Source organism: Salmo salar, chromosome 15 (assembly GCF_965601325.2).
Source record: "Salmo salar chromosome 15, fSalSal1, whole genome shotgun sequence".
Taxonomy (NCBI): domain Eukaryota; kingdom Metazoa; phylum Chordata; class Actinopteri; order Salmoniformes; family Salmonidae; genus Salmo; species Salmo salar.
The window spans coordinates 53,090,774-53,194,726 of NC_138305.1; the positions used below are offsets into that span (position 1 = coordinate 53,090,774).

At 43.6% G+C, this 103,953-nt stretch overlaps 3 protein-coding genes and 1 long non-coding RNA gene across 6 annotated transcripts; 2 read left to right on the plus strand and 2 right to left on the minus strand.

Moving 5' to 3' along the window:
- Positions 1-26,651: 26,651 nt before the first annotated feature.
- On the minus strand, positions 26,652-42,531 carry cpsf2 (cleavage and polyadenylation specific factor 2). 2 transcript variants are annotated; one of them, XM_014144713.3, is made up of 15 exons: positions 42,251-42,531; positions 41,912-42,077; positions 41,497-41,656; positions 41,215-41,320; positions 40,969-41,098; positions 40,469-40,584; positions 40,078-40,265; positions 39,348-39,638; positions 34,643-34,743; positions 34,203-34,406; positions 33,756-33,911; positions 32,958-33,180; positions 32,137-32,475; positions 27,762-27,896; positions 26,652-27,236 (listed from the first exon to the last, which is right to left on the minus strand). In XM_014144713.3, the coding sequence occupies exons 2-15, from the start codon at positions 42,058-42,060 to the stop codon at positions 27,144-27,146; spliced, it is 2,391 nt and encodes a 796-aa protein (XP_014000188.2). In that variant the 5' UTR covers positions 42,061-42,077; positions 42,251-42,531; the 3' UTR covers positions 26,652-27,143.
- Positions 42,532-42,539: 8 nt separating this feature from the next.
- Positions 42,540-46,038, plus strand: LOC106571661 (NADH dehydrogenase [ubiquinone] 1 beta subcomplex subunit 1). 2 transcript variants are annotated; one of them, XR_006759194.1, is made up of 3 exons: positions 42,540-42,799; positions 45,474-45,618; positions 45,858-46,038. It is a non-coding gene; the product is annotated as an NADH dehydrogenase [ubiquinone] 1 beta subcomplex subunit 1 (long non-coding RNA). The 2 variants fall into 2 exon arrangements; XR_001320965.3 differs by having other exon boundaries at positions 42,776-42,998.
- Positions 46,039-46,124: 86 nt separating this feature from the next.
- LOC106571660 (ribosomal oxygenase 1) lies at positions 46,125-50,425 on the minus strand. Its single transcript, XM_014144975.2, has 15 exons — positions 50,269-50,425; positions 49,848-49,979; positions 49,468-49,607; positions 49,276-49,375; positions 49,076-49,189; positions 48,806-48,912; positions 48,513-48,620; positions 48,344-48,378; positions 48,053-48,231; positions 47,730-47,834; positions 47,351-47,492; positions 46,982-47,102; positions 46,795-46,894; positions 46,602-46,688; positions 46,125-46,436 (listed from the first exon to the last, which is right to left on the minus strand). The coding sequence occupies exons 1-15, from the start codon at positions 50,353-50,355 to the stop codon at positions 46,368-46,370; spliced, it is 1,626 nt and encodes a 541-aa protein (XP_014000450.2). The 5' UTR covers positions 50,356-50,425; the 3' UTR covers positions 46,125-46,367.
- A 6,028-nt stretch (positions 50,426-56,453) lies between these two features.
- LOC106571659 (exostosin-like 3) lies at positions 56,454-103,260 on the plus strand. The gene is made up of 6 exons (XM_014144974.3): positions 56,454-56,653; positions 88,840-91,484; positions 92,258-92,385; positions 96,575-96,719; positions 98,921-99,049; positions 99,691-103,260. The coding sequence occupies exons 2-6, from the start codon at positions 89,343-89,345 to the stop codon at positions 99,898-99,900; spliced, it is 2,754 nt and encodes a 917-aa protein (XP_014000449.1). The 5' UTR covers positions 56,454-56,653; positions 88,840-89,342; the 3' UTR covers positions 99,901-103,260.
- Positions 103,261-103,953: the final 693 nt, after the last annotated feature.

The following is a 103,953-nucleotide window of genomic DNA, read 5'->3' on the forward strand; positions in this document are numbered from 1 at the left end:
GTTATGAAAACTTAGGACACTAAAGAGGCCTTTCTACTGACTCTGAAAAACACCGAAAGATGCCCAGGGTCCCTGCTCATCTGCGTGAGCATGCTGCAAGGAGGCATGAGGACTGCAGATGTGGCCAGGGCAATAAATTGCAATGTCCGTTCTGTGAGACGCCTAAGACAGCTTTACATGGAGACAGGATGGACAGCTGATCATCCTCGCAGTGGCAGATCACGTGTGACAACACCTGCACAGGATCGGTACATCCGAACATCACACCTGCGGGACAGGTACAGGATGGCAACAACAACTGCCCGAGTTACACCAGGAACTCACAATCCCTCCATCAGTACTCAGACTGTCCGCAATAGGCTGAGAGAGGCTGGACTGAGGGCTTGTAGGCCTGTTGTAAGGCAGGTCCTCACCAGACATCACCGACAACAACGTTGCCTATGGGCACAAACCCACCGTCGCTGGACCAGACAGGACTGGCAAAAAGTGCTCTTCACTGACGAGTCGCGGTTTTGTCTCACCAGGGGTGATGGTCCGATTTGCGTTTATCGTCAAAGGAATGAGCGTTACACCGAGGCCTGTACTCTGGAGTGGGATCGATTTGGAGGTGGAGAGGGGCGGTGTGTCACAGCATCATCGGACTGAGCTTGTTGTCATTTCAGGCAATCTCAACGCTGTGCGTTACAGGGAAGACATCCTCCTCCCTCATGTGGTACCCTTCCTGCAGGCTCATCCTGACATGACTCTCCAGCATAACAATACCACCAGCCATACTGCTCATTCTGTGCATGATTACCTGCAAGACAGGAATGTCAGTGTTCTGCCATGGCCAGCGAAGAGCCCGGATCTCAATCCCATTGAGCACGTCTGGGACCTGTTGGATCGGAGGGTGAGGGCTAGGGCCATTCCCCCCAGAAATATCCAGGAACTTCCAGGTGCCTTGTTGGAAGAGTGGGGTAACATCTCACAGCAAGAACTGGCAAATCTGGTGCAGTCCATGAGTAGGAGATGCACTGCAGTACTTAATGTGGCCACACCAGATACTGACTGTTACTTTTGATTTTGACGCCCCCTTTGTTCAGGGACACACTATTCCATTTCTGTTAGTCACATGTCTGTGGAACTTGTTCAGTTTATGTCTCAGTTGTTGAATCTTGTTATGTTCATACAAATATTTACACATGTTAAGTTTGCTGAAAATAAACGCAGTTAACAGTGAGAGGACGTTTCTGTTTTTTTACTGAGTTTAGTATGAAATTGAGGTGAATTACAGTATCAGTCAAAAGTTTGGACACACCTACTAATTCAAGGGTTTTTCTTTTTACTATTCCCCCCCGCGTGGGATGGTTGAGCTAACATAGGCTAATGTGATTAGCATGAGGTTGTAAGTAACAAGAACATTTCCCAGGATATAGTATGGGCAGAAAGCTTAAATTATTGTTAATCTAAATGCACTATCCAATTTACAGTAGAACTTGAAAATGTATGAATTAAAAAATGTATTAATTAACCAATTAGGCACATTTGGGCAGTCTTGATACAACATTTTGAACATAAATGCAATGGTTCATTGAATCAGTCTAAAACTGCTTCCATCTAGTGGCCAAAATATAAATTGTGCCTAACCTGGAATATTACATTTTGGCATTTCTCTTACATTTCAAAGATGATTTAAAAAAAAAAAAAATTTCTTTGTATTATCTTTACCAGATCTAATGTGTTATATTCTCCTACATTAATTTCATATTTCCACAATCTTCAAAGTGTTTCCTTTCAAATGGTATCAAGAATATGCATATCCTTGCTTCAGGTACTGAGGTCATTTTAGGCGAAAATTGGGAAAAAAAGGGTCCAACAACTCTTACAAATAAAGTACAAAGACTTTTGTATTGTCTTTAAGACATCCTCTATATAACATTTCAGCCAGACCGCTCAGTCAACCCGAGCCGCCTACACGCCCGACCCCCACCTGTCAAGTCAGTAACTGAACTCTCACCCTAACACTTCCTTTCTTTTTTATGTCTCAAGGGAAAGGTTTGGAAAACAAAAGTTGAATGAAAACACATACACCTACATATTAACACACAGAAACAGTTCACCCTCCATATAATTCATATCATAGGCCTAATAGTACTGTAGAGCTCGTTTTACTTGCACACCATATAGCTGGGTCACCCCGTCCTGCCCCTAGGGGTCCACGGCCATGCAGCGCCCCAACCCAACACACCCCACTCAGCCTTGGGATCTTAGTGAAACATTCATTATTGGTTTCAGGTTTGTTAGGCCAAGGCCAGAGTGACAACAGTACAGCAGACCCCCAGGGCCAGGACTGAGCAACTCAGCAACTAGGTGTTGCCTAAATAGGTAACTCCCCTGACGTGGGCATGTTTTCAATAAAGACCGCTTTCGTTGTACAGTATTCCATATAAAGGCATCCAGACCTTATGAAAGTTGCAAACAACAAATGTAGTGATGCTTTACATAACTTGACATGTCTTCCATACATTGTGGGTGGATAACCATCCTTCCAATTCACATTTTAGTCATTTAGCAGACGCTCTTATCCAGAGCGACTTACAGTAGTGAATGCATACATTTCATAAATGTTTTCTCCATACTGGTCCCCCATGGGAATCGAACCCACAACCCTGGCGTTGCAAACACCATGCTCTACCAACTGAGCCACACAGGACCACATGGCAATGCATTTATTAGCCACTACAAATGTCAGGTTACACAGTTTCTTCTGATAACAGTCTCCAGTATCAACATTTCCAAGCAAACAAAAACAGGGAAAAGGGAGAATCTGTAGACATGTTGAGATAAAAGAACATACTCTTTGTGAGAATTCAGCCAGCCTTCACAAGACCACAACATATGCAAATATGTCCCCTTTTGTGCTTTACAGCCCCAGCAGAATAATACAATTTCTGAATGCATGATATTCCGTTTCACTGGCATATAGTGGGCATTTTTCTCTAAATAGAGACGACTAGAAGGGCCATGGGTCATATTAGATTGTGTAGAAATTATCTTTCGATGCCCCAGAAAATGTGAGGACCACCAGACCCACTGTCAAGTTATGTCCACTTCTGCAAATAGCACTGCTGGGTGATTTAAAAAGTCATAGTCAATCGATCAATAATATAATAATACTCTTAACAAAAATTGTAATAAAGTCTGTGTGAGCTGGTGTGGAGGAGTCAGGCGCAGGACAGCAGATATGAGTAAAAAACGTATTTACTCAAAATACAAACAAATACAACACAATAATGCGAGCATACAATAACGGACCGTATTACATACAAACAATGACTCACAAACAAACATGGGGGAACAGAGGATTAAATAATGAACAAGTAATTGGGGAACTGAAACCAGGTGTGTAAGACAAAGACAAAACAAATGGAAAATGAAAAGTGGATCGGCGATGGCTAGAAGGCCGGTGACGTCGACTGCCGAACGCCACCCGAACAAGGAGAGGGACCGACTTCGGCGGAAGTCGTGACAGTACCCCCCTTGAGCGCGCCAACACCGACCTCGGGGACGACCCGGAGGACGAGGCGCAGGGCGATCCGGATGGAGACGGTGGAACTCCCGCAGCAACGAAGGGTCCAAGACGTCCTCCACCGGCACCCAGCATCTCTCCTCCGGACCGTACCCCTCCCACTCCATGAGGTACTGAAGGCCCCTCGCCCGACGCCTCGAGTCCAGGATGGCTCGAACAGCATACGCCGGGGCCCCCTCGATGTCCAGAGGGGGCGGAGGAACCTCCTGCACCTCAGACTCTTGGAGTGGACCAGCCACCACCGGCCTGAAGAGAGACACATGGAACGAGGGATTAATACAGTAATCTGGGGGAAGCTGTAACCTGTAGCATGCCTCGTTCAGTCTCCTCAGGACTTTGAATGGCCCACAAACCGCGGACCCAGCTTCCGGCAGGGCAGGCGGCGGGGCAGGTTTCGGGTCGCGAGCCAGACCCGGTCCCCTGGTGCGAACACCGGGGCCTCACTGCGGTGGTGGTCGGCACTCGTCTTCTGCCGCCTCACGGCCCGTTGCAGGTGTACATGGGCGGCGTCCCAGGTCTCCTCCGAGTGCTTAAACCATTCATCCACCACAGGAGCTTCGATCTGACTCTGATGCCAAGGTGCCAAAACTGGCTGATACCCCAGGACACACTGGAAGGGAGAGAGGTTAGTGGAGGAGTGGCGGAGTGAGTTTTGGGCCATCTCTGCCCAGAGGATGAACGTCGCCCACTCTCCCAGCCGGTCCTGGCAATATGACCGCAGACACGGACACGTCTACCTCCACTATGAACGCCAAAGAGGGATCCAGATGAGCCAGCACGGGAGCCGAGGTAAACAGAGCCCTCGGGTGACCAAAAGCCCTGTCTGCCTCAGCTGTCTGCCTCAGCTGACCACTGCAGTCGCACCAGTCCCCCCTTCAGCAGTGAGGTAATGGGAGCCGCTACCTGACCAAAACCCCGGATAAACCTCCGATAGTAGTTGTCAAACCCTAGAAACAGCTGCACTTCCTTTACCGTGGTGGGAGTCGGCGAATTACGCACGGCTGAAATGCGGTCACTCTCCATCTCCACCCATGAAGTGGAAATGCGGTACCCTAGGAAGGAGACGGACTGTTGGAAGAACAGACATTTCTCAGCCTTGACGTACAGGTCATGCTCCAACAGTCGATCAAGCACCCTGCGCACCAGGGACACATGCTCGGCGCGTGTAGCGGAGTATATCAGAATGTCGTCGATATACACCACTACACCCTGCCCGTGCAGGTTCCGGAAAATCTCGTCAACAAAGGCCTGGAAAACTGATGGAGCATTCATCAACCTGTACGGCATGACGAGGTACTCATAGTGCCCTGAGGTGGTACTAAATGCCGTCTTCCACTCGTCCCCCTCCCGGATACACACCAGGTTGTAAGCGCTCCTGAGATCGAATTTTGTGAAGAAGCGCGCCCTGTGCATTGACTCAATTGCACTGGCAATGAGAGGCAGCGAGTAGCTGTACCTCACTGTGATCTGAGTGATACCACGATAGTCAATACACGGGCGCAGACCTCCATCCTTCTTTTTCACAAAAAATTAACTCGAGGAGGCAGGTGAAGTGGAGGGCCGAATGTATCCCTGCCCCAGGGATTCGGAGACATATGTTTCCATAGCTGCCGTCTCCTCCTGTGACAGAGGATACACGTGACTCCTGGGAAGTGCTGCGTCTACCAGGAGATTTATCACAAAATCCCCCCGTCGATGGGGTGGTAATTGAGTCGCCTTCTTCTTACAGAAGGCGAGAGCCAAATCGGCATATTCTGAGGGAATGCGCACGGTGGAGGCGGTCTGGATTTTCCACTGTAGTCGCACCGATGGAAACTCCCACACACCTCCCTGCGCACTGTCGTGACCACCCCTTGAGAGCCCTCTGTTGCCACGAAATAGTGGGGTCATGACAGGCCAACCAGGGTAGTCCCAGCACCACGGGAAACGCAGGAGAATCAATAAGGAAGAGACTGATTCTCTCCTTGTGACCCTCCTGCGTAACCATGTCAAGTGGAGCGGTGGCCTCCCTAATCAGCCCTGACCCTAATGGTCGACTATCTAGGGCGTGCACAGGGAAGGGCATATCTACAGGAACAAGCGGGATCCCTAAACTATGAGCAAACGGTCAATACAATTCCCAGCTGCGCCTGAATCTACGAGCGCCTTATGCTGGGAATGCGGGGAAAACTCAGGAAATGTGATAAACACATACATGTGAGCAACAGTGGGCTCTGGGTGAGCCTGGTGCCGACTCACCTGGGGTGACACGATAGTGCCCTGCCTGCTGCCTCGACTCCCTGAGGAAGCCCCCCAGCACCGACCAGCAGTGTGCCCTCTGCGGCCGCAGATGGTGCAGGGATTGGCCCCTCCTCCGGTCGCCCTAAATGCAGCACCTCCTAGCTCCATGGGCATCGGATCGGAGGTGCTGGGGAATGGAACTGACGGGCCCCGATCCGGACATCCACGGGTGGCCAGCAGGTTGTCCAGCCGGATGGACAGGTCCACCAGCTGGTCCAACGTGAGGGTGGTGTCTCGGCAGGCCAACTCCCGACGGACGTCCTCGCGCAGACTGCACTGGTAGTGATCGATCAGGGCCCTGTCGTTCCATCCCGCGCTGGCGGCCAGGGTCCTGAAGTCCAAAGCGAAATCCTGCATGCTCCTCATCCCCTGCCTCAGGTGGAACAGACGTTCACCTGCCGCTCGACCCTCAGGTGGGTGGTCGAAAACTGCCCGAAAGCGGCGGGTGAACTCTGCATAATGGTCCAATGCCACGTGTCCCTTACGCCATACGGCGTTGGCCATTTCCAGGGCTTTACCTGAGAGGCAGGAAATGAGGGCGGACACGCTCTCAAGTCCCGAAGGAGCCAGGTGGACGGTCGCCAGGTAGAGCTCCAGCTGGAGTAGGAACCCCTGGCATCCGGCAGCCGTCCCATCATATTCCCTCGGGAGTGCGAGCCGAATCCCGCTGGGACCGGGTGAAGGAGGGGTGGCCAGTAGAGCCTGCTGTAGTGGGGCTGGTGGAGGCGTTGGAGGACCTCCTTCTCTCTCCCATCTATCCATCGTCTGCAGCACGCGATCCATGGCGGTGCCCAGACGTTGTAACATGGTCGCGTGCTGCTGGACGCACTCTTTGAACGCAAAAAGGGGGGTCGTCTGCTCCTGCTGATTCCATTTCAGGTGAGTAATTCTGTAATAAAGTCTGTGTGAGCTGGTGTGGAGGAGTCAGGCGTAGGACAGCAGATATGAGTAAAAAACGTATTTACTCAAAATACAAACAAATACAACGCAATAATGCGAGCCCACAATAACGGACCATATTACATACAAACAATTACTCACAAACAAACATGGGGGAACAGAGGGTTAAATTATGAACAAGTAATTGGGGAAATGAAACCAAGACAAAACAAATGGAAATTAAAAGTGGATTGGCGATGGCTAGAAGGCCGGTGACGTCGACCGCCGAACGCCGCCCGAACAAGGAGAGGGACCGACTTCGGTGGAAGTCATGACAAAAATGTTTATTTTTAATTTACAATATGTAGAATCTATGAGAATAGAAATGTTCAGAACTTTTGTGAAACATCACAGCACAAAACTGGATGGTGTTCAGAGATAGATGGGAGGGGTTGAGTGGAGCTGAAGGATGGGACTAAAAACAAACAAAAGATAACTATTGTAAAATATACTGTGTCAAGGGACAAATGTATAATCTGGAAGTAGAAGCCTAAGAGTTGTTTTCCATTTGTTTATCTCATTTAGGGGAGGGATGGTAGGGTTAGGGGAAAATAATAAAGGAAAATATATTTAAACAAAAAAAATATGGTGGAATGGAAATGATGCAGACAATTACATTGATGGAAGCCACAATATATCTGCAATATTAAAGCTGATCTACCCCCTACATTTAAAAAAAATATATATACACATTACACCCCCCCAACCCCCCCTTCTAAAACCAAAGTTGCGCCCCTGATAAGTAATATATGAAGGTGTCTATGTGCATGCCAATTTTTTTTAGGAAGTGTGTGTTACTGTATGTAAAGGGGTGTGTCCAAGCATTTATGTGCACCTGTGTGCTTGCCTGATGGCTCAAACTGAATTCTTGCGCTGCTACATGTTCGTTACATACTGTACTTCTGTCTGAGTCTGCCGTCACTGAAGTAATTTGTGGTAATGTCAAAATGAGGGGCGTTGTAAAAAAAGTAATCAGCAATTGGATCATCCCGCAATTACAAACCATACAAACTTGTCTCATAAGGGTAGACCGCCGTAGACCATAGCCTTGATCTTGAGGTGCTGTGGGATGGAGATTGCGCACCTCCCCCTGGGCCCCGCAGGTCACCTCAACTACCAAGATAACAGGCAGGAGAGGAAAGATGCCGCACGCAGCCACAGACCAATCCACAGGGGTCAGGTTGACATGTCAGTAAGCAGCCTGTCAGAAAAACCAGCCTGTCAGAAAAACCAGCCTGTCATCTTCCCTCCAGTGGCAAACATCTCTGTCATTAGGGAGGGCTTTCTAACCCTGTGAGACCAAAGCATAGATCCAAATTAGAGAAAGAAAATGGATTACCCTTCAGAAATACTTACTGGCCTCTGATTATGAAAATATGTTTTTCAATTTCAAGTTTGTAGAACAATTTTATGGAATCGTTGCAAAAACACCACTATGGGCTTCAATGGTATTAAAATTGTGCTAAAAAAACTGAAATGATATACAAATCCCATTAAAATGGAGAAAAAGCATTGACATGATGGAAACTATTGTCTAATGATATATACACATCTGAAATGGCAAAACATACCAACTTGACCAATCCAAATGTTTGTATTGCGCTATCAAAAATGTATATATTTGAAAGGACCAACTATTTGTGGGGTGTTTTCTACGTATGGAGAACATCTGATTTACTTTTAGTAATATTTGGTTGTCCTGACCTCGTTTAGCATACATTTAAAAATATATTTACTTTTGGTCATTTGACGTGTCTATAAGACAATGAAATACATTTTACATTTTGCCTGTAAAGGATGCAATTTAGGTAACGTGGGTCTCACAGGGTTAATCTGGCCCCAGGTCCTTCCATCCTGCAGCATCGGTCACCAGCCAGCCAGCAACACACACATGTCAAGGGATGAGTTCCCCCCCAGGCCACGGCCCACACAGCAGGCAGGCAATCGGGGAGCCGTGCCAGGGCTTGCTTACAGGACTTTATCCACTGTGCTACACTCCCTGGCCTGTCCCTTGTTATTGCAAATCTACACACATCACCTGCTTGCTCCCTCCTGCTACTTTTTTTCCTCCACAATTTCGTGGTATCCAATTGGTAGTTACAGTCTTGTCCCATCGCTGCAACTCCCGTACGGACTCGGGAGAGACGAGGGTTGAGAGCTATGCGTCTTCCGAAATACGATCCAGCCAAGGGGACTGCTTCTTGACACAATGCCCGCTTAACCCGGGAACCAGCTACACCAATGTGTCGGAGGAAACACCATACACCTGGCGACCGTGTCAGCGTGCATTGCGCCTGGCCCGCCACAGGAGTCGCTAGTGGGACAAGAACATCCCTGCCGGCCAAACCCTCCCCTAACCCAGACGACGCTGGGCCAATTGTGCGCCGCCCCATGGGTTTCCCAGTTGCGGCCGGCTGCGACAGAGCCTGGACTCGAACCAGGAGCTCTAGTGACACAGCTAGCACCTCGATGCAGTGCTTTAGACTACTGCGCCACTCGGGAGGCCCTTCCTCCTGCTCGTTCTGTGGGACCCATCGCAGTGTATCTGACCTGCAGCAGAGAAATAGAGACAGAGAGATAGAGGTGTGTGTGTGTGGACTTTGATGCAAAAGCAACAACAACAAAAAACACTAACCTCATTGTGGGAAGCATGTGTCATGTCCTTACTCGGGAAAGACAAGTGTTGATGGCGTTAACAATGGACTGAGTGACATACATAACAATCGGTGTGTTCAACAATACAACAGTTTCTCCCGCTGTGTACCTCAGCAGTGGGGTGATTCATGCCCCAATATTCACAATTCAAATGAGCAATGCCTGCATTGTTATGCTACATTATTTGTTTCAATTCTAAAGTTGGTAGCAGGCTTTACGTAAACTGCATCTGTAGTGTGGAGAAAGAAAAAGGATGACAGTGATATGTTCTTTTGGATGGGTTCAGATGTCAAGTTGCTAGGGTGAGCTGGGATATACCATACTGTACATGAGTGGCAAATTCTGCTGAGTCCACCAGCAACACAGACAGCCGAGCGAGCATACGTGTCCATCTCTCTAGAGGGGACAGGAGAGGGTAGGGGGAGGATGGCGGAGGAGAGGCTGCCTGGGCCTGGGTGAGACAGAGCTGAAGGAGGAAGTCTGACACCTTGCTTTAATGCCTCGCCGGTATTGTAAATAATATTTTGCTAACTGTTCGGGAGCTGGTGGAGGAGAGAGGGAGGGAGTCCGGTCTGTATTAGTCTCCGGTTCTGTAGTCTCCGGTTCTGTATTAATAGCATAACACTGTGGTCAGGACTGGCCTTTTTTAATGTCAGTTTCCCATGTGCTAATGCCGCCCCATACCATTCCCTCAACTTCCCCCACCCTATCGGATGCCACAAAGAGCTGCAAAATCTGGATCCCTACAAATCAGCTGGGCTAGACAATCTGGACTCTCTCTTTCAAAGATTATCCGGCGAAATTGTTGCAACCCGTATTACTAGCCTTTTCAACCTCTCTTTCGTATCGTCTGAGATCCCCAAAGATTGGAAAGCTGCCGCAGTCATCCCCCTCTTCAAAGGGGGAGACACTCTAGACCCAAACTGTTATAGACCTATATCCATCCTGCCCTGCCTTTCTAAAATCATCAAAAGACAAGTTAATAAACAGATCACCAACCATTTCGAATCCCACCATACCATCTCCACTATGCAATCTGGTTTCCGAGCTAGTCATGGATGCACCTCAGCCACGCTCAAGGTCCTAAACGATATCATAACCGCCATCAATAAAAGACAGTACTGTGCAGCCGTCTTCATCGACCTGGCCAAGGCTTTCGACTCTGTCAATCACCACACTCTTATCAGCAGACTCAATAGCCTTGGCTTCTCAAATGACTGCCTCACCTGGTTCACCAACTACTTCTCAGACAGAGTTCAGTGTGTCAAATCGGAGGGCCTTTTGTTCGGACCTCTGGCAGTCTCTATGGGGGTGCCACAGGGTTCAATTCTCGGGCCGACTCTTTTCTCTGTATAAATCAAATTTCAAATCAAACCAAATTTAATTATACAGCCCTTCTTACATCAGGTTATATCTCAAAGTGCTGTACAGAAACCCAGCCTAAAACCCGAAACAGCAAGCAATGCAGGTGTAGCACAGTGGCTAGGAAAAACTCCCTAGAAAGGCCAAAACCTAGGAAGAAACCTAGAGAGGAACCAGGCTATGAGGGGTGGCCAGTCCTCTTCTGGCTGTGCCGGGTGGAGATATAAATCAATGATGTCGCTCTTGCTGCTGGTGATTCTCTGATCCACCTCTATGCTGACGACACCATTCTGCATACATCTGGCCCTTCTTTGGACACTGTGCTAACAAACCACCAAACGAGCTTCAACGCCATACAACACTCCTTCTGTGGCCTCCAACTGCTTTTAAATGCAAGTAAAACTAAATGCATGCTCTTCAACCGATTGCTGCCCGCACCCTCCCGCCCGACTAGCATCACTACTCTGGATGGTTCTGACCTAGAATATGTGGACAACTACAAATACCTAGGTGTCTGGTTAGACTGTAAACTCTCCTTCCAGACTCACATTAAGGATCTCCAATCCAAAATTAAATCTAGAATCGGCTTCCTATTTTGCAACAAAGCCCCCTTCACTCATGCTTCCAAACATACCCTCGTAAAACTGACTTTCCTACCGATCCTTGACTTGTCATTTACAAAATAGCCCTCAACACTCTACTCAGCAAACTGGATGTAGTCTATCACAGTGCCATGCATTTTATCACCAAAGCCCCATGTACTACCCACCACTGCAACCTGTATGCCCTCATTGGCTGGCCCTCACTACATATCCGTCGCCAAACCCACTGGCTCCAGGTCATCTATGAGTCTTTGCTAGGTAAAGCCCCACCTTATCGCAGCTCACTGGTCACCATAGGAACACCCACCCACCCACGTAGCATGCGCTCCAGCAGGTATATTGCACTGTTCATCCCCAAAGCCAACACTTCATTTGGCCGCCTTTCCTTACAGTTCTCTACTGCCAAAGACTGGAACGAATTGCAAAAATCTCTGAAGCTGGAGTCGACTACCTCATCCCCATATTATTACTTAACCCCCAGGTTCTCTACGAGCACATCATCTGCACATCTATCCCTCCAGTATTAATGCTAAATTGTAATTATTTTCGCCTCAATGGCCTTTTTATTGCCTACCTCCCTACTCTTCTACATTTGCACACACTTTACATAGATCTTTCTATTTTTCTTTGCTTTTGTGTTACTGACTGTACGCTTGTTTATGTGTAACTCTGTGTTGTTGTTTTTGTCGCACTGCTTTGCTTTATCTTGGCCAGGTCGCAGTTGTAAATGAGAACTTGTTCTCAACTGTCCTACCTGGTTAAATAAAAGTGAAATAAAATAAAAAATAAATACAAATAAAACAAACAGCACCCGACAGCCTCGTCGTGTACACGGGGCGTCCCTGTGGAAGTGCTGAATTTACTTCTCGCTGCAGGAAAAATGCAATATTCATCATCGATGTAGAGCGTTGGTTCTGTGGCAGCAGCAGCGCCGCAGGTCTGTTTGTATGCCTGGTCGGGTGTGAAGAGTAAACAGCACAGAGAGAGAAGCGACAAAGAGCCTAGTCTATGCATTCTGGAGCCAGCAGTCATCTTCAGCACTATACCTGACTGATATCAGCTCCATAACAATTGGACTCAATCACCCATTGAGTGTCACCTCTGATACAGCCAGGCCAGGCAAACATACCTTGCCCATAAAATATTTATTTCTCAAACACAGGTAGATGTAATGTGCCACAATGACATACTGGCAAAGTTCAACTGTTTTGACTACAAAGCATATTTTTTTTATTTAACCTTTATTTAGTCAGTTAAGAACAAATTCTTATTTTACAATGACGCCCTACCCCGGCCAAACCCTCCCCTAACCCGGACGATGCTGGGCCAATTGTGTGCCGCCCTATGGGACTCCCGGTCACGTCCGGTTGTGATACAGCCCGGGATCGAACCAGGGTCTGTAGTGACGCCTCAAGCACTGAGATGCAGGACCACGAAAAACACTTAAAAAATTACAAATACATCATACATGTTTTTGTTTATATTGAACTGCTTATTAATAATTAATCATGAAAGTCCTTTAAACTACAACAATTTTTGTTTATGCATTGTTTAAAGTACTTAGGGCAAGAAAATTGGCTTGTCCCAGCAGTGCTGTGTAGAGTCGTAGTGACATTTAGAGATATCTATTATTTTGAATGTTAGAAAGTGAAAAATATTTAATATATTGTATAGATCAATAAAAAAGTATTTAAAAATATATACACTATCGTTCAAAAGTTGCCAGTTAAGGACTTGTGAGGTGTCTGTTTCTCAAACTAGACACTAATGTACTTGTCCCCTTGCTCAGTTGTGCACCTGGGCCTCCCACTCCTCTTTCTATTCTGGTTAGAGCCAGTTTGCGCTGTTCTGTGAAGGGAGTAGTACACAGTGTTGTACGAGATCTTCAGTTTCTTGCCAATTTCTCGCATGGAATAGCCTTTATTTCTCAGAACAAGAATAGACTGACGAGTTTCAGAAGAAACTTATTTGTTTCTGGCCGTTTTGAGCCTGTAATCAAACCCACAAATGCTGATGCTCCAGATACTCAACTAGTCTAAAGAAGACCAGTTTTATTGCTTCTTTAATCAGGACAACAGTTTTCAGCTGTGCTAACATAATTGCAAAAGGGTTTTCTAATGATCAATTAGCTTTTTAAAATGATAAACTTGGATTAGATAGAACAACATGCCATTGAAACACAGGAGTGATGGTTGCTGATAATGGGCCTGTATGCCTATGTAGATATTCCATAAATATATCAGCTGTTTCCAGCTACAATAGTCATTTACAATATTTACAATATCTACACTGTATTTCTGATAAATTTCATGTTATTTTAATTGACTTCTTTCAAAAACAAGGACATTTCTAAGTGACCCCAAACTTTTGAACGGTAGTGTATATTTTTACTAGTATAATGCCTGTCCCTCAGTGTTATGTCATTGGTGTTACCGTTTTGAAAATCACTCATTACAAAGATATAAAAGGACCTTGAGCATTCCCTCCAGTGGCAAACTGTTTAAACTGCTGATGTCAAGAGGGCTTTATAAATTCATTTGATTTATTGATTGACTTAGTGTTACTCAATTTAAATGAAAGGGGGCAACATTTCCACATTCAAGTTTCGTCCTTAAGTCCGAGAGGATTCAGACAAGAAGACAGAAGCACAGAGTGGGCTACCTCGGTGAGGGCACAGGGCATTTGTAATGAGCCTCATATAAGTAACTTCATTTTACTTCTGTCTGCTGAGCAGGAAGGAAGGGCAGGGAAAGGAAAGACTAACCTTTTCCCCCTGCAAAGCATCCCATTGAGGAAGATCACAAAGGTTATTCCTGCAGTCCGTCAAGCCCATTTACTCTGGGAAGATAACAGAGTTTCAGAAACAGGATCCAAAATATGATGCGGCTCGACTGGGAAACGTATAGGACAAATGCGGGAGTGGAGAGGTTCACCGAAGAAGGACAACTCTATATGGTGATGCAATAAAGCAGATGAGCCACAGGCTTTTTAAATACAATTTCAGTCGCTGCTTACTGTAGTACATGGGCCAGATTAAAAATGTTTCCACTTGTCCAAAGGTTTGATGGTATTAAATTGTTCCCCACAAGGCCCTTATGAAATTGATATATGATTAAAAAAAAGTTGCTTTCTATGTTTTTCACACCTTAGTATATATTGTTGTATGGGAGCCTATCCAATAGAATGTTCACAAGAGAGAGAGTAGCTATATTTCATAGTATTTCATAATTCTTTTACTTTCACTGCAGCTAGCTAGATTAGCCTACTCAAACACCCGGCACAAACAGAGAGGGATGCTATGTCATCTAGCTGGCTATGGCTATCTAACTCTGAAACTATTCCAAGTCAAGGTAAGCTTTTGGTTTTATTAATTTATTGCCACCAGGGCCCGCTGGTTTAACTGCTAAACAGCTTGCTGACTGTACACTTTACTGCATCATTGTAGCGGCTATACTAACATGTTACTTCTAGTAGCTATGTCAACTATGACGTTAGCTGATCCATACCCCTACCTTTAAGGTATCTGTGACTAACAGATGCATATCTGTATTCACAGTCATGTGAAATCCATAGATTGGAGCCTAATGAATTGTTGATTTCCTTATATGAACTGTAACTCAATAAAATCTTAAAAATTGTTGTATGATGCATTTATATTTTTGTTCAGTTTATTATGGAAGATCTGAGGATATTAAAACCTCTTAGATGTAAAGTCCCCTGTTTAGGGGACCTACGTGGTTCTGGTACTAGTTCCGACTGACATTTTCACTGAAATCGATCTTTGGACACCGATCTCTGATAATAAATGCATTAGGCCCTAATCTATGGATTTCACATGACTGGGAACACAGATATGCATATGTTGTTAGGGAAACCAGTCAGTATCTGGTATGACCACCATTTGCCTCATGCAGCGCGACACATCTCCTTCGCATAGAGTTGATCAAGCTGTTGATTGCGGTCTGTGGAACGTTGTCCCACTCCTCTTCAATGGCTGTGCGAAGTTGCCGGTTATTGGCGGGAAGTGGAAGATGCTGTTGTACACGTCGATCCAGGGCATTCCAAACAAGCTCAATGGGTGACATGTCTGGTGAGTATGCAGGCCATGGAAAGACTGGAACATTTTCAGCTTGCAGGAATTGTGTACAGATCCTTGCGACCATTTTGGCTGTGCATTATCATGCTGAAACATGAAGGCGGCGGATGGCCGGATGGCGGCGGATGAATGGCACGACAATGGGCCTCTCGTCACGATATGTTTGTGTATTGAAATTGCCATCAATAAAACCACTCACCCACACAACGCCATACACGTGGTCTTCCATCTGCCCGGTATAGTTGAAACCGAGATTCATCTGTGAAGAGCACACTTCTCCAGCATGTCAATGGCCATTGAAGGTGAGCATTTGCCCACTGAAGTCAGTAATGATGCCGAACTGCAGTCAGGTCAAGACCCTGGTAAGGATGAAGAGCACGCAGAGGAGCTTCTCTAAGACTGTTTCTGACAGTTTGTGCAGAAATTCTTCAGTAGTGCAAATCCACAGTTTCATCAGCTGTCCAGGTGGCTGGTCTCAGACAATCCAGCAGGTGTAAAAGCCAGACGTGGATGTCCTGGGCTGTGGTGGTTACACGTGGTCTGCAGCTGTGATGCCGGTTGGACGTACTGCCAAATTCTCTAAAATGAGGGCTCATGGTAGAGAAATAAACATTACATTCTCTGGCAATGACTCTAGTGGACATTCCTGCAGTTGACATGCCAATTGGATGTGCCCTCAAAACTTGAGACTTCTGTGGCATTGTGTTGTGTGACAAAATTGCACATTTTAGAGTGGCCTTTTATTTAAAAAAATAAAAGGCCAAAAATGATCATGCTGTATAATCAGCTTCTTGATATGCCACACCTGTCAGGTGGATGGATTATCTTGACAAAGGAGAAATGCTCAATAACAGGGATGTAAACATTTGTGCACAACATTTTAGAGAAATAAGGATTTTGTGCTTATGGAACATTTCAGTGATCTTTTATTTCAGCTCATGAAACATAGGACCAACACTTTACATGTTGCATTTATATTTTTGTTCAATATAGATGGTTCTAAACTTTGAGAATGAAAACATCAGTTTACTTTAGTTTAGGCACACCCACCTACTTTACCATCTGTCTTTTTACAGCTTTTATTTTGTTTATTGTGTGCAACGGTCCAAAGATGAATGGAAACTTGATAAGGATGTGACCTTGGCTGATGCCCTGATGTGACAAAAACAAAACCATACTAAACTTTCATGTTTACTTCAGTTCAGCCCCCTACTTTACTGTGTTGCCATCTTTTGTTTTACAGCTTTTTTAACTTTATTGCTGCTTTGAAACAGTCTAAAGATGAATGGAAAATTCTTGAGAAGGATGCCGCCATGTCAGACCAGGTACAAAGCAAAAATACATCTCATTCCACAACGAATGGGGAGGGAACCAGGAGTGAAATCATTTTTAAAAGTTGGAATCCTTAGTTGCAACATACATTTTTGGACTTATAAATGAATGATATATACCCACTGATTCTTGAAGAACATAGCTTAGAAATGCCTTGTGAGCTTTGAAGGAAAGGACTGGGGCTAGGGTGGACTGTAAACTATGTTCAGGACTGTTCCTACCACTATTGCACATCGGTCAGAATGCAAATGAGCTGATGAAGCAGCAATACAGATTTAGCGGTATCACACACACAAATGAACAGGAGTTGTGGCTTGTAAAGCATTGGAGAAAGGAATGGTGTGGATACCAAGGATATGCTTTAGGATGTGGTCTGGAAGGGAGATGAGGGAAACACATTAAGATCAACATAAGGTGCTGCAGACAAAACAAAGTAGTGGCAGGTGACTAAACGGAATAGGAACAAAGGGCATGGATATACAAATGGATAGAACATAGGGCAGCAAGTATCTATCATTTAGGACTTACAATTGAAGTTGGAAGTTTACATACACCTTAGCAAAATACATTTAAACTCAGATTTTCACAATTCCTGACATTTAATCATCGTAAAAATTCCCCATCTTAGGTCAGTTAGGATCAACACTTCATTTTAAGAATGTGAAATGTGAAAATAATAGAGTGATTTATTTCAGCTTTTATTTCTTTCATCACATTGACAGTGGGTCAGAAGTTTACATACACTCAATTATTATTTGGTAGAATTGCCTTTAAATTGTTTAACTTAGGTCAAACGTTTCAGGTAGCCTTCCACAAGCTTCCCACAAAAAGTTGGGTGAATTTTGGCCCATTCCTCCTGACAGAGCTGGTGTAACTGAGTCAGGTTTGTAGGCCTCCTTGCTCGCACACGCTTTTGCAGTTCTGCCCACAAATGTTCTATAGGATTGAGGTCAGGGCTTTGTGATGGCCACTCCAATACCTTGACTTTGTTGTCCTTAAGCCATTTTGCCACAACTTTGGAAGTTTCGTTGGGGTCATTGTCCATTTGGAAGACCCATTTGCGACCAAGCTTTAACTTCCTGACTGATGTCTTGAGAAGTTGCTTCAATATATCCACATAAGTTTCCTGCCTCATGATGCCATCTATTTTGTGAAGTGCACCAGTCCCTCCTGCAGCAAAGCACCCCCACAACATGATGTGCCACTCCCGTGCTTCACGGTTGGGATGGTGTTCTTCGGCTTGCAAGCCTCCCCATTTCTCCTCCAAACATAACGATGGTCATTATGGCCAAACAGTTCTATTTTTGTTTCATCAGACCAGAGGACAATTCTCCGAAAAGTGCGATCTTTGTTCCCATGTGCAATTACAAACCGTAGTCTGGCTTTTTTATGGCGGTTTTGGAGCAGTGGCTTTTTCCTTGCTGAGCAGCCTTTCAAGTATGTCGATATAGGACTCATTTTACTGTGGATATAGATACTTTTGTACCTGTTTCCTCCAGCATCATTACAAGGTCCTTTGCTGTTGTTCTGGGATTGATTTGCACTTTTCGCACCAAAGTACGTTCATCTCTAGGAGACAGAACGTGTCTCCTTCCTGAGCGGTATGACGGCTGAGTGGTCCCATGGTGTTTATACTTGCGTGCTATTGTTTGTACAGATGAATGTGGTACCTTCAGGCATTTGGAAATTGCTCCCAAGGATGAACCAAACTTCTGTAGGTCTGCAAAAAAGAAATCTGAGGTCTTGGCTGATTTATTTTCATTTTCCCATGATGTCAAGCAAAGAGGCACTGAGTTTGAAGGTAGGCCTTGAAATACATCCACAGGTACACCTCCAATTGACTCAAATTATGTCAATTAGCCTAACAGAAGCTTCTAAAGCCATGACATAATTTTCTGGAATTTTCCAAGCTGTTTAAAGGCACAGTCAACTTAGTGCATGTAAACTTCTGACCCACTGGAATTGTGATACAGTGAATTCTAAGTTAAATAATCTGTCTGTAAACAATTGTTGGAAAAATTACTTGTGTCATGCACAAAGTAGATGTCCTAACCGACTTGCCAAAACTATAGTTTTTTAACAAGAAATTTGCGGAGTGGTAGATAAAACGAGATTTAATAACACCAACCTAAGTGTACGTAACCTTCCGACTTCAACTGTGAATTCTCCAAACAGCATAATGAGTCGTGATGTTACGTTTGATACCGTAGCTCCAAGTCAGGTGTCGAAATCGCTAAGAAGTATATTTTCGAAACATTGTGCCAATGCTTGTATCCTTTATCAGAAGCACGTGATCAATGACGTCCGAAGCTTCGTTATGTCGAACAACCATCTGATCGTTTTGGTAGAAGACAAAAAGGCTACGGCATCATATATAATAATTTGACTAGGAGGTTCTGCTTGACTTGACACCCAGCGTCATAACATTATGACACGGTCATAACTGTCATGACGTTGGCCTCTTTGCGTACAGGGAGGACAGTTGACCCCCTCCCCCCTTGCACCATCCCCCAACCTACCTCCCCCCACCCAGGCCCTGTGTGAAAGGGTTGTACAATTCCAGAGGAGAATCTTACAACTACATGGCCCAGTTGAGACACAGAGGGGTCCCATAGAGAGACACAGGAAATTCTTCCAACTCACAGAATTGGGGAACCGAATGACATTTGTGTTCTGGAGAAGGTATGGAAGATTGGTGAAGAATCCAGCTACGAACTGGTCCGCTTGGTACAATTTTGTGATACTCAGAAGAGACAATATAGCCATATTACCATAAAACGGTTTATATAATTGCCTCAGCCTTGAGACTTGCATCCACATGGTTGTATAGAATGTATTAATAAGGATAAAGCTATTTGTAATACATTGAGATGCTATGTACTTATGTTAATGTGATAGAATTATATTTCTGTACCAAGCTTAACTCAGTCATCGGCACGCCCCCAGGGACACAGACAGGACCAGGTGTCATGTGACATGTTCACTATAAAACCATAGCCTGATCTACTTTCTTCAGACCCGGCCTCCACTCCATTGCGAGTCGGCCAATAGGTTTGACCATCCAAGTACTCTACTGAAAGTGAACTATACCACATGGTTAACTTTTAGACTATCGATACCGACAGAATAAGAACAAGTCTTTGATATTAATTATTAGTCTGCAGCTAAGTAAATTATATCATTGAACGCGAAGACCAACAAAACATCCATTCTATGACGACATTAATGAATGTCACTTTGAAAGATCCATTCTAACCGAGAGAGAGAGAGAGAGAGAGAGAGAGAGAGAGAGAGAGAACTCTCCAACGGAACGACGCTCCAACAAGGATCCCGACGACACACTGAGCGTAAATATATATTGATTGCAATTGTTCCCAAATGAGTGAGCTTTCAATTGTCAATTGTTAATATTAATGAACTCTGTGTACCTCCTCAGCTGAACATTTTATGACCCATTGTTCTACAAGACACCAGCCATGCCTGTTTTAGACCACTAGGGCACATTACTCTACTAATTCTTTGTGATGATAATTACTGTTTGTATACTTTCTGCGAATTAATTAGTTTAGTAAATAAATGATTTTAAGACAATTGATGTATGGATGACTCTTAGTAAAGACTGGGTTCGTGCAGATACAACAATTTACAACATTTGGAATGAGACTGGACGCGAGGTAAAATACACCATTTAAACCAGAAGATAATCGGTAGAATATAATATATAATGTTATAATATAGGAAAGTTATATTAGGAAAATTATAGCTTTGTAATCTGAATATTTTCCTTGGTGCCCCGATCTCCTAGTTAATTACAATTAAACGATTAATCAGTTTAATCGCGTGATAATAATTACAGGGAGTTAATTGATAAACATGTCTTCAGTTTAATGGTACCCCAAAGACACGACATATACATGTCCTAATGTCATAACAGCTGACAAAACCTGTTATAATATGGTCATAACACTGTCATGTTAACACTGTGATATATATTGCGTTATGTTATGGCTGGTTATGACACCTACATAAGAGTGTAAAAACCCACAGAACTTACACTGTAGTTATTTTATGGCTGGTTATGACACCTTCATAAGAATGTCAAAACCCACAAAACCAATCACACAAGGCAAAACATTCCATTACACCATAAACTAGGCTATGTTATAATGTTTTTAAAAACTGACCGTATTAAATGATCATTGTAATTACGCACATATTTATGTCCAACAAGCACCCATCCCAAAGCTCTGTTGTTGATGACTGGGATGAATGCAGGAACAGATTTCATGAGCAGGACAAGAAAACCTATTTTTGACTGATGACTGATATAAGGGCATGAAAGTGATAGGCTTATCTGGCTTATATGATTATGATGGTCATAATGCTTCTTTACAGTGTCAAAGTGTATACTGTTAGTCCAAGTAAGGCAAGGACTAATCTGCCCTTGCCTTCCGTCCTGCTAGCTACTGTTCAATTGCTGGAAAATAAATGGGACGAGCTAAAAGCACGTATATCCTATCAACGGGACATTAAAAACTGTAATATCTTATGTTTCACCGAGTCGTGGCTGAACGACGACATTAAGAACATACAGCTGGCGGGTTATACACTCCATCGGCAGGACAGAACAGCAGCCTCTGGTAAGACACAGGGCGGGGGCCTATGCATATATGTGAACAAAAGCTGGGGCACAATATCTAAAGAAGTCTCAAGGTTTTGCTCACCTAAGGTGGAGTAGCTCATGATAAGCTGTAGACCACACTATCTCCATAGAGTTTTCATCTGTATTTTTCATAGGTGTCTACATACCACCACAGACCGATGCTGGCACAAAAACCTCACTCAATGAGCTGTATACCGACAAAAGCAAACAGGAAAACGCTCATCCAGAGGTGACGCTCCTAGTGGCCGGGGACTTTAATGAGGGGAAACTTAAATCCATTTTACCTCATTTCTATCAGCATGTTAAGTGTGCAACCAGAGGGAAAACAATTCTAGACCATCTTTAATCCACACACACAGACACGTACAAAGCTCTCCCTCTCCCTCCATTTGGAAAGTCTGACCATAATTCTATCGTCCTGATTCCTGCTTACAAGCAAAAATTAAGCAGGAAGCACCAGTGACTCGGTCAATAAGAAAGTGATCAGATGAAGCAGACGCTAAACTACAGGACTGCTTTGCATTGACGACATCGTCCCCACAGTGACTGCATGTAAATACCCAACCAGAAGCCATGGATTACAGGCAACAATCGCACTGAGCTAAAGGGCAGAGCTGTCGCTTTCAAGGAGCGGGACTCAAACCCGTAAGCTTATAAGAAACCCTGCACTGCCATCTCACAAACCATCAATTAGGCAATGCGTCAATGCAGGACTAAGATCGAATCGTACCTAGTCAGATGTGGCAGGACTTGCAAACTATTACAGACTACAAAGGGGAGCACAGCCAAGAGCTACTCAGTGACACGAGCCTACCAGATGAGCTAAATAACTTCTATGCTCGCATTGAGGCAAGTAACACTGAAACATGCATGAGCGCATCAGCTGTTCCGGATGACTGTGTGATCACGCACTCCGCAGCCGATGTAAATTAGACCTTCAAACAGGTCAACATTCACAAGGCCGCAGGGCCAGACGGATTACTAGGATATTTACTCCGAGCATGCGCTCGGTGTCTTCACTGACATTTTCAAACTCTCCCTGTCTGAGTCTGTAATACCAAAATGTTTCAAGAGGACCGCCATAGTCCCTGTGCCCAAGAACACTAAGGTAACCTGCCTAAAAGACTACCGACCCGTAGCACTCACGTCTGTAGCCATGAAATACTTTGCAAGGCTGGCATGGCTCACATGGACTCCATTATCCCAGAAACCCTAGACCCACTCCAATTTGCATACCGCGCCAACAGATCCACAGATGATGCAATCTCTATTGCACTCCACACTGCCCTTTCACACCTGGACAAAAGGAACACCTATGTGAGAATGCTGTTCATTGACTACAGCTCAGCGTTCAACAACATAGTGCCCTCAAAGCTTATCACTAAGCTAAGGACCCTGGGACTGAACACCTCCCTCCGCAAGTGGATCCTGGACTTCCTCACAGGCCGCCCCCAGGTGGTAAGGGTAGGTAACAACACATCCGCCACGCTGATCCGCAACACGGGGGCCCCTCAGGGGTGCGTGCTCAGCCCCCTCCTGTACTCCCTGTTCACTCATGACTGCACGGCCAGGCACGACTCCAACACCATCATTAAGTTTGCTGATGACAACAGCGGTAGGCCTGATCACCGACAACGATGAGAACACCTATAGGGAGGAGGTCAGAGACCTGACCGTGTGGTGGAAGGAAAACAACCTCTCCCTCAACGTGATCAAGACAAAGGAGATGATTGTGGACTACAGGAAAAGGAGGATGAGCACACCCCCATTCTCATCGACGGGGCTGTAGTGGAGCGGGTTGAGAGCTTCATGTTCCTTGGCATCCACATCACCAACAAACTAACATGGCTCAAGCACACCAAGACAGTCGTGAAGAGGGCACGACAAAACCTATTCCCCCTCAGGAGGCTGAAAAGAGTTGGCATGGGTCCTAAGATCCTCAAAAAGTTTTACAGCTGCACCATTGAGAGCATCCTGACGGGTTGCATCACTGTCTCGTAAGGCTGCTCGGCCTCCGACCTGAAGGCACTTTTGAGGGTAGTGCGTATGGCCCAGTACATCACCGGGGCCAAGCTTCCTGCCATCCAGGACCTCTATACCAGGCGGTGACAGAAGAAGGCCCTAAAAATGGTAAAAGACTCCAGCCACCCTAGTCATAGACTGTTCTCTCTGCTACTGAACGGCAAACGGTACCGGAGCGCCAAGTCTAGATCCAGGAGGCTCCTAAATAGCTTCTACCCCCAAGCCATAAGACTCCTGAACAGCTAATCAAATAGCTACCCAGACTATTTGCATAGCAACCCCCCGTTATCTGCTGCTCTTTAATTATTTGTTATTCTTATCTCTTACTTTTTTTTGTATTTTCTTAACTGCATTGTTGGTTAAGGGCTTGTAAGTAAGCATTTCACTGAAAGCATTTCATTCACCTGTTGTATTCGGCACGTGACAAATAAAATTTGACTTGATTTCGATTTGATCATATCACCCCAACCCAATGTCCTCCATCCACAAATGCACAATTGTTTTATCACAAAGGCAATATGGCAGCTGCCTGTATTATTGGCCTGGGGGATAATCTGTCATCGAGCTGCCTGCCTTTGTGGATGGATTTATGCTCACAGGGATCGCCTACCTTGTATTGTGGGCCCGTGTGAGGAGCCGGTTGCGTAAGAGGATCACCTTAGTAATTGTGTAATTCAAAGGAGGATGCTCAGCCCATCGCATCCCCAGCAGCCCCCTGAGACAGACCAGCCCCCTCCATGTGTCTTATGAGTGGGTGGGCATGACTGGCTCCCCTGCTAAGGGCCATTACTGCTTGAAGACACTGGCACAGAGGGATTACCCAGCCCCATAGAGTAGAGCGAATTAGAGAGAGACGGAGAGAGGGCGGGGGAGAGGGGTAGAGAGAAAGTGAAAGTAGACCCCTCCTCATCCTACCTCCTCATCCTACCCGTATGCAGCGAATCAGGAGTGTTTCACACCCACGTGGAACTGCTCAAACATAGCCTACCTTTGGAAGCCCAGACAACAAATGATTTGCTTTTTGTGCCTGTGCCACATGTTGTTTCAAACATTCTTTCTTAGAAAACCACTCCTATTTCACATTATTCCACTGATGTCACTGGCAGCATTAAGTGGTCAGCTTAATACAGAGAGAAGAAGAAAGGGGAGGGAGAAAGAGAGGCCACCAGGAATTCAACGGGATTAGGTTGAATTAATTTTCCTCCACAGAGCTATGAATAAATACACATAGAGTAGATGCCCAATTTGTAACTTTGCTTTTGTCCTAATACCCTTGCTTGTCCTCCACCCATCCCATGGCACAAATGAGAAGGGCACTTGTTGAGTGAGAAGGGGAGACATTCTGTGCTTCTCAAATGGCACCCTATTCCCTATTTTGTGTCCTACTTTTACCAGGGCCCATAGGTCTCTGGTCAAAAGTAGTGCATTAGGGAATAGGGTGTCATTTGGGATGCATTCAGGGCTCAGGTCTCCTCCCTGCCTCCTGGGGGCAAAGTGGGGCCTTAGCTGCTCGTTACATTAAAATAGGGGCTTCTGTGACAGTCAACATTATAAACACTAAGAGGATTACGCTGATGGACCTTTCTAGTGTTCCCGCCGTCAATTATCAAAATGAAAAGTAGTGACTGGGCAGGAGCCTCTCTCTTTTTCCATCTCTCTCGGTTTATCTCTATCCCATTCTCTCTTTCTATCTCTCTCTTACTGTCACAGAAGGGATTACTGAAGTTCACAGAGAGAGAATAAAGGCATATTTTCTGCCGCAAATGTTGTGTGTGTGTGTGCCTGTGCCATGGATTATAAAAAAGGGCATTTAAATTTTAATGTTTCTAAAGTGCAAAACTATATGTTACGCAACTGTTCTGTACAAAACTAACCTAGCTGCGCATCAGCGGGCCAGCCATCCATGCTGCTCATGCCTATAACTCCCTCCATCCATTCATGTGCATGATCCCCCTCTCCCTCTGCCCACCGTCCACTCGCTTCGTCGGGTCGGCCCAGACTAAAACGTTCGTGGCCCACCATACTCTGACTGGCTGCGGGGCCATAGGTTGGGCAGAGTTTGGTAGTCGACAACGACTGAGGGTGAAGTGATGTCACTGTGTGTATGGTAGGGGAGGTGCTTTGACCCATGCCGATAGGTCACTGAGTGTGTGTAGTGTATGAGAGAGAGAGAGAGAGAGAGAGAGAGAGAGAGAGAGAGAGAGAGAAAGTGTATATGGTAGGGGGGTGCTTTGTTGTGGGTTGAGCCACGGCAGTGACATACCACAACTGCCCATGTGGTAAGGTGGCTAGGCGAGGGGCCACCCCGGGGATTCGCACAACACTGACTGTCTGCCCGTCTGTGAGCGTAATGGGCTGAGACGATGTGGCACCACTGCTGCAGCAGCGGACTTCAGCCAGCCAATGACACACCGCAGCCGAGGAGAAAAAGGCTGCTTCGCACCCCCCCTCCATCTTAGCATCATCACAGTCACACCACCCTACTCACATTATAGTGCACTACTTTTCACCATAAGGCTCCGGTTAATTTGCCAATTTGGGACACCCCCTCCCCCCAAGCAGTCTCCTGAGACAATGGTGAATTTAAACTTCACAGGGATAATAACATTGACCTTATATGTGGATTAGAAGATATCACAAATCAGCAAGCCATTTTAAATACATTTTCACTTTCCTCTCAGTCTCAATCTTAACTATATAACCTAATTTCAGTTACCTGAAATATAAACATTAGAGAATTAAGTATTATACCTTGTTATGTACGTAACTGAGTGAATTATGCTAATTTTCCAAGATATCACTGCAGGGACAACGTCATCTCTCAACCCTGGAATTGCTGCTGTGTGTGACAGAGGTAGAGGGAGGAAGAGGCAGAAAAATGTCTCCATCTAGTGTTATCAAACCGGAACTGCAGCAGCACAGTAGAGCAAAGCCCCTTGAAATGGTACTACATACAGTCAGGGTCGGGGTCAATTCCATTTCCATTCACACAATTCAGGAAGTAAACTGGAATTCCCATTCAAAATTGCCCTCATTGAAACATTAACTGAAATGACCCCAAACCTACATACAGTACATATACAAGTCTGGCTCCCCTCTCAACCAACAGCAAATATATATGACACAAACCAATTAAATTGTTCAAAAAATTGAATTTAATGAGTTGTAGAAAACAAAAAAAACAGAAACCATTTCAGCCTATGTCAAGTGATGGCACTCTCCAGCGAGTGTGTGGTGTATTTTCTCCAGAGCTGAGGGCGTTTGAGGAGAAATAAAAAACACCCTAAGGGTTACCGTTGGTTCGCACATCATGTGTTCGCATGAAGGAGAGGTCACTAAGGGAGAGCCCATCTGTCTCTCACTGCGGGGGGAAAGACGCACAATAAAAAAATAAACAGTAAACAGACAAAGGGGGTAAAAAAGGAGAAATCAACACAGCGGTTGGAAGTTAAACAGCTGGAGATGCTCGAGGGGAGCTCAGGTAGCCTGTGTGTGGAGAACACCTAGAACACTGTGGTCCTCTGGGTACAGTCCGCTCTCCTCTCCACTCTCTCTCCTCCCAAATGGAATGTCTCTGTGTGATCATGTAACGGCCGACGCCGTCTCCGCGGCCGCTCGTCTCTCCTATACCACAGCATACTGCTGATAGAGCAGCTCGCGGATCTTATAATAGTCATCACACAGGCAGCCCTCCAGGCCGATGCGCCCTGCCTCCGTCTGTACAGGGGGGGGGGGGGGGGGGGATGGCGATACGGACAAGGGTTAGAGGGGTCACGCATAGTCACAACCATTTTTCCCCCCTTTAACATCCACAAATAGATGTGGAGATGGAGTGGTGCTGACTTTAGTAGCAGAAATGGTTTGTTTACACATAGGTTGCCCCTTCAGTCTAAAAACTACTTATTGCCAACTGAGTAAAATGGATTGTTTAATCCTGCGTCATCGTTCCTTCCCCAGAGCATTCTTGTAAATAAATAAGAATTGGTTTTCAATTAAATTGAAGTTAGATAATAGGTACACATACATATATAATAGAGGTCTGCAATTGGATGCCACAGTCACAGCTTTTTGCTGAAAAACATGCCACCCCACGCAACCTTTGGGCCCATTTCCCCTTTCTCATGAAGCAGGCCAGGGCTGGGGTTGGCTTATGCTGTCAAAGCGAGCTGAATGAACTAAATGAATGACTGTGGCTGTACTGTGGTGTGCTGGGGGAGAAGGACAGACAGACGGACAACTCACCCTGCGGACGGCCACAATGTTGTTGCACACCAGCACTCCTCCCACAAACTCAGCCTGGATGCCTTCCCTCAGCAGCACCTGCTTGAAGTCGGACAGGCGCGGCTCGTTGATGAACACCGACTGGTGGCCTGGGATCTGTGAGTTAGACAGGGTGTGTATGGGTTAGAACCAGAACACATGATATACAACTGATCTCAGAACAGTTGTACTCTATGGCTGCGTTTACACAGGCAACCAAATTCTGATATTTTTTTCCACTAATTCGTCTTTTGATCAGATGAGCTCTTTTGCCATGGTCATGCCAAAATATCAGAATTGGCTGCCTGTGTAAACGCATCCTATGTGGATTAGTGGAACCACAACCATACAGTTTCTGTACATCTGACCTCAGATCAGTATGACTCTAAGGACTATGTTAGATTTTTTGCCCATTTACTGGCAAAAGAGCTGATCTGATTGGTCAAAAGCCACAATTAGTGAAAAAAAGCTCAGAATTGGGCTGCCTGTGTAAATGCAGCCTTAGAAACAATTTGAATGAACATTCAAAAATGTTACGGTGAAACATGAAACAAAATATTTTCTAAGGATTACTGTGGCATTTAGAGGAAATAATCAAACTGCAAATGACTTTGCTATTCCAACTACAAGTCATAGAAAACCTACATGGCCACATGCTGACCAACTGGCAGGTGTCTTCACTGACATTTTCAACCTGTCCCTGTCAGTAATACCAACATGTTTTAAGCAGACCACCATAGTCCCTGTGCCCAAGAGCAGTAAGGCAACCTGCCTAAATGACTACCAACCCATAGCACTCACGTCTGTAGCCATGAAGTGCTTTGAAAGGCTGGTCATGGCTCACATCAACACCATTATCCCAGAAACCCTAGACCCACTCCAATTTGCATACCGCTCAAACAGATCCACAGATGATGCAATCTCTATTGCACTCCACACTGCCCTTTCCCATCTGGACAAAAGGAACACCTACGTGAGAATGCTATTCATTGACTACAGCTCAGCGTTCGACACCATAGTGCCCTCAAAGCTCATCACTAAGCTAAGGATCCTGGGACTAAACACCTCCCTCTGCAACTGGATCCTGGACTTCCAGACAGGCCACCCCCAGGTGGTAAGGGTAGGTAACAAAACATCTGCCACGCTGATCCTCAACACCGGAGCCCCTCAGGGGTGCGTGCTCAGTCCTCTCCTGTACTCCCTGTTCACCCACAACTGCATGGCCAGGCACGACTCCAACACCATCATTAAGTTTGCAGACGACACAACAGTGGTAGGCCTGATCACCAATAACAACGAGACAGCCTATAGGGAGGAGGTCAGACCTGGCCGGGTGGTGCCAGAATAACAACCTATCCCTCAACGTGATCAAGATAAAGGAAATGATTGTGGACTACAGAAAAAGGAGGACTGAGCACGCCCCATTCACTGGGGCTAAGCTGCCTGCCCTCCAGGACCTCTACATCACGTGGTGTCAGAGGAAGGCCCTAACAATGGTCAAAGACCACAGCCACCCCAGTCATAGACTGTTCTCTCTTCTAATGCAAGCCAAAAGGCTTCTCAACAGCTTTTACCCCCAAGCCATAAGACTTCTGAACAGGTAATCAAATGGCTAACGGACTATTTGCATTGTGTCCCGTAAGTAAGCATTTCACTGTAAGGTCTACATAAACTTTGATTTGATTTGATTATTTGTAGTGGCAGTTTAGATCCGAAACAGACACGTACGTTCGCTGCACACTACCTTCTCAGGCTTTTTGCTAACGTTAGCAAAATTTCGCAACTTCATGGCCAACACAAAACAAATGGAATGTGTTAGCTAAAGTTCAAAATATTTACCTTATTGAACACACCTCTGATCTTAGATCAGTTGAACTGAATGGACTCTGTGGAACCACAACCATACAGTTTATATATTGGTAAATCTGACCTCAGATCAGTTGGACTCTGGATTTGTTCAGGGCTCGAGACAAACTTTTTGCACTTGTGGCACTGGTGCGAATCAAACTTTTTCAGTTGATGGCATCAGCACATGGTTTGGTTGCACCAATTTTTTCATTGCAATAATGACCTGACCTGTGTCCCATAATGAACCTGCATTTCATATAGACCCAGGCTAATAATGGCTAGCCATCTTTTAAATTAGCATGTCCTTGCAGGGCTTGACATCCAGGTACACTACATTATCAAAAGAATGTGGACACTTCATTTCAAAATCATGGGCATCAATATGAAGTTGGTCCCCCCTTTGCTGATATAACAGCCTCCACTCTTCTGGATAGGCCTTCCACTAGATGTTGGAACATTGCTGCAGGGACTTCCATTCAGCCACAAGAGCAATTGTGAGGTCGGGCACTAATGTTGGGCGATTAGGCCTGGCTCGCAGTCAGAGTTCCAATTCATCCCAAAGGTGTTCGATTGGGTTGAGGTTAGGGTTCTATGCAGGCCAGTCAAGTTCTTCTACACCGATCTCAACAAACCATTTCTGTATGGAACTCCCTTTGCGCACGGGGGCATTGTCATGCTGAAACAGGAAAGGGCCTTCTCCAAACTGTTGCTATAAAGTTGGAAGCACAGAATCGTCTAGAATGTAATTGTATGCTGTAGCATTAAGATTTCCTTTCACAGGAACTAAGGGGCCTAGCCCAATCTATGAAAAACTTCCCCAGAACATTATTCCTCCTCCACCAAACTTTACAGTTTGCACTAAGCAATATGGCAGGTAGCGCTCTCCTGGCATCCGCCAAACCCAGATTTGTCTGTTGGACTGCCAGATGGTGAAGCATGGTTTATCACTCTAGAGAACGTGTTTCCACTGCTCCAGAGTCCAATGGCGGCGAGCTTTACACCACTTCAGCCGACGCTTGGTATTTTGCATCTTGCGATCTTAGGCTTGTATGCAGCTGCTCGGCCATGGAAACCCATTTCATGAAGCTCCCGACAAACAGTTGATGCGCTGACGTTGCTTCCAGAGGCAGTCTGGTACACGGTAGAGCATTGCAACTGAGGACAGACGATTTTTACACGCTACGTGCTTCAGCACTCGGTGGTCCCGTGAGCTTGTGAGGCTTACCACTTCGCGGCTGAGCCATTGTTGCTAATAGACGCTTCCACTTCACAATAACAGCACTTACAGTTGACCGTGGCAGCTCTAGCAGGGCAGAAATTTGATATACTAACTTGTTGGAAAGGTGGCATTACATTTACATTTTTACATTTACGTCATTTAGCAGACGCTCTTATCCAGAGCGACTTACAAATTGGTGCATTCACCTTATGATATCCAGTGGAACAACCACTTTACAATAGTACATCTATATCTATTTTTTTTGACTGGGCTGAGCGGGAACTGTGCTTCCGCAGAGGTAGGGGGGCCAATTTGTAAGTCGCTCTGGATAAAAGCGTATGCTAAATGACGTAAATGTAATAGCTTCTTTACATCTGATCAGCTTGACTCTATTGACTGTGGACTCTGTAGAACCCTAACCATATATTTTCTAGGGCTGGGAACCTCATAATCTGACATTATCACGATCTTTCTGTGCCGATACCATATGTATTGTGATTCTCACAATGCTATATGTATTGCGATTTGATACTGCGACTTTGCTGCGATTTGATGTCCCAAACATATTTCTCACTATATGTCTGCTGCAGAGAAACTACTTAAAAAGAAGATGGAGAACAAGCTACTGGATGAAAAATTTGCCACAGGTACAGCCGACTAGCACTAGCTAACATTATCCAGCTAAATCAAGTAGATGTTACTTTTTATACAGAGTCAAATATCAATATAATCCAAAAATAATATTGCGATATGTAACTATCAATAATTTCTATACATATAACCTCAGATCAGTTTTACCCGGTGCACTCCCTTCTCTCTGTTGCTAAATTAGCCACAGGCTAGCTTTCTTCCTGTGCATTCTGCTGCTCTTTGTGTCTACTGTCATATCAATCAAATGTATTTATAAAGCCCTTTTTACAAAGTGCTATACAGAAACCCAGCCTAAAACCCAAACAGCAAGCAATACAGATGTAGAAGCATGGTGGCTAGGAGAAACTCCTTAGAAAGGCAGGAACCTAGGAAGAAACCTAGAGAGGAACCACTCAACCTATCATTTCCCTCTCTGAATAAAAAACGGTTCCGGGATCAACACCCGTCTCCCTCTCCCTCAGGGTCAGCCCTCTCCCATCCTCTTTCACTGAGAACAAAGCAACCTTATCTTACCCTCTTTACATCTCCTCTCTCCCTTTGTCTGAACTAAGAGATTACAGCCAACCTTCCCCTCCGTCTATCCGCAGTATCTCTCGCTACAGTACATCTCCTCTTCCCCTCCATCTCTCGCTCTCTCACCTCGTGGGCGGGCAGGGGCTCCAGGGTGGGGATGACGTCGCTCTCCTCCGACAGCTCGCGCACGTCCTCGCCAAACAGCGTCTTCATGGTGCGCTGCTGAGCCACCACGCTATGGTCTGTGGTGCCGTCGTCAGCAGGGGTCACGTCCATGGCCAGCTCGCCGTCCTCCACGGCCTCCTCGCCGGCTCCCTTTTCACCCTTCACCACGCCCTCCTCGGGCAGCACGCCTGTGTCCACCTTGACCACGCGCATGTCCAGCACGCCGTCGATCCACGCCAGCTCCGTGTCCTTGGCGCGGCAAAACTGCAGCGAGCTCACCAGCGAGTCTTTCAACCGCACCTGAGGAGGAAGAAGAAAATATGTCATGTATATATGACAGAAAGTGCTTAAGCTTAACATTTAAAAGGTTTCTGCACACAAACAAACTGTTTAACTGGGTCCTCTGTACCCCAGTTGGTAGATCACGGTGCTTGTAATGCCAAGATAGTGGGTTCGATTCCCAGGAACACCTGTACGTAATATTTATGCACGCACAACTGTAACTCGCTTTTTGATAAGTGTCTGCTAAATGGCATATGTTATAATATTATTATTATAAACCTTATACCAAATTGACCCATTGTCAAGTTGAGAATTCTAAGATGGCTTGACCTGGGTTAGATTAGTTACAGTTACTAAAGCTATCAACTTTCTGATTGGTGAATTGTGATAACACAACATTCTATGTCAATTATTCACATTCATATAGGGCATTAGTCCAATCTGTCCCAAAATATTTTAAATTAGCATGGCATTTTGTGTAAAATTATAACCCGACTGACCTGGTATATGTGTGTCTCACTGGTGGCATCCACAGTCTCCTGCAGCTTAGGCGTGTAGACCTTGATGTCCTTGGTGAAGGCCTTGCAGGACTCGGCCAGGTCCAGGCTGGCCTCGGGAGGGCCGTGCACGATCACCAGCTGCCGCGGCTTCATCTGGTTGATGATCTTCTTGATAGAGTCGCCATCCGAACGCCCCTCGTAGTCGATGTACGTCACCCTGGCTCTGCACAGTATGATCAGATAAGAATTTATAATTTCTCAATATTTTAAATATTAATTATTAAGATAGTCACTTTAAATGTGATGTAAAAAAAATACTATCTGGGGTATTCAACCGGCAGTCTGCAGACCCCTTATTTTCAAAAATATGTTTGAGTTACCTTTATAGCTAATAGGCTGTTAGAGTTTACACTTCCTATTACAATTATGTGGGGAGATCAAAATAATGAAAAAATGATCTACCAAAGCTATAAATAAGAATAAAAAAGATTACTTTTACATGCCATTATCATTCACTTGACGACAAGACACGTGAATGTTTTTTCTCTTGCTAACGTATGATGGGGGTGGGTCGCCGGTTTGCCTGAGAGGGGGTCCCTGATAATATTAGAGAAAAATACTAAAGGTACTTTTAATATTTTGCGCAAATTAAAATAACTAGAGTCTTGGCATATCCACAAGGATCATTAAAATCCCAAACGTACATGTTTCAGCACTATGTATTCCTTGTAAATCACTACAATATAAATATGAATCATATTGAATCATATTTCAATTTAGGTGGGTAGGCCCACTTACTTGATCTCTAGGTTCTCTGTAGTGGAGGTACACTTGGTGGGTACTTTGGATGAGGAGTCTTGGTCCATGGGTTCGTCTCCTTTGGCCATGCATGACTCCAGCTTGTTCTTCTCCTCCTCTGTGGCCTGGAGCTCTGGTACCAGGAAGTCCTCCGGTCTGGAGACAGTCATTAATTAATACATCATCGTGTGAAGTTAGCTCTGCTTCAACAGAAAATCCAATGCATAGTTCATTATTCAAACGGGTTTCATGTTTCGATTTCTAGGTTCTACCGAGGTAAAAGACAGTCTGTGTAGAGCATTTTTACACTTCTGTGCCAACCGAACTGTACTGGCGCTGATATTTCCCTTGTCCAGCATCTATGGTTGATGCATAACCGGGTCAGCACAGCTCAGTTTGGATCAGCGCCTTAATGTGAAAAGGGTAATAGTTTAATGACTACAGTACCTGATGATCTCTCCGTATTCGTCCCACTTGACCCTCTCCTCGTGGGTGGGGAACATGGGGTAGGACTTCTTGGCCTGTTTGAAGAAGCTGCCCTTGCGGACGCCGTCTCCCTTCATCATCAGGTCGTGGTGTTTGGTCTTCACCATCGCCGGCAGCTCCAGGTCATCCTCCATGTCGCTCTCGTCACTGGAGTCCACATCCACCCTGAGAGACACAAATATATTAGACTCACACACACACAATCTTGCTGTGTTTCTTCATCTCAAAAACAAACATCTTCATTCCCGGAGACCAACTTCATGAATCTGTATAGTACGTCCTCCATGCACACATGCACGTAACACACACAGAACAATACCCACGTCTGGGAATAGTATTCACGGTGCCCAAATATTGTAAATAAGTTGAGGCCCAAAACACAAACAGTGTCAGTGACTCACTCTTTTTCTTGTTCAAGTTTTTTGGCAGCTTCCTTCTTCATTCTCTCTTTCTCCAGGTATTCTTCCAGCTCCCTGCCTTCCAGCTTCACCCGTTTTCTAATCTGTCAACATGACAAGAAAATGAAATGGAGAAAAAAAAAAAAGGGGGGAGGAACAGTGCGAATGCCAGTGACACATCAAGCTGTTCCACGCTTGAGTTGAGACGGAAACAGAGACAGGAAGAGCCCTAGGGAGATGCTGCACCAAAATAAATAAATCCAAAAAGCTATCACTCTGAGCCAAAATGGCCGCATAGCTGCTCTTCTATTTTTTGGGGTTCCCCAAAGCCCCCCCATATTAATTATGCATAAAAAGTTGTTTTTCTTTTGTATCAGATCCAAATGTAATGTACCAAGAAGAAGTTACCCCACCAAAATAATGCAGAAGATACATTTCAACTTCAATCCATGAGGAGAGAGAGCGCAAGAGACAGTCAACTAATAAGGCAAACGTGCTAGGTTGTGCTGAAAAGTGTTACACAGTATACCGGTACCATGGTGTAATATCAAGGTACCAAAACGTCATGACACTTACAATAACATTATAGAATACTGTAGTACCGTTTCATATGATACTACCAACTTTTTCAGCCCTACTGATATTAAGAACCTGCTGGTGCCGGTTATAAAATGTTTATAAAGTTAGTTTGGTTTATAAATTCAGTTGAATTGAAGCAACAGCCACTTGTATATGCAGGTCCAATATCCACTTCCCTTCCATGCGCATATCACATGCGTCAAAGGGAAACAGCCAGCCGCATCCCCTACTAGTGCTCACTCACCTGCTTCACTCTGTCCGCTCTTTGCGCGCGTCTATTCCCCCATGTTCGCAGCTTTACAGCAAAGAAATAGGCTTGTCTCTAGCCTAAACATAAAACCCATAGTACCAGAGATGCCTTTTATTCTTTCAATCGGGATTCGCGCGCATTTTATATCATTTCACAAACCATGTCGCGGGCCGTTTTAAACTAATCCAGAGTCGCTAATTATTGGTTTGATAATAAACAATGTTGTTCAGTCATGTTACCTTGCTAGCTAACAACCTGGTAACTTGACAGTAGATTTAGGCAAATTTGATTGGCACAGGAAGAAAGGAAAAGGGTATTCTACTTCAAAAGGTATAATTCATATAAGGCCTAACTAATGTAAGCCTAAACTATATCAAACAGCTATCTATTTCTGGTGCTCCTTACATTCTGTTTGGTGTCTAACGTTTGAAAAATTGGAAGCAGTGTGTGTATGTGTGCTTGTGAAAGAGAGAGAGAGTGTTGTGTGTTTATGAGAGTGAGTATGTGTTAACTGAAGAGGAAAGAAGGTTTCATGCAGTATGTTCTCCTCACTGACACAATGACATGCAGATCATTATGCAGTATGTTCTCCTCACTGACACAATGACATGCAGATCATTATGCAGTATGTTCTCCTCACTGACACAATGACATGCAGATCATTATGCAGTATGTTCTCCTCACTGACACAATGACATGCAGATCATTATGCAGTATGTTCTCCTCACTGACACAATGACATGCAGATCATTATGCAGTATGTTCTCCTCACTGACACAATGACATGCAGATCATTATGCAGTATGTTCTCCTCACTGACACAATGACATGCAGATCATTATGCAGGTATATCACAGGAGGTTGGGGGCACCTGAATTGGGGAGAACGGACTCGTGGTAATGTCTGGAGCGGAATGAGAGGAATGGTATCAAACACGTGTTTCTATGTGTTTGATGCCATTCCATATTCCTTCTTCCCATTCCTCCAGCCAAATCACAGGTATGCCTTTGCAAATATTGGCAAATAAGCCAATCTATGCAGTATTATATTATACACTTAACAGTGTGAAGTTAAATTCAATGTGTTGTATTGAGTAGAAGTGTGAATTTCAGTGACAGGTTTTTGGAGGTTTAGAAAACGTGAACAAGCGTCCGGGGCACGGGGTGAACAGGATGCTAGGCCACCGATTTGTTTCCACCATGGCATCGCGATACTACTCGGTATCATGATCCTTGGCCTGGTATCCTATTGTTTGTAATATTTGGGAATCGTGACAAGCCTAGTAATGAAACGTGAAGCGGCGGCCGCCTACAATCAACTGAGCTGGACAGCGAATGAGGCTGAAAGTAATTTGAGTAATTCATTTTCTTCATTTGAATTCGACTATTTCTTCCTATTTAAGAAATACAGGGTCGGCCTACCTGTTTGACAGACGCATTTATGCTTCCCATAGATTTGTCGGTAGCCAAATCCTCCAATACTGTCACCATTCCCTCCTTAAATACCACCGTGTCCATGAAGGGCATGGAGTGTTCGGTTTAAAGCAGGACTTCAACTGAAGGGGGTATGTGAGGGTATGACATATCCTTTGTTAAAGAAAAGGACAGAAGGGATACCCTACCTATTGTTAGCTTAATATTTTGAAATGAAATAAAAAAGGACCCTGATTACATAAAGTGTTCTATAACGATGCTCAACACTGATGCCTTACCTTACAAACAAGCTTTTTAAAATGCATGCAAAATATCTGACTGATGCATATGGTTTGTCTCTATGACATTTTGAAGCTGTGATACGACCTATATTCGAAATAGACCAAAAAAAAATGGAATTTGCAATCCTGTCACTCTAAGCTAAACAATTTCTGCATCTGTCGGGATGCTGTCTGGGTGGAAAGTTAACTTTTGAAAGTAGGCTACCATGCTTAGATTCATAAGGACGTCCCAGACTTCATTATTTGCAAACAGCAACAGTTTCGTTGCAAAAAAGACACTGGTTTGACATTGGAGAAATATGGTAAGAATGCATATTTCTGTGCCCAGTCTTCCCTTAAACTTCTATTTTCATTAGCCACCTTTGTTTTGAGAGCAACATTTTCTCTTGATTGCAAGATGATTTTCCCCAATCAACGCACAAAAATACATTTAAAAAAACTAATTTAGTAAAGACTTTGTTGATTGTATCAGTGTAATCAGATAGAAATTATTATGTTATTGTCATTGAATTGACTATAGACACTTAACAAAAATATAAAAAGCAGCATGTAAAGTGTTGGTCCCATGTTTCATGAGCTGAAATGTAAAAGATCCCAGAAATGTTCCATACGGTCAAAGCTTATTTCTCTCAAATGTGGTACACAAATTTCTTTACATCCCTGTTAGTGATCATATCAATAAGCTGATTAAACAGCATGATCATTACACAGGTGCACCTTGTGCTGGGGACATTAAAAAAGGCCACTAAAATGTGCAGTTTTCACACAACACTATGCTACAGACGTCTCAAGTTTTGAGGGAGGGTGCAATTGGCATGCGGACAGCAGGAATGTCCACCAGACCTGTTGCCAGAGAATTGAATGTTAATTTCGCTACCAACGTCGTTTTAGAAGTTTTGGCAGTACATCCATCCGACTGTAAAACCGCAGACCACGTGTATGGGGGACATGCGGGCGAGTGGTTTGCTGATGTCAACTTTGTGAACAGAGTGCACCATGGTGGTGGTGGGGTTATGGTATGGGCAGGCATAAGCTACGGACAACGAACACAATTGCATTTTATTGACGGCAATTTGAATACACAGAGATACCGTGACAGAGATCCTGAGGCCCATTGTTGTGCCATTCATCAGCCGCCATCACCTCATGTTTCAGCATGATAATGCACAGCCCAATGGTTGCAAGGATCTGTACACAATTCCTGGAAGCTGATATACAGCAACTTCGCACAGACATTGAAGAAGAGCAGGCCCCAATCAACAGCCTAATCAACTCTATGCAAAGGAGTGTCACACTGCATGAGGTAAATGATGGTCACACCAGATACTGCCTGGTTCTCTGATCTACGCCCCTACCTTTTTTTAAGCTATCTGTGACCAATAAATGCATATCTATATTCCCAGTCATGGGAATACACTCGCATTAACATCTGCTAACCATGTGTATGTGACAAATACATTTTTTATTTGAAATCCATAGATAAGGCCTAATTTATATATTTAAATTGATGGATTTCCATATATGAACTTTAATTCAATAACATTTTTGAAATTGTTGCATGTTGCATTTATTAATGTTCATTATACTAACCAGATGTGTTAAAGGCCCAGTGCAGTCAAAATCGTGATGTTTTATATACATTTCTACACTGTGAGGTTGGAATAATACTGTGAAATTGTGAAAATGATGATAATGCCCTTTTAGTGTAAGAGCTGATTCAAACTTTATTCATGTTTTGGTGGGATGGAGTTTTTGGCCTTCAATGGTGACATCACCAAGCGGCATATTAGTTAATAGACTCAGAAGAACGTTCCAAACCGCTCTGCCAATAACAGCACATTTTCAGTCTTCCCCTCCCTACTCAGACCATTCCCAGACAATCATAGCAAAATTCTTGCTTGAGAAATTGCCCTTTGCTAAGAAACTATTTTTGTTTCTGTTTGACCATTTTAATTGAAAACACTCTAAGTAAGGTACTTATTGTTACCCAGAAATTATTTGATATTGAGATAAAAATGGCTGCATTGGACCAATGGTGTCCAATTTGTAGTGTAGGCCTATGAATTGGGCTGCTATTATACTAATTATGTTCTGACCCGTTGAGTATTAGCCCAGAAAAATTCCCCCAAAACCAAACCTAGTTGCCGACCCCGTCCTAGTCTCACCTCCAGGTCTAGCATCTTCTCCCCGGGATTATCGATGAGGTAGCGGCCCAGGGTGCCGGGCGTGGTGCGGTAGGTGAGGATCACTGAGTTCTTGGCCTCCTGACACCACTGGATGAACAGCTCGCGGGAGAAGCCTGACTCCAGGTCGGGCTGGCTGCAGAGCACCACCTTGGGGCTGGGCACGCGGGCCAGGTCTGCCAGGCTGTGGCACAGGGACAGGTGGCGGAACTGGAAGGGGTTGTTGCGCTTGTCCTCAAAGCAACGCATCAGCTTGTCACTCATCCACTCCACCTGTAGGGGAGAATATAACAGGCAGATTCATGTCTCTTGTTAACATGCCTATTACAATGACAGGATAATCACACAATATTAGCAGGACATGCGCCATTTGTTACAACAACATTGTGAAAAAGATTAAATCCATCCCACAAAAGGCAATCGTTGTAATATTTTTCACAAAGTGTATGACTGAGCAGTGAACACTATTGAAAAGTGAACATCTCCTCCTGGTGAGTGAGCTAGAGACCTGGGTTCAAATATTATATGAGATCTTTCAAATACTTTAGCTCCGTGCAAGCTCGGTGCAACTGAACCAATGGAACAGTCCCAAAAGTGCAAACCCCACCCATCTGGCACTGCAGGCAGGCTGAAACAAACACTTAAAAGTGTTTTAAAGATTGTCTGGTAGTGTGTGACCATGTAATGAAAAGGGTATGCGTGTGGCCGAGACCTGAGACTTGGAGAACTCCACCACGTTGTAGCTGACGTTGTTGAGCAGGGCCAGAGAGTAGACCCCCAGCCCGGCGTCCTTCGTCCTCCAGATCTGGTCCAGCAGTTGAGCCAGCTCCAGCACACGGCCCGCCGTATCCACGGCAATCAGCACGTTGCCGTCGCCGCGTAGCGTCTCCATCACATTGGCTGAAGGGGGAAATGTTTGGCGGATCAGACATTTTTTTAATATTCAACTAATAGGTATTACTGTAGCCTGGGCCCAGATCTTTTTGTGCTGTCTAGCCATGGCCATGACGTGACAGTGACCACAGGAGTTGGCAAGACAACATAAACATATTTGTGATCAGGATATCATTACTGCACACATGAGTGAGAGTTGATTAACTTACTTAGAAGCTGCTCGTCCCTTTGCTTGCGACGCGGCTGCACGTATGTAGCGTTAAAGGAGTCTGTGATGAGCAGAGAGGGACGACTCACCGACTCCAACGTACACCCATTCAGGTGGCTGGAAGAAAGATTTACAATATGTTCGGGGACCAACTTCATACTGATGCCCATGATTTTGAAATTAAATGTTTGATGAGTAGGTCTCCACATATTTTTGATCATGTAGTGTACCTGAACGTCAAGCCATGCAAGGACATGCTAATTTAAAAGATGGCCAGTCATTATTAGCCAGGTTCTATATGAAATGCAGGTTCATTATGGGACACAGGTCAGGTCATTATTGCCGCGCAGCCATTTCAAATTGATCTGACCAATTCCATAATAATACCCATGATTTTGGAATGTGATAGTCGATGAGCAGGTGTCCACATACTTTTGGTCTTGTACTGTACCTTGACGGTTCAGCAGCAAAATAAACATGCTCTATCCAGTCTCTACTCACATCTCTCGCTTGTGGTTGAAGTCCACCGCGTAAACAATCTCCTCCTCCCCATCCTTCACGATCTTCCAGATGGTCCCACCGATCATGTGACCAGCAGGAAGTGGAGTGATGGACAGACCATGTCCTTTCCCTGTCCAGAAAAGTAAAAAGGTCGATTGAACCAGTGTTTCAGCTATAACAAGGAGGTTACTCAATAGAAATATGATCATTCAATCATTAGGTAAGACTGATACATGTTTTACTGACCTTTCAGATTTACAATCTGGGAGTACTTCAACTGCTGGATTTTATCAAAAGCGCAGTCTACATCATCCAGGGTGAACAGGTTGAAGTCCTCAGTGTTGTTGCGCGACTACCAAAGCAACAGATCCCAATTGTGAGAATAGTTTTACAGTGCACTGTCACCTCTTGTTCAAGCGGGTGTAGGACATCACCTAGCCTGGTCCCAGATCTGTTTGTGCTGTCCTGCTGAGTTGGCAAGACATCACAAACAGATCTGGGACCAGGTTAACACACTCCTGCCCTTACCTGATACAGGTCATACATGAACATCTGACCCATCTTGTAGACCGGGATGGTGGCATAGATGGGGCAGTTGAGGCCCAGCTTGCCCACGGCGTAGGGCAGAGCCCCCAGGTGCAGGGGGTCAGGATGGGAGAGGAGCACCGCATCAACCTGGTGGACATACCTATTGAGAAGGGGAATGGCCCGTAAGAGATCTGATTGACAGGGATAAGTTCTAGTTGTTGACTTCAGGAATCAAAGACAATGTCTAGATAGCATAGATCCTCAATCCGTACCTCCAATCACATTTTGCTCTGCACATGTACCCCTTCATGTGTAACCAATCATTAGATCTATGTTCTGAGTCTTACCAAGTACTCCCTTTGGATAGGCCAAGTACCCCATTGAGAACTACTGGCTTAGATTATGTGTGTTCTACCTTTTCATGGCATCAATAATGTCCATAGAGAAGCTCTCATCCCAGCCACAGTCCAGGAGGAAGCGGAACTCATCCACCTGCAGCAGGTAGCAGAGGGCAGACTCCTCCTGCACCCCTGACACAGCGGTCAGTTTGATAATAGAAGTCATTCTCCTCAGCTGTCATACTGCAGGGACAAGACACAGACCATTACCTAGTTATCAACAAGATGGCTATATATTTCGATCCACTTTCACATGCAGAAAATATGACTGACGACGAACAGGTCTGCAGGTCTGATCTTTATAAAAATGTGAACAGACATGGTCCATGAATGGTATATGGACATGATACACTTACACAGCAATTATTAACACTATTCTTCATACAGAGCTAGTTGGAGACGCCAAGCTACCTATTGTATGTTTGCAGTCCAAACTAGCTAACGTTAGCTAGCATGCTAAATTGGCCATCAGACTAACTGTCCTATAAAAATGGGCCATCGAGTAACATACCATAAAGTGCCATGTAAGATTTCACAAAAATTGAGCAAAGAAATCAATAACATGAACAGTCTAACATTATGGCATTTTCAGCAACGATTGTCAACAAGTCTTTCAACGAAGCGGAAGCCTTGCCGCTGAAAATGTGAAAGGTCACTGGGAAGGTACCATCAAATCATATTTATCGCATCGTGAATAGAATAACTTTTATTTTCAAAGAAGAAAGAAACCGTTTTTTTACATTTAAATTATCCCCCAGACGAATGTTCTAATATTCTGAAGTTCAAGGCATATTGAATTAAAAATATTTTTTCAAGATTCACTGTTAGAAGGCAACAACACCATTTTAGAGCAGTTGGTAGGGTCCAACGTCCTCTGAGCAAGAGAAGTAGAAGGCCAAGACTAGGTAAAATGTCACCTTTTTTTTTTTATGCCTTCCTATAAATTACTTATTAGTTTGAAGTCGTTATAAGTATTTCTATAGCAGTGCAATACTTAAAATGTATATAATACAATTGAAACATACTGTAGAATTATTATGGGAAGAACCGAGGCATATTGCTTGCTAGCTAACGATGTTAGCTGGTCCTATTGAGTCCATGAAGGTGAGCTAGCTTGCTGGTTTAGATTAATAACACAGATATGCTAATAATTTAAATAGCTATTAGCTAGTTAAAACAAATTGTTACCGGTAACTACCTGGAATGAATGTATTTGCTGATGCAGTTGTGGAGACAAACTAGCTATGGTAACCACCTGATATAGCTAGCTATTTCTAGATTTGAGCAAATACACTCATTCTTGTCAGAAATTGAATATTTGCTGATAGCAGTTGTGTGGACACAAATTAGCTAAGGTAATACAGTACCAGTCAAAAGTTTGGACCCTTCTCATTCCAGGGTTTTTCTTTATTTTTACTATTTTGCACATTGTAATATAATAGTGAAGACATCAAAACTATGAAATCATGTAGTAACCGAAAAAAGTGTTTTACAAATCAAAATATATTTTATATTTGAGATTCTTAAATAGCCACCCTTTGCCTTGATGCCAGCTTTGCAGACTCTTGGTTCTGTTGCATACTGGGTACATATTCAATGGTAGGCTGTGGAAATGTGTTAAAAGTCAAGGGGTCTGTATACTTTACGAAGGTTCTGTGTATGTGTACATACACCATTTAGCAGACACTTTTATCCAAAGCGACTTAGTCATTTGAGCATATGTAACCGATGTGAAATGGCTAGTTAGTTAGCGGTGGTGCGCGCTAGTAGCATTTCAATCGGTGACGTCACTCGCTGAGACTTGAAGTAGGGTTTCCCCTTGCGTCGCAAGGGCCGCGGCTTTTGTGGCGCGATGGGTAACGATGCTTCGTGGGGTGTCAGTTGTTAATGTGTGCAAGGGTCCCTGGTTCGAGCCCGGGTTGGGGCGAAGAGAGGGACGGAACCTACACTGTTACACATACATGTTAAGGATTGGTGGTTCCGGGACTCCAACCCATTATCCTTTTAGTGCTATGCTCTAAAAACTGAGCAACAGAGGACCACATAACATTTGGTTTTTAGTGACAGGATTTGGGCATGCTTTTTGAAGCATCCTGCCATAGGCCCTACCACTCCCATTGTTTCAATAGCGTTGATGCTAATGCTAGCTGTGGGGTAAGTAAATAAAGGCAACTAAACCATATTCTCTATCATTTTCTTGTTGGCTGCTTTTTCTTCACTCTGCGGGCCAACTCATCCCAAACCATCTCAATTGGGTTGAGGTCAAATAGCCCTTAGTCTGTAGGTGTGTTGGGTCATTGTCCTGTTGAAAACAAATAAGTCCCACGATCTGCAAACCAGATGGGATGGCATATCGCTGCAGAAGGCTGTGGTAGCCATGCTGGTTAAGTGTGCCTTGAATTCTAAATAAATCACAGACAGTGTTGCCAGCAAACACCCTCACACCACCTCCTCCATGCTTCACAGTGAGAACCACACATGCGGAGATCATCCGTTCACCTACTCTGCATCTCACAAAGACACAGCAGTTGGAACCAAAAATCTCAAATTTGGACTCATCGGACCAAAGGACAGATTTCCACTGGTCTAATGTCTATTGCTGGTAGTTCTTGGCCCAAGCAAGTCTATTCTTGTTATTGGTGTCCTTTAGTAGTGGTTTCTTTGCAGCAATTTGACCATGAAGGCCTGATTCACACCGTCTCCTCTGAACAGTGGATCTTTAGATGTGTCTTATTTGAACTCTGAAGCATTTATTTGGGCTGCAATTTCTGAGGCTGGTAACTCAAATTTACTTATCCACTGCAGCAGAGATAACTCTAAGGCTTCCTTTCCTGTGACGGTCCTCATGAGAGCCAGTTTCATCATAGCACTTTGATGGTTTTTGCGACTGAATTTCAAAGTTCTTAATTTTCTGGATTGACTGACCTTCATGTCTTAAAGTAATGATGGACTGTCGTTTCTCTTTGCTTATCTGAACTGTTCTTGCCATAATATCGATTTGGTATTTTACCAAATAGGGCATCTTCCGTTTACCAACCCTTTCTTGACACAACTGATTGGCTCAAATGCTTTAAGAAGGAAAGAAATTCCACAAATTAACAAGGCACACCTTTAAATTGAAATTCATTCCAGGTGACCTCATGAAGCTGGTTGAGAGAATGCCGAGAGTGTCATGAAGGCAAAGGGTGGCTACTGAAGAATCTCAAATAAAATATTTTGATTTCACTTTTTTTTTTGGTTACATGATTCCATGTGTTATTTCATATTTGATGTCTCCACTATTATTCTACAATGTAGAAAATAGTAAAAATAAAAACCCTTGAATGAGTAGGTGTCTAAACGTTTGGCTGGTACTGTAGTTATTTCTAGAATTTAGCAAATGTGCAATTTGACAAATTTGCTAGATTAAACCACCGTAGCTAATTGATTGCCAGATGTTATGACGTTCATCCTTTACCAACTGCTTATGAAATTGACAATAGAAACACTTATGCTGCTACACAGCTATAGCTGCACCAAAGATTTGTTATACAATTTGGTTGCATACAGTAAACTAAATGTGTGTTTTGACACCAACAGGAAGTATGGTGAACTTTGCTGCCCTGATGCGTGACCATTGGGTTAACATATTTGTCCCCCTTGGCTTTGTGATCGGGATCTACATGGACAGAGCACAGGACCAGAAGCTAACCGCTTTCAGGAACAAAAGCGCATTGTACAGCAGGTAAGTTATAGATTTGCAGCACCCACACACTGACACTATAGATGCGAACCATACTGTGCTGGCAGATTTCTTTTCACATTGTCTTTTCAAGCAACTGTAGTGGATGTGAAACCAGGCCAGTATGGCTTGGTCTCAGTGTGAATCAGGCATGACAGTATCTAGACATATGAAAGCATACATTCTTAGCAATAATGTAAGTGGGTTCTAATGGTTCTCTGAATTTTCTCCCCTATAAAAAGGGAGCTGAAGCCTGGCGAGGAAGTCACCTGGAAGTAGACCCACCTGTCTTGGAATATTTATTGTGCGTTAGTCACATCTCCTGTTGTGTGATTTACACTTTCTGGATGGTCTTCAAATCAAGCACCCCGATACGTTTCAGTCACTGTATCCACCAATAAACATGTCCTGTTGTCATCTTAACCTCTAGTCATTCATTTGTGATTTAAGTATACACAACTATAGCAATAAGGCAAAGTTGGACATTAGCAACACACACAAACAAGGAGTGTTTTACACCAATATGCAAGTAAGTTTAATTCAATACTTACTGAACAAGTAAAGGGTAACATTGTAAAATCGCTTTTACAGATCTATTACTAACAGTTTTTGAAAAGTCTAGATGAATGTTGTAGAGGGCAATGCTGATGGACTACTGAGTTAATGACCGCTGTCCTACAAATCAGAATTCTACCTACACATAATAGTGAAGTGAATGATGCTGGCGTGGCAGACACTTATTTTGAAACGCTTCAGGATTGCTGCAGAGGTTCTGCAGTGTGAATAAGCCCTCTCTTAAACAGCAGCTCAGCCAAGGACACCTGGAAGAGCAGGGAATTACATCTTTAAGAAAACTGCAGTGCAGAGTCCAACACTGTATATCATCAAGGCTTGACCATGCACTACAGAGATGCATATGTGGTTAGACTTTATGCAGAAGAAAGCATACGTTTTTGCAATGTTGCATAACATGTTGAGAAACACACCTTGTCCTCAGCCAACTTGCATGGCAATCTGCCCACTGTCACAAACTTGGGATATGCATGGATCAGAAACTCCATGGCATTTGTGTGCTGAAAGAGTTACATCATAAAGGTTATCACTGCAGTGCAGCATATCAGACAGGCACACATCACTGCTATATTAGCAAGGCAATTACAGAGACCCAAACATTCATACCTCTGGTTTTATTTCAACGCTCTTGGGCTCCTCCTTGTGGTAGACTCTGGAGTTGTCGGCAGTGTAGTAAAGCCAAATTGCTTCTCCATCACTGCATAACCTGCAGGGGCACAAAAGTCAATCATGGTCTTTTCTGGAAAGGTCAACCCTTTATAGCCATGCTTTTGTGTTTAATGCTGAGAGCTACCTGGCGATTCCAGAACGGATGAGTCTGACTCTGATCTGGCCACTGATGGCCACACCCATGTCCACAGCCTCTCCATTCTCCCACCTGGAAGGAGCTCCCTGGACACTGCTGGCCCTTTCCTCTGTGGATAATCACCAGAATCATTTACACTGGTAGAGTCGCAGAAATCAATTTAAAATGTGACATTTTAGAGTGAATATTTACATCGAGTCATTTAGCAACTATTATACAGAGTGATTGTAAGTCACTCTGTATAATATTTGCTAAATGACTCAATGTAAATATTCACTCTAAAATGTCACATTTGGTTTCAACTGAAGTAGGTAAAAACAACCACCTATCACAATTTCAAGTAAAACCTTGTGGTACCTGCGGTGAGCATCGGGGGGAGACAGTCATGGAGATAGTCCCTAGCTTTCTGATCCACAGCAGCATCCACAGGGGCAAAGTTTGATAGCTTCTTCATCAGACCCTCTATTCTGGATAGGAACTGGGCCCTGCGTGGATCCTCCTATACATGCACAGGTAGATTGAGGGCCATTACGAGGGTGCAACGTTACAGTATGTTCCGGTATAAATAGATTATGCAGAACAGATGTTCTTTGCAATGGGGCATAGGCGTCAGCTCTGTAGCGTTTCTATCTTCAAACGTGTCACCCTTCTGAACACACCCCTGTTGAGGGTGGGTGCTTCGAGGTTGATTGTACATTGGAAACCAGGCACAAGTAAATGGTGGCATCTGAAGTACTTTGTCTGAGTTCTGCACCCCCATGTACGTCAGGTAATCCACAGGCAGGCCTCGTCTGAAGTCCACATCCTCCTCCATGGCCATCTCTAGGGCTGCTGGGACCACCTGTCAAAGAGATCATGTTCTGCATCATACACAATACAAGCCTATACTTACAAGTAAATTAATTTTTTTGTATAGACATGCCATATTGTAGATCCTGCAATATTTTCCGTTTTTTTCTTACTCAAAGTGTAAGTATATTTATTGATACAAAATTAGACAAAGAACTGGACAATGTCCCACACAAGGAATGCATAGGATTAAGCAGGTTAATAACAAACCTTTGCCAGTAGGTTTCCCCAACTGTTCCTCTGGTAAGATGAGACAGTGATGTGGAGGGAGTGAGCATCCGACAGGCAGTCCCCCTGGTGGATGAACCCTCGGGGGAAGTAGAGGAGATCCCCAGCCTCCAGGACCACCTCCAGGATGGGCTTCCCGATCTCTGAGTGGCTAAAGTTAGCTGGAGGAGGAATACCAAGCCATCTGTAAGGAATGAGGCTAAGGAACAGGGGAGTGATCTGTCATGCTTATTGTCTATTCATAGGCACAACAGTGGACAAAAGACTACTTACGACTGGAAACGACAGGCAAGACCTCATTTTTTGACCTGAAAAGTGACAGGAAACACACATCCCACAAAATATATTTGTTTCTCAGCAGAGTTTACTGACATGAATCAAGTTCAAAATGGGTTGATGGTGCTGATCACCTTTTTGGGAATTTTACTGAGAAACTAGTCACCTGGGATTGTAAACTCTCCAGTGCTTCTTCCCTTCCAGCTGAACCACAAAGGCCTCAATATCATCGTAATGTGGAGCAAAGCCCTGTGTTCCTGGAGGTGTCAAATACCTGGGGACACAAAATACATTTTTACTGAAATGTCATGAGGAAGTGCATCAGCATGCAGTAAGAATACAACAGAATAGTTTGTCCTCCCAGGAGGAAATTATGTTCACTGTCCCATACATGTTCAATAACTTTCAATGTTGTGTGAGAGCATCTCACTGGTCAAATTGTCAGAGAGGGTCACTCACATGTTGGCTCCTGCCATGCTGCCAAAGTGCTCCTGGAGGATGGACAGCACATTCCACACAGTGGAGGAGAAGGCCTGGGGGTTAAGCATACGCAGGGAGCAACCACTCTGGACAACATGGAAGACAACAGGTTGGGTTTCAATATTATGTTGAGGTACTAAGGACTTCTAACTAGAACATGTTACACAGCCATTGGTATGATCTAACCAACACTTGCTCACACTTTGTAAATTAACTTGACAATCAGTAGACTTTCACTTGGCTTTCTACCTCATAGAAGTCCCATACAGTGTATGGGAGAGCCCTCCCTGGAGGATTGTGTGTCTCTCTTTTGCCGTTTCTGTAGCTGGTGACATCCAGGTTCACCCCATACTGAACGTCATCCTGAAAATATCAATAGGAAAAACCTTATTTGAGCAACAAAAATGACACTAAACACAGAAGATGTGCAGCTAGTCATGACACCTTACCCGTCTTAAAATGCGATCAAACTCTGCTGTGGAGAACAGTCCCGTATAATAGTCTGGATTCTGACGTTTGATCAAAACTGGCTTCTTTTCCCATGCATCGCTATAAGATCAAGGAAGTCAATAGTTAACGGATATCTTCCTGTGCAATCGACTACAATACTGTACTGTGAAAAGCTACACCGACATCATTACCTGAAGAAACTCTTGGAGGAAATTGGGTGGATGAGCCACTGGAAAAGTTTGCTGGCTCTCACCCTGCTGTTGCTGACTTTAGCCAGGCCACTCAGCAGAGCATCTAGTGCCACTCCGCTTCTCTCTCCACACTGTACCTCCTGCATGCAACCAGACAATCAGCCTGTGTAAGGGGGTCAGTTTGACCAGCGAGGCACAGAATAGCTTATATTGATCACAATCAGTCTCGAGCGATTTGGGATGCTAAGTGATTGTTGAGCAGCGATTCTGCTCAGTTTGAATACAATGTAGTTTTATCTAAAACACGCACAATGACTGAAAAACCAAGGGAACCACAGTCAAACAATTACATAGGCTATATGCTGATGCCGCAAACTAACCTCTGTCAGACTCTCCACCCGCTCCTCTCTCTGTGCCGCTTTTATGACCTGCTTGCCCATCTGTTTCCTTTTGGTCTTTTTGATGGATTTGGGGGGCTGGATACCATTTTCCTTCCGCTTCTTTGCTGTAATCTACAAAAGCATCCAGTAGACAGAGCCAGTCAGCCTTGAAATGGTTTTAGGCAATCAACAGTCAATTGCGCAGATACATATTGCAATAGTATATTAAACAGATGTTACTTACTTATATACACATTATGGAAGAAGCCAACTTCAAATTACATACATTTGCTAGCTATTTCAGTTGATTTGTCAACACAGTTGATGTTTGCCGACAAAATAGGACACTATAAAAAAAAACATGCCCTATCTGAACTTGCAAGCGAGCAAACACCAGTAGTAATAACTTAACCCGAAGTACCTTCACAGATGATGTTTTAACTTCAGGAGTCGATGTTAATAGCGCATTTTGGTACAATGCAAAAGCGGACACATGTTTCTTCTCCATGTTGTCGAATATTTTCTCATTCCTGACGTCATCAATAGCGCGACAACAGGGATATTCTTACGGGTATTTTATCACTGCATTCTCTATTGCATCTGGATTAAAACTGAAAGTTTCTACATGTGAAACCTTATGTTTATATGACTCTGATGATAAAGACATAAAATATTCCTGTAAAGGACTGTGTTAAATATTTAGGAATACATCTGTCCAAAAAACACATAGACAACATATGAATGCCACTCCTAAAATTTTAAGAAAACCAAGAATATTTTTTATAATTACAAAGGGATCTGTCTATACTTGGGAGAGTGCTTCTGTCCAAGGCAGAGGTACCGTCTCGCTTTGTGTACCCCCTCATTATCTTTATTAGTAAATCCCTCTACCTCTAAAGAGATCAACAAGACCTTTCTTGACTTCATCTAGAAAAATAAATCTCACAAACTAAAAAAGTCAGTCCTCTCAAATTAAAGAGCTGAAAGAGGTCTGGAAGTATTGCATTTTGTTGACATAAATAACACTTTCAAGATCAACTGGTTGAAAAGATGTTTGGTCAATACAAAATCTATTTGGTATTTCATTCCAAACAATGTGTTTAATACGTTTGGGGGTTTTCAATTTTTACTGAAATGTAATTATATTCCTGAAACATTACCCACTAAATTGGCCAGGTTTCACCAACAAGCTTTAATGTCCTAGAAAATATGTTTTCTTCATAATTTTTCCCATCATAAAGCTATTTTGTGGAAGAATTCAAACATATCTGTAAGGAATAAGTCATTGTTCTACCCTAGCTGACATGAGAGGAACATTTACTTTGTTTTTGATGTTTTCGACAACAGGGGTAATATTCTTGCATATGCACAATCTATAACATTGAATGAGTTTCCAATACCTTTCAGAGAGTTTATTTCTGTGATCAAAGCCATTCCCAGTGGTCTAACTACACTAATGAAAACTCATCTTAGCTTTGGTGATGATCACAGAGCTTATCCAGATCTCAGTTTGTAAGGCGTTGGCTTACTTGAGAAATCTTGTTGTAATAAATACATAAGACAAATTTCCCATTCACGGAACCAACTTATGCCTAGAGGAAACATTTTCTGGAACATGCTTATTCCTGACATTGTCTTGGTTGATGCCTTACAAATATTGTATACCAAACAAATTTAAGGAAGTGCACTTTAAGATTCTACACAAGATTCTATGTCATCCAAATTTGTGGCTATTGATGATATCTGCATTTTTTGCAAAAAAGAATGTGAAAATCTGACTCACTTGTTCTATGAATGTAAATCTGTGATAATCAATCAAACGTATTTATAAAGCCCTTCTTACATCAGCTGATGTCACAAAATGCTGTACAGAAACCCAGTCTAAAACACCAAACAGCAAGCAATGCAGGTATAGAAGCACAGTGGCTAGGAAAAACTTCCTAGAAAGGCCAGAACCTAGGAAGAAACCTAGTGAGGAACCAGGCTATGAGGGGTGGCCAGTCCTCTTCTGGCTGTGCCGGGTGGAGATCATAACAGAACATGGCCAAGATGTTCAAATGTTCATAGATAACCAGCAGGGTCAAATAATAATAATCACAGTGGTTGTCGAGGGTGCAACCGGTCAGCACCTCAGGAGTAAATGTCAGTTGGCTTTTCATAGCCGATCATTCAGAGTATCTCTACCGCTCCTGTTGTCTCTAGAGAGTTGAAAACAGTATGTCTAGGACCGGTAGCACGTCTGGTGAACAGGTCAGGGTTCCATAGCCGCAGGCAGAACAGTTGAAACTGGAGCAGCAGCACGACCAGATGGACTGGGGACAGCAAGGAGTCATCAGGCCAGGTAGTCCTGTGGCATGGTCCTAGGGCTCAGGTCCTCTGAGAGAGAGAGAGAAAGAAAGAAAGAAAGAGAGAAAAGAGAGAGAGAATTAGAGAGAGCATACTTAAATTCACACAGGACACCGGATAAGACAGGAGAAATACTCCAGATATAACAGACTGACCCTAGCCCACCGACACATAAACTATTGCAGCATAAATACAATTTTTGGAAAACCTTACAGAATACTTATTTACCTTTTTGAACACTACCAAAGTTTTTGACATGAAGGATATAATATGTTACTTTTGCAATGATAACAAGACAATTTAAATTATTGTGAATTATTTAAAACATTTGCCAAATACTTTAGACACAAACCAAAATTCCAGAATTCTATACCAAAATTAAAAATATTTTTGATTGAATTTAATTATCTTGTTGAGACATTATACCTAGTGAATAAAACAATAATAACATCTTCCTGAGTCATTATAATGAGATTTTTTCTGAGTGAATGCAATTGCACTAGAATTGTTGTTCTTTAAAAAAAAATGTTTTATATATTAAATGTTTTGTATGTATTTAGTATTTTCTTGTTTATACCTGTGTTTTGTTTTGTAAGACATGTTTGGTGTAGCGATGTAAGTTACATTTACATTTACGTCATTTAGCAGATGCTCTTATCCAGAGCGACTTACAAATTGGTGCATTCACCTTATGATATCCAGTGGAACAACCACTTTTCAATAGTACATCTATATCTTTTTGGGGGGGAGGGTGGGGGGGGGGGAGGGTTCGAAGGATTATTTTATCCTATCCCAGGTATTCCTTAAAGAGGTGGGGTTTCAGGTGTCTCCGGAAGGTGGTGATTGACTCCGTTGTCCTGGCGTCGTGAGGGAGCTTGTTCCACCATTGGGGTGCCAGAGCAGCGAACAGTTTTGACTGGGCTGAGCAGGAACTGTGCTTCCGCAGAGGTAGGGAGGCAAGCAGGCCAGAGGTGGATGAACGCAGTGCCCTTCTTTGGGTGTAGGGACTGATCAGAGCCTGAAGGTACGGAGGTGCCGTTCCCCTCACAGCTCCGTAGGCAAGCACCATGGTCTTGTAGCAGATGCGAGCTTCAACTGGAAGCCAGTGGAGTGTGCGGAGGAGCGGGGTGACGTGAGAGAACTTGGGAAGGTTGAACACCAGACGGGCTGCGGCATTCTGGATGAGTTGTAGGGGTTTAATGGCACAGGCAGGGAGCCCCGCCAACAGCGAGTTGCAGTAATCCAGACGGGAGATGACAAGTGCCTGGATTAGGACCTGCGCCGCTTCCTGTGTAAGGCAGGGTCGTACTCTGCGAATGTTGTAGAGCATGAACCTACAGGATCGGGTCACCGCCTTGATGTTAGCGGAGAACGACAGGGTGTTGTCCAGGGTCACGCCAAGGCTCTTAGCACTCTGGGAGGAGGACACAATGGAGTTGTCAACCGTGATGGCGAGATCATGGAACAGGCAGTCCTTCCCCGGGAGGAAGAGCAGCTCCGTCTTGCCGAGGTTCAGCTTGAGGTGGTGATCCATCATCCACACTGATTCAGGAGGGAGGAGAAGGTGGCAAAGAGCTTCCTAGGGTTAGAGGCAGATGCTTGGAATTTAGAGTGGTAGAAAGTGGCTTTAGCAGCAGAAACAGAGGAAGAAAATGTGGAGAGGAGGGAGTGAAAAGATGCCAGGTCCGCAGGGAGGCTAGTTTTCCTCCATTTCCGCTCGGCTGCCCGGAGCCCAGTTCTGTGAGCTCGCAATGAGTCGTCAAGCCACGGAGCATGAGGGGAGAACCGAGCCGGCCGGGAGGATAGGGGACATAGAGAGTCAAAGGATGTAGAAAGGGAGGAGAGGAGGGTTGAGGAGGCAGAATCAGGAGATTGGTTGGAGAAGGATTGAGCAGAGGGAAGAGATGATAGGATGGAAGAGGAGAGAGTAGCAGGAAAGAGAGAGCGAAGGTTGCGATGGCGCAATACCATCTGAGTAGGGGCAGAGTGAGTAGTGTTGGAGGAGAGCGAGAGGGAAAAGGATACAAGGTAGTGGTCGGAGACTTGGAGGGGAGTTGCAGTGAGATTAGTAGAAGAACAGCATCTAGTAAAGATGAGGTCAAGCGTATTGCCTGCCTTGTGAGTAGGGGGGGACGGTGAGAGGGTGAGGTCAAAAGAGGAGAGGAGTGGAAAGAAGGAGGCAGAGAGAAATGAGTCAAAGTTAGACGTAGGTTGGTTAAAGTCACCCAGAATTGTGAGGGGTGAGCCATCCTCAGGAAAGGAACTTATCAAGGCGTCAAGCTCATTGATGAACTCTCCAAGGGAACCTGGAGGGCGATAAATGATAAGGATGTTAAGCTTGAATGGGCTAGTGACTGTGACAGCATGGAATTCAAAGGAGGAGATAGACAGATGGGTCAGGGGAGAAAGAGAGAATGTCCACTTGGGAGAGATGAGGATTCCAGTGCCACCACCCCGCTGACCAAATGCTCTCGGGGTATGCGAGAACACGTCGTCAGACGAGGAGAGAGCAGTAGGAGTAGCAGTGTTTTCTGTGGTAATCCATGTTTCCGTCAGCGCTAAGAAGTCGAGGGACTGGAGGGTAGCATAGGCTGAGATTAACTCTGCCTTGTTGGCTGCAGACCGGCAGTTCCAGAGGTTGCCGGAGACCTGGAATTCCACGTGGGTCGCGCGCGCTGGGACCACCAGGTTAGAGTGGCAGCGGCCATGCAGTGTGAAGCGTTTGTGTGGCCTGTGCAGAGAGGAGAGAACAGGGATAGACAGACACATAGTTGACAGGCTACAGGAGAGGCTACGCTAATGCAAAGGAGATTGAAATGTAAATTAACTAAACAACTGGGGAAGCGAGAGAGCAGGGCCTCCCTCACTAACCATTCACTGAAACACTCAAATAAACTTTTCCAACTTCCACTTTAGGAATTATAATTGATGTAAACTACAGTGGTTCAATGTTTCCAGGAATAGGCTTAAACTTAGTTTATTCAGCTAGATAACTTGGTACAGTATTCTTACGTGAAACTCACCCAGTGCACCGTATCCTATTGTTGTTTTGTATTATGAATAAACAAATTAAAAAATAAATAATAATTATTATTATTATTATTACGGGTATTTTATTTGTAAATCAGCTAACTACAGCTAGATAAAGCACTTTATCGCCCTCTACTGTGCAGGCTGTCAGATACAGCAATCTCTTTGGTCATACTCCGAGTGCTTTTACCGACGATGTATGTAAAACCCTGGACGGCAGATGCTATGTATTGGCCATATTGCCCTCCCTGGAAGGAGCAGTCCATGAAAATGAATGGAATTAGACAGTATTTCAATTGAATGTTTCAAGAACAAAATTACATGCATTTAAGTTGTGAGGACAGCAATATTAGCGCTCTAAAAAAAAGTTTTTCAAATGTTTTAATTTGTAATCGGTTATGTCTAGCTCACATGCCATAATTTGAAAGTATGCAGTAAGGTGTCTGTAATATAATAAATTAATAAATGCATTTGTATAGCTTCCGAAATATGTTTTTACACTTGAAGAGGAATAACAAGATGGCTGCGCAGCGGCTTCAATACAGAATAAACGTGTCAAATTAGAAATTGCCATCCAGGGTTTATCGTTAGTTTGTACCAAAGATTATGACAACTAACACCCTTTAATCTGTGTTTGTACGGTGTAGGCTACTTTTAAAGCCTTTACATAGTGCTTACTTTATTAATGCTGCTCTAGATTTAATTACAGATGAAGAAGCATACAAAATAAGTAAATGAAATGTATGTATGATTTTCCTTTGCTCAAAAGAGGTATGCATGGTCTACAAGCAGGGCAGTTTTAATACCTCTCACTTTGTATCATGATAGATGTGCTTTTATGGGCAGCTGGCTCCCTCCTTCAATACTTGCTAAGCCTAATGCCATAATAGTTTAGGGTTTGGAGGGGGTTTTACAGTACCTCCTGCGCTGTGCCATGTGCCACCGGTAAAGTCTAGTCAAGACCTTTTGTCAGAGGCTGTCGTGCTTAATATGATGCCCCTGCTACATACCCCTTAGTTTACACAATTGAACTGTTTAAATGATGAAATCGACTGTTTATGGATGTATTGTTTTATTTAGCTTGTACGGTACATGTTGTGGGCATACTCCGTATAACAGCACAACCACAACTGCTCAGTACACAGTGTACTTTTTATGGCCACAAGGTGTAGCACTTCACCGCTACAGTTTGTCCAAGGTTCAGCAACTCCCACTCCCAGAATGCTTCAGTATGCTTGCCTAGCCTTCTCCAACAATGCAGCTTAATGTAAAATTGATCGTGCACACAGGGGGATCTAGCTAGCTCGCTACGCGTACATGGTTACATTAAACACCGAGCATGCCATTTTGTTATCAACTCGCATAACGTGACATATATTTTGAAGCCTTTCGAAGGTTTTATTTGGAGACATTTTGGAGCTTCATACCGGGTGAGTAGCAAGCTAACTAGCTAGCTAAACTAACATTCGTCTGCTAGCAAGTAAATGCCTGTTGTGGCTAGCTGGTTTATTGGTCAGATGAGACATGGTCCCCCCTTTGCCTTTTCTCCAATCCCTTTATCTTGTTGTGCGGACAGGTCTATTACTCTTAACTATTCAGTAATGAACTTAGCCATTCCGCCTCGAGTATTTCGCTATTAAAAGCCAGCGTTGTGTTTGTGTCGGTCGTTCTTAGTACCCTCGCGAGCGTGTTTGCTTTGATCTCTGACCGACACGACACACACATCAACCCAGCAGTAAGTCATTAGCTAGCGATACTTTTTAATGTAGTTTTATTTGACTAGGCAAGTCAGTTAAGAACAAATTCTTATTTACAAGTACGGCCTACACCGGCCAAACCTGGACGACGCTGGGCCAGTTGTCCGCTGATACAGCCTGGATTCGAACCAGGGTGTCTATTGACGCTTCAAGCACTGGGATTCTGCGCCACTCGGGATCCCATGTAGTGTATAGACATTACATGATTAAGGTGACCAAACGGTACTTGGTGTCAGTGTTACAGGCAAGCAAAAATGTTTATTGCAGCTAACTAGTAAGTTAGCTGGTTACCTAGTCAATGCAACTAGCGAGTCTTTTTCCCATTTGATTTGCATGCTGCAATGAAGTTGGCTTGCCACAACACTTAACCAATTCAGTGCCATTGGCATGGAGTGAATCATGGTACGAAGAAGGGTGACACCACACCAACAACAAGGACTTGGGACAAGGCTGTTATGTTCTGTTACTGTAAGCCTCAGTAGAGGTCCCCAGAAAAGCTACTACTTAGTGATAGTGGTACTAAATAGAGGTAATTGCAAACCTCAGGTTTCCTTAACACTATAGTTTTTGGGATTTCATATGTTAGCTATATTGATATTTTACATGCATGGGTTACCAACTAGGGTCATTTTGACCTCAATAAGAAACTATTGGAAAAAGAAACAATCATAGCAAAACATCATTAGACATGTAAATAATGTCTTCTGCAATAAAATAACCAAAACAGACTGTTATTTGAGGAAGATTACACTTAATGTGTATATTCTGTAAAAGGGGCGGTACATCAAATGTGTATATATAGTTAATTTTATTGACAGTGTTTCATCCATTGATCCTAAGAGAAAATGATAGAGAATATGGCTTAGTTGCCTTTATTTACTTACCCCACAGCTAGCATTAGCATCACCGCTATTGAAACAATGGGAGTGGAAGGGCCTATGGCAAGATGCTTCAAAAAGCATGCCCAAAAACCAAATGTTATGTGGTTCTCTGTTGCTCAGTTTTTAGAGCATTGCGCTAAAGAGTAGTGGGTTGGAGTCCCGGAACCACCAATACTTAAAATGTATGCTCAAATGACTGTAAGTCTCTTTTGGATAAAAGTGTTTGCTAAATGATGTGTGTGTGTGTGTGTGTGTGTGTGTGTGTGTGTGTGTGTAATATACACACACACAGTGCCTTCGGAAAGTATTCAGACCCCTTGACAATTTCCACAGCCTACCGTTGAATATGTACTTACCCAGTATGCGACAGAGCCAAGAGTGTGCAAAGGGTGGCTATTTGAAGAATCTAAAATATAAAACATATTTTGATTTGTTAAACACTTTTTTTGGTTACTACATGATTCCATATGTGTTATTTCATGGTTTTGATGTCTTCACTATTATTCTGTAATGTAGAAAATAGTAAAAATAAAAACCCTTGAATGAGTAGGTGTTCTAAAACTTATGACCGGTAGAATATATATATATATATATGTATGTAGGGGGGGGTGTGTGTGTGTGTGTGTGTGTGTGGGTGTGTGTGTGTGTGTGTGTATAGATATAGGTATGTGTGTGTGTGTATAGATATATACATGCATGCATACATACACACACACTATCGTTCAAAAGTTTGGGGTCACTTGTAAATGTCCTTGTTTTTGTAAGAAAAGCACATTTATTGTCCATTAAAATAACATCAAATTGATCAGAAATACAGTGTAGACATTGTTAATGTTGTAAATGACTATTGCAGCTAGAAACTGATTATTTTTAATGGAATATCTACATAGGTGTATAGAGTCCCATTATCAGCAACCATCACTCCTGTGTTCCAATGGCACTTTGTGTTAGCTAATCCAAGTTTATCATTTTAGATGGCTAATTGATCATTAGAAAATAATTTTGCAATTATGTTAGTACAGCTGAAAACTGTTGTTATGATAAAGAAGAAAATAAACTGGCCTTGAGTATCTGGAGCATCCACATTTGTGGGTTTGATTACAGGCTCAAATTGGCCAGAAATAAATCACTTTCTTCAGAAACTCATCAATCTATTCTTGTTCTGAGAAATGAAGGCTATTCCATGTGAGAAATTGCCAAGAAACTGAAGATCTCGTACAATGCTGTGTACTCCTCCCTTCACAGAACAGCGCAAACTGGCTCTAACCAGAATAGAAAGAGGAGCGGGAGGCCCCGGTACACAACTGAGCAAGAGGACAACTACAGTGTCTAGTTTGAGAAACAGACGCCTCACAATTCCTCAACTGTCAGCTTAATAAAATAGTACCCGCATAACACCAGTCTCAATGTCAACAGTGAAGAGGTGACTCAGGGATGATGGCATCTAGGCAGAGTTCCTTTGCCCATCTTTTTCTTATTTTTTATTGGCCAGTCTGCAATATGGCTTTTTCTTTGCAACTCTGCCTAGAAGGCCAGCATCCCGGAGTCGCCTCTCCACTGTTGAAGTTGAGACTGATGTTTTGCGGGTACTATTTAATGGAGCTATTTAATAACCCCAAGAAGTTCTAGAAAACGGTTAAAGACCTGGAGAATAAACCCTCCTCACAGCTACCCGTGTCCCTTAATGTCGATGTTGTTGTTACTGACGAGCACATTGCTGAGCTCTCTAATCACCACTTCATTAAGTCACGATTCTTATTTGACTCTGCCATGCCTCCTTGCCCGTCCAACATTTCCTCATCTCCCAGTCCTTCTAATGCGTCTATCCCCGATGCTCTTCCGTCTTTCTCCCTGCAGGCGGTTACTGAGTCTGAGGTGCCAAAGGAGCTCCTTACACTTGACCCCAAAAAAGCATCTGGGTCAGATGGTTTAGACCCTTTCTTCTTTAAGGTTTCTGCCCCTATCATCGCCAACCCTATCTCTGACCTTTTTAACCTGTCTCTCCTCTCTGGGGAGGTTCGCATTGCTTGGAAGGCAGCTACAGTGCACCCTTTATTTAAAGAGGGAGATCAAGCTGATCCTAACTGTTGTAGGCCAAATTCTATTTTGCCCTGTTTATCAAAAGTGTTGGAAAAACTTGTCAATAATCAACTGACTGGCTTTCTTGACGTCTATAGTATTCTCTCGGGTATGCAATCTGGTTTCCACTCAGGTTATGGATGTGTCACTGCAGCCTTAAAGGTCATAAATGATGTCACCATTGCCCTTGATTCTAAGCAATGTTGTGCTGCTATTTTTATTGACTTGGCCAAATCTTATGATACGGTAGACTACTCCATTCTTGTGGGCTGGCGAAGGAGTATTGGTGTCTCTGAGGAGTCTTTGACCTGGTTTGCTCACTACCTCAAAGAGTGCAGTGTATAAAGTCAGAACATCTGCTCTCTCAGCCAATACCTGTCACCAAGTGAGTACCCCAAGGCTCGATCCTAGGTCCCACGCTCTTCTCAATTTACATCAACAACATAGCTCAAGCAGTAGGAAGCTCTCATCCATTTATATGCAGATGATTGTATTATTCTCAGCTGGCCCCTCCTCGGATTTTATGTTTAACGCTCTACAACAAAGCTTTCTTAGTGTCCAACAAGCTTTCTAAGCCCTTAACCTTGTTCTGAACACCAAAACAAAGGTCATGTGGATTTGTAAGAAGAATGCCCCTCTCCCCACCGGTATGATTACTACCTATGAGATTTTAGCGCTTGAGGTAGTCACCTCATACAAGTACTTGTGAGTATGGCTAGATGGTACACTGTCCTTCTCTCAGCACATATCAAAGCTGCAGGATAAGGTTAAATCTAGACATTGTTTCCTCTTTCACCCCTGCTGCCAAACTAACCCTGATTCAGCTGAACAACCTACCCATGCTAGACTACGGAGACTTAATTTCATAGATCGGCAGATAAGGGTGCTCTCGAGAGGCTAGATGTTCTTTAACATTCGGCCATCAGATTTGCCACCAATGCTCTTTATAGGACTCATCACTGCACTCTATACTCCTCTGTAAACTGGTCATCCCTATATACCTGTTGCAAGATTGATGCTTATTTATAAAACCCTCTTAGCCTCACTCCCCCCTATCTGAGATGTATACTGCAGCCCTCATCCTCCACATACAACACCCGTTCTCCCAGTCACATTTTGTTAAAGCTCCCCAAAGCACACACATCCCTGGGTCGCTTCTCTTTCAGTTTGCGGCAGCTAGTGAACGAGCTGCAAGAACTGGACCGTTTTATCTCCATCTCTTCATTCAAAGACTCAATCATGGACCCTCTTACTGACAGTTGTGGCTGCTTCGTGTGATGTATTGTTGTCTCTACCTTCTTTCCCTTTGTGCCATTGCCTGTGCCCAATAATGTTTGTACCATATTTTGTTCTGCTGCCATGTTGTGTTGCTGCCATGCTGTGTTGTCGTCTTAGGTCTCTCTTTATGTAGTGTAGTGGTGTCTCTTGTTGTGATGTTTTATCCTATATTTTTTATTTTGTCCCTGCAGGAGGCCTTTTGTATATAAGAATTTGTTCTTAACTGACTTGCCTAGTTAAATAAAGGTATAAAAAATAAAGAGAGCCAAAGATTCTACGGTCCCCTAGGAAACACTTATTAACACTTTGGTTCCTGCCACAATAACTCCTGGCATTTTAATTCGTTGTCATGTCAAACAACACTTCAAAGTGCCCACTGATTCCAACAGTTCACCGAAGTGTTTAGCTCTTCATCGCAAGTCAAATCGCAATTGCAGCAGTTGGTTAAAAATAAGGCCCATATTGTTTGCTCATATTGTGCAACCCTACGTGGCAGTGTGTAAATGACCACAAATGAGTGCATGTCAAAAATAATTTTATGTGGAAGTTTAATTGAACAGTATAAAACAATCATAATAGAGAAAGACCCATTGAAATCACTTAGAATGTATGTGTTGCCACTCTAGGGTCACGCACTACTCATAAAGCAATGTAGAATATTTATTATTCAAAAAGATAAAATTCCGTCAAATACCATGTTTTTTAAAATACTGTGATGTGATATTTTGGTCATATCACCCAGCCCTATGTGGCTGCGCCTACTTTACTCAGGGCTTTTTGACCAAGACTGATCAAGAAGCGAATAAACAAACCGAGTTTGGGAAACCCTGAGTTGGTGAAGATCTATCATTCAGGCCATGTGCTTCATTCATGATGAGAATATTGTTAGCTAGATAAATTTGAGCGTGTGACTAAAACCAGTGCTGCAAGCATTTTCCTGCATTGACGTTTTCAGTCACCAGCGCACACCATTTACAGTTGAAATATATAGCCAATACATTTTGAATTCGATACAGTGTAGTTTACATTGATTTCAGTAAGAAAACATTTTCATAATGAACAGCTAGCGTGTGCTAGTACATTATCTGATAACAAGCCAGAGATGGAGAAAATGATTTCTTTACATGACCTTTGACTGTTGTAAAGCAATGTAGTGAATCTACTCAATACAAAGTGGTGACATTATGAACTGCATGTTACAGGATTTCAATGCATAGTTTGATCTTGTGGAAAGTTTCAGATTGACTTTGAGACAGTTTCATTAATTCAGCCGCCTTGGTTATTAGTGTGCTTGTGGTGCTTCAGCCCAAATACTTCTGCATTCTTATCCACTGCCATCCATCTTTAAGTTGTACCTAAGGTAACCTAATCAACTGTTTTGTATTTACTTGCGTATTTATAGAAGATATAGTTGCTTTTTAGTGGTTATCATGTAAACCACAAATAACACGTCATTAAATAATATACATTTTCATATTAAGGAATCATGATTTAGAGTATCTGTTAGTCCATCAGAGCACAATTTGTGAAAAAAGTGTTTTTCATTCCACCTCTAAAAAAAATAAAATAAAATGCAATACAAAAGTATGTGACACCTGCTCGTCGAACATCTCATTCCAAAATCATGAGCATTAATATGGAGTTGGTCCCCCACTTTGCTGCAATAACAGCCTCCACTCTTCTGGGAAGGCTTTCCACTAGATGTTGGAACATTGCTGCGGGGACTTGCTTCCATTCAGCCACAAGCATTAGTGAGGTCGGGCATTGATCTTGGGCCATTTAAGCCTGGCTCGCAATCGGTGTTCCAATTCATCCCAAAGTTGTTGGATGGGGTTGAGGTCAGGGCTCTGTGCAGGCCAGTCAAGTTCTTCCACATCGATCTTGACAAACCATTTCTGTATTGACCTCCCTTTGTGCACTGGAGGCATTGTCATACTGAATCAGGAAAGGGTCTTACCCATGTTGGAAGCACAGAATCTTCTAGAATGTCATTGTATGCTGTAGTGTTAAGATTTCCCTTCACTGAAACTAAGGGGCTTAGCCCAAACCATGAAAAACAGCCCCAGACCATTCCTCCTCCACCAAACTTTACAGTTGGCACTATACATTGGGGCAGGTAGCGTTCTCCTGGCATCTGCCAAACCCAGATTCGTCTGTCAGACAGCCAGATGGTGAAGCGTGATTCATCACTCCAGTGAACGCGTTTCCGCTGCTCCAGAGTCCCGTTGCTTTACACCACTGCAGCCGACGCTTGGCATTGCACATGGTGATCTTAGGCTTGTCTACGACTACTTGGCAATGGAAACCCATTTCATGAAGCTCCTGTGAGAGAATGGATGCAGCTGCTCCGTTTGATCCATTGCTCAGGCGTCTATGTGCGTGGGGAATTACTTCATTTTTTGAATGTGCAAGCTATGTCTACTGGTGCCAGTTTAATGACAATAAATGAGCAAATAAGCCAGAGGTGTTGCCTTTTGCAGTGTCTGCTCGACTTTCTCCCGACAGCGCTGAGAGGGTGCAGAAGTTTGGCCGTGTTTGTCGATGAATGTTGGTGTTGCAGGGCGGGCTCTAAAGCCTGAATCATCAACATCTGTTTTATTTTCTCTCTCTCTGTCAGAGGGGAAAAGGTATTTATACGGGCCAAGCGCCACTTCTGAAGTTCGGTTCATTGCATTTCAGAGAATATGCAGAGTAGTCCACTGTGTAGGTAGAGAACATGAAGGGATCAGAGGCAGATTAAATCAGCATGGAGAGTAAAGGCATTGCACTGTGATAAAATGTTGGTATGTGAGAGGGAGGGAGAGAGGTGGCAGAATTCATGTGCTCTTGGCAGAGACGGTGGATAGCAGAGGAACACGCATGTTAAATCCTGGCCCCGCTTCACTATTGGGATTACTTAGCTAATCCATCCTCTCCCAAGCTCCATTTTTCCCGAGCCCCGTTTGCCCTATTTCTTTCCCCCCCCAGAGGATCCCGATGGCAATCCCACCCCCACACAATGTAAACATATGTGTTGTTAAGATGAAAGCAGTTAAAAATAAATAGCTAGCCTAGCACGGGCCAAGGGTAAATATTTGAATGGAAGCCCAGTCAGTGTGTTGTGTTAGTGGTGGCAGAACATAACGTCCTGTGAATAGGCTGTCAATGAACAGGACGTGGTCTACGTGGGTCCTTTTCAGACCAAATTGCTAGTGCCATGGCCCTCTGTTTTCTGGCCTCTGGGCTCTTGAAAGCTATTGGCTAGATGCTGTTGGAATGGTGCTTGCTTGTTACTGGAATGGATCAATGGCAGTCTCCAACGCCAGATATTCACTGTTGCTCTTTCATTGACGTACAAAATGCATACAAGTGAAATGTAGGCCTATGCCTTGTGAATGTTTCCGTTAACCGTTAAGATTGGTGTGCCGTCTCCATTGGGGCGGTATACCGAAGTAAATCCCCCATGGTCGGGGCTAATCACCCTGGCTCCTCTCCCACAATCCAAGAGAGAATGGGGGGGGGGAGGGGGTGGGCTGGGGCTGGCAGCTGGCAGCTGTTGGCAGGGCTTATCTCCATCTGTGATGGGCTAAGCTATCTTCCTAGGCTGGGATAGAGCGAGAGAGAGAGGCTCTCAGGAGGCCCTGGAAACCAGGACTGCCACCGCTGCTGTGGCCAGATTACAAGAGGTAGGATTTATTTATTTAGAACTGGCTTGCTGTGTGCAAGTGTTAGGCTAATTCGGCAGATTTTTTACACCGCTGTTTCCATTGGGTTGCTTCTAATCTCTGTTAATCTTGCTTAAAGGGATATTTGGGATTTTGACAATGAGGGCCTTTATCTACTTTCAGAGTCAGGTGAACAGTGCGCTATCTGCTAGTAGATACCCATAGACTGCCAGTCATTGTGCTAACGCTAGTTAGCATTGGCTCACGAAACTACCTTGAACTTCCTTCATATTGGACAAGGAGACATAAAAATGGTATCCACAAGTTCATCTGTAGAAAAAGGGCATCATTGCCAAAATCTCGAAGTATCCCTTTAATTTAGTCAGCTGCATGATCAACTTTCTGTGTTCATATTTGTTAGAAATGGAGAGTTCTTGCACAAACTCCGCCCTCCCAAAAGGAAACTGTAGCACTGTACAGTTATATTGACTAAGCTTGAGTCATTACACTGACAATGTTTGGCAGGTAGACTTTAATATGCTGTGGCGTTAACATTCAGAGCACCTGTTATTTTTCTGTGTGTTTGCCTGTTCGTTATTGCGCTGCTTGACAGATCCTGTCTGTGGGTTAAACTGGTCTCTGTTCTCTGCCTGGCACAAGGTCCTACTGACTGACTGCAGTGCTGTCTGTCTGTGTGCCATGGATGGAGCTGATCTGGCCTGTGCTGCTTCCTCTGCTGCTCGCTACTTAGTTTCTCCATTAGCACAGACAGCCAGCGTCTCCTGTTGTGCCCTCTGCCCTGGGGCACTTCACTGCAGCGCCTCGCCTCGGATGGCTGCAACTCGCACCGCTGCGGATGTCAGTCCTGACCAGAGAAAAGGAGAGGCGTGCGTGTCCGTGTGCGTGCGTCTGACACTCCGAGAGAGCGTCAGCCGCAGGGAATTTGAAATGGAATCAATCACCGAAGCCAGCCGCCTCCACTCTAGAATACAAAAAGGAACTTGTTTTTTCCCCTCAAATTCTTCTCTCACTTCCCTTGAATGACCTGTTGTAATGCTGTGACGCTAAGCCGTCGCAGTGCTTGTGGGGTGTAATGTCTGGCTTTGCGTTGCTGGAGACGATGCTTGATTACAGCCCGGTTGACTAATTAAGGTTGCCCTGCCCTTCAAATACCAAAGCGAGCGCTGGTCCTCAGCTCATGATTAAATGGGCGCCAATCCATCCTCATCAAGAACTGCGTCAGAGTTCTACGCACTGTTTGATCTGCTGCCTAAAGTGTAAAAAAGAAAAAGAGTAGAAATGTGTATTTTAGGGGGCATTCAATGACATAAGAAAATTAGCGTTGAGCTTTATAGCCAATACACTTATGCAAAAGACTCCCGGTCAGAGAATAAGTAAGTGAGCGAAGGCTGTGATTGGAAAGACCTGGAAAGGGAAGTAATGCATTTCATTTGGAGCCCTTGGTCATTCTCCTCCCGGTAGATTTACAGCCGATATCAGGACGGGCCTGCACTACCCCATCTGTATCAGATGTTTCCCATGATTCAAAATCATTTGAATGTAGCTGCCTGCGAGGCTAACTGGGAATAAACCAAGGAGCTTTAAATTTAGGTGTTTTTCAGTTTGATCGTGTCATAAGTATTTTAGGGAAATGGGCTGTTTTTCTGGTCAGTGCTTCTGCATTTACTGCTGTTTCACCTCGCTCGCTCATGCACATGCTTGTAATGTATTGCTTGCAGACATTTTTGCTGCAGTATTTCATTCATAACAATAGATGTTTGCTCTGCTGCTCCATAACGCTGTCTGTGTACAGAACCGGACTTTGACATGTAGGCTACTCTAGTGTCTACTAACTTAATTTCACCCCACTCCCTCCTCTATCTAGCCAAATTAGGCTGGCACATAGGATTTAACGAGTACCGTGAGGCCTTTGTCTGTAATTTGATTGCGCTAATGAAAGGGTCAAACGGCAATCACTCACAGCCCTTTAGTTTGTAAATCCCCTGTGAAGATGGATTCTCATCCTGACGATGGGTGCACCAATGCGTCACACGGGGCCATGCGTCGCCTAGTTTTCTAATACCAGGCATATAGTGCACGGCTTTCAAAATCCTGACAATGCTGAGCCTCTCACATTAAATGACTGTCTTTCTTGTCGGTTTTTTGTTGTTGTCTTGCCAACGTAGTGGTGTGCAGACTAAACGATGTGGCGCGGACAGACGGACGGGGTCACACTCAACGTTCTTCGCTTGGTTGTATGAGGAGTATGTCTCAAACGAAACCCGGTCATTTTTGTTGTTGTCACGAGACAGACCGTGCCAAACAAGGATAGAGCTTGTCAGTGAAATAGCTGGCCACACTTGATGTGTGTGCACTGATTTTCATTGAGAAACCCAGTTGTTGGGGAGACACGGGCAGCCTGTTCTGCAGAGGGAGTTCAAGGTAAATAAAGTCCAATCAAAATGGGTAGCTAGCCTGCACATTTATTTTTGTTAAATATTTACTTGGCTGGACATTAGTCTTTCTCAACATGTTAAATTATGCATCATGGCTTTTGCTTCTGTTCTTGTCCACATGTCAATAGGACTACACTCAAACAACTGCTCTTTATAGTCTCATATTTGGAGAGCTGGCTTGGAGGCACCCAGGCCCATCTGTCAGTGGAACACACCGTATGCACCATTTTTTAAACATTTTAGTTATTTAGCAGACAATCTTATGCAGAGCGACTTATATGCTTTTTCGTACTTGTCCCCCTGTGGGAATTGAACCCACAACCCTGGCGATGCAAGCGCCATGCTCTACCAATTGAGCCACACGAGACCTATACCTGCACACACAGTGGTGGAGAGCATTCCAATTACCAATGTATGCACACCACCACAGACACGGTCTGATCACAATCCAGCTCATTGTTAGTTATTGGTGCTGAGTTATCTGATTTTAATGAGGAGTCCTAGAAGAAGGTTCTCTGTGTCTCTCTTCCTCTCTGTGGGTCCACTGTAACTCAGCTAGAGACAGGCCCTCAGGGCAGTCAGCTGGCTGCAGATGAGGCATGAGCCATGGCTGAAACAGCTGCTGCTCTCCACTCCCTCCCACAGCCCTCTCACCTTGCTCCAAAGCTACCTTCCTCCTCTTCCTCATTCTTCTCCTCCTCAGAGAATACTCCCCTTGCCATGAAGTTAGGGATTTCAGTTGGTAGTTTACTGAAGCACAAAGGGAGGGACCCTATTAGGAAATCAGACATGCGCAGGCACATTTCTCAGATACTGTTCTCACTCCGTACTCGCTTAGTGCTCACACTGGCTGCATCCCAAACGGCACCCTGTTCCCTGAATAGCGCACGGCCGGGTCAAAAGTGGTGCGCGATGTAGGGGACAGGGTGCCATTTGGGATGCAGCCAGTGTCATCTGCTGGGATCATCTGTTCAATAGCAGAGCACCTCCAGAGGCCTGTGCCAGTTGCTGCCTCAGCAAGCAGCAAACTCAGACATTCTGTGCAAAGTCTTGTGCATTCTGATTCTGGATCCCTAAGTCCCTCGTGCTGTTCATGACTGGCGAATATCTGCTCAACGATGATGCCCCCTCGAGGTATACCGAGGCCCCCTGTCCTCAATGGTCAGCAAGCTTTAACCATGTCATCTAAAGTCTGCTTTGTGTGAACTCAAATAAAAATCCACCCAAAACCACTGAATTCCATTTACAGTGTTAAATAACTCTATTTTTTTGTGAACAGATGTTGTATTTTGGTATTTTCAAACATGAAATGACCCATTGAATCGACAGAACATCACTCAGATGTAGAAAAACAATAACATTCAACATGTGTGAACCTTTCCATTTAAGACCTATATAATAAGTTGTGCGTTGCGGAACTATAGGCTACTTTACAACACAGATGCAAGAACTGAACAATAACAGAAAAATCGAAGCGTCAGAGTGCGATCTCTGTACCCATCTGGAGGAGTGTACACACAGTACACTGGGCCTTATTAAAAATACAGGCTGTGTGATCTCTCTCCTTCTGTCTGCCCACGGATTTTTCTCTCTCTGTCTGTCTGTCTGGTTCTCTGTCAAATTCACATTAAAAATAACTCCGTAGCCAGGCAGGCCTCAGGTCTGTGCACTTTTTTTTTTTTCTTCATTGGTGTTGCATAAACTTTTTCATTACTCACACTGACAACCGCAGACAAGCTACAAAATCTCTCTTCCTGCCATCCCCAAATCTAGTTGAGACAATGCCCCCGGTCTATTTGAGTCCACTCACATCTAATCTCTCTCTCTCTCGCTCTCTCTCCGGATGTGCCTGACTGACTGCCAGTTCTGTCTCTGCCATCCTTCTCTCCTAGGGCTGACTGGTATTACGTATTTTACGATATACCGGTATTGATGCACGGACCAGTTTGGGTTTTTACTTGACCTTCTATAACGGTTTTTGAATGTTTGGTTTGTTAAATGTGATTCGCCGTGTGTAATGTCCATTTTTATAGTTTACTTTGCTTTAGTAATCTTTCTCCGCTCTCTCTCTCCATGCCGCTTTCCACACAGACCTTGCCCCGCCCCCGTCACTCATGGAGCGCATTTGTCGTTCCTCGACCACGCGGTCAATGCAGCACATGCAACAATGTTGACGACGACGATGCTGTTTATAAATACACTGTTAGTTTGCTTCTTACATCTGCAAACAGCAAGTTTGTCATTTCTTAGCAAGTTGGGCCCAAATATTGTTAGCCGCTAATCACGAATACTAATCGCTAGCTAATACATGTACTGTCAGAGCAAACATAACTTGCTAAACAGCCTGATAATCCCTGTGATTGTGTAGACCTACATTCATGTTTTTTGTGCAATAGTATATATTTTTTTAAATCGAAGAGGAATACGCGAAACAAGAAGGTTAGCTACATGAGGTAGCTAAGAGAGAACATTACATGTAGCCAAAGATTATATGGCCCCCTAAGAAGCACTTGTCGACACTTGGTTCCTACCTGTCACAATAACTCCTTGGCATTTTCATTTGTTGTCAAACACTGTATTCAAAGTGCCCGCTATTATATTATAATTATAGAATTAGAATAATCATTCTATTTTCATGATTCCAACTGTTCACCCAAGTGTGTTGCTCTAAATCACAAGTCAAATCGCAATTGCAACATTTTGTTAAAAATAAGGCTTAGATTGTTTGCCCATATCGTGCAGCCCTAAGTGCCAGTGTGGAAATTATCTCAAATGAGTGCAGGAAATGCAGAAATTGAAAATGCTGAAAATTATTTTTGGTTGAATTGAACAGTATAAAACAATCATAATAGAGAAAGACCCATTGAAATCACTTAGAATGTATGTGTTGCCACTCTAGGGTCACGCACTACTCATAAAGCAAATGTAGAACTTTTATTATTCAAAAACATAAAATACTGTCAATTATTTAAAAAAAATTATACCCTGATATGATATTTTGGCCAGAAGTGTCCTAGGACTCCCTCTCTTTCACTCACCCAGCCAATGTGCAGAGAGACTGTTCAAACATTTAGAGATGCACTTGTCGCTTGCCTAGCAAAATGATAGTGTGGGAACCGGGAAGTTTGTTCCTCTGACTGTGCTTCTTAAACTCTGTCTGGAGGGTTAGCCAGTGGTGGCTCAACTCGTCTCAACCTCCGAAACTAGAGCCACTGATGCTTGCCTTACTCACTTCTCTTAGGGCCTTCTAAAATCATTTAGTATTTTTTGCCCAATTCCTCCTTTTTTTTTGTTGCTTTCACTCAATCACCCTTTTTTTTTTATAGAACATCCAATTTGAACATTCAAATTAGAAGATTTTTCAGGAAAGCCATTCGATCTATTGGAAGACAGTCATTAGTTAGCATCATTGCTAATGGCTACACAAAGTGGTAGACACACACGCACACATACACACACACAGACGGGCATTCCCGCGCCATTGCCTCTTCAGAAAAGATGAAGGGAAATATCTATCACTTATGCATTTTATTGTCTTGTCATAATCTTGGGCAAATACATTTTCTAGTTTAATACATTTAGTTGATTACCTACTAAAGTTAGAACCATTTGGAATATTGTTGAATTCAATTTTAATAACTGGATTCTGTGATTCCGTCTGCATTCGCCGCATCACAGGTTTTATAGGGCCCTACGCTCTGACGAGCCCAGTCTACACCTGTCTGGTCTTCCTCTTTACCATAAAAATATAGGCCTAAAGCCTTCCAGCCTAACTAACTAGGCTTACATTTGGCCCTTTTCATGATTCTACGCTCAATTCTCCCTTTTTTACTCCGCTTTCCTCATGCCAACTTCATCATGTTGCCCTGTCATTGTCACCTGATGCACATTCTATAACTTAAAAAAGTTAGCTAGACATTAATAGCTCAAGAGTTCATAGCAGCCTCACTATATGGCCGAAATGAAATTAACTTTGAAATCGCAATTAGATTAGACAGCTCTGAGCACCGACATTCTGACTAACCCCTCGACTGGCTGCTCCTTTATCTGGGTCATCAGACTGTGCTTCTGCCTCTACCCCCTCCCGGGAGAACAGCCCGGGCCTCCTGATTTGATCATGTTGCAGAATTCTGAAATAGAGCTGAAATAATAGAGGTGGCCCAAGCCTTACATGTTCCTGTTGATGTAGCCGCTTTAAGGTGAAGACAAAGAAACAGTATCGTAATGCATGCCGCTGTAATACAATGCGTTCCGGGCTGCTTTTTACAGCCTCAGTCTGTACCTCCTTGTGGTTGTCTTTCTCCGAATGTGCAAGTGCAAACGGACACTGCCGCGGCGCTGCCGTCGATTAGGAGCTGAACATAAAACTGCCTCGCAACGCCGATGATTAGATTATCATTGATTCTCACATAAGCTGTGTCTGGCATGATCAATACTGTGTGTGTGGATCAGTGTTTCCCCTGAAGTAATTTAGCTGTGGCGCTGTGCCACTGCAAATGAATTGCCACCACGCCCCAAAAAATATGGAACATTTAAGAAAACAATTCTGTCGAGGCGCACTTTAAAGATGCTAGAACATTCTACACATACTTTTTGTGACATGAAGTGGTTTCTGTGAAAAGTACAGGCAGGGGGCTTGTTACCAGGGGTGGATTCCTATTTTACACTACATGACCAAAAGTATGTGGACACCTGCTCGTCGAACATCTCATTCCAAAATCATGGGCATTAATATTGAGTTTGCTGCTATAACAGCCTCCACTCTTCTGGGAAGGCTTTACACTAGATGTTAGACCATTGCTGCGAGGACTTGCTTCCATTAGGCCACAAGAGCATTAGTGAGGTCGCGTTGTGCTTGTCATTGTGAAAAAAGAAATGGCCTTCCCCAAACTGTTGCCACGATGTTGGAAGCACAGAATCGTCTAGAATGTCATTGTATGCTGTAGTGTTAAGATTTCCCTTCACTGAAACTAAGGGGCTTAGCCCGAACCATGAAAAACAGCCCCAGACCATTATTCCTCCATCAAACTTGCCAGTTAGCACTATACATTGGGGCAGGTAGCATTCTCCTGGCAACTGCCAAACCCAGATTCGTCCGCCTGACTGCCAGATGGGGAAGCATGAATCATCATTCCAGAGAACGCGTTTCCACTGCTCCAGAGTCCCATGGTGGCGAGTTTTACACCACTCCAGCCAACGCTTGTCATTGCGCATGGGGATCTTACATTTGTGTGCGGCTGCTCAGCCATGGAAACCCATTTCATGAGGCTCCCGATGAACAGTTCATGTGTTGATGTTACTTCCAGTTGCAGTTTGGAACTTGGTAGTGAGTGTTGCAACCAAGGACAGACCGATCCCGTTCTGTGAGCTTGTGTGGCCTACCACTTTGCGGCTGAGCCATTGTTGCTCCAATACGTTTCCACTTCACAATAACAGCACTTACAGTTGCCCAGGGCAGAAATTTAACTAACTTGTTGGAAAGGTGGCATCCCATGACGGTGACACGTTAAAAGTATGAGCTCTTCAGTAAGGTAATTCTACTGCCAATATTTGTCTATGGAGCTTGCATTGCTGTGTGCTCAATTTTATACACCTGTCCGCAACGGGTGTGGCTGAAATAGCCAAATGCACTAATTTGAAGGGGTGTTCACTTTTTGTATATATAGTGTATCTTTTAACCTTTATTTAAGCGGGGAGTTAGCATTGAGACTAGGGGTGTGAAGGTTTAAACATTAAAACGTTTAAACAAAGTTGAGATCCTTAACGTTAAGAAAAATCCCTAACAGATTATTTTTTTCTCCACTTAATTAAAATCACAGTTCAGTTATCACCAAAAAATATGATTTACCATGTTATAGCCGATAGGCTCTAAAGGCCTGGGAAGTTGTGTAATTCAAGTAAAACCAGAGAGGAAGAGGCAAACTTTAGGCTACTTGGTGAATATGCAAGACAAGACATTGCGACATTCAGATTACCAAAATGTATGAGTACCCTTCTGCCTTCTTCCACAGTCTCCGGTCTGTTGCGTGTAGACTATCTAGCAGCATTTCCCGAACTTGGTTCTCGGGACCCCAAGGGGTGCACCTTTTAGTTTTTTGCCCTAACGCCACAGCTGGTTCAAATGATCAAAGCTTGATGATTAGCATATTTTTTGAATCAGCTGTGTTGTAGTGCTTGGGCAAAAACCAAAATGTGCAAACCTTGGGGTCCCGAGGACTGAGTTAAGGAAACCCTAGCCTATTCGTGGCACTGATGTCTTCGGGCCAGTCTTGCAGGCACGGGTTAGCCTGCTCTTCATTTTTGCCTCATATGAAATTGCAGTAGGCTTCCGGTAGCCTGGATCGATTTACGCTTTTCAGACAATGGAATGTGGCTCCTTAAAAGTGCCTTGGCTATGGAATGTCTGTTAGGGTAGGCTACACTACGTTTTTTTATGCCGACATGAAACCTTCGCTGGTGATATGAACAGACATTTTACTTACCTGTAAAAGAATGCCTCGTCTGAACCGGGACTAAAATCCATCACTAGGCAACCAGAACTGTCAATCAAATAATCGTGAGCTGACGCATGCAGCCTGCTGCCTGCGCGCAGACCACTCTTTCCTAAAAAAGTACTTTAAAGTTAGTTAAATACCGTGACTTACCAAGACATTTAGTATAAATAAACACATCTACCTAACACAGCATAAAAAAACAGCATAAAAAACAACACTGCAGCACATCAATCAGCAACGTTTATTGTTGTCAGGGGAAAAAAATACCGAATATTTTATGCCGGAGCAGAATTCTACTGTTGGAAAAGGTACATGCTGCCTTTTTTAGTCTGAAAAGTTATCAATTGCCACGATCAACATGTAGCGGTGTTCTATGTCTGTAAAGGTTTACAGTAGCTATAACTTCATTGCCCGGCCCTATTTTCCGAATTGACTGACCTTCATGTCTTAAAGTAATGATTGACTGTCGTTTCTCTTTGCTTATTTGAGCTGTTCTTGCCATAATATGGACTTGGTCTTTTACCTAATAGGGCATCTTCTGTTTACCAACCCTACCTTGTCACAACACAACTGATTGGATCAAACGCATTAAGAAGGAAATAAATTCCACAAATTAACTTAACAAGGCACACCTGTTAATTGAAATGCATTCCAGGTGAATTCCCCATAAAGCTGGTTGAGAGAATGCCAAGTGTGCAAAGCTGTCATCAAGGCAAAGGGTGGCTACTTTGAAGAATCTCAAATATATCAAATATATTTTTATTTGTTTAACACTTTTTTGGTTACTACGTGATTCCATATGTGTAATTTCATAGTTTTGATGTCTTAACTATTATTCTACAATGTAGAAAATAGTAAAAATTAAAAACCCTTGAATGAGAAGGTGTGTCCAAACTTTTCACTGGTATTGTATACACTACCGTTCAAAAGTTTGGGGTCACTTAGAAATGTCCTTGTTTTCCATGAAAACATACATGAAATGAGTTGCAAAATGAATAGGAAATATAGTCAAGACATTGACAAGGTTATAAATAATGATTTTTAATTGAAATAATAATTGTGTCCTTAAAACTTTGCTTTTGTCAAAGAATCCTCCATTTGCAGCAATTACAGCCTTGCATACCTTTGGCATTCTAGTTGTCAATTTGTTGAGGTAATTGGAAGAGATTTCACCCCATGCTTCCTGAAGCACCTCCCACAAGTTGGATTGGCTCGATAGGCACTTATTACATACCATACGGTTTAAGCTGCTCCCACAACAGCTCAATAGGGTTGACATCCGGTGACTGTGCTGGCCACTCCATTATAGACAGACTACCAGCTGACTGCTTCTTCCCTAAATAGTTCTGCATAGTTTGGAGCCGTGCTTTGGGTCATTGTCCTGTTGTGAAATTGGAGGAAATTGGCTCCAATTAAGCACCGTCCACAGGGTATGGCATGGCGATGCAAAATGAAGTGATAGCCTTCCTTCTTCAAGATCCCTTTTACCCTTTACACATCTCCCACCACTAAAGCACACCCAGACCATCACACAACTTGAGATTAGTCACCACTTGAGATTAGTGTTTTGCAGGTACTATTTAATGAAGCTGCCAGTTGAAGACTTGTGAGGCGTCTGTTTCTCAAACTAGACACACTAATGTACAGTTGAAGTCGGAAGTTTACATACACCTTAGCCAAATACATTTTAACTCAGTTTTTCACAATTCCTGACATTTAATCCTAGTAAAAATTCTCTGTCTTAGGTCAATTAGGATCACCACTTTATTTTAAGAATGTGAAATGTCAGAATAATACTAGAGAGAATGGTTTATTTCAGCTTTTATTTATTTAATCACATTCCCAGTGGGTCAGAAGTTTACATACACTCAATTAGTATTTGGTAGAATTGCCTTTTAAATTGTTTAACTTGGGTTAAACGTTTCAGGTAGCCTTCCACAAGCTTCCCATAATAAGTTGGATGAATTTTGGCCCATTCCTCCTGACAGAGCTGGTGTAACTGAGTCAGGTTTGTAGGCCTCCTTGCTCGCACACGCTTTTGCAGTTCTGCCCACAAATTTTCAATAGGTTGAGGTCAGGGCTTTGTGATGGCCTCTCCAATACCTTGACTTTGTTGTCCTTAAGCCATTTTGCCACAACTTTGGAAGTATGCTTGGGGTCATTGTCCATTTGGAAGACCCATTTGCAACCAAGCTTTAACTTCCTGACTGATGTCTTGAGATGTTGCTTCAATATATCCACATACTTTTCATTCCTCATGATACCATCTATTTTGTGAAATGCTCCAGTCCCTCCTGCAGCAAAGCACCCCCACAACATGATGCTGCCACCCCCGTGCTTCACAGTTGAGATGGTGTTCTTCGGCTTGCAAGCCTCAGCTTTTTCCTCCAAACATAATGATGGTCATTATGGCCAAACAGTTATATTTTTGTTTCATCAGACCAGAGGACATTTCTCCAAAAAGTATGATCTTTGTCCCCATGTGCAGCTGCAAACCGTAGTCTTGCTATTTTATGGCGGTTTTGGAGCAGTGGCTTCTTCCTTGCTGAGCGGCATTTCAGGTTATGTCGATATAGGACTTGTTTTACTGTGGATATAGATACTTTTGTACCTGTTTCCTCCAGCATCTTCACTAGGTCTTTTTGCTGTTGTTCTGGGATTGATTTCCACTTTTCCCACCAAAGTACGTTCATCTCTAGGAGACAGAACGCGTCTCCTTCCTGAGCGGTATGATGGCTGCGTGGTCCCATGGTGTTTATACTTGCGTACTATTGTTTGTACAGATGAACGTGGTCCCTTCAGACGTTTGGAAATTGCCCCCAAGGATGAACCAGACTTGTGTAGGTCTACAATTTTTTTTCTTAGGTCTTGGCTGATTTCTTTTCATTTTCCCATGATGTCAAGCAAAGAGGCACTGAGTTTGAAGGTAGGACTTGAAATACATCCACAGGTACACCTCCAATTGACTCAAATTATGTAAATTAGCCTATCAGAAGCTTCTAAAGCCATGACATCATTTTCTGGAATTTTCCAAGCTCTTTAAAGGCACAGTCAACTTAGTGTATGTAAACTTCTGACCCACTGGAATTGTGATACAGTGAATTATATGTGAAATAATCTGTCTGTAAACAATTGAAAAATGATGTGTCATGCACATAGTAGATGTCCTAACCAACTTGCCAAAACTATAGTTTGTTAACCTCTTGGGGCTATGTGGGACGCTAGCGTGCCACCCGTGGTGCACCCTATCAACAGCAGGTGCATTTCAAGAGCGGCAAATTTGAAACCAAATAAATGTCAAAATTCAAATTTTTCAAACATACAACTATCTTACACCCTTTGAAAGATAAACATCTCCTTAATATAACCACGTTGTCCGATTTCAAAAAGGTTTTACGGCGAAAGCATAAAGTTAGATTATGTTAGGAGAGTACATTGACAATAGCTGTGTGTAATGTTTTGTCAATTCAAAGACAGGCGTCACCAAAACCATAAAACCAGCTAAAATTATGCACTAACCTTTGACAATCTCCATCAGATGACACTCCTAGGACATTATGTTAGACAATGCATGCATTTTTTGTTCTATCAAGTTCATATTTATATCCAAAAACAGCGTTTTACTATGGCGTTGATGTTCAGGAAATCGTTTCCCTTCAATAACCGGCAGTCAAGTCAGCACCACAAATTAAATAATTAAAATTAGAAAACATTGGTAAAATATTATATTGTCATTTAAAGAATTATAGATTTACATCTCTTGAACGCAATCGACTTGCCAGATTTAAAAATAACCTTACTGGGAAATCACACTTTGCAATAATCTAAGCACTGCGCCCAGAAAAATACGCTTTGCGATACAGACTAGACGTCATGTTGGGGAGATCTAAAATCGAAAATACTATGTAAATAATCCATTACCTTTGATTCTCTTCATCAGATGTCACTTCCAGGAATCCCAGGTCCATAAAGAATGTAGTTTTGTTCAAAAAAGCTCATCATTTATGTCCAAAAAGCTCCGTGTTGTTAGCACATGATCTAAGCCCGCCGGACTTCACTTCATGAACGAGGGGAAAAAATATATTTACGTTCGTTCAAACATGTCAAACGTTGTATAGCATAAATCATTAGTGCCTTTTTTAACCAGAACATGAATAATATTCAAGGTGGACGAATGCATTCTCTTTTAAAACGTATTGGAACGAGGGTACCCAACATGACCTCGCGCGCCAGAGTCTAATCGGCCATCACCGTTCCAAGGCTCTTGTTCGGTCAGATCTCATAGTAGAAGGCTCAAAACACTTTGTAAAGGCTGGTGACATCTAGTGGAAGCAATAGGAAGTGCCAAAACATTAATCAGCCCCTGTGTGTTTCAATGGCATAGGCTTAAAGGTAATTCAAAACATCAGGTATCCACTTCCTGTCAGAAAATGTCTCAGGGTTTTGCCTGCCAAATGAGTTCTGTTATACAGACACCATTCAAACAGTTTTAGAAACTTTAGGGTGTTTTCTATCCATATATAATAAGTATATGCATATTCTAGTTACTGGGTAGGATTAGTAACCAGATTAAATCGGGTACGTTTTTTTATCCAGCCGTGAAAATACTGCCCCCTAGCCCCAACAGGTTAACCTCTATGGGCTAGGTGGGAATTCGTCCCACCTACGTAACAGCCACTTGCAGCCTGTGGCGCGATTTTTCAAAATCTTAAAAATCCTATTACTTCAATTTCTCAAACATATGACTATTTTACAGCTATTTAAAGACAAGACTCTCGTTAATCTAACCACACTGTCCGATTTCAAAAAGGCTTTACAACGAAAGCAAAACATTAGATTATGTCAGCAGAGTACCAAGCCAGAAATAATCAGACACCCATTTTTCAAGCCAGCATATAATGTCACCAAAACCCAGAAGACAGCTAAATGCAGCACTCACCTTTGATGATCTTCATCAGATGACAACCCTAGGACATTATGTTATACAATACATGCATGTTTTGTTCAATCAAGTTCATATTTATATCAAAAACCAGCTTTTTACATTAGCATGTGACGTTCAGAACTAGCATACCCCCCGCAAACTTCCGGGGAATTCGCTAACATTTTACTAAATTACTCACGATAAACGTTCACAAAAAGCATAATTATTTTAAGAATTATAGATACAGACCTCTATGCACTCGATATGTCCGATTTTAAAATAGCTTTTTGGTGAAAGCACATTTTGCAATATTCTAAGTACATAGCCCAGGCATCACGGGCTCGCTATTTAGACACCCGGCAAGTTTAGCACTCACCATAGTCATATTTACTATTATAAAAGTTTGATTACCTTTTGTTGTCTTCGTCAGAATGCACTCCCAGGACGTCTACTTCAATAACAAATGTTGGTTTGGTCCAAAATAATCCATCGTTATATCCGAATAGCGGCGTTTTGTTCGTGCGTTCCAGACACTATCCGAAATGGTAAAGAAGTGTCGCGCGCATGGCGCAATTCGTGACAATAAAATTCTAAATATTCCATTACCGTACTTCGAAGCATGTCAACCGCTGTTTAAAATCAATTTTTACGCCATTTTTCTCGTAGAAAAGCGATAATATTCCGACAGGGAATCTCCTTTTCGGCAAACAGAGGAAAAAATCACAAAGGCGGGGGCGGTCGGGTCACGCGCATAAGGCCAGAGTCCCTTGATCGGCCATTTGAGAAAGGCGATAATGTGTTTCAGCCTGGGGCTGGAATGACGACATTCTGTTTTTTCCCGGGCTCTGAGCGCCTATGGACGACGTGGGAAGTGTCACGTTAGAGCAGAGATCCTTAGTAAAAGATAGAGATGGAAAAGAAGTTCAAGAAATGGTCAGACAGGCCACTTTCTGTAAAGGAATCTCTCAGGTTTTGACCTGCCATTTGAGTTCTGTTATACTCACAGACACCATTCAAACAGTTTTAGAAACTTTAGGGTGTTTTCTATCCATATGTAATAAGTATATGCATATTCTAGTTACTGGGTAGGAGTGGTAACCGTGTCAATACTGCCCCCTAGCCCTAACAGCTTAACAAAAAATGTGTGGAGTGGTTGAAAAACGAGTTTTAATGACTCCAACCTAAGTTTATGTAAATTTCTTACTTCAACTGTACATGTTACCTCTAGGCAGCGTCATCAGAAAGCACAGCATTGATTTCCACTGCTACGCAGGCGATACGCAACTTCACATTTCTGTGTCACCAGAGGATTTTAGCGCCACAGATGAATTATTAGACTGTATTAGTAATTTAAATACTTGAATGGCTCACACATTCGTCCAGCTAAATCAAGACAAGACCGAGGTACTTATTGTTGGAGTCAAAAGCACAGAGCTGAGAATCTGGCTGCACATTTTAGTTCACGGGCAATAAAGATAAAACACCAGGTAAAAAGCCTAGGTGTTATTTTAGATGCTGAACTCAGTTTTGTATCACACATTAGAAATGTGACCAAAATAGCTTTTTACTACCTGAGGTACATTGCCAAGGTGTGACCGTTTCTTTCTCGGGCTGATGGAGAAATACTCGTCCATGCTTTTATTACAAGCAGGCTTGACAACTGTAATGCTCTCTTGTCTGGTCTACCCATGAAAGCCATTGGTCAACTGCAAAACATACAGAATGCTGCAGCATGTGTACTGACCAAGACCAGATGGAGAGCACATATTACACTGGTTTTAAGGTCTCTGCACTGGCTGCCTGTGAGTTTTAGAATTAATTTTAAGATTCTTCTATTGTATTTTAAATTAATCTACAGTTCTGGACCCCAATACATGTAATACATGCGTTTAAGTTCTCTCAATGCTTAAAAATCCTTCTTTAACCTGTCTCCTCCACTTCATCTACATTGATTGAAATGGATTTAACAATTGACATCAATAATGGATCATATCTTTCACCTGGTCAGTCTGTCATGGAAAGAGCAGGTGTTCATAATGTTTTGTACACTGTATTTTGTTGATGGTTCCAGCAATGAGATGCTTTAAAACTAAAAGTGGATTTACCTAGTTCGGTGGAGACCCGAGGAACCTCAAGAGTTAACCGTCTTTGTGAAAGGGTTTGGTATCATGTTTTTATATTCTAACAGCGGAGTTGGGTTAGTCGGAAGCTTTTGTAGTAGAGCTTTGTAAACAAAAAGGGAATAATTAAGTTGCCTACAGTAGTTAAATGAGGACCAGACAACCTTTTTGATACAGGATGGAGTGGTGAGTATTAAAACTGTCACCTGTGATAAAGCGAAGGGCGCTATGGTAGACGGCATCCAAATGTTTAAGAGTAGTGGCTCATGCAATCTGGTAAATGGTGTCACCATAGTCAAGAACTGGCAGGAAAGTTGACTGTACAATCTGCTTCCTGCTATTTACAGTGAGGCAAGATCTATTTAAATCTTTGCTTTTTAACTAGCTCGTCCGTACTTTTTTTTAACATTGTCAATCCAAATGCCCAGATATTTATGGGCGGGAACCCGATCGATGGGAGAACCATCCAATGAATAACTGTGGTAACTAATCACGTTACCCGAACAGATAGGCCTAGATTATATTAACTGTGTTTGTGCAGGTTTTTTGGGACTTCAATTTAATTAAATGGATGTTAACTAGTTAAAATATCACATTTTGGATCTAACTAATGATGAGCTCAATTGAGTAAATGCAGATAGGCAACCCCATGTTTCAGTCTCTTTATTTATTGCCACTACACTAAAACATGCTGGGTTGTTTGGTTGACTCAACTGCTGGGTTGCAGGTGATGGGTTTTCTTTGAAAAGAGCCAGGGTGGGTTGTTCATGTGTTTTGGTGCTGAGTTATTACGATATGACCCAGCAGGTCAGATCAGAAGACTGGACGTGTTGGCTTTCCACCTGTGTAAAATGTATTCCTGTTCTTTTGTATAGTTTAAGGTTGAACATTCAAATTTGTGTAGCTTCAATGAGGCATACAGACCTATGAGTTCCCTAAAAGCATATGCAAATCTCATTGTTGGGATAAAATCCAGCATGAAAGTAAGAAACTGTTGGTTAAATTAACCCATGTTTGGGTAATCCCAATAACCCAACATGTTGGGTTATTCATGTAACTCAACTAGAGGTCGACCGATTATGATTTTTCAGCGCCGATACCGATTATTGGAGGGCCGGGGAAAGGCTGATACCGATTAATCGGCCGATTTGTTTTTTGTTTTTTTGTATTTTTATTTGTAATAATGACAATTACAACAATACTGAATGAACACTTATTTTAACTTAATATAATACATCAATAAAATCAATTTAGCCTCAAATAAATAATGAAAAATGTTCAATTTGGTTTAAATAATGCAAAAACAAAGTGTTGGAGAAGAAAGTAAAAGTGCAATATGTGCCATGTAAGAAAGCTAATGTTTAAGTTCCTTGCTCAGAACATGAGAACATATAAAAGCTGGTGGTTCCTTTTAACATGAGTCTTCAATATTCCCAGGTAAGAAGTTTTAGGTTGTAGTTATTATAGGACTATTTCTCTCTATACGATTTGTATTTCATATACCTTTGACTATTGGATGTTCTTATAGGCACTTTAGTATTGCCAGTGTAACAGTATAGCTTCCATCCCTCTCCTCGCTCCTACCTGGGCTCGAACCAGGAACACATCGACAACAGCCACCCTCGAAGCAGCGTTACCCATGCAGAGCAAGTGACGTTTGAAACGCTATTAGCGCGCACCCCGCAAACTAGCTAGCCATTTCACATCGGTTACACCAGCCTAATCTCGGGAGTTGATAGGCTTGAAGTCATAAACAGCTCAATGCTTGAAGCATTGCGAAGAGCTGCTGGCAAAAGGCACGAAAGTGCTGTTTGAATGACTGCTTACGAGCCTGCTGGTGCCTACCATCGCTCAGTCAGACTGCTCTATCAAATCATAGACTTAATTATAACATAACACACAGAAATACGAGCCTTAGTTTCCGGATTCGACCATATTAATGACCTATCACGTTTATTCTTTCAGTGAAATACGGAACCGTTCCTTATTTTATTTAACGGGTGGCATCCATAAGTCTAAATATTCCTGTTACATTGCACAACCTTCAATGTTATGTCATAATTACGTAAAATTCTGGCAAATTAGTTCGCAACGAGCCAGGTGGCCCAAACTGTTGCATATACCCTGACTCTGCGTGCAATGAACGCAAGAGAAGTGACACAATTTCACCTGGTTAATATTGCCTGCTAACCTGGATTTCTTTTAGCTAAATATGCAGGTTTAAAAATATATACTTCTCTGTATTGATTTTAAGAAAGGCATTGATGTTTATGGTTAGGTACATTCGTGCAACGATTGTGCTTTTTTCGCAAATGCGCTTTTGTTAAATCATCCCCCGTTTGGCGAAGTTGGCTGTCTTTGTTAGGAAGAAATAGTCTTCACACAGTTCGCAACGAGCCAGGCGGCCCAAACTGCTGCATATACCCTGACTCTGTTGCAAGAGAAGTGACACATTTTCCCTAGTTAAAATAAATTCATGTTAGCAGGCAATATTAACTAAATATGCAGGTTTAAACTTATACTTGTGTATTGATTTTAAGAAAGGCATTGATGTTTATGGTTAGGTACACTTTGGAGCAACGTGTACCTAAGCAATTATATGCCATGCAGGACAGGCTAGATAAACTACTAATATCAACCATGTGTAGTTAACTAGTGATTATGATTGATTGATTTGTTTTTTATAAGATAAGTTTAATGCTAGCTAGCAACTTACCTTGGCTTCTTACTGCATTCGCGTAACAGGCATGCTCCTCGTGGAGTGCAATGTAAAGCAGGTGGTTAGAGCATTGGACTAGTTAACCGTAAGGTTGCAAGATTGAATCCCCGAGCTGACAAGGTAAAAATCTGTCGTTCTGCCCCTGAACAAGGCAGTTAACCCACCGTTCCTAGGCCGTCATTGAAAATAAGAATGTGTTCTTAACTGACTTGCCTAGTTAAATAAAGATGTAAAAAGATAAATAACAATAATCGGCCAAATCGGTGTCCAAAAATACCGATTTCCGATTCTTATGAAAAGCTGAAATCGGCCCTAATTAATCGGCCATTCCGATTAATCGGTTGACCTCTAAACTCAACTGGGTCAAAATAACCCATTGTGTGTTCAGTCCAATATTTACCCAGTGCTGGGTTACCAAAGTACCCAAATTGGGTTGTTTTTAACCAAGCATTTGTTTCTTCTTTATGCTGCTTCAGTTGGTGCTAAAGGTGATAATGCTAGTGTTTTCCATTAGCACCGGGTGTTGGCTAATGAGCCGGTTACATTTTCCACTTCATATTAACCAGGCTACTTTCCATTTAAAAGTTTCAGTTCGCTAGTCCGCCGAGCCCTCTCCAGCTAGAATGAACGATATGCATCTTCTAGTGATCTATTGATAGGATAGGCGCCGGTCAGTCACCAAGCGAACGGTGACAGAGAAACGCAGCAGCGAGAAAGAGGTGAAGCCAGCGGTTTCACTCTCGCCAAAACCTGTCAAAAATGAAACTTTCTGAAGAGGCAAAGTGAATGCCCGTGTGTGTGTGCGCGCAGTGCGGGCGTCTAACGCTTTGTGTGGCCATTAGGGAGGATGCTAATAAAAACACTCTTCTGGTAGATGAAAAGGCTTTCCCAAAAACCTTCTCAATTAAATGTTAACTACAAGTTAACAAGTTATGCTTCCCTGGCAGAATGATATCCTAATTATTTTAATCAATCCAGTGGGTATTTGTTTTGCAACCTTTACCATCACACGTGCACTACAAAAACACAGCTTGGTGAGCACTTGAAATAAAGAGTAACTACACCTAAAATTCCTCCAGATTTTTCCCAGAACTCAAAAGTGGTCTCCTGATGCGGTTTAAGCATTGCTGTGGGCTTTTGATTTTCAGAGTGAAAACGGGGAAACGTGGAAACCTGAAAAAACGAAACCTTACATTGTTCTGTTTTAATAAAATACATAATTTGAAAAACATACATTGTGGAAATTCATATCTTGCAGTTCAACTGTAAATAAGACTTTCATCTCAAGAGAAGGTTAATTGTTAACAGGTTTGTTGGCTTAGTTGTTCTCTTAGTCCTGATCATGTACAGTTAATCACACCCCTTTACTTTTCTCTCATTTTGTTACAGCCTGACTTAAAATCTATTAAATTGTTATACCATGTCATTGTTGAATACTCATTTCTGATTATAATGCACAGTATATCAGCACGGTAGAATTCAATGGCTATAGTTAATTTTTTCATGTTCTATATTTTGAGCTGCTTTTGAATGCAAAAGTATAATTGAAAACATCGTTGGCATTGCTGAATTTGATTTTCATGAAAGCAAGCTAGGACTGATGATTTGGTTAGCTAAACCAGCAAGTCGGTTTGGTTACAAAGGCGTCTACTGTAGCTATCTAGTAAAATTGCAAGCTACTTCAGTGGATGTTTAACGCAATTATATCGTCAAATGGACACATTTCTAGCAGCAAATGTGTTAAATTATAGCCATGGTATAAAAGGGATAATCAACTCGGGGCTCTATGCTTTGTCTGGAAAATAATGAAACTCCGTGGAAGGTCAGGTCCTCTCCGCTAGCGTGTTGTGGAACACACCTTCCACGTCGTTCATTATTTTCCATAGAACGCATAGCCCCTCATTGACTCAAGACATTTCAGATTTATGTAAGTATTCATCCCCTTTTGTTATGGCACGCCTAAATAAGTTCAGGTGTAAATATGTGCTTAAAAAGTCTCATAAGTTGCATGGACTCACTGCGTGCAATAATAGTGTTTAACATGATTTTTAAATGACTAATGTGGCAAAGAAATGCATTTTTTTGTCCTGAATACAAAGCGTTACGTTTGAGGCAAAGTCCAACACATCACTGAGTATTTTCAAGCATTTTGGCTGCATCATGTAACAGGTATGCTTGTCATCGGCAAGGACTAAGGAGTTTTTGGGGGGATAAGAATAAATGGAATACAGCAATAAGCACAGGCAACATCCTAGAGGAAAACCTGGTAGTCTGCTTTGGAACAGACACCGGGAGGCGAATTTACCTTTCAGCAGAACAATAAACTAAAACACAAGGCCAAATCTACACTGGAGTTGCATACCAAGACAACATTGAATGTTCCCGAGTGGCCTAGTTACAGTTTTGACCTAAATCGACTTGAAATTCTAGGGCAACACTGTCTAGTAATGATCAACTTGACGGTGCTTTTAGATTATTATTTTTAAGAATAATGGGCAAATATTGTACAATCCACGAGTGGAAAGCTCTTAGAGACTTACCCAGAAAGACTCACAGCTGTAATCGCTGCCAGAGGTGCTTCTACAAAGGATTGACTCGGGTATGAATACTTATGTAAATTAGATTTCTGCAATTGTATTTTTTTTATACATTTCCCAAAATTTCGAAATGTGTTTTCACTTTGTCATTATGGAGTTTTGTGTGTAGATGGGTGAGGGGGAAAACATCATCTATTTAGTCCATTTTGAATTCAGGCTGTAACACAAAAAATGTGGAATAAGTGAAGGAGTATGAATACTTTCTGAAGGCCCTGTAGGCCTAGACCTAGACAATATCCAAAACAACTTACAATATACTGAATTCATACATTTTCTGTCATTAAAATTGTAAAGTCATGGCTTTCCTACACAATACCACAACAAATATTTCCAATCTGAGAGGTAAACTCGTATTCAAGTATGCAATAATTTTGCTGTGTATTTCAGATGGAATCTAGGCGTTAGAATGTACCAGAGGCCACCAAAATAGAGCTCCGACCCGGGGACGCCTGGCTGGCTATGTTTTCTATTCACTTGTGGAAAACACTGCAATTCTTATTGCTAATAACATGCCTAATAATATGGGCCATGCAAAGTTTACCAATATGTTATTGGGCTCATTTCTCAATGTGGATTTCTTTTTTAGATGGTGTCAGCATCATTTATTTAAACCTATTTTTGTTAGAATGTCCTTTTAAAAGGTCACCAGAACTGAGCTTCTCAGTCCCACTGGACTGTAGAAGTCTATCTACTCCGTGACCTTTCCCCCCCACTGCTACAAAACCTTCCAGAGGAAACACTGGTGTGGATGTGTGTGTTTGTGTGTTCCACATCCATGCTCTACAGATTCAACTCTGTGGTATAGAGTAAAGACTATGTACTCTGAGGATTACCGAAGTCCTGCCGTTGTAGATGAGACTGTGTTTCACCCAAGGCCTAACACGAGCTGGGGCTCTAATCTGTGTGTTTATGGCCCCAGATTAGATGTGGCGCACCCCGAGAGGCTGCGGCATCTGCCTCCCATTACACTGTCGATCTGCATCCCAGCCCCGCAGAAATTAATCGGAGGCTCCTGATAGGCACTCTCTCCGGTCTCCCAGTGGCCCCTAGAGGGTTCGAGTGCCAGCACCTCTGTCTTCCAGTGGCACCTCGGAGGTGCAAGGGCCAGCAGGCAGAGATGACGTCATGTGACACAGTAGCATTTTGGAGCTGACCTGCTGGGAGCTGTGCTGATGACCACTGCTGCTGTAATGGCACACACTGTGTTAAGAAGGCTAGCCCCTGATAGCAGCAAGGCTAGCCCCAGATAGCTAGAGTACAGTGTGGAAAATAAGAGCAGACCTGTGTGGCCATATTGCAAGATGCTCCATTAGGGGAGAAAAATGCATATGCTGGATGCTTGAGTCTCCAAATCGCCACAAAGCTTTTAGTAATCTGTGTTATAATCGAGCAAGCAGGCAAACATGTTATAATCGGACAGCAGTGAAAGTGGCCCTTCTGCAGATTAGGTCTCACAGTAGCCCAATGAATGGTGCAGCCTAGTTGTCAGGACTGTGAGTTTATGGCTCATCTGCAACTGAACCTTGTCTGTTGCCAAGGTAAACACGTACTTGTTCACACTTTGTATTTTGTGATATTATATGTCCGTGTGAAATCTCATTCTGAACTCCATTCTGTAATGTTAGTCTTATCAGGGAACATAATGTTTTGGGTTTAGTGTGTAGGCCTAGTTTATAGGCCTTCAGCCAAACAAGCCTTATCTACCAATATGGAGCAGTGAGGATACTGTACTCTCTGGCCTTTAGATAGTCTAGTCCTGTTTGTGTTCTGTCGCCTTCCCCAAGACTGGTGTGAACCAGCATTGATTAGTTTGTATTCCATGCCTTTTTTGTCTTTGGTCTGCTGGGGAATAGTCTTTTTTCATTCTTATCTGATGCATTAGGACTCTTGTCTGAGAACAAATGTCCAAAATGTCCTTTTTGGTCTCCTCCTGTCCCTGGCTGCCCGTACCATTTTAATCAGTATGTCTTTCCTATCAGCACTTTGATTTATCTGCTAATGGTCTGCTGATTGCAAACCCAAAACTTTGTTGTTACTGTTTCCTCCAACACAGAGTAGCCTAGTTGGTATTGTGATTCTGCAGTCTCTCTTCTTAGAAATGAGCTGTTCAACAGGAAGACCTGTCTCCTTTGTGATTTAGCCTGGGAAAGCCAGCAAGGAGGAGAAAACCGTTAGTTCCTAATAAGGATGTTGCCTAGAGGGATGAGATGCTGTTACTATGAACCTTACCTTGTGTCAGCAGTTTTGATACAGTATGCACAGTGCTGCTTATCAGTCAGGTTACTGCTCTCTGTTTCAAGCTTGTGGAGAGAGATGGAAAAACTACACTCATCGTCATGTTAACACAACCATGTTTAAACCATCAAAGAAGCATTATTTGGGGAAATACAGTTTCACATTGGCTAGTTTGTATTTATGTTCAAATGCATGTTCAAATTATGCATTTTTGTGTTAACTTAAAACATATGTCACGTCACGCACACAATTTAATTGTTAAGAATGTTATTTATCCTAGTGATATCATCAGAATTCTGGTATGGTACTTATTTGGGCAATGACGTGAAGGCTGGACTTTTCTGGATTTTTTTTTCTTTTTAATCTGATATACTAGAATGCCAACTAAGTGACCTTACATATTATCATTTTAACATAGTTTCTCTCTATCAGTTTCAGGTCTTGTTATTCAACGTTGGAGGAGAATTTGGAGGCCTTTCATTCTTTGACAAGACCCAACCGGGACCTAGAAAATGGGCACAACCAGGGCAGTAGCAGCTGACCCATGATGCCACTCTGCAGGACTGTGACCAGCCATGCTCTCCCTCCCCAGCGTTTCCCAAACGGGGCTCCTCTCCACCCGACAGTTTACTCACGTAGGTCAGAAATACAACTACACCATACAAGAGGAACGATGGCAAGGACTTGTTTGAACTATGGCACACCAGCAAGACAAAGGTGAAGTCCCCCTACATCTGATACCAAAAGGAAAACCACGATCAAGTAGATCCACTCAGATTACATTTTATGAGGACAAAACAAGTTGATTTAACAATTCTGATGGTTTTCAGACACACTGTTTCACCATGTTGACGAGGTTGCACCATGGCTGCTGATCCCTGTAGACTAGTAGAGACTCCGGCGCGGCGCTGAGCTAAGCCCAGTGACCCTAACCCATGATGCAGCGTAACGGTGGCGGGGTGGGGCCCGGTGGCCAGCCGTGGCTGCTGCGGCGCGTGCGCCTCACCTGGCTCAGCTTCATGCTCTTCTTCATCCTGGTTTTCTTCCCACTCATCGCCCACTACTACCTCACCACCATCGACGAGGCGGGCGGCCCCGACAAGCGCATCTTTGGCCCGCGGCCCGGCGGCGAACTATGTGAGGCCAAGCACGTGCAAGACCTGTGCCGCATCCGTGAGTCAGTCAGTGAGGAGCTGCTACAGCTGGAGGCAAAGCGGCAGGAGCTGAACGGGGAGATCTCCCGGCTCAACCTGCGCATTGAGGCGTGCAAGCGGAGCATCGACAGTGCCAAGCAGGACCTGCTGCAGCTGAAGAATGTCATCAGCCAGACGGAGCACTCATACAAAGAGCTGATGGCCCAGAACCAGCCCAAGCTCTCGCTTCCCGTGAGGTTATTACCTGACAAGGACGACCCGGGCCTGCCCCCGCCCAAGTCTGCCCGTGCCTGCCGCCTGCGCTCCTGCTTCGACTACGCCCGCTGCCCGTTGACCTCTGGCTTCCCTGTGTACGTGTATGACACGGCCTCCTACCCCTGGGGCGAGTCCCTGGACCCATTGGTCAAGCAGGCCTTCGCCACCTCGGTAAAGAGCAGTATCTACGTGACGAACAACCCCAGCATCGCCTGTCTGTATGTGGTGCTGGTTGGGGAGCTGCAGGAGACTCCCTCCTCCCCCCTCCCGGCTCCCTTGGAGCTGGAGAAGCAGCTGAAGGCTCTGCCCTACTGGAGGTCCGATGGACACAACCACCTCCTGGTCCATCTTTCCAGGAAGTCCATGACGCAGAACTTCCTGTACAATGTGAGCACGGGCCGAGCAGCAGTGGCCCAGTCCACCTTCCTGGAGCAGCAGTACCGCGAGGGCTTTGACTTGGTGGTGTCCCCGCTGGTCCACGCCCTCTCTGAGCCCAACTTCCTGGAGGTGCCACCCCAGGTGCCCGTCAAGAGGAAGTACCTGTTCACCTTCCAGGGCGAGAAGGTGGAGTCGCTGCGAAGTAGCCTGCAGGAGGGACCGCACCAGTCCTTTGAGGAGGAGATGGAGGGAGATGCGCCAGCCGACTACGACGACCGCATCATCGGCACGCTCAAGGCGGTGCAGGACAGCCACCTGGACCAGGTACTGGTGGAGTTCACCTGTAAGACCCCACGGCCCAGCCTGCCTACCGAGTGGGCTCTGTGTGGCGAGAGGGAGGAGCGGCTCGAGGTCCTCAAGGCCTCCACCTTCGCCCTGGTTATCTCCCCCGGGGACTGTCAGTTGGTGGCCTCGGCAGGCAGTAGCATGAGGCTGTTTGAAGCCCTAGAGGTGGGGGCCATCCCTGTGGTGCTTGGGGACCACGCCAGGCTGCCCTACCATGAGCTGATCCGCTGGAGCGAGGCAGCCATCATGGTGCCTAAGCCCCGCATCACCGAGCTGCATTTCCTGCTGCGCAGCCTATCAGACAACGACCTGTTGGCCATGCGACGACAGGGCCGCTTCCTGTGGGAGACCTACTTCTCCACCTCGGAGAATGTACTGGGCACCATCCTGGCCAGCGTCCGGACCAGCATCCAGGTGCCTGCCGCACCCATCCGCGAGGAGCCCGCCCAGGAGATCCCCCACAAAGCAGGCAAGATGGCCGGCACGGACGCCAACCTGGCCGACAACGGTGACCTGGACCTGGGCCCCGTGGAGACGGAGCCACCCTACGCCTCGCCGCGCTTCCTCCGCAACTTTACCTACACGTCAGCCAACACCTACCAGACCTGGAACCGTGCCCCGGGGCCTTTCCATCTGTTCCCCCACACGCCGCTGGACCCCGTGCTGCCCTCGGAGGCCAAGTACCTGGGCTCGGGCACAGGCTTCCGCCCCATTGCCGGCGGTGCTGGGGGCTCGGGGAAGGAGTTTCAGGCAGCGCTGGGTGGTAACGTGCCCCGGGAGCAGTTCACAGTGGTCATGCTGACCTACGAAAGGGAGGAGGTGCTAATGAACTCCCTGGAAAGGCTCAACGGGTTGCCCTACCTCAACAAGGTGGTAGTAGTGTGGAACTCCCCCAAGCCTCCTTCAGACGACCTGCTGTGGCCAGACATCGGCCTGCCCATCGTGGTGAGTACTTTCCACCGCCGCTCAATACTAAACATGCCCCGCTGCTTAGTGCTCACTACTCAGACCGAACAATATGATTGAATGGGAGAGAGTGATCTGAAAGGCCCTGCTCGTCTACCCTTTTCTGAAATGCAAATAGTGTAACTTGTGTTGTGGCGCAGCAATCTTGGAAGGCCATGGGTGTCTGAGAGTGTGCTCAAGCACATTGGTCTAGCTGCTGATGCTGATTTCATCTGCTCTCCCTGCTTCACTTACAACTCTACAGGACAGCCGGACAAATTACACCAGCTGATATAAAGGAAATAGGAGGTGTGACGTCCACAGAATAGGTCTGGAACTTAAACGGAATACTCAAGTATCCCAATTACACTGTCTGTAGGAAAGAGATTACCTCTGTGTAGGGAGATATGGGAGGATAGTTTAATGATCTTGAATGAATAGCCTAATTGGTCCACACATTTGACAAACCGCGTAACTATTGAATGCTATTAGATCATTCCATACTTTCATGTTTTTTGTTAGATGGGTTAGCCTAATAAAGCTGTTGAGAAAGGGGGGCTGAGTGGTTTGGACCATTACCCTGTGCTATACTTTCATGAAATTCGACATTAAATGGATAGTCATGCAAAACATAGTGTTTTTGCTCTGTACTTAAAAGTCCTCTATCTTGAAAACTTGACTACCGACATGCACACATTCTTGCGATCGTATTAACAGTTAACTAATTAAGAAAATACTCATATTTTCTATTTAACACTTCTCCTGTCCTGCAGGTGGTGCGCACGGAGAAGAACAGCCTCAACAACCGCTTCCTGCCCTGGGACGCTGTGGAAACGGAGGCCATCTTGTCCATCGACGATGACGCCCACCTCCGCCATGACGAGATTATGTTTGGGTTCAGGTCAGTTAGAGGGGAGTCTGGGACCAGTCATTGGATCCAAAGCTTTTTGGAGAAAGAAAGTGTACTTTGTTTTGTGCTTCATTGATTTTCAAAGAGATACATTTTTCTTTGGAACCCAGCAGACCGATGATCTGTCTACAGATATCGACAAGCGTCGTGTTAATCGACACTTATTCCAAAAGTAAAAAATAAATAAAATGTATAATAATGAAGAAAGAAAAAACATTCAACGCACACTGACATTTTTAAAAGCATTTTCTGCTCAGTACCACAGCATAAACCAAAACATACACTAATGCAACTGACCCTGACAGATCAACAAGAAAGAAATGGACCATGTTGATTTTTCAAGCGCACTAGACTTGCCTCACCTTGAATATCACATCAGGGCCATGTGCAAAGCTACGTTGTGGGATTCAAAACAGAGGAGTGGGAAAAAATCTGAGCTAGGGAATGTAACACCTCTCAAATCCATAGACAGCGCTCTAGGCGCAATGACTGGACATGTTTGTTCATATTTTAACCTGTTAGGGCTAGGGGGCAGTATTGACATGGCCGGATAAAAAACGTACCCGATTTAATCTGGTTACTACTCCTGCCCAGTAACTAGAATATGCATATAATTATTGGCTTTGGATAGAAAACACCCTAAAGTTTCTAAAACTGTTTGAATGGTGTCTGTGAGTATAACAGAACTCATTTGGCAGGCAAAACCCTGAGAAGATTCCTTACAGGAAGTGGCCTGTCTGACCATTTCTTGCCCTCCTTGATCATCTCTAACAAATACAGGGGATCTCTGGCATGACGTGACACTTCCTACGGCTCCCATGGGCTCTCAGAAGGCGGGAAAAAGCTGAACGATGTAATTCCATTCCCAGGCTGAAACACATTAGCGCGTTTGGCAAGTGCTCTATCAGAGGGCCATTAGACTGAGGCTCGTGCATGAGGGGATAGCATGCTTTACCTTTCACTCTCTTTGTAATAAAAAACGATTTCCCGGTCGGAATATTATCGCTTTTTTACGAGAAAAATGGCATAAAAATTGATTTTAACCTCTCTGGGCTAGGCGGGACGAATTCGTCCCACCTACGTAACAGCCACTTGAAGCCTGTGGCGCGATTTTCAAAACCTTAAAAATCCTATTACTTCAATTTCTCAAACATATGACTATTTTACAGCTATTTAAAGACAAGACTCTCGTTAATCTAACCACACTGTCCGATTTCAAAAAGGCTTTACAACGAAAGCAAAACATTACATTATGTCAGCAGAGTACCAAGCCAGAAATAATCAGACACCCATTTTTCAAGCTAGCATATAATGTCACAAAAACCCAGAAGACAGCTAAATGCAGCACTCACCTTTGATGATCTTCATCAGATGACAACCCTAGGACATTATGTTATACAATACATGCATGTTTTGTTCAATCAAGTTCATATTTATATCAAAAACCAGCTTTTTACATTAGCATGTGACGTTCAGAACTAGCATCCCCCCCGCAAACTTCCGGGGAATTCGCTAACATTTTACTAAATTACTCACGATAAACGTTCACAAAAAGCATAACAATTATTTTAAGAATTATAGATACAGACCTCCTCTATGCACTCGATATGTCCGATTTTAAAATAGCTTTTTGGTGAAAGCACATTTTGCAATATTCTAAGTACATAGCCCAGGCATCACGGGCTAGCTATTTAGACACCCGGCAAGTTTAGCACTCACCATAATCATATTTACTATTATAAAAGTTTGATTACCTTTTGTTGTCTTCGTCAGAATGCACTCCCAGGACTGCTACTTCAATAACAAATGTTGGTTTGGTCCAAAATAATCCATCGTTATATCCCAATAGCGGCGTTTTGTTCGTGCGTTCCAGACACTATCCGAAATGGTAAAGAAGGGTCGAGCGCATGGTGCAATTCGTGACAAAAAAATTCTAAATATTCCATTACCGTACTTCAAAGCATGTCAACCGCTGTTTAAAATCAATTTTTACGCCATTTTTCTCGTAGAAAAGCGATAATATTCCGACCGAGAATCTCCTTTTCGGCAAACAGAGGAAAAAATCACAAAGGCGGGGTCGGTCGGGTCACGCGCCTAAGCCCAGAGTCCCTTGATCGGCCACTTGAGAAAGGCGATAATGTGTTTCAGCCTGGGGCTGGGATGACGACATTCAGGTTTTTCCCGGGCTCTGAGCACCTATGGACGACGTAGGAAGTGTCACGTTAGAGCAGAGATCCTTAGTAAAAGATAGAGATGGAAAAGAAGTTCAAGAAATGGTCAGACAGGCCACTTCCTGTAAAGGAATCTCTCAGGTTTTGACCTGCCATTTGAGTTCTGTTATACTCACAGACACCATTCAAACAGTTTTAGAAACTTTAGGGTGTTTTCTATCCATATGTAATAAGTATATGCATATTCTAGTTACTGGGTAGGAGTGGTAACCAGATTAAATCGGGTATGTTTTTTATCCAGCCGTGTCAATACTGCCCCCTAGCCCTAACAGGTTAAACAGCGGTTGACATGCTTCGAAGTACGGTAATGGAATATTTAGAATTTTTTTGTCACGAAATGCGCCATGCTCGTCACCCTTATTTACCCTTTCGGATAGTGTCTTGAACGCACAAACAAAACGCCGCTATTAGGATATAACAATGGATTATTTGGGACCAAACCAACATTTGTTATTGAAGTAGAAGTCCTGGGAGTGCATTCTGACGAAGAACAGCAAAGGTAATAACATTTTTCTTATAGTAAATCTGACTTTGGTGAGTGCTGAACTTGCTGGGTGTCTAAATAGCTAGCCCTGTGATGCCGGGCTATCTACTTAGAATATTGCAAAATGTGCTTTCACCGAAAAGCTATTTTAAAATCAGACATATCGAGTGCATAGAGGAGTTCTGTATCTATAATTCTTAAAATAATTTATGTTTTTTGTGAACGTTTATCGTGAGTAATTTAGTAAATTCATCGGCAGTGTTCGGTCGGAATGCTAGTCACATGCTAGTCACATGCTAATGTAAAAAGCTGGTTTTTGATATAAAAATGAACTTGATTGAACAAAACATGCATGTATTGTATAACATAATGTCCTAGGGTTGTCATCTGATGAAGATCATCAAAGGTTAGTGCTGCATTTAGCTGTGGTTTGGGTTTATGTGACATTATATGCTAGCTTGAAAAATGGGTGTCTGATTATTTCTGGCTGGGTACTCTGCTGACATAATCTAATGTTTTGCTTTCGTTGTAAAGCCTTTTTGAAATCGGACAGTGTGGTTAGATTAACAAGAGTCTTGTCTTTAAAATGGTGTAAAATAGTCATATGTTTGAAAAATTGAAGTTTTTGCATTTTTGAGGTATTTGAATATCGCGCCACGGGATTACACTGGCTGTTGAGTAGGTGGAACGCAAGCGTCCCACCTAGCCCATAGAGGTTAACCGAATCTTGAAGCTATACGTACTTTGTTTACATTCTTTGTTGTTTGTAAACAATGGAGAAATACAACCTTAGCCTATATTTTTGGGTTATCATAAAGATGGATCATTGCCCGTAAGTCATTTATTCATAAGTTACATTCTTCAAGAATCAATGGGTAAATATCAAGTATTGAAATGACCATTGAACAGCTTCCCAAAATCCCCGACTGCAGCATTGTCCAAAGGTTTTGCCGCTTTTGCAGCGTGTCCAGGCAGGCACCGTATGAAGGGGGTCATTTGTCATGAAATATTCTGGAATAATTTTTTTCCTCACCTAGAACCACCGCTAAATTCCCACTGGGACTTTCTATAGCGTGGATTTAATGTGAATGTACTATATCTCCAAGGGAAGAGGTTATACTCTTATACGTGCAAGCATGTTTTTGGAGACTTCCAGAAGTAGGAACGTGTCGTCTGATAACTACATGTAGCAGTTGATACTCCTCACTCAGTGAGCACGTCTTTGTAGTCTCGTGTGTGTCTGTGTGCACGTCCGAAAATAACACACAACAGAACACATATCTCTTCTCCTTGTAGATTGCTGTCCTTGCTGACGAGCTGTGGAGACCTTGTTGTCAGCTGTATGATTTTCCTTATAGGCCTACATGTACAATACAAGATTAATATATTGTGGTCGCAGCTCATTCTCCCCAGTATATTGCTGCCTTTTTCGTCATGTTTCTCTTGGTCTGGTTGTGTGGATCAGGGTGTGGCGGGAGGCCAGGGACCGCATCGTGGGCTTCCCCGGGAGATTCCATGCCTGGGATGTCAACCACCAGTCATGGCTCTACAACTCTAACTACTCCTGTGAACTCTCCATGGTGCTGACGGGCGCCGCCTTCTTTCACAAGGTACTCCCCTTCTCCCTCCCCCGTCGTGACACCTTTCAACCCTGTGAGCCCTGACCTCTATGCTGCACATAGCTCTGTTTGGTGGTCCTCTGTAGCTCAGGTGGTAGAGCATGGGGCTTGCAACACCAGGATAGTGGGTTTGATTCCCGGGACCACCCGTAATGTAAAATGTATGCACGACTGCAAGTCACTTTGTATAAAAGCATCTGCTAAATGGCGTATATTATTATATCATACAGTGCATTCGGAAAGTATTCAGACCCCTTGACTTTTTTCCACATTTTGTTGTGCGTTACAGCCTTATTCTAAAATTGATTTAATAGTTGTTTTCCCTCATCTACACACAATACCCCATAATGATGAAGCAAAAACAGGTTTTTAGACATTTTTGCTAATATAAAAAAAAAAATTATATCACATTTACATAAGTATTCAGACCCTTTACTCAGTACTTTGTTGAAGCACCTTTGGCAGCGATTACAGTCTCGAGTCTAATTGGGTATGACGCTACAAGCTTGGCACACCTCTATTTTGGGAGTTTCTCCCATTCTTCTCTGCAGATCCTCTCAAGCTCTGTCCGGTTGGATGGGGAGCATCGCAGCACAGCTATTTTCAGGTCTCTCCAGAGATGTTCGATCTGGTTCAAGTCCAGGCTCTGGCTGGGCCACTCTAGGACACTCGGAGACTTGTCCCGAAGCCACTCCTGCATTGTCTTGGCTGTGTGCTTAGGGTGATTGTCCAGTTGGAAGTTGAACATTTGCCCCAGTCTGAGGTCCTGAGCGCTCTGGAGCAGGTTTTCATTAAGGATCTCTCTGTTCTTTGCTCTGTTCATCTTTCCCTAGATCCTGACTATTTTCCCAGTCCCTGCCACTGAAAGACATCCCCACAGCATGATGCTGCCACCACCATGCTTCACCGTAGGGATGATGCCATGTTTCCTCCAGATGTGACGCTTGGCATTCAGGCCAAAGAGTTCCACCTTGCTTTCATCAGACCAGAAAATCTTGTTTCTCATTGTCTGAGAGTCTCTAGGTGCCTTTTGGCAAACTCCAAGAGGGCTGTCATGTGCCTTTTACTGAGGAGTGGCTTCTACCTGGCCACTCTACCATAAAGGCCTGATTGGTGGAGTGCTGCAGAGAGAGGTGTCCTCCCATCTCCACAGAGGAACTCTGGAGCTCTGTCATTGTGACCATCGGGTTCTTGGTCACCTCCCTGACCCAAGGCCCTACTCCCCCGATTGCTAAATCTGTCCGGGCGGCCAGCTGTAGAAAGAGTCTTGGTGGTTCCAAACTTATTTCATTTAAGAATAATGGAAGCCACTTTTTTCTTGGGGACCTTCAATGCTGCAGGAACATTTTGGTTCCCGTCCCCAGTGTCAACTGGGGACCTTATATAGACAGGTGTGTTCCTTTCCAAATCATGTCTAATCAATGTAATATACCACAGGTGGACTCCAATCAAGTTGTAGAAACATCTGAAGGATGATCAATGGAAACAGGATGCACCTGAGCTCAATTTCAAGTCTCATAGTAAAGGGTCTGAGTACTTGTGTAAATATGGTATTTCAATTTTTTAGGTTTATTAAATGTGAAAAAAAATCTAAAAATCTGTTTTCACTTTGTCATTATGGGGTATTGTGTGTAAAATTATGAGTAAAATGTTTTATTTAATCCATTTTAAAATAAGGCTGTAACGTATCAAAATGGAGAAAGGAAAGAGGTCTGAATACTTTCCGAATGCTTTCCGAAACTTACCCGTCTTCTATAAGATGCATCACCCTCATCCCTTCTCTTCATGACTTCCGTTCTTTGGTCTGACCTGTCTCACCCTCTCGTCATTCCACCTGGGCCATATTCATTAGGCACCAAACGGAAGAAAAGAACGTAAAACAGGGAGGGATGACTTGTCCATTTTAGTTATTATAATTTTTTTTTACCTTTATTTAACTAGGCAAGTCAGTTAAGAACAAATTCTTATTGTCAATGACGGCCTAGGAACAGTGGGTTAACTGCCTGTTCAGGGGCAGAACGACAGATTTGAACCTTGTCAGTTCGGGGATTCGCTCTAACCACTAGGCTAACCTGCCACCCCATTGGACTCGCTCATTTTCATTTTCTGTTGCAAAATGTTTTAAAACGTTGCGTGTTCTAATGCACGGGACGCCGGTTGATTCCCTCATATGTTTTGTCTCTCTGCTGCAGTACTACGCGTACCTGTACTCGTATGTGATGCCTCAGGCCATCCGCGACATGGTGGACGAGTACATCAACTGCGAGGATATCGCCATGAACTTCCTGGTGTCACACATCACCCGAAAGCCCCCTATCAAGGTCAGTGGGGCGCACACACCCACGTATACTCCAAAAAGACACACACACCCCGGGTACTGTTTATTTATATTTCTGCTCACTTAGCCAACCATTACTCAACCTGACATGCTCATTATTCTGTGGCAAATTATAAATCAGAGCACAACAAGATTGGATTGTTGCCCTACGCTTGCGTTTCCCTCGACATCTATTTGCAGGACATTTATACTAGTATATACATATTTATGGCTAGCAGACTAATTATGCCAATCGAGCCAGGGGGAATTGTGGGACCCGGAATCTTGGAATATTCCCAGGTGTTCCATTCAGGAATTAGAACAGGCTTCGATAGCGTGTATGACTTGACAGCAAGTTGGCCCTGGTAGGAAAAAGGCAGGTGAATAATGCATGTGGTGGGAAGTAACCTCCAATAACCAATGAGTGACTTTCTTTTTCCTGGAGAATCAACCCCAAGAGTCAACCTCATTTTATGCACTGTAATATGTGTCGCGGTATACAATTCTGTGCAAGTATTCTGTCCCAATATTCATTGGCACACACTGCCATATTTTACGACCACATGTTCATGGTATCGACAAAGCAATCAAAATGGTTGTAGCATTGTGATTAGATACACACCCTTTCCATTTCCTCCCTCTTAGGTGACGTCTCGTTGGACCTTCCGCTGCCCCGGCTGCCCGCAAGCCCTGTCGCACGATGACTCTCACTTCCACGAGCGCCACAAGTGCATCAACTTCTTTGTCAAGGTGTACGGCTACATGCCTTTACTCTACACACAGTTCCGCGTGGACTCTGTACTCTTCAAGACACGTCTGCCCCATGACAAGACTAAGTGCTTCAAGTTCATCTAGCCCAGGGCTAGGCCCAGCTAAGGAAGTTGGGCAGAACGGAGCAAGATAATGAGGAACTCGGGCAAAACGGAAGAAAGGCAGAAGAGGGAGCAGAGAGGGCTGGTTCTGAGATGGATGGAGGTTTGGGGGTGAGGGCCTACACCCAAGAATTGGATCTCGGATGTACAATAACAACTCCCTCAGACCCGCCCCCCCACACCTTTACTGGAACCCCTGATAGGCTGGAAGGAGAGAAGGGCCGCTGCCAATCAAAAAGCCTTTTCATTTTTTATTTTTCTGTCATGTCGTCTGTGTGTTTTATCAGCAACCACTACAGATACATTTTTTTGCGCCACTTTTTATGGGCAAGAGAGGTGGTAACACTGCCTACCCAAGGACTTGACTTGACTCTCAGAGCCAAACTCAAACTGACAATGTAAACAGACTGGTTTTAAACTGACACAGGGAGAGAGAGGCCGAGAGACAGTGGACTGTGGCAGTGGGCCCTGAGCTCCTGAATCGCTAGCTAGACATGTAACCTTTTGGGAGAGAAACAAAGGGGCAAAGGCATATATGGTTTGTCATTGCACTCATTTCTTTATTTTTATTTTTTTTTACTCATTTTACATTTATATACTCTACTCTTGTATATGAAACCGCGAGAGAAGCACTGATGGTCGCAGAAGTATTTTTTTTTTTCGATGATTTTTTTTTTTTTTAACGTGGTTTTTAATTTTGTAAACCTCAATCTCGACGTGGGATTATCAGTCGCCAGACCCATAGAAATAGAATTACTAGAATGGGCAAAGCCCCTCAGACCATGGCATTCTCAGAGTAGATTTTGTTTCTATGGGCAGACCTAAGCTAACTCCAGACAGTGTCCCGTTTGTCACTCTGCCTCTCAATGACTACAGATGGAGACTAAAGATCAGGACCATTAGGTCACACGTTCTACACATTTCCCCCCCCCCCAAAAAAAAATCGCTCAAATATTCATAGGAAAATGGGAAAGCAATTACCTAACACGTTTGTTAATGCTACAGCAGACTACAATGGTTTGAAGCTGGACCGAAACACTTAGTAGGCCTAGTTGTTTTCAGAATGGTTGTCTCCAGCTGTCACTGAGCGTTTACACGGCTTTTTGTGACTTTCTGGACCTTGGTGGTATTAGGCTACCTATCAATGGTCGGCGTTAAATGACGGAGTAGTCGTTCCTATATAGTCCTCTAATGAAGTGTTCAGTAATGGAGGAGGGTGAACTTGCCCCTAGATTCTGATATTGGGTCAGTTTTGCATTTCCCCCACTAATGGTTAAAGGCCCAGTGCAGTCAAAACAGTGGATTTTGGGGTTTTATCATGCATTTCCACACTGTGAGGTTGGAATGATACTTTGAAATTGTGAAAATTATAATGCCTTTTTTCGTGTAAGAGCTGTTTGCAAAGACAGACATTTCAGCCTGTTTTGGTGGGAGGGAGTTTTGGCCTGCCTGGTGACATTACCAGGTGGTAAATAAGACTGTTTCAAACATCTCTGCCAATAACAGCTCAGACCACTGCTCTTTGCTAAGAAGCTATTTTTGTTTGTTTTCAATTAAAATGGTCAAAAAGAATCACAGTAAGGTACTTAATTGTTACCCAGAAATGATTTCATATTGAGATAAAAATGTCTGCATTGGACCTTTTTAAGGTTAGGATTGGGGGAGGAGAAGCTGATCCCAGATCTGTACCTAGGGGAAGACTTCACCCCAGAACATTTAATAATGGTTTCAATTGGGCACTTGTGGGAAACACAAGTCTATCAGACCTTAGTGCAAGAAACTGAAAAACAAGCTTATTTCGACAGAAGATATTTTGGTGTTTCTATCCATCATCACAGTTCCATTCAGTATTAACCTCCAAAATGAGCTGCTTCTCTGTACAGCGCCTCCACGTCAGGTCCCTCAAGTTTCATTTTGTAACGATTGATGCTCAATGAATGTTTTCTTTGCCAAATAGGTACGATTTTTAACTGCTGAAAAACAGCACAATGTTTTGCAAAGTGCACAATGTGAACGCTTGTTAATAGGATGCGGTCTGGTACACCCTTGCCCCCTCACCCCTTTTAGACAGTATCCCCCCTCCTAAAACAAAAAAGTTGCCTCCCCCCTCACCTATTGAAATGGCAGTGCCTATACAGCCCTTATTAATTAACGTACTTTGACCTTTTCTGGCTTCATTCCATTGATTTGACTTGAGGATCTAATCTGTAACACTAGATCCTTTATTTGAGATGATTCAGGAGATGTGACGACACTGTTGATCAGCAATAGGAATCTATTTGATTCTGGGAAGTTCAAACTAAGGAACTCCACATTATCGTCCCCGTGATGTCTGTATATTTATTGAATTGAATATAGAAAATGGGTCATTCTAAGGCTTGCTTTTGAAGGGGTTAACTTTGTGAATAGAAATGATGACTGCAATAAAATGAAACGTGACCTTGGTCAACGGAACCTCCTCGCCTGACTGACCACGCATCACTGGCCCACTTCAACGTCGGTTCAAAGTCCTTTCATTGAAATGGCGTGGAAACAACGTTGATTCAACCAGTGTGTGTGCCTCATTAGAACACTAACGAGAACCAGCAGGTGGCATTGACAGCTCGACTTAAAACACAGATCTAGGGATCATCTCTAGCCTGCGCCAATCCTAATCTGAACCTTTTTAAGAGGTGAAAAGCAAAACTGATCTGAGATCAAGTCTTGGAGACCACTACAGTCTGGGTATGTGCTCAAACCTGTTTTTGACTGAGTCAGTCCATTTGCAATAATATGCACTAACACATACCAGTGGCTTGAGTTTGAGCTCCAGATGCTGCCTGCATAATTACCTGGCTGACAGACACACTCCTAACATTTCCTGGGGCAGGGAGGGGTCGACTCGGGTAACGTCTCATGCAGTGCTTTGGAAGGCCCACCTCTCCCCTCCCCATTTTCCCCCTCGGCGGACAATGACACAGCTGGTTTTTCTAGTGTCAACAGATGAAGAAATAGGGCCAGGAAAAAGCCACCAATCATTCCTCTAGCTGTTTGTGTTCTGAAACTATGCGCTCATGGGACTGTCCCCCCCCCCACACGCCCAGCCCTGGGTCTTGTTCATTAGGCACCAAACAGACTGAAACAGGAAGTCCCTACCTGGTGTTGGTCAACAACAAAAAATAAACGCTTTAAAGCTGTTTGCTAGTGTTCCCCAATGAATAGGACCCTGGGCTAGGCTCCCAGCCAACTGCAACTACTGCTGCCTGCCCTGTTCTGTACCAGACTGACCACTGATGACAGGGTGAAACAAACCGTTGAAGGCCAGACATGGAATTAAAATCTCTCGACGTTAGTTTAAAGCGTGTCTCTGACTCATGTTGTTCTTTTGTCGTCCAACTCCCTGTCTCCTCCTCTCACCGCAGAAATTAAAAAGTAGGCATACATTTCCTGACGCTCTCTATTCTCACACGTTATTAGCCACTATGAGCATGTTCAGCTTAATCAATGATACTGGAAGTTAGACTCTGGGATTTACTTCAGTCAGCATACTGTGGATCTCAGTGCAATATGTCACCCATGACTCCATGCTGGGAGGTGTGGCTGCACACTGTAGAAACCCTGGCCCAATGGGAGTGGGGTGTGGGGCGTCGGGCAGCAAGCCTGAGCCACTAACTTCACAAGAGGGAGATGAGAGAATACTCCCCTCATCTCCAGCCAGGGTAGAGAGGGAGGTGGGGGGGTTCTTGTTACAGTAAAGCAGGGGTGTGCTGCTAGTACGAGAGACTAGTGTTCACCTCTGCTTCTCGATGGCAGCCATCAAACATGTTTCACAGTGAAATGTGAAACAGACCCTGTGTCCAGGCCTGCTTCAGAGTCAGCATGACACACTGTGTGGAATCCTGCTTGTCATACTGTACACCTTTGTAGCATAACTTCAGTACCCATAATGCTCTGATTCACCAGTGATTCTTTACATAGAAATATAATGACTAGATTATATTTCTATGGAAGAGCTTACTGTAGTGGGGATGAATTAAATATATATTTTCTCGCCCAC

What these genes read in the sequence shown, in the direction of transcription:
- cpsf2 (XM_014144713.3), bottom strand. Translation starts at nt 42,060, where the DNA reads ATGACTTCTATTATCAAACTGACCGCTGTGTCAGGGGTGCAGGAGGAG. An exon ending in ATTATTGATGCCATGAAAAG is followed by an intron (nt 41,657 to 41,911) that starts GTAGAACACACA and finishes CCTTCTCAATAG; the next exon opens with GTATGTCCACCAGGTTGATG. An exon ending in AGCCCCTGCCCGCCCACGAG is followed by an intron (nt 27,897 to 32,136) that starts GTGAGAGAGCGA and finishes TCTAACTCACAG; the next exon opens with ATCCCAGGCCACCAGTCGGT.
- LOC106571660 (XM_014144975.2), bottom strand. Translation starts at nt 50,355, where the DNA reads ATGGAGAAGAAACATGTGTCCGCTTTTGCATTGTACCAAAATGCGCTA. An exon ending in TCCTCCAAGAGTTTCTTCAG is followed by an intron (nt 49,376 to 49,467) that starts GTAATGATGTCG and finishes TTGATCTTATAG; the next exon opens with CGATGCATGGGAAAAGAAGC. An exon ending in TTGATCGCATTTTAAGACGG is followed by an intron (nt 49,190 to 49,275) that starts GTAAGGTGTCAT and finishes TGATATTTTCAG; the next exon opens with GATGACGTTCAGTATGGGGT.
- LOC106571659 (XM_014144974.3), top strand. Translation starts at nt 89,343, where the DNA reads ATGATGCAGCGTAACGGTGGCGGGGTGGGGCCCGGTGGCCAGCCGTGG. An exon ending in GAGATTATGTTTGGGTTCAG is followed by an intron (nt 92,386 to 96,574) that starts GTCAGTTAGAGG and finishes TGTGTGGATCAG; the next exon opens with GGTGTGGCGGGAGGCCAGGG. An exon ending in GCGCCGCCTTCTTTCACAAG is followed by an intron (nt 96,720 to 98,920) that starts GTACTCCCCTTC and finishes TCTCTGCTGCAG; the next exon opens with TACTACGCGTACCTGTACTC.